This window comes from Oryctolagus cuniculus, chromosome 11 (genome assembly GCF_051225735.1).
Source record: "Oryctolagus cuniculus isolate XC-2025 breed Fujian yellow rabbit chromosome 11, ASM5122573v1, whole genome shotgun sequence".
NCBI lineage: Eukaryota > Metazoa > Chordata > Mammalia > Lagomorpha > Leporidae > Oryctolagus > Oryctolagus cuniculus.
The window spans coordinates 62,505,371-62,649,549 of record NC_142877.1 but is presented as its reverse complement, the minus strand read 5'-3'; positions in this window follow the sequence as shown (position 1 = coordinate 62,649,549).

The window sequence follows — 144,179 nt, the reverse complement described above, 5'->3', positions numbered from 1 at the left end:
ATATAATGTCCAGGTTTTAGTGAAGATTATATAATATAGGAAAACACAATTAAATGTCACTGCAAATCTGAAATAAAAAATAATACATTTTCTGATATTTCTGTCCTAAATGTGTTGACTATGAAAAAAAAATTATTCAATTCTCAGTGTTTTGTTGGTAAACCAAACTTCCAGGTTTATATTTTAATTATTTTCTGAACAATGGAGGTATCACCAGTATTTTTGGTATGCCTTCTGGCTCACTAGGCTAATCCTCCACTGCAGCACCAGCACCCTGGGTTCTAGTCCCGGTTGCTCCTCTTCCAGTCCAGCTCTCTGCTGTGGCCCAGGAAGGCAGTGGAGGATGGCCCAAGTGCTTGGGTCCCTGCACCCGCATGGGAGACCGGGAGGAAGCACCTTGCTCCTGGCTTCGGATCGACGTGGTGTGCCGGCCATGGAGGCCATTTGAGGGGTGAACCAACAGAAGGAAGACCTTTCTCTCTGTCTCTCTCTCTCTCACTGTCTAACCCTGCCTGTCAAAAAGAAAAAGAGTAAAATGCCAATCAAGAGTTATGAAAGGACACCGTCTGCTTACTTAAGAAATAAACTAAACATAAGTGAATAAGCTGTGCTGAAATTAACTGCCAATTAAACACCTCAATCATCACAGAATCAAGCTTTAGACCAATGCCTTTTTGCATATCCCAGTAAAGTATGTGTATATGTAAGGAAGCTAGACAGAGAGAACAAAAGTAAGCCCAGCCCCATTATTAGCTGCAACAGGCTCTATTCCGTCTGTCATGCCCCAGGTTACGGTTTATCATCTGAATCAGTCAATTAGTTCACACAACCGAATTTATTGCCTAGCTTAGTTTTTTATTTGCTTACACACCTTCTTGAAAAAGGTATTGTTAAACAGAAACAGACCCCATTCCTGAGCAAATACCAGAATGTATACATCTGTTTTCTCCACTGTGAGGGGAAAAATACCCACACAACCACCATTATTTATTTGTGTTTGGTGTTTTGTTTGCTACAAAACAGCCATCATAAATTACAGCTGATAGAAGACAGAGACTCAGCCTTTAATAATATTGTTTTGGGAATACATCACCTAGCGCTGAAAATGTCATATAAAATTCATATCCATAACTGTTTACGGAGAGAAAAGAGAACAGTTGCACTTTGCAATGCTAGCACAATTCTCCAAAACATGAAGAAAGATGCCACACGCTGTGTCTTTTTTTCACACTTATTTTTGGTATCCAGAGCTATGTTTCAGGGTTATATTGATTTTCATTCTGGCTTTGGTTGATTAATGTTTCAGGAAGTAGTCAGGTGCATTAGTGCAGAGCTGAATAGAAATATCAGTGCATTTTCTCACGTCAAAGTGGGCTGGAGGGCATGGCAAAATCAACCCACCTACTGGTCTTATCTGGTAATGTGTGCACACAATAAAATGCATCTCTAAAACTGACAGCCGTACAGACTGGTTAACAGGAAGCTCGACACTCTTTTCAATTCTTGCTATTGTTATTAACGACCTGTCAGCAACTTCTGGCAGCCAATAAAATGTTAGTGTTTTGTGAGAGCATTAGTGATCTTTTCATTTTTTTTTTAAAGATTTAATCTCTAGGTTAAGTGTGCTCACCTTATAAATTCAGTTCCCAGAAGGTACATTCTTTAGTAATTGCTTTTCCTTGATAAGGATTTCTCACTCATTACAGGAAAACTGCAAATGTAATAGTTAAGGGACTGTTCCATTGTAGCAACATTTTTCATCCTGACCCCATTCCCAAGGTTGAGAAATTGCTCATCAGTTTAATACTTTCTATTTGCTCCTTTGCTGGCTGCGTTTTTCTATTTTAATAGCTCATTTTCCACGATCCACAATTCTCTTTTCCATATCAGGCTGGCTTTTTCATTAGATGACTGTACACAATGCTCACAGATTTCTCTGAACCTATAGACATGTCCAACATATTGTCACCCAGGTAAACGATCACACCTAAATATTGTGCCTTACAAACCTCCATGAATTTCTAAAAGGAAACACATTCTGTACAAATAATAGATAACCATCTAGACCTGCTGGTTTTTACTGAGTTTTAACATCACATTCTATTTAAATAATATTAAGATTGCAGTAGATGAAAATATTTTAATAAGACACTTAGTAATCCAATAAAGTTATAATCAAAGGTTATCTTTATTAGAATTTTTGATGAAATCAATATGTTTTGGTTATCTTTGTCTAGTTTCATGTTTGCTAAAATTATTCAGCTTATAGGAAACATGATTAAAAATCTATCTTAAAGATGACTCTAAGACTAACAAACAATAGTAAACCTCTGAAACTCCAGTGATCATATAACGAAGAACTAATTTTGAATGAAAATTCTGTACGTATAGTAGTGGAGAATGTCCCCCAACCAAGGTCAAACACACTTGCTTGTCCTACAGTTCTTTACTTTAGAAGTGTCCAATGTTTGTACCAACTAATCAAAACTTTGATGAACAGCTTTTTGTTTTCCTGAAGTTATTGAATAATGTTTCTTTCTTAATGCTGACAAAAGAAAGTAATGTGACCTTCTATTATCCAGTTGTAAAATCATGTTTGTTGCTGTATGAGACCCTTTTCTTTTCTCTAAGGGATCTCTTCTAGAACCCTCAAAATGTAATCCAGGGGCTGGCACTATGGCTACTCCACTTCTGATCCAGTTCTCTGCTATGACCTGGGAAAGCAGTAGAAGATGGCCCAAGTCCTTGGGCCCCTGCACCTGCATGGGAGACCCAGAAGAATCTTCTGGCTCCTGGCTCCTTCTCTCTGTGTATAACTCTAACTTTCAAATAAATAAATAAATCTTTAAAAAAAATGTAATCCATACTGGTAGCATTCTTGATATGTCCCAAATCCTGCATTGTAATTTCATTCTTCCTCTTCATTGAAATTGTTTTTCTGCGATTTATTGTCAATAATCTTCCTCTGTAAAGGAAACAAGGAGGAAAAAAAATCTGTGTTCCTGAATGTCTCAGAATTTCTTTATTCTTACTTCATTGATTGAATAGGCATAATTCATACATTATTAAAAAGAATATCTAAGAGTTCTGACTGATGTAACTTCTGTTCCATTAGTCTTCTTTTTCAAGTGTTCTTACTTTTGTATCACTCTTATTTTTTAAAAAAGTTATTTGAGAGTCAGAGATCTATGGAGACAGAAAAAAGAGAGAGAGAGAGAGTGGGGGGGGGTCAGAGAGAATGAGAGAGGAGAAAGAAACATTTGTAAGGCTGCCACAAAACACACCAAACACTGGAGTAAAGGAAAGGGTTTATTGGGGGAAACCTGACAGACTGGAGGGAAGGGGCAAAGAAGGTAAAAAAGGGAGAAAGGGAGTGTAAGAGAGAGATCAAGAGACAAAGAGAGTCAGACAGAGAAAGAGACAGAAAGAAGGAGAGATCAGGAGAGAAAGAGAGTCACGTGTTCAGGAACAGGTCCTTTTAAAACTCTGCCAGGGAGTGGGTAGGGAAGTAGGAACAGTGAATCCCATTAGGATGGGGGAGCTGACACGGTGGTTAGGCCATGTGGCTACCTGGCTTCCAGCAAGGGCTGAAGGGGCTAGAGCCTAGGATGGTGTCTGGGTTGTAGATCGCACCATGGATAAGACTGCACCATTTACTAACTCCTATGCACTATTCCATTCTCGAAATACTTGCAATATCTGGCGGCTGGGTCAGGCCAAAACCAGGAGCTGGAAATTCAATCAAAGGATCCTGGGTAGATAGTTTGAACCTGACTTTTTGAGCCATCACTGCTACCTCCCAGGAGTGCATTAGCAGGAAGATAGAATGGGGGGTAATTAGCACTCAAACCCAGGTACTTCAATGTGAGATGTGGGCATCCCAATTGGCAATTTAATAGACCAAACACCAGCACCCTCCTTTTTTTATGTTATTTCTTTGAGTAATTATAGATTCAACTAAACTTGAATAATAATTTGGAAAGGTTTAATTTAATCCAAGAGATAATTTACAAAGATTTCTACAACACTTCACTTAGTTTTCCCTAGAGTAACATTTTGAAAAGCTATAGTAAAATATCACAACCAGGAAATGGGCGTTGCTACAATATACCAGCCCTATTCCAATTTTTCTAGTTTTACTTGTAATTGTGAGTGCGTGTGTTATATTCTGTACATTTTGTCACCTGTGTAGGACCCTATTTCCATTCCTCCAGCCCAGATACTGGACAATCCAACACCACAAGCATTCTTCCTACAGACGTTTTATTTCCACAATAACTTCTCTCCTGCATCCTCCACTTCCTGATTCCCAATTACTAGTAATCTTAGACCTGTAGTTCAAATGACTCCGTTTTGTTAGCAAAAGTTATCCTCTGACATTGCAACTAATCAGGCCCATGTTTAACTTAACAGATAATGATGCTTAACAGATAGTGAACAGAAACTGGCTTTGAGAAAGCCCCACTGAAATTGCAAAGTAACCCAGGCTGCCCCAGTCAGTATGACCAGAAGATCAGATTTATGAGAGCAGGCTGACAGTATCTACTGTGACTCTGGCCCCCTCTGTATGTGCCTGGCTGAAGGCCAACATGCAGCTGGCTCTATTGCTTGTTCCCTTCTTCCTGACTCCCCCTTTGATATGGGGGCTTAGGGGCAAAATAAACTGGAAGACTTTCCCGCAATTTACATCACAGCACTTTAACTCTATTCCCTCACCTACCAAGGGACCCTTTTCCCACAAGGTACCTGCATCTCCTCTGGAATTGGGAAGAAAGTGATGCCAGATATAAGCTAAACTCTACCTGCCTTGACACTCCCAGTTAAGCTCTAGCAAGCTATGCCATGCACACTAAACTCTTCTCAACCTTCATCTTGTTTGTACATTCAATCAGGGTAACACCTCCAACCACATAAAGGGGACGACTAGATTTGGGAGCATCGCTTCTCTTGCCTTTTATTGTGTTCTTTCCTGGTGGGCTGCTCTCTGGTCCTTTTATGGCTTTTAAGGAAGAGTTACAGATTGGTGCCTCCTCACATGGGGCACCATAAATGTTAGGAAAAGAGGTGCAGAATAGAGAGGAGGCAGTGTACAAATTTACAGCCAGACCAAATTTATTCAGAGAAAATATGTTCATAGAGGTAGATGACCAACAGCCAGCGTACACCTTGGTAGAATACGTGGCAGAAGGCCCAATCCCCAGGAACCAGGCATTTTTATATTTTAGGAGGGCTAGGGATGGGGGTGGGGGTACAGGGTATCAAAAGGAGCTGAATTCCTGGAACTGATCTTTCAAGTGCCATGCAATTGGTCTTTCAGGTGGCTGTGGGGGGTGGGGTATGAAGGCAATAGGGTGTGAGACAAAATGGAGATTCAAGGGCAAGGAATAAATTCCAATGTTTAGCTATCTTTTGGACAATGAATGAGAATGGTTAAGGCTTATGTCTTTGTTCCATCAATAGCAATTATCTTTCTTTGCGGGGTTACTGGCACTCATGCTTGAATGTAGTCTCATTCTCTCACTCTACATCAATCTTGTTCTCATTTATGCACTTCTGCCTCTGCTTGGGTTTTTATCTCTGCCCATGACATGGGCATGAAATGAAAAACAGAGAAACACACTTCTACGTCAGCCTTACCTCCTCTTTCTTCTCCCTCAAAAGCTTTCCTGTTAACTTGAGAATTTGAGATGGTCTTGGTAACAATTATGCCCTACATTTCCCATCATTGTCATCATCTTGAATAACTGGATTTGCTTGCATCAACTCTTACCACTCAATTTTTTGCCTTCAAGAAGCAAAAAGCAAAAATCTTGTTTTCAGTACAAGGTGTCCTCGATTTCTCAAACTTTATCATTTCAAAAATGTTGCATAGACACAATCACACAGGATGTAGTCCTTTAGATTCATCCAAGCAGCTTTGTTATCAGTCAATTCTAGATACCCTGAAAGGGAAATTTGTTTCATTCCCATTTGGTTTTATGGAGCCAATAACAAAACCAATAGTGAATGAGAAACACAAAGACTTTTTTCCTGAATCCAGAAAACAGGAGAAGTGGGAGTCAGAGCTCTCAAATCACCTCTCAGCCTGTTGGGGAAGGGGAGTTGAAGATATGGGGCAGCAGATATTAGTGGAAGGAACATTCATGTTTTTCCTAGGAGAGGGATGGCATAATTCTCAGAAGCAGGTTGTCTCTCTATTTGTCCTTTCACGGATTCTTCTGGTGACTGTCACACATCACAGCACTGGTGGCAGTGTTGTTTGTAAGACAATTGTGTTTTATTAATATTATTATTATTATCATCATCATCATCATCATATCCTGGACCATTTGACTTTTTTCTTAGAGATTCTGGTCCTAGTGGAGACACCTGGTGTTTTTCTGGTGCTTGGGTCTTTCAGACCCTTCAATCTATTAGCCTTGCTGACTGTATCAGGCCAGCATGAAGTTACAAGGAAAACACCAGTTCCATCCAGGTGTTACAAAGCATTTTTGAAATGGTTGTTTTAAATCTTTGTCAAGAGTGAGTCTGCTAGAGCCATCTTCAGCGCTAGGTGGGGTTCTGACCCCCGGGTCTGGGTGTCCTCCTTCTGTTGAGCAGAAACTTCTAAGACTTTCTGCTCCCCTCCAGTTCTGGGCTCTCCCCCGAATCAGCTCACCTTCTTATCTCCTTTCAGGATTTGTTTGATATTTGTTTGCAACTCTTTCAGATATTACAATTGTATTCAGCAGGGATGAGTAGAAAAGGCAGGTCTATCCCATCTTGTCCAGGCTGGAAGTCTTCAATTTTATTTATCTTTCTTTGTAGCTTTGAAATTTTACCAGTGCCTGTCTAGGTGATATTTTAAAAGCCTGGCATCCTCTGCACTGGGTGGGCCATTTCTACACAAAATCCCATGTTTAGCTTCAATACTGGGGACATTTCTTTCATGATTTACTTGTTAACTTTCTCCCCTACATCTGTTTTCTTATACGAAAACTCTTGCTGGAACACTTACTCATCCGTAGTAACTAGTTACAGCTTTTATATTTTCTTTTTCCTCTAAAATTTTCTGTATCTTTTTTCTTTTTGCTATATATTCTGGAAATGTTACCATTATGTTCAAGCATTTGTATAATTCTTTTTTATTCAGCAAATACATTTTAATCTTTAAGAATAATGTTCCCGTTTTTCATATGACTATTAGATTTTCTGTCAATTAATGGAAGTATCTTCTTGAACGGTTTGAAAACTAATTTGTTTTTGTTCTTTTCTGTTCCCAAGCATGAGTTCTGTTTAGTTTATTTTCTTCCTATTTCATTTTTACTCAGTGTCTGCTGAATCTACTCTATTTACCATCCAGCCTGCTGATTGTTCACAGAGGGATATTTTCTTCCCATTTGCAGAGAGTTTAGGTTTGCTGTCTTTTGCTGTGGTTTCTTAAATGCTGCAATGAGGAAAACAATGGCAAATCCCTACAGATTTGCTCAATTCTTAGAGAAGACTGCTTCCATTTGTATTCATTCTGGGGCTAAGGGCTAAGCCGCAAAGTATTGTTCACATGTATTATGTACCATAAGACACAGCACTTTTCTTTCTTTTTTATAATGCTATTTATGTTCATCTGCTTGAAGACAGAGCAAGAGCAAGTGAGAGAGAGAAAGAGAGAGAGAGAGTCTTCAGTCAGCTAATTCACTCCCTAATGCCCACAATAGTTGGTGCAGGACCAGGCAGAAACCAAGATCCAGGACTTCCACCTTGGTCTCCCACAGAAGTGGCAGGAACCCAAGTACATGGGCCATCAACCACTGCCTATCAGAGTGTAATTAGCAGGAAGCTCCATCAGAAACAGAGTAGCTGTGACATGAACTCACTCTCCAATATGGGATGTAGGTGCCCCAAGTGGAGGTTTAGCCCATTGCACTTCAATATCCACCCCGTTTTCTTCATTACATTAATCTATTCCCTTCTCACCTTGGCTCTACAATAAACTGCCAAAGAGAAACCTAGAACATTTACTAGGTCTGATCAAGCATCTACTACATGACCTGGGGCCATCTTCCTCTCTGCTTTCCTTAGCCTCCTCTAGAGCCCAGCTACAGGATTTATTTTGTTTTAAATCTCTCATCCATTATGATACGCCTTTTTTCTCTTGTCTGTTCTTGCCCCATTCCTTTTCTATTATTTCTATGATGTACGGGGTGTGCAGTGGAGGATAATAGAATGTAAGTTCTTGTGTTGTTTTCCAACTTAAATTGAAAGCCTAAATATGTCACTTAAGTGATAAATTACATTTCTTGTAAAGATATATTTACCAGCAGAAAAAAGTATCTTGAATGTGACATTTACTAAAAATTTCAATAACAAAGAGCAAAAATGTCATCTGTTGTATTATTCTTTCCACAACAACAAAATTACATTAATAATTTCCCCAAAAGATTAAAAAGGGTGAGGCAGTCATTGAATTCATTTACATTCCTATAGACTTAATATTTTAGGTTCTTCTTTTGATCAACTTTGCACTTATACGAAATAAAATACTCTATTTCTGAATATTGATGACTTTCCATGCTAACATTGTTGTGGTTTTATTATTTCTACATGCATAACTGTTATTTTGAAACCTAAAATGTGTAAAAATGAACCACATTAAGTAATTCAAATGATTCCTGTTTGAATGCTATTTGTTCATCTATATGTGAAGCACACCACAGCAGAGGATGATAGCCTCATTTATACGTGTGTGTATTTTAGTAGACCCAAAATGTTCCTATGTGATCTGTCTTCTACTAAAGCGTGATTTAGGCCAAAACTTTAATTCACTGGGCTTCAATTTTCCACCTGAGAAAAGAGGCCAATATTATATACTTGTGTATTCCTCTTAGATTTAATGTCTATATGGTTCATATTTTTGTCTATTTATGAAACTCATTGGGAACATCAGCAGTAAAGTCAAGGAATTTCAAATTTTACTATTCTATGTTATTTGATAATATTTAAGCATCAGTAAAATAGATTCTGTGATTTGAGAAATTTCTTGAAAAGTTATTCAATTATTTAATTAAATTCAGTAAATGCAGTTGAATCTTTTTTTCTGGCAAGTCATTGAACTTCCTCCACTGACTGAGTTATAGATATTTTAGAGGCCATCATAACATGTAGATTAAATATTCATTGGGAAACATATATATGCAGAAAGAATATATATGTGCTGAAATCACTGTGAAATTTACACATGGAGAAATATTAAAATCAATGTATTTTTTGTGACTATGTTTGATAGATACTTTGAAGTATCTATTACATAAACATGTTCTATTGTTTTCTTTTTACATGAACCCCAAATTTATTCATGGTGAAAATATGCCAAGTAAAAACTATTGAACTTCCCATATTCCTATCAGGTAAATGTATATGAGTGACCAATATCTGGTCAACTAGATGAGAGCTTTAATCTCTGTTGCATTTAAAAAAACTTGATATTTACTCCACCCCCCAAAAGCTATCAAACTGAGCTGATCTCCTCTTCTGTCCTTCATTTTATCCCTTCTTTTTCCCTAATAACTAAGCATGTTTCTTGCATATGGAAATAAGCAACAGAGTAAGAGTGCTGGCAAAGGATCATAAAAGCACTCTTGGAAATTGATTGTATCAGTTAAGTGCCCATACTAGGTCTGGGGTCCTTAGACCCAAGGTTCCTGTTACATGAAAAAAATAAATCTCTGCTTGGATAAGTTTATATAGGTGTTTCTCCATTGTGTGACATGGAACAACTTAATTTTACAGTTTTTTTATTTTCCAATTAAATAAACACATGCTAATTTAATAGTGCATGGTGGTATAGTATTAAATGACTTGTTTTCATTGCAAATGAAAAAGTCAGATGATACATATTGTATCATGAAAATTCAAATAACATTGTGTTTTGAATCTGTTTATGTTTTTATTTATTTTAACTTCAGAGAGGGAGACAGAAAGAGAGCTCATCTGCTGGTTCACTCCCTAAATAAATACAAAGTTTGGTGTGGGTGGGCAAGGTGGCAAAGCTGTGAGCTGGAAAATCAATTCAGATCTCTGATGTGGGTGGCAGGGACCCCGCAAATTGAGCCATTGCCTGTTGTTTCACAGGGTCTGAATTGATGGGGAGCTGGCATTGGAAGCAAAGCCAGGAATCAAACTCAGGCACTTCAGTGAGGGATGCGTCCTGACTCAGCCCAAATTTCATCAAATGTATTTTTAGATTTCATTTTCCTTAAAATTTTTGAGTTCCTCTCATCTTACTGAATTAGAAGTTTTCACTTACAGCTTCAGAGAACAGAAAATTGAACACTTTATAACTATGTAACTGAAGATAAAGTACATTTTCTTAGCATTTCCAAATATGGAGGTTACTTAAAATAAAAGGATCGGGGCCAGCGTTGTGGCTCAGTGATGCGGGCACCCCATTGTGGAGTGCTGGCTTGAGCCCCAGGCACTCTGCTTCTTATCCAGATCCCAGCTACAGCACCTGGGTGGGCAGCTGATGTCCCAAGTGCACCAGCCCCTCCCACCTACATGGGACACCCAGATGTAGTTCCAGTTTCTCAGCTTCATCCTGGTAAAGTTCAATCCGATTCATTTTTACCATTTGATGAACGAACGAGTAGATGAAAGTTTCTCTCTCTCTTTCTCTCTCTCTCTGTCTCTCCCTCTATATATATATATGTGTGTGTGTTTATGTGTTTTATATATATATATACATATATATATATTTTGAGTGGTAGAGTGATATATATACATACATATATCATATATATAAAATATATAGGTATATACATATACATATATATGTATGTATACATCACTCTACCACTCAAAATAAATCAATACATCTTAAAAAATAAAATAGAGCCGGCGCCACGGCTCACTAGGCTAATCCTCCGCCTTGCGGCGCCAGCACACCGGGTTCTAGTCCCGGTCGGGGTGCCGGATTCTGTCCTGGTTGCCCCTCATTCAGGCCAGCTCTCTGCTGTGGCCAAGGAGTGCAGTGGAGGATGGCCCAAGTGCTTGGGCCCTGCACCCCATGGGAGACCAGGAGAAGTACCTGACTCCTGCCATCAGATCAGCGCAGTGCGCCAGCCGCAGCGGCCATTGGAGGGTGAACCAACAGCAATGGAAGACCTTTTTCTCTGTCTCTCTCTCTCACTGTCCACTCTGCCTGTCAAAAAATAAAATAAAATAAAATAAAATAGAAGGATCAATATGTTTGAATATATAGAGAAATAGAACTGCATACTTCATGTAAGGAATAATAAATAATTCAATAACTATCTTCCCTAGTATTATATAAACTCTGAAAGCTTTGGAGATCTTGTACATCAAATTTACCTCCATGCCTAGGACATGGTAAGCACCCAAAAACATTTATTTTATTTTTTTTTCACAGGCAGAGTCCAAAAACATTTAATAAATAAAAGATTGGTTAAATGCATTCATGAGAAATTCCATCTGACTTGGGGGTGGCAGAGAAGAGGACAACATAGGTACATTCTTGTTTCATGATCAATTTTTTTTCTGAATGTTTCCCCCATAACCAGGCTGTAACTATCGAACATGAGAGTAATTATCTTACAAAGGCAATCTTTTTGTGAAACAGAAAGTGATGTGTCTATATATAATAACATTAATGACAGTATAATTTATAGGGGCTTACTAAACATTTAATGTATACTCTCCTGGGCATTGTAGAATTTTAAAAACAAATACTAGTAATAACTGCTTTATTCACTAAGCTAATTAATATATTGGTATTTTATAAGACTTTTTAATAATTTGGAGATTCATCATAAGAGATAGGGACTTGAAGCATATTTCAAAATATGTTGCTTCATGAATTTATATTTAAGAAATATATGTTACTAGTACCAGATAAATTACTTAAATTAAATAATTTAGAGTTTTAACTTTCTTAATTTATATAAATATTTCCTTCAAGATAACATACATTCTGAAAAATTAAATCTGTCTATCAATCTCCATTCCATCCTGAAATATAGCTTACTTTTACATAAAGTCATAAAAATTGCATTCTTCCAATTTCCGTTGGTAATCAACTGTGACATTAGAAGACATAAATCTTTGTTCAATTCATTTCCTTCCTCTGTGAAGAAAATGAAAATAAAGTACATTTTAAAGTGGTGATTATAGCAAGCACATGAGAATCTAACTTTTGTTGCTAAGTTCTTGGAAGTTTTTATTTGGATTTAAGGTTCCTTTTTCATTTATCTAAATCAGTGACAGAAAAATTACTTTATTTCTTTTTTAAGTTTAATATTACCTTTAAAAGTTTGAGAAAAATAGAATGAAACATAAGTTTTTTTGGTACAAAAATATTTTGAAATCTATGCATCTTTTTCATAATACTCATTTTATTTCCATCAATGGTTTGAAGACCTCTAATATGCCTAGACTTCAAAATTTTTGCACCAGAATAAACATTTTAGTTCTATTTTTATACAAACCTTTTTAAGCACCCTATTTCAGACCAATTGGAAAAGCATGACTCAAATGTAGCCCTGTGTTTTTTCAGTTCAAACCTCAGGAAATGCCTGTGAACATCACAGCCAAATGTAAGGCTAGCTTAGTAACTTGCAAGAAGATGAGGCTGCACCAGTCATTCTCCTGAGACCGACTTAGCCTGTTGCATTGGGCACACTTGTAAAACTTTCTAAACCGAAAGTTGCTTTTTTTGTTTTTTGTTTTGTTTTGTTTTGTTTTGTTTTGCTTTTTTGGACAGGCAGAGTGGACAGCGAGAGAGAGAGACAGAGAGAAAGGTCTTCTTTTTTCCGTTGGTTCACCCCTCAATGGCCGCTGCAGCCGGCGCACCACACTGATCCGAAGCCAGGAGCCAGGTGCTTCTCCTGGTCTCCCATGCTGGTGCAGAGCCCAAGCACTTAGGCCATCCTCCATTGCACTCCCAGGCCACAGCAGAGAGCTGGACTGGAAGAGGAGCAACCGGGACAGAATTCAGGGTCCCTACCAGGACTAGAACCCGGGGTGCTGGCGCCACAGGCGGAGGATTAGCCTATTGAGCTGCGGCACCAGCCTAAACCGAAAGTTTTTTTTATTTTATCCATGAAAGTTGAATGGTATTATAATATCTACCTCTTGGAAGGCATGAGCTGTATATTTATGGCTTAATTTGCAGAATACTTTGGAATCTGAAAGATATTCTCAATTACTTATTTTTTAGTAGATTTTATGAAGAAAATTTTAAAACACAAAAATGTAGATAAAGGAATATAATTATATCCATACCAATGATTCAATAATGATCAAGATTTCTCTTCTTCTATTTATTGTTATTAAAATTTCTTTTCTAAAATTTTAAATGAAATCTTGGAAATTAATAGTTGTATTCCTAGAAAATTTAGTTAACATTTTATACAGGCATTGTACTACCAAAATACTGTTCACATCACACATTTGCACCACCACTACCAATGTTAACAAATACTTGAACTCATTAAATATCTAGGTCATATTAAAATGTCCCATTGTATCTTAAGCATGTCTATTTTGGAGTTCAAAGCAAGATCAAAATAAAATCTCTACCTACTTTAAGTTAGTGTTTTCAGTCTATGCAAGTCTTTCTTCTCCTATTTATGCCATTGATATGTTGAACAAATGCAGGTTTCTACTAAAGTCTCCTAATTTTTTGAATTATGAGAGTATTTTTGCTTTAAACTATAGTGGTATGTTTTAAAGTCTAATTTTCCAGTACTTGAAGTCTTTAAATGCTGATGATAATTAGTAACATGCATCTCCAACTTAGACCTTCTAGCTTGGAAACGCTCACAAAAACTCTAAATGCTTGCCTCAATCCCAAAACTCTCCAACTCCACCTCCACTCTCAAAGACACAGGAAGGTGTTTTCAGCAGTGCAGGTAGAAGTCAAAGAAATTCTGAGAAACAAATCTACTCTCATTAGTTAATTCAACCTTTTTAACCAGAGAAACTCAACTCCACAGTTAGAGGCAGTTCTGACTGAACCTAGTGTGGGAGGAAAGTCTGATGAGTCTACTCTGAACTGCCAACAGTTCCGTTATGGACTGGAATTTTGGTGAAGAGTTGGAGTCAAGTGGTCCTGCTGTTGACACCATCATGAAATTTACTTAGTGAACTTCACGGAAGATATACCGGGGTCTCGAGTTTCAGGCAGTCTTGTTTTGTTTAAATAAACTTATCTTTTTAGTTCCATTTTCACAAACTTTTTTTTATTATTTTTTTAACTTTTATTTAATGAATATAAATTTCCAAAGTACAGCTTATGGATTACAATGGCTTCCCCCCCATAATGTCCCTCCCACCCACAACCCTCCCCTTTTCCACTCCCTCTCCCCTTCCATTCACATCAAGATTCATTTTTGATTCTCTTTATATACAGAAGATCAGTTTAGCATACATTAAGTAAAGATTTCAACAGTTTGCTCCCACACAGAAACATAACGTGAAAAATACTGTTTGAGTACTAGTTATAGCATTAAATCTCAATGTACAGCACACTAAGGACAGAGATCCTACATGAGGAGTAAGTGCACAGTGACTCCTGTTGTTGACTTAACAATTGACACTCTTGTTTATGGCATCAGTAATCACCCTAGGCTCTTGTCATGAGCTGCCAAGGCTATGGAAGCCCACTGAGTTCACCAACTCGGATCATACTTAGACAAGGCCATGGTCAAAGTGGAAGTTCTCTCCTCCCTTCAGGGAAAGGTACCTCCTTCTTTGATGACCCGTTCTTTCCACTGGGATCTCACTTGCAGAGATCTTTCATTTAGGTTTTGTTGTGTTTTTTTTTTTTTTTTTTTTTTTTTTTTTTCCCAGAGTGTCTTGGCTTTCCATGCCTGAAATACTCTCATGGGCTTTTCAGCCGGATCCACATGCCTTAAGGGCTGATTCTGAGGCCAGAGTGCTGTTTTAGGACATCCGCCATTCTATGGGTCTGCTGTGTATCTCACTTCCCATGTTGGATTGTTCTCTCCCTTTTTGATTCTATCAGCTAGTATTTGCAGACACTAGTCTTGTTTATGTGATCCCTTTGGTTCTTAGTCCTATCATTATGATCAATTGTGAACAGAAATTGATCACTGGAACTAGTGAGATGGCATTGGTACATACCACCTTGATGGGATTGAATTGGAATCCCCTGGTATGTTTCTAACTCTACCGTTTGAGGTAAGTCAGTTTGAGCATGTCCCTCTCTTATTCCCACTCTTACATTTAACAGCAATCACTTTTCAGTTAGGTTTCAGCACTTTAGAATAATTGTGTATTGATTACAGTATTCAACCAACAGTATTAAGTAGAACAAACAAAAAAAAATACTAGGAGGGATAACATATTAAGTTGCTCATCAACAGTCAGGGTGAGGGCTGATCAAGTCACCGTTTCTCCTAGTGTTCATTTCACTTTAACAGGTTTCCTTTTTGGTGCTCAGTTAGTTGTCACCTATCAGAGAGAACAAGTGGTATTTGTCCCTTTGGGATTGGCTTATTTCACTCAGCATAATGTTTTCCAAATTCCTAACAGGGATAACTTTTCAGATAAAATTTAAACACCTAAGAATAATTGTGTGTTAATTACAGAGTTCAACCAACGGTACTAGAACAAAAAAATACTAAAATGGATAAAGTATTACAAGATTTATTTACATATTTGAAAGGCAGAGTTACAACAAGAGAGAGGAAGAGACACAGAGAGGTCTTCCATCCTCTGGACCAGTCCGAGGCCAGGAGCTTAATCTCCATCTCCCACGTGAGTTCAAGGGACCCAAGGACTTGGGTCATCTTCCACTGCTTTTCCAGGTGCATTAGCAGGGAGCTAGATTGGAAGTGGCACGGCCAGGATTCATACTGGCCCCCATTTGGAATGCTGAAGTAGCAGGTGGCTGCTTTACCCACTATGCCATGACAGGTAGCCTTTTGAAGAGGGAATTGAGCTATCCCAATTTCTACTGGCTACTGACTTGTTCACCTAGATCTAGTGGGAAAGCATTCCCATTGCCCTCTATCTTCCATTTTCTATGTGGCCTTGGATTAGCCCTTCTCTAAAATTGAAGAAGAAGAAAGATTTCCTTTTCCTTATCTCAAGAACACTCTATACATGTGACACCCTCATAGTCTGAGAATTAGGTGAAATATAAGTAGTGAATATAAAGTTCAAATGGCACATCATGAGACTTATTTTAATGTATTGAATCTTAAAATATACTATTGAATTTTAAAAATTGAAAAAAATTATGCATTGTAACATCATCTTTATGTCCTTAAAAGTAAAAATGCTAATTTTGGTAAAACTATATCAAAAAGACTCACAGATAAAAACACAAGACTTAGCACCATATTGCTGTGTGGGATGAAAGCATGAGAGATTCATGGAGAATTATGTAGGCACTATCGGGTTACTGAAAATATTCTAATTTTTTTAGATTTATTTTTTATGTATTTGAAAGGAAGGGTTACAGAGAGAGAAAGAGATGGAAAGAGAGAGAGAGAAAAAGAGGCAGAGAAGTCTGCCATTCCCTGGCTCACTCCCCAAATTGTCACAATGGTCAGGGCTGTGCCAGGATGAAGCCAGGAGCCAGGAGTTTCAACTGGGTGTCCCAAGTGGATGCAGGGGCTAAAGAACTTGGCCATCCTCCACTGCTTTCCCAGGAGCATTAGCAGGAAGCTGGATCAGAAGTGGAGCAGGGGTTGGTGCTGTGGCACAGTGGGTAAAGCCACCACCTGCAGTGCTGGCTTCCCACATGGGCACCAGTTCAAGTCCTGGCTGCTCTACTTCCAATCCAGCTCTCTGCTATAGCCTGGGAAAGCAGTAGAACATGGCTGAGGTCCTTGGGCCGCTGCACCCTATGGGAGATCCAGAAAAAGCTCCTGGCACCTGGCTTCAGAATGGCGCAGCTCCAACCGTTGCAGCCAATTGGGGAATGAATCCACAGATGGAAGACCTCTCTCTCTCTCTCTCTCTCTCTCTGCCTCTCCTCTCTCTGTGTAACTCTGACTTTAAAACAAACAAATATGTCTTAAAAAGAAAAAAAGAAGTAGAGCTGCCAGCTCTCAAAACCAGAACCCAGATGGGACGCTGGCACTGCAGGCATTGGCTTTACTTGCTATGCCACAATGCCCACGCTCTAATTTTTAACTCAAAAGGTGAACTCACAAAGGATGAATTTAAAATTTTCTTATGAAAATTGCAAACTTATAGTCTGTCAACATCTATCCTTCTATTTATTGTCAGTTATTTCACAATAAAAGCTTTTAATTAGTATTTTTAAAAATTGAAAAATCATAATTAGAATGACTAATTGTAAAGTAGCCTAGTAGAGAGCAAATATCTATTATGAAATATAACTATGTGTCACCTATCCAACACATAAAGAAATGTATCAGTGATTTATATAACACGACTGTAAAATTCGCATAGAGTAGAAATAGGAAATTGAATAAAGCCAAATATTCTTAGAGAAATATTAACCCCATTCATTTAAAATTTCTTAATTAACATACTTTGCATTAAATTACCAATGCATTTTTGATCCTAATTTCCTCTTTTGGATTAGCTCCTACTATGAGGCTTGCTCCTGGCAGATTTTATTGGGTTCACCACACTGTAAATCCTTGCAAGTGAACTCAGCATATACTTCAAATGAGGAAAAGAAAAATGAACCTGAAGAAAATTGACCTGTATCCTTCAATTGACTTTGAAACAACCACAGAGCATTTTAAAAATCAAGTTTAGAACTATTCATCCCAGAGAGAAACCTAGAAAGAAAATGCTCTTTATGCTGAAAGAAAAAGCCAACTCGAAGGAAACACACAGATTAAAACCTTCTTATCAATAAAAAGGATCTAATTACCATTGTCAGGATCATCCTTTATGTAGCACCTCAGCACTCGGGAGAGGATGCCATCTGGGCAGATTTCAGTTAGATGGTGAAGGTAACCTCACAGAAATGTCAGCAATGAAAACTGCCTTCTCAACTCTTTCTGATTCAACACTCTGGCATAAATTCACTCGGTCGTTAAACCATTGAATTTCATTTGTTCATCCTTGAAAACTTCAGTCCTGAAGTCCGCAAGTTGTTTGATGTTTCTTTTATGATCTGAGTCATGTTAAACATCCCTAATTTAACTATATTTTTTCTATTCCTTTGGTGATGTAATGAAATTAGAATGATTGTTTCTTTTTTGTTTTTTCAAAAAGGTGTATTTATTTATTTGTTTGAAAGAGTTACAGAGAGAGGAGCAGGAGGAGGAGGAGAGAGAGAGAGAGAGGGAGAGAGAGAGAGAGAGAGAATCTTTCATCAGTTAGTCCACTCCCCAAATGGCCACACACCCAGGAGTTAGGAGTCGGGAACTTCATCTAGGTCTCCCATGTGGGTTCAGGGGCCCAGGGACATGGATCATCCTCTGCTGCTTCCCCAAGCACAATAGCAGGGAGCAGGATCAGAAGTGGATTTGAACTGGTGCCCATATGGGATGCTGGCGTTGCAGGCAGTAGCTTTGACTGCTACACCAGAACCCTGGCCTCACAATGATTCAGCTTTGTGTGATTGCAGGAGCATGTGGATTTAGTTCTTTGTTTCTCTCTTTTTCTTTTTTTAAAAGATTCCTGGTTTGCCAAAGAATTGAAATCTGTGTAACTGGAATAAAACAGTTAAGTAGAACTGCTTTACACATGGAGTTATGTTGGAGAATAAACTGGTTTCCCTTGCTAACTCCTTTTTTAATGCAACAATAGTCTAAGATATTTCTCTAAGATCAGTTTCATTAATTGTATTACCAATAAAATGTCCTCTTCATGGAATCATTCCATCTCCTTTCTCTCCAAAACCAACCAGAGTCTGATTTGGAAATATATCAGTGATGTTCTGGAAGATCAAGCTGGAATCAGAACAGGATCTGTGAACATGTTGGAATGCCTATCAGATATTCTTGCCATAACATTCTCATTTATTTCATGTGTGGTGAAAACAGGGAGAGATGTCTCCCTTTTAAATCCATTGGGGAAAATCTGATTTTCAAGCATTGACATTAGAATACAAAAAAAAAAAAGTATAGGAATGGAAAAAAAGACATTTTTGTTTTCCTATTAAAATTTTAAAATGTAACCAATTCTCCTTATTAATATGTAGTTTTTATTCTTTGAAGATTTAATTTTTCAATTATGGGGGGAGAGAGAGAGAGAGAAAGAGAGAGAGAGAGAGAAAGAGAGAAAAAGAGAGATCTTCCATTTGCTGGTTTACTTCCCAAATGATCACAATACACAGGATTGATCCAAACTAAAGTGGGTGGCAGGGGCACAAATGCTTGGATCTCTTTGCTGCCTTCCCAATTACACTAGCAGGAAGTTAGATGGGGAGCGGAGTAGACAGCACTAGAGCTGGCACTCTGATAGGAGATGTTGTAGTCACAGGTGGCAGCTAAACCTGTCGTGATACAATTTTGGATTTTCTGTAATTGAGTTAATTCATTTTTTTAACTTCTCAAATTAAAGTTTTCTTTGCCAAAAAAAAACTGTTATTGAATTTATCTTCCTTAAACTTTATCAAGACTAGGTATCCAAACATAGATTCTAAAAATAATTTCCTTGCAAAACTATTTACTACCTTTTTAAAAATTTTGTTTAAAGATTCATTTTATTTATTTGAAAGCAGAGGTAGAGAGAGACAGAGATGGAGGATGGAGAGAGGGATCATCTGTCCACTGATTCATTCCCCAAATGATCGCAGCAGCCAGGAAGAAGCCAGGGGTCCGAAACTTCCTCAGGGTTTTCCACGTGAGTGGCAAGGCTCCATGTATTGGAACCATCTTCCACTGCTTCCCCAGGTGTATTAGTAGGGAGCTGTAACTCTGACTTCCAATAATAAATCTTAAGAAACAATAAAGTCCTGACCTGACATAAAATCTGCACCCATGGGTCCCCCTCCCTCCTCCATATTTTCCTAGAACTACACGCTTCTGGCACTGTCCGTGTAAATCCTGTGTGGACAAGCTGCTTTGGTTCTTTCGGGCTGTTTTCTGTTGTTTTTTGTTTGTTTGTTTTTTTGTTTGTTTTGGTTTTGTTTTTTTTGCCTACTAGGACATTTTGTTCTATTACTAAATCAAAACACAACAATTGCTAGTATGAACCACCACATCATTTATTATACTTCTGGAGATCAGCAGTGAATTAAACATAATACCTGACTCATCCTCCTATACATCATTAGTTTCCTAGTATCTGACTCTCCTGGTCTGACGTAGCCTACCATGATAGGGCCTCAAGCTATCTTTTTTTTTGTTAAGATTTGTTTGTTTATATATTTATGTATGTGAAAGGCAGAGTGACAAAGATGGCGTAGAGAGAGAAAAAAGATCTTCTACCTCCTGATTCTTTCTTCAAATGGCCACAACAGCCAGATTTGGTCCAGGATGAAGACATGAGCCAGGAATTTCATCCTCATCTCCTATGTGTATGGCAGGATCCCCCAGACATGGGTCATCATTCTCTACCTTCCCCGGCACATTAGCAGGAAGCTGGATCAGAAGCAGAGCAGCCAGGTGTCGCTCCCCGTCTTCGTGGAGGAATGACACAGGACCCTGCGCTGTTCTTTCGTCTGCTCGGCCCTCCCCGGGTTTGCTGCTGGTTCTTCCCGGGTTGGCTACTATCCCTTCCACCTCCGTGGAAGGGCAGTTCCCCCTGGCCACATTCCCCACTTTCGCAGGGGAGCGGCACACCGCAGGCCGGCTCTCTCGGGGGCTGCACGGGTGTTCCTTCAGCTAGATGTTCCCCATAGATGTTCCTCGTGCATGCCGTTTCTCTCCTCCTTTATAGTCCTCCTCCGCCAATCCCAACTCGGCTGCCCACACGCCGAGTACGCTGCTCTCCTCCAATCAGGAGCAGGTCCTGCTGTTTATTGGTTGAACTGGAGGCAGCTGGGTAGAAGCTGTTTTGGCCTGTCCCAGCGCCATATTGTGGGAGAGCAGATGCATAGAATAAGTCTTAATTTGAGTAATTTAGTTTAGTCCGGGTTGCTCCCCACAGATCCCCCTTTCTTTTTATTTTTGGCGTTGATACGCGCCTGTCTTCGGTGTCCCGCGGCACACACTCTGCTCTACTTGCTAGAGTTGCCACAGGCTCTTACAAGTCCTATCAATCAGGAAAACCGAATCCGGGTCCTCTCTTCGCCATGTTGTGAGGAGGTTTTTAGGCGCTGATGCGTGCCTGTGTTCGGTGCCCTGCAGCGCATACTCTGCTCTGCTAGAACTGCCTGCAGGTGTTTACAAAACCTATCAGGCAAACCGAATCCAAGCCTTCTCATTGCCGTATTGTGGGGGAGACTTATTAGTGTTAGTTTGTGCCTATCTTCGGTGACCTGCAGCTCATACTCTGGTCAAGCTTTGCTGGCGCTTACCGCCTTAAATCAGGCAGACCGAATCCAAGCCTCCTAATTATTGCATTGTGGGGAAGCTTTACTGATGTTAATTCGTGCCTGTCTTCGGTGACCTGCGGCTAGCCGCCCAGGTGCTCATCGCCTCACTAATCGGGCAGACCGAATCCAAGCCTTCTAATTGGCATGTTGAGGGGAGGCCTTATTTTTCTCTATTTCTCTATCTCCGGGCATTCCTACCTCTCATTTCACTTCTATCTTCCAGCATTCCCATTTCTCTTTTACTTCACTTCCAAACTTCTGTTTCTCTTATCCCCGCAGCTTCCCGGCACCTCGCCGCTTCAGCCCGTGCGCCTCTCTCATCTGCGCAGCTTCCCGGCTTTGCGCGGCTCGGCTTTGCGCGCTCCGCGGTCTCCACGCTTAACCCTTTCGCGTCTGAACCACGGCCTACGCCAGCGTTCCCTATCTATTCACGCCCCGTGCTCTCTCTGCACGCGGCGGCTTCCGCGAGTAACACAGCGTAGCTTGCGTCTCCGCCATTAGCATTCAATCTAAGTTCCCCGGGCTAGCCTGGCGAATTCAACCTAGCGTACGTCTCCGCCCCACGGTTTGGCTTCCCGTCCTTTGCTCCCCGGGCTAATCAGACGGATCCCAACCAGGCTCACGTTTCAGCTTCTGGTTTCAACTTTTCGCCCCCTATTCCCGGGCTAACTTGAGAACCCCAAAGTGGCTTCCGTTTCCGCCTCGGCCTGCCCCCCGCGGCTTCAATTTCCCTAACATTTTTCTCTACCCGGTATGTTTCCCCAAGCTTTCCTCCAACGATATTCCTCCCTCATTTCTCCTGGCCTCTCCCCACAGTCCGCGTCCGAGTCTGTTTGTTCTAACTTTCACTTTCGCTTTCGACCTTAGAGATTTCTCCCAGCTTCCCCCCGTAGTCCGTATCCGAGTCTATGCCTAGGCTTTCAACAGCTTCTTCCGGCACCTCTTTTCGTCCGGCTTTTCCCTAGGCTGTTTGCTAGTCTCTCTCTCCGGTAATTTCCCAGTTCTTCCCGTTTCTTCCCTCCTAAGTTTGCTATCCGACCTAGGTTTCCTAATCCGAGTCATTTCTTCCCTCCTAAGTTTCATATTCGTCCTAAGTTTCCTATCCGTTCTAGGTTTCCTATCCAAGCTAGGTTTCCTATCCGAGTCACGGCACCATTATGTCGCTCCCCCTCTTCGTGGAGGAGCAACACTAAACCCTGCCTAGGCTTCATATCCGAGTCACGGCACCATTATGTCGCTCCCCGTCTTCGTGGAGGAACGACACAGGACCCTGCGCTGTTCTTTCGTCTGCTCGGCCCTCCCCGGGTTTGCTGCTGGTTCTTCCCGGGTTGGCTACTATCCCTTCCACCTCCGTGGAAGGGCAGTTCCCCCTGGCCACATTCCCCACTTTCGCAGGGGAGCGGCACACCGCAGGCCGGCTCTCTCGGGGGCTGCACGGGTGTTCCTTCAGCTAGATGTTCCCCATAGATGTTCCTCGTGCATGCCGTTTCTCTCCTCCTTTATAGTCCTCCTCCGCCAATCCCAACTCGGCTGCCCACACGCCGAGTACGCTGCTCTCCTCCAATCAGGAGCAGGTCCTGCTGTTTATTGGTTGAACTGGAGGCAGCTGGGTAGAAGCTGTTTTGGCCTGTCCCAGCGCCATATTGTGGGAGAGCAGATGCATAGAATAAGTCTTAATTTGAGTAATTTAGTTTAGTCCGGGTTGCTCCCCACAGCCAGGCCTAGGACCAACACTCTGAAGTGGGATGCCAGTGCCACAAGCAAGGAGCTAAACCTACTGTAACACAGCACCAGCTTCAAAGTACCTGATGACATATATTGCATTTATGTTCAATTTTCCAGAAAATTTATTAATTTTTGAAGTTTGATCAATGTCTATTGATGATAATGTGGTTGTTATGAATGCCTCCTATTGATAGGGATAAATTTCAGCCAACATTTATTCAGGAACACTAAGTGTGGATAGCTACGTTCTACCTATTGTAGTTATAAAAAGGATATTACCATGTCATGCTTTTATAGAATTTTACAGTGATATGGACAATATACAAGTAAAGTTAATTAACATGATGATTTTTCAATAGTTTTCAATACTATGGGGAAAAAAAAGGAAAGATGAAAGCAACAAATGTTTAAAAGCAACCAACCCAGTCAACAAAGACCTGAATAATGAGAATGCACTAGTCAGAGGGCATAACACAAAGACTATTTTAAGGAAGTGAACACCAAAAGCAACATTTCTATAAGAAGTAAAAAATATTTGATCGAACATGTCATGAAAAAAGTTGTATTTCCTAATGAGATAGCTGAAACTAAAATAAACTGATAGAAAATAATTCTAAAAAACAGCATAAGATTACATTAATATTTAATGCTAAATATTAAAATCTAACAAAAGGAAAGAAATTTGGAGATACACAGACTTAATCAAAATATAATTATTTGCTTTCAGTTGATATTCAGATTTCTAAAAACTGCTGGAAGAACCTTTTGTTGTTATTGTTATTATCTTCCATTAGTATTTTTTCCTCTTCCTTTCACTCTGATGTTAATTTTATCTCCAGAAAAATGTGCACAGCTACTCTGAAGTATCAGAATAGGGTTTTATTTTTAAAAAATCCACATCTGGGTGCAAACTGATGAAATCTTTACTTAATTTATACTAAATTGATCTTCTGTATATAAAGATAATTGAAAATGAATCTTGATGTGAATGGAATGGGAGAGGGAGCGGGAGATGGAAGGATTGCGGGTGGGAGGGAAGTTATGGGGGGGAAAAGCCATTGTAATCCATAAGCTGTACTTTGGAAATTTATATTTACTAAATAAAAGTTAAAAAAATCCACATTAAATTTTGTACAACTGATGGTAAACATGAATAAAGAAAAGATCCCTGATCCAAACTATAAAGTCTTCTTTCTCACTTAGTGTGAGTAACACAGAAGTTTAGTGAGCAGTAATGTACTAATGGAGTGATGAAACACTGGTTATTGTCCTTTCATTCCAATTTAATACCACTGAAGCTGTTGGACGTTGAGAATAAGTAAACAAGAGACTCTAATACGTTTTCTCTGAAAGGTCTTCACGCCTTCCACATAGAAATGTTTTGGAGAATAAACTGTGATCCCAGTGAGAGATGTTTAGATCTAAACGGAACTCTGTGTCATGGGGAAAAGAGTTTGAATAATGGTGACAGCTGGAGTATCTTCAAAGTACAGCCTGCAACCAGCAAGTTGTCTTTTCTGTGTCTGCTAACAGGCAACGTAAGCTTATAAATAGCAGCAAATGGTGTTACTGTTGCCACTTTTATATATCCGACTATATCTATCTCTCTGTATTTCCATCACTTATAAATGATCAATGCTGATCATCTCTATCAGTCAACAATAATTTCCTTTAAAATTTTATTTCAAAAATGAGAAAAGTTACTAACCTGGTCAAGTCATAGCCCCAGCTCTTTATTGATAATCTTTAGCTTTGTTTATTACCTACTGGTCTATGTTACTTGATTGAAAACTGCTTCATTAAGTTATTTTTTGTTGGTGTTATTAGTATTTTCAGGGAGCTCATTAAGTTGGGATCATATAGCAAATTTAGGTCAGATAGAAATTATGCAAAATTTTTGAATACAGGACAATAATTATCTCATTTTATTCTTATCTAATAGATGAATATATTGAGACTTGATGGTGTAGGGTGACTTACTTACATTATAGCAAATGTCAAACTAATACAAAAGTGGAGTATCACGAATCTCTACCAATCACTTGAATTCAATAATCACTAAATTGTGGACAATCTTTTTCATGCTGTTACCACTCTCCCAAATGATTGTGAAGTATTTCCCAACTTACTTGCCAATGTTTGCATATTGAACTCAGTTGGTCATTTTTCCAGGCTTTCTAGTTATCAAAACTCATAAACATGTGCTTTTGTTAAGATAAACTCTACTGTGAATAGTTAGCCATTCCTCTAATTTCAAATGAGGACTTTGGCTTTTTACTGAACTGATATATGGCATATGTTTTCATTATATTGATATCATAGCTTTTGGTCATTTGAACTTCTCCCTGACTCCTCTCTAAAAATTTTCCAGCTTTTACTTATCTTGCCTCAGTCATAAAGCTCCGAACTGGAGTCCATCTTACAAGAAAATTCTTCCAATCACTATGTGTGATGTAAAAAGTGCTACAAAATCCTATTTGCTGTTTGTTCACTAGGAAGTCCTATTATAATTCCCCATGCCATGTCTGAGAGTATTTATATGAGGGTACTTTAAAAGTCTCATCAAAATATAAATTAAGAAAAAGCATGTATGAATTTCAAAAATTCTTGCACCAAAATAAATTTAGCTTTTAATACCATTTTCTATGAAATTTTAAATTTTTTAAAAAATATATATTTGTACATAAGAATTACAGAGAGAGAGAGGAAGAGAGAGAATTTCCATTCATTGACTCACTCCCCAGATGACTATAACTATCAGAGCTGAGTCAGGCTGAAGCCAGGAACCAGCAGTATCATCCAGTTCTCCCACATGGATGGCAGGGGACCAAACACTTGGGCCATCTTCCACTGCTTTCCCAGTCCATAGCAGAGAGTTGGGTTGAAAGAGGAACAGCCAGGACATGAACTGGTGCCCATATTGGATGCTGACACTGCAGATGAAGGCTTAGCCTGCTACGCCCCCATTTTTTGATTAAAAAAAAAAAAGCATTGATTTACTTTATTTGAAAGGAAGAGTGAGAGAAGAGGGAAAGGCAGGGGGAGAGAGAGAAAATCTTTTATCTGCTGATACATTTCCCAAATGGGGCTGCCCCAGCCAGTACTGAGTTAGGCCAAGGTTGAGCCTGAAGCTCTATCTGGATCTCCCATTTGAGTGGTAGGGGTGCAAGTACTTGGACCACCCTCCTCTGCTTTCCCAGGCACATTAGCAGGGAGCTGGACTGGAAGCAGAGTAGCTAAGACTTGAACCAGCACTCAGAGAAGGATGCTGGCATTGCAGTTGGCAGCTTAGCCTGCTGTGCACACAATATCAGCCCCAACGTTTTGACTCATTCTTGTAGATCTTAATAGGTGAATTAGGACCTGAATCTAGTAATGTGGACAGTTCTCACTGTGTATTTACTAAAAATTATTTTGTTCAAACACTTTGAACTAAAATAATTATGATCCAAAGACAGAAGGGTGTATGATCCAAAACATCTGAATTGTACCTTGTCTCCCTGTTTACTACATTTCCCATAAGAAATAACTTCTCCATTTATGGTTTACCTGGATTTGAGTCAAGGGAATCATTCCCATTGGAAAACAAATATGTATTCATAAAACCTGGCCAAAATAATATCCAATTTTTCTATTTTTTGTGTATAAAGAAGATTTCATGCAAAGAAAAAGGAGAGTAGGAAAAATCAGGAAAGATAAGGCTCTCCTAGAAAACATGGAAAACTGAATGCTGAAGAGACTTCAGTTCGTCTATGACAGAGTTTCTGATGTCTGGCTATATATAGGATCACCTGGGAAATTCAAAATATAAAACTCTGCGCCTGGGCTGCACTTTTTTACAGGCTAGACTTAATTGATTTGGAGTCAGAAATACTATTATTTGAAAGCTCCTCGGGTAAATGTAGTGTGTAGCCAGAGTTCAGAACCAACAGCATACTCCAAGCTCGGCCCAACATAACTGAATCCCAAACAAGTAAAATGTCAAGAGCTCACAGTTGGTTAATGTCAAAATCAGTAATCTGCATGAACCATGGATATCACCCACTTGTGTGACATATTACCTCATTGTGCTTTTTAAAATTTCTTTGCTTGGTAAATTACTTTTCCTTCCTTTTCTATAGCATGCACATGCAGTCATGAATTATATATCCATACGATGAATTAAAAGACATTTCCAGGGCGAAACACACTTCTTGGAAACAGTTTTTCAGATGCTTTGCACTGGCAGCCCTGTCTATTAGACTCTTGCTGGCAGGGCTATGCAGGCAAGCAATTCCCAAGGATAACCAGATTCTACTAATCAGGCTGTTTCTTACATTTTATACTCTATGTGCACTACAATGAAAAAAAGGCTTGCACTTTTGAGACTTTAATGCATCTCCTGGAAATGTATTAGCTCCAGTTAAGTTACTGCATGTAATGATAACCAACAGGAATGACAATCTGTAAGAAATTATAGTATTCTCTGCAGAGATTTTTACAACTTGCAGAAGGAGAAAAAAATAGACCAAGTCTGCTTATTTCTAATGGGAATTTAACCCCTTTTATTTATATTTTATTTGTTCTTGCTCCAACTAAATATCTGAATAATGAATATTGGACTGTTACAAAGCAAAAAGAACTTTATTTCTTATCTTGTTAAACTCAAAAATAGAAAAAAAATTAAATACTATTTACTAACTGCCATAATTTAAGCCATTCTTAACCCTGTGAGTTTTCCAGAATTGTCTGGAGAAGTATTGAACATATATTATGTCTAACATAAGTGCATGACAGTAACTTATTTAGTCATACTATTGAAGTTAATAGCTGGAAGGTCTCTACTTTAAAAATCAGAAATGGTCTTTTGGTTAGATTTTATTCAAATACAACAAAACAAAATTGAAATCTTATGACTAATAACTTTAAGAAAAATTATGATTTGAGATAATCTTAAAAGCACCCAAGAGACATGTGGTTTAATAAAAACAAGCTCATCTGGACCATTATGACATAGTATTTAAGCTACTGCTTGCAACTCTAGTATTCCATGTTGAAGTGCTGGTTTGTGTCCTGACTATTCCATGGTCCTAATCCATATTCCTGCTGGTGTGACTGGAAGGCAGCAGATGATGGCCCAAGTACTTGGGTTCCTGTCATCCACACGGGAGGCTTCGATGGAGTGTCTGCCTCCTGGCTTTTGCCTGGCCCATCCCTAGCTGTTGTGGGTATTAGGGAAGTAAACCAGTGGATGGAAGATCTCTCCCTCTCCCTCTCCCCCTCCCCCTCCCCCTCCCCCTCCCCCCTCCCTTTACCTCTTATTCTGCCCTTCATATAAATAAATAAATCTTTAAGAAAAAAAAAAACCCAAGGTCATCATTTGCACCCTATGTAGTGGATTATCTCTATTTTAGAGACCACTGTGTTCTAGATTAATGATTCTCATAAAATCCACGTGCTTTTGACTTGCCTAAGGATCATGATCACTTAAAGGCTTATAATTCAGGAGATTTAGAGTAAATCCTGAGATGCTGCATATCTTGGAAGCTCCCAGTTGCTCACTGTACTGGTGGGACATGGCACATTCAGAAATCCAAGACCTTCCTGAGTAAGACTTTATTACTAGGGTATTAGAAAAAAGTCACAAATCAACAATAGACCAATTTGATCATGAAGAGACTAAAGTCAACTTTCGTACTTTGTCTTTTATTAGCAATATCTTGAAGTGTCTTCCCTATGTTTTTTTCTAGTAATATCGATTCAGACTTTACATTTAGATTTTGATCCATTGAAAATTGATTTTTCTACATGGTGAGAGGTAGGTTTCTAATAATTTTCTATGTATGTTTTGTTAACATCATTCATTGAAGAGATTCCTTTCCTCAATGTATATTTGTGGCACCTCCGTCACAAATCAATTGACTCTATGTACATGGTTTAATTTCTATGTTCTCTATTCTATCGCATTGATTTATGTGTTGGTTTTTATGCCAGTACCATACTGTGCTAACCATTACAGTTTTGTAGCATTCTTTGAAGTCAATTATTGTGATGACTACAGCTTAATTTTTTAAGCAAAATTACACAAATAGGATTATATTAAACTCAGCAGATTCTGCATGGCAAAGGAAACAATAGAGTGAGTAGACATCCAAAAGAATAGGAGAAAATATTTGAAAGCTACTTATCTGAAAAAGTATTAATGTTTAGAACATATAAGGAACTCAAACAATGCGGCAATAACAGAAAAATCAACCAACCCAGTTAAGAAATGGGCAAAGGACCTAAATGGACAGTTCTTTGAAAAAGAAATATAAATGGCCAACAAATCTGTGAAAAATATTCCATATCACTAGCTGTCAGAAAATGTAAATCAAAACCACAATTAGCTATCAATTCACCCCTGTTAAAATATTTATTTTAAAAAAGACAGGGATTGGTAAATGCTGTCAAGAATGAAAAGAAAGACAAACTCATAACAGTGGCAATGTAAATCAGTACAGCCATTATGTAAAATATCATTCCTAAAACACTGGAAATAAAACTGCTGTCTGATACAGAAATCCCACTACTACTTTATATAAATATATATAAAGATATGAAATGATATCATAGAGATACCTGCTCCAGTACATTTATTGCAGCACTATTTGAACTAGCCAATATATGGAATCAACAAAGGTGTCCATAACTAGAGGAATAGATGAGGAAAATGTGAACTATATCCACAATGGAATACTATCCATGGATTTTTAAAAAAGAATGAAATCCTGTCACTTATAGCAAAATTGATGGAACTGGTCTACATCATGCTAAGTGAAGTAATGCATAGACATGCATGGACAAATACTTCATGTTCTCCCTCATACATGGAAACTTAACAAATTGATCTGAATGCAGATTAGAAATTACCAAAAGGAGAAAAGTGTAGTGGGTGATACAGGGAGTTACCAAATTAGAGTTAGACTGGAGAAAAATATCCCTAGTGTTACATGGTTTACTGGGTTGATTCTAATTCACAATAACTTAACAGTAGTTTTATGAGCAAACAGAAGAAAGGAACTCAAAACCTCCAATTATAAAGCCATATAAAAAAAGATATGATTTCATCAGTTACACATGTATTGAAATGTCACATTACAGCTCATATATATGTTTAATTACTGCTAATTCAAATGTTTTAAAAATCAGGTATGAAGCATAAAATAATTGCATTGAGATAAGGAAACCAGACAAAAAGGACTACATACTGTGATTCTATTTTTATATAAAAGAATAGAAAATTAAATTATAATAGAAAGCAGATAAGTGATTGCCTCAGTACTTAGGATATGGATATGGAGAGATGTGGGAGGGGAAGAGACTCCAAAGTATCAATATTTAGGAATATTTGGTGGACTGCATTGTGGCATAGTGGGTAAAGCCAACATCTGTGATACCAGCATCCAATCTGGGCACCAGTTCACCAGTCCCGGCTGATCCCTAGTAATGACTTGGGAAAGGCAGCAGAAGATGGCCCAAATACATGGGCCCCTGCCTGGAAGAAGCCCCTGATTCTTGCTTCAACCTAGCTCAACCCCTGACAGCAGCAGCCATCAGGGGGGAATGAATCAGTGAATGGAATCTCTTTTTCTCTGTTTCTCCCTCTCTCTCTGTAATTCTGACTTTTAAATAAATAAAATAAATCTTTCAAAAAGAATATTTGTTAAATTCATTATTTTAATCATAGTCATGGTTTATAGTAAATGCATTCATCAAAACTAATGAATTGTGTGCTGTTATATACTTACAGCCTGTAATCCATAATCCATCAAAGAATATCTCAGTAATATTGCTGTGTTGTTTTTTTTTTTTTTTTTTTGACAGGCAGAGTGGACAGTGAGAGAGAGAGAGAGACAGAGAGAAAGGTCCTCCTTTGCTGTTGGTTTACCCTCCAATGGCCGCCACGGCCAGCGCGCTGCGGCCGGCGCACCACGCTGATCCGATGGCAGGAGCCAGGTACTTCTCCTAGTCTCCCATGCGGTGCAGGGCCCAAGCACTTGGGCCATCCTCCACTGTACTCCCTGGCCACAGCAGAGAGCTGGCCTGGAAGAGGAACAACCAGGACAGAATCCGGCGCCCCAACCAGGACTAGAACCCGGTGTGCCGGCGCCGCAAGGCAGAGGATTAGCCTAGTGAGCCGCGGCACCGGCCTAGTAATATTGTATTTTAAAAGATGTTGAGCAGGGAAGGGAAAGGGAGGATCAGACCACATCTGTTCTTGCAGTTCAGGTACTACAGATTACTTTACACTTCTTTCTAAACAAGCTAAAAAAATGTGACAACATTTCTCAAGATTGTATACCAGTATATCCCTAAGTCATATGTATTTTCCCAAACCTAGGACTATTTTAGTCATTCAAAACCTAGGGATATTTCTAAAATCATGTCTTGTGTGAGGAAATGGTAGAATGAGTGATTCACCTGATCTAGGAATTCTCTTTTTTCCCATTTTCTCTCTCTCTCTGCCAAATATTCTCTTCACTTTAATTGTACTTTTTCCAAAATAACTCTCTAACATTTTGAGATAAACAATCTGAAATTTCTGAAAGTCCCCCTCCCCCTCAAAAATATCAAATCTATCATGGACAAGGCTCTCACTAATTTGAAATGAGCAAACAATGATGAAAATTAGAAAATCATTAGCATTAAAAAATCCTGCAGTGGTCTCACAATAACATGTGATTGTTAAAGTACAAATAAGGAAAAACACCCAACCCATCATGTAAAAAAAATCAACACAAAATACACTGAAGAGTTCAATTTAAAACATAAAGTTTTAAAACAAATAGAATAAAACACAAAGAAAACACTTTAAGATATTGGAATGAGTAAGGATTTTTCTATACCAGACCCCAAAACCACAGGAAACCAAAGCAAATATATATGAACGGGATTTCAACAATCAGCAAAACAAATAAATAGCCTACAGAATTTGAGAAAATATTTGCAAGCTACACATTTGACAAGGATTTAATATTAACATCATATAATGATGGCCGGTGCCGCGGCTCACTAGGCTAATCCTCCGCCTGAGGCGCCGGCACTCTGGGTTCTAGTCCCAATCGGGGTGCTGGTTCTGTCCTGGTTGCTCCTCTTCCAGTCCAGCTCTCTACTGTGGCCCGGGAAGGCAGTGGAGGATGGCCCAAGTGCTTGGGCCCTGCACCCACATAGGAGACCGGGAGGAAGCACCTGGCTACTGGCTTAGGATTGGCGCAGCGTGCCGGCTGTAGCGGCCATTTGGAGGGTGAACCAATGGAAGGAAGACCTTTCTCTCTGTCTCTCTCTCTCACTGCCTAACTCTGCCTGTCAAAAAAAAAAAAAAAAAATGAAAGTATACTATTAGTCAGTTCTTTAAAATATCTGAGAGGCGCTACTTAGAATGAAAGAAGGCTTAGTCTGATTTATAGTTTGGAGGCTTAAGGTTCAAGTTTGGCCCGTCTCACTGGTCTGGGGTCTGATGGAGGATGGCGAGGATGGAGGCTGTAGGAAGAAACGTGCACATGGTGAGCAAGGAAGCAACACAGGAGCTGTGCTCTCCTCTAGTCTCCATGCAGTCTCCTTATAAAGCCATCAGGCTTTGATCATGGGGCTCTATGAACCCAATACCAATCCAATTACTTTCCAAAGTCCCCACCCTAAGACAACATAATTGGATCAAGCATCCACTCTAATCCATTAACCATTAGCATTAATCCTTTAAGCACGAACATAAGACACTGGGGCTTAAACATCTGCATGAGTTGGCAGAGTCAAATCCTGTTCAATCCAGAACAAGTATGAATCAACGTCTTTAAATAACGTTGTAGAAAGGAGGTTTTGACAGAAACTTGGGAAATATGTATTCACCAACCCTTCTTGAGTAATCTAGTTGACTAATGGTTGACAAACTCTGCAAAATACCACTCAGTAAATATTTCAGACCAATATTTAGAGGAATAGAATAAAGTCTCTGTTTCAAAAACCCAACTCTGTCATTGTAGTGAAAAAGTAGCCACAGATCCTAAGAGATTCTGTCCTAATACAGCTATACCATGAACATATTTATAATTTGATTTTCCTCTATTCTTCAAAAGTTAATTTTTGTAACAATTTTTAGATAAAAATATATTTACTTTATGTGTTACATAAAAAGAATTGACAAGCTAAATTTAGTCCAGGGATTAAATTTTTGTTATTTCAATCAATTGTTCTATTTTTATAACACATTATACAGTATTTATCATGTATGTTTTATAGCACTTCAATTATTCTAGAAAATGAGTTCTATCTAATTAAAGATGACTAAGACAACTTCAGCAAAACATCTGATGATGACCATTACAAAATATATGCATGTATACCTAAGAGATATGACTATGATATTTGGTGGAGAACCACAGACATTTCCAGTGACATCAGGAATAAGGAAAGGTGATCACTATCTCAGGTCTATTCAACAATACACTATAGGTATTTTATATCACAAGAAAAAAATAATCTTGATGCATAAAAATGTATAAAGAAATAAAATTATATTTTCATATGTCATACTTCAAATTATAGTAAATCAATGAGATACTGTTCATACAGTATAATAATTCAGTAGTATTGCAAAAGCAAAATTAACTTAAAAGTAAAAGCTAGAAGTCCTCATGTAAATAAACTTTAATTAATTGGAAGACATAATGATAGAGGAAATTTCATTTGTAATGGTTTAAAATACAGATTAGGAATAGACATCAGAGTGTTGTGGATTAAGCCACTGCTTAGAATACCTACAGACAGATTAGAATGTGTGGCTTTGAGTTCTATATTCACTTCTGATTCACCTACTTGCTAATGTGCTTGGGTGGCAGTAGATGATGGCCCAAATACTCGGGGTCCTGCCACCCTGCTGAGAGACTTGGATATTTCTGGTTACTGGCTTTGGCCTGGCCTATCTTGGACTGTTGTGAGGTTTGGGGATATGTACTTGCAGTACATAGCAGATGAAGGATTATATCCATTGTATGTAAACAACCTTTTAAATCTGGATAGCTAAAAACTAGTATGATGATTCTTCCCCCCAATTTCCTCCCACCCATACTCCCACGTCTCTTCTTCCTCCCTTTCCCTTTCCCATTTTTACTTTTTACAGAGATCAATTTTTCAGTTAATTTTTATACTCATAAATTAATGCTGCATTAATTAGAGTAAATAAATCACATTATAAATTACATGGAATAAGGAACTATAATTGATTATATTGCTTGAAGGATTAAAAGGCATAGTAAAATAATCCTTATCTTCTCTCCAGTTTTACTGAGGTATACTTGCACTTGACAAAAATTGTATATATAAGATGTACATGATATTTCGATATACATAACTTGTGAAATGATTACTGCTATCAAGATAGTTAACATACTTATCATCTCACATAGTTATGATTTTGTTGTGTGGTAAAAACAATCTTCTCAGCAAATTTTTAGGATACAATCCACATGTGAGGTGTCTTCAAAAATTAATGGAAATATATATTAAGAAAAATAGGCATGGATTTCAATTTTTTTTTCAAAAATATGCTGGTCTTTTAGTGCCATCTTATACAGACTTTCTGAAATCCACTTGTGGGATGTATATGTGTATATGTGTGTATGTGTGTGTGTGGGTGTGTGTGATAGAGAGATTTTTTTAAGCCATCAATACCTAAGTTATTTCCATAACTTGAACATTGTAAATAATGATGAAATGAGCATTGGTGTGTAGTTTTTTTTTTTCCTTTGAATATATACCCAGAAGTGGGATTGGGTGGGAACCATCCCTGTTTGTACCCCAAGTAAAGATCCATTGCTCTGGACTGGAAAGCCATCTTGGAGCCTAGCTCCAGTTGAAGTCAACTGCTATTCAACAAGTCTCTTCATCTAAGTCTCCAGTGGTCTTACAGTTATCCTTCAATATTTGAAATGTTGACCAGTATATATAAACAGGCAATGAAGTCCTTCCAGGAATTCTGGAACCTACATAAACTCTGTATCTCCTTCAATGGAAAAGATTTATGATAAGTATGTTCATCAAGAGTGTGTTTGGATTTTTACTTAATGGATATGTCTAAGAATATGTAGGAATCTTTAAATTATATGGGCAGCTGGATCCAATGACTTATTAAATCTCCCTCCTGCCTACAACTTCTACTTATGATTTTTGCTATAATTATAACTGTAATAATGTTAAGAGGTATGTCGTGCATTGGAAGACAGAATGCTGAATATTTATTGTTTCCCACACATTATTTGTAAGAACAGTTTGCTTTTAAGTTAGGCAAATTTACAAAAGAAATTTTTCCAAAAGTTATGACTGTAATAATATATAATCAGAAATATTCTTGACAATAAAAATAATAAATTTTAAACACAATATTGTTAGGCATTTGAAAATTGATGAATCATTGGTATTAACAATATTCATAAGCAATATTTGGTAAATATTTATTTCTGATAATGGAAACTATATTATATATCATTTCATTAATTGATTTGGAGGCAATCAGAGAGAAAGACAAATAGACAGGAAGAACTTCCATCTGTTGATATACTCCTCAAATGCTGATGACAGCCTAGTCTGGGCTAGGCTGAAACCAGGAGCCAGGAATGCAATCCAGGTCTCCAACAAGAATGGTAGGAATCCAAGCACTTAATTCAACGCTGCTGTCTCTCAGTGCATTAGCAGGAAGCTGGAGTCCATAGCAGAGTCAGGTAGCAAATCCAGGTGCTGCGAAATAAGAAATGGGCATCATAACTGCTATCGGCCAAAGGCCCACCTCCCAGTTTGTAGTTCAGTCACAGTAACATATACAGGGTTTAGCTGTTGTTTTTCTAACGTACTTTGATCATAAACGCTTCAAGAGACCACTGTGTTCCATTCTCTGCCATAAACCACCTCTACTGCTTTGGTTCTGTTTTTCCCATGCCTGTAATTTTATGAAGTTTATTTAAACAGTAGAGAGACAGAGACATACAGACAGAAAGAGTTCCCATCCACAGGTCCATTCCCCAAGTACCCACAACTTCTGGAACTGGGCTGGGACAGGTGAAAGCCAAGAGTCAGACACTCAACCCAGGTTTCCTACATGAGTGGAAGAACACAACCTCTTGAGCCACCACCTCTGCCTCCCAGGCTGTGCGTTCACAGGACACTAGAATCAGAATCTCGACCCAGCACTCCATCCAGGTACTCTGATACGGAATGAAGGCATACCAACCAGAATCTTAACCACTGTGCTGCCTGTCCCCTCCATACATTATTTAATATGTTGCATCTTTCTTTTCCCACTCTAGCAATGTGAACTGAAATGCCAACAATCTCTCATTATCCTTGTCTGATATACAATTCTCAAAATCCTAGCATAATAAAATAGAGGTTACACTTTAAAAACTTAGGAGACTCAGTTAAGATTACAAATAATATAAATTAAGCCTCAAAAGCTGTGGAAGCAAAGCATATTTTATAGAATACAGAATTATTTGATTTTGTATTTTTTTTTTTTTTTGGACAGGCAGAGTTAGACAGTGAAAGAGAGAGAGAGACAGAGAGAAAGGTCTTTCTTCTATTGGTTCACCCCCCAAAATGGCCGGCACAACGCGCTGATCCGAAGCCAGAAGCCAGGTGCTTCTCCTGGTCTGCCATGCAGGTACAGGGCCCAAGCACTTGGGCCATCCTCCACTGCCTTTCCGGCCACAGCAGAGAGCTGGACTGGAAGAGGAGCAACCGGGACAGAATCCAGTGCCCCAACCGGGACTAGAACCCCGGGGAGCCAGCACCGCAGGTGGAGGATTAGCCAAGTGAGCCACGGTGCCGGCCTGATTTTGTATTTTGATCTCCATTTCCATACTCCGCAGCATTCAAATATCTTCAGTCAGGAAGAGAAAGGCAGATGCACATAAAAGTTAGGATTTGCTAGAGTTAAGCCAAAAGGATCATTTTCATACCCCTTGATGTTTTGGATATCTATTTTCTGAATCTGCAGTCTTGTCCCCCTAACATGTGATAATGTTCAAATCATGTTTCAATTATTAGCAGCTTTTAATATTCAGAGTTCTTAGCCAAATATCAACAGGGAGCTTGAACTATGGTAAAATTTACTAGAGCACAGAACATATTAAGTAAGGTTGTACTACACAAAGCAGAACAAAATTAATGCCAAGGCCTAGAACCATCTGCCCATCTATGGTCTATCTGAATTACTACCATGCCACAATGGTTCAGATACTCAAGCTCCGATGACATTTTAGCACATATCTTCATGGAACAGACTTGTGTTTGTTCCAACCTCTTTCAGGAAAATGTCTTCAATTGATTTACGAAATATTGATATAGCCGATGTTGTAGCTGTTATCGAGAGTGCTCTGGGGCTTTTTTCTGAATTTATTCATTCTTCATCCTGTCATCTGTAGTCAATGAAGACAGAAATGACACTGCTTCAGGCAAACTCTGGAGACATTTGCAGTTGCTGTGACTAAGCCGCGTTTGAAGCGTTCTTTCAAACAGTTGGAGTTTCTTTAGGGCAGCTAAGGTTCAGAATGTTTCTCAGAATTCAAGGAAAAGATTTATTTCTTACTCCATTCCAACTGATTCTTATGATTTTAAAATTTAGGCAAGTAATCCAAGCTCATTGTACAAAAGTACAGCAAACAGAATAGCAAAAAGGAAAAACACACTTATTTTCTCACCTCTAAGATGCAGTGTTAAGATTTATATATATCCAACCAAACTTTTCTTTAAATATATTGCTGAAAACATTAAACATAGTGTCTCATCGGATATATGATGTTGTCACATGTTTTATTATTATAAGCAGTCTTCAATAAACTTTCTAGATATAATAACTGTGTACTCTTCTGATGATTAAATTAGGATAGAAATATAAAATTAGAAAGCCTAGATCAGAGAAACATATTTTGAGGATTTTGATGTAAGTTAACCCAATTTTGTAAAAATATTAATGGTAATATTTCTATTCTTAAATTTGAATTATATAAATATAAATCTGAACTAATAACTGTAGATTTTTTCCCATCACTCATTTGGAAGAAATATGTTACATACCTACATGAACATACAGTTTAAACTCCAGTTAATTAATAAATATAAATTCTCATGAGTAGGAAACTAGGAAAATAAGATTTGGTTCATTAAAAAAGAAAGTAACAAGAAAACAACATCAATTGAATGAACTTTTGTGAAACAGAAACTAACACAAGTGTTTTCATATGCATTATCCCATTTTATTTCATCTTCACAATTACCACATGCAAGATAGAAGCCATTGCTATTTTTTGTCTTTCTTCCAGAAAAGGGTAAGACAATGATTTTAAACAATGATTCTTGCTGATCTAAAAAGACAGTAGTAGAGAAAAAATGTGAACTAATTTCTATGACTCCCAATTTCCTGGTTCTTTAAGTTATTCCACAAATATAATTTCAAGATGTATTTTTACTACAATGATGAAAGATTTAGAAACCTTTTCATAAAAGGATCTAGAGACCTATAGAAGAATTTTTTTTTTTTTTTTTTTTTTTTTTTTTTTTTTTTACAGGCAGAGTGGACAGTGAGAGAGAGAGAGAGAGAGAGAGAAAGGTCTTCCTTTTCCACTGGCTCACCCCACAATGGTCGCTGTGGCTGGCGCGAGCGGCCGGCACACCGCGCTGATCCGAAACCAGGAACCAGGTGCTTCTCCTGGTCTCCCATACGGGTGCAGGGCCCAAGCACTTGGGCCATCCTCCACTGCCTTTCCGGGCCAGAGCAGAGAGCTGGACTGGAAGAGGAGCAACCTGGACAGAATCCAGCGCCCCGACCAGGACTAGAACCCAGTGTGCCGGAGCCGCAGGAGGAGGATTAGCCTATTGAGCCGCAGAGCCCTAGAAGAAAATATTTTAAAAGGATAATAAAACTTTTCCAAACATCTAAAGTTAACCAGAATGATATGACAACAGTTTTTTTTTTTTTTTTTAAAGATTCATTTATTCATTTGATTGGCAGAGGTACACACAGAGAGAGGCAGAGAGAGAGGGAAATCTTCCATCCACTGGTTCGTGTACTAGATGGATGTAATGGCCAGGGCTGGGCAAGGCTGAAGCCAGGAGCCAAGAGCTTATTCAGTCTCCCATGTGGGTGGCAGGGCTCAAGCACCTGGGCCATCTTCTGCTGCTTTTCCCAGGCCATCGGAATGGAGCAAGGCTGCATTTTTCAAAGTATGTTGTACACAGTATGAAATGCTGTGTACAAGAAAAGATATATGAATGAACACTTCATTAAGCAATTTGGGGAAAGTTTGAGTTATACATAGTAGCAATGTGCTTCCAGCATTTCATAAGCCTATGTGCTGTAACAGAATAGGTGCTTATAAGCATCAGAAATTTATTTCTCGCAATGCTACAAGCTGAGAAGTCCAAGATCAAGATGCCAGCAATTTTAGTATCTGGTAAAGTCCTGCTTCCTGATTGACAAGTCCCAACATCTGCCTCCTCATACAGCTCAAGGAATGAGTGAGCTTTCTGGAGTTTCTTTAGAGAGCACAAGGATGTACTTAATGACTTACCAAAGGCTCTGAAAACACTCAGTGGGGGCTGAGATTCCATCCTGTGAAATGGGTCATAGCAGAGGACTTACAGAACCTTAACACTGCTAGTATATCTTAAAGATTTCGATGTGAGAGATACAACACGGAGAAATTCATGAATGTGCATTATAAGGTTGAGTGAAGGACGAATGCTCCAAGGGATTTTACTAAAAGCTTTGGTTATTTGCGTGAATTAGGCACTTGCCTAAAATTATCAGGTCAAATTTCCAATCCAGAATGAAGGCAGACAGTGCAGAAGACTTGCTGCCTGATTCCTCCAGGGAGTCACTGGCTTTAATGCTCTACTCAACCTCCCCTTGTATGTGCAAGGAATAATTTGTCTCTGCTCAGGATGCAGCTACCTGCTTCTACTAAGCCTGTGCTTACTCTCTTATTTGTTTTAGTTCTGATATCTCAGATAACATATTTGTTTTCCACCCATCCCCTCCATTCTCAATCTCTATCCTGCCTTTATTTCCACCTTACCCCAGAACTCGCTTTGTCTGCTCTCTCAGCAGCCACTTTACCGTCTAAATTGACTTGTTACCTCACTTCTAAAATGCATCTGAATTGATTACTGATCCTTCCTAGCTCTCCTATTGCCCATTTGAATTCTTCCACAATCATGTGTTCCCTCTTTCTGCTTTGGCAGAAAACTAGAATTATGTCAAGTTCTGTGTGTTTACATCCTCACAAATTAACAAAGCACATTACACCATTCTAACTAATTCAATTTTAAGACATCCTATATAATATATAAAAGATTAAATATTATCTTCTTAAACTCACTCAAAATAGGACTAAACCCAAAAAGATTAAAGTAACTCTCTTTTAAAATAGAACATAGGAAGGCATTCAAACCTAGCAATTAAGACTTGGTGGCCCAAGTAGTAGTTAAGACTTAGTGGCCCAAAAAGTAGTGTCCCTGCCACCAATGTGGGAGACATGAATGAGCTTCTAGCTTTGACCTGGCATTTACAGAGTGAATTAGTAGATGGGTGCTGTCTTTCTCTCTCTCTCTTTCTCTCTCTCTCTCTACCTCTAAAATAAATATTTTTAAAATATAAATAGAATAAAATACAGCAATACTCTTATAAATGTACATGCATATTGTCATTCTTAGCCTTAAGACAATAACACAAGGTAAAATGACGAATGCTAAAAATGCTGTTTATCTACATATATGAAAGCATCAAAATGGGCTCACAATTTCAATTTCTGAAAGAACTAAGAATCGTTCCCACACATAGTTCTTGACTGAACAGCATTAGGGCTTGCCACCAGTGCAGTGTTAGAAGTGCCTCACTAGATGATCTCCTAGCCTCAGGGTAAGGACCAGGTCCATAGCTAATTAAATATACAGTGAGTTTGGAGTCTAAAGCAGAGAAAACCCAAGTGTAAGTTGAAGGGTGAATAAAAGTTGCATGACTCCTTTGAACAGTAAAAGAAAACTAAAATAGTTCAGTATGCCTGTCTGATTAGAGCACTGGATTTGCAGTGATTTCTAGCTCCTTCTATGAGGAAATAGTCTGCGACTGTGTAAGGGTCCAAGCTGTGGAAAACATCTCATTAAGACCAAAGGGATTTGAAAGAAATATATTCCTACCTTCACTGAATAGGGTTTGGCTAGATATGAAGCATGTAGGAAGAAACCCTGCAGAAAATAACATTAAAGTTGAAGAATGTGATTTTTTTTTTGGTTGGCTCTGTTACTGTTCCTCATAACCAACTTTATGCTCTGATCTTTCTTTTGTCTCATTTACAACATCTTAAAAATACTTTTAAAAACTTTTCAAGCTGCAGATAGTAGATCCAAGTACAGATAGTTTACAAGTTTTATGTGTCCTGAGTTTACTACCCTGACTTTCTAACTTTATGTGCTATTTCATTCCCTTTTACATGAACAGATATTTTTTCAACAGCATGGAAATGCAATATTTGGTTTAGCTGTTAGATACTACACACAAATGTATATGGCTAAACACCATAAAATTACATTTACTTAATATAGGTAGTGGTGAAACGGTCTGTTGATACCTTGAAAATTGAAGACATTCTTCATCGTGGTTGACTATGTTTAATTTGGAAGACATTGTTTTGAAGAAAAATGAAATAAAGACATGTTTTACTCTAGAAAGTTTTGTTTGTGTGTTCAGTAAAATATGATTATATCTCTTATATGAGGGTTCTTGGAAAGTTCATGGAAAATGAATTTAAGATAGATTTACTTTGTTGTAAAAACTGTTTGAAATCTCTGTGTACTTTTTTCCACAATACACAATTTTCAATGGATCTTTAAAAAAAAAAAAAACCTTGTTTCAAACTCTTTTTGCACAAAGTAAGCTGACCTTTTAATTCCAATTTCTACAAACTTTTTGAAGTAATCTTCTACATATATTAGAAAAAACAACACCATTAGTCATAAAAGTAAGTAATGTCCTACACAATTAACACATGTATGTTAAATGCTTCAAAGCAGGAATGGCATGAAATATGTTTGGAAAGTTTTCTTGATTAGAAAAGAGATGAAAAAACAAACCACCTATTCTGAGGAAAAAAAGAAAAAAATGAATTTTATAAAACAATGCATGAGGCAGGGATTTAGCACAGAGCTTATGACGGCCTTATCCTACATCACAGTATCTGGGTTCTACACCCAGCTTCAGCTCTCTATTCTAGCTTCCTGATAATGCAGAAGCAGGGAGTGGGTGATGGCTCAAATATTTGGGATCCTACTACCCATGTGAGAGGTCTGGATTAAGTTCCTTGTTCCTGGTTTTCGTCCCCACCCCAGTTACAGGCATTTGGAGAGTGAACCAGCAAAATTTTCAAAGTATATTAAATAAGAAACTATGCTCAATAGGAGTTGCAGGCAATAAACCCAAGTCTAGGGACTTGAAAAAAAATGTTCTTTTTGCTAACTAAATGCTTCTACACATGACAAAATTGTTTCAAATATCAATCATCATGAAAGGAAATAATAAAGGTGGACAAAAGTGAAATATAAAAGTGAAAATTGGGGCCAGCATTGTGTGACACAGCAGGTTAATCCAGTTCCCACAATGCCATCATCCCATGTGGACACTAATTGGAGTCCCTGCTGCTCCACTTTATATCCAGCTTCCTGCTAATGCACCAGGAAAGTAATGGAAGACTAACAAATGACTGGATCTCCGCACCCATGTGGGAGACCCAGATGAAACATAGGCCTCAGCCTGTCCCAACTCATTGCAGCCATTTGGGGAGTGAACCAATGAACAGTCTTTCTCCCTTTTACTCTTTATGTCTCTCCCTCCATCTCTTTCTCTCGCCCAACTCTACCTTTCAAATAAATTGATCTTTTCCCAAAAAGAAGTCAAAATTTTCTTTTATTGAACTTCAAAAACATATGGGAAAAGTCTTTAGCCCAGCAGTTAAGATATCTGCATCCAACGTTAGATTATGTGAGTTCGATTCCTGGAACTGGTTCCTGATTCCAGCTTTCTATTAATGTGAATCATAAGAAACAGCGGTGATGGCTCAAGTAGTTGGGCCACTTTCACCAAAGTGGCAGATATAGATTAAGTTCAAAGTTCAAAGTTCTGGCCCCCAGGCCTGCCCTGTCACACTATGGGCATCTGGGGAGTGAACCAGCGGATGGAAATGCTCTTTCTTTTTCTATCCATCTATCTCTAAGCTTCTCAAATAAAAATACAGACATGCACATATCCCTCTCTATATAAATATACAGAAACAGAAAGTATATCATCACAGAACAGGGAAAATAATATATTAATGATTTTAATTATATTGTTTTTGAATAAAGGAAACATTCGCCTATATAAAGTACCATAAGAGTTGTAAAAATATTTCATTTCTATTTTCAAGTATTCACTATGCAAATTTGTTAATGGCTTTATTGAAATTATTCTGTGTATATTCATTTACAATAAATTGTACTCCAAGATTTGTCAATCTGTCTGAACTTACACTTGGTTAATGAATTTTTTTTGTCAATTTTAGTGTTGAAAAGCTTCTTCACATAAAGGAAATGTATACAAATAGCTAGAAAATGCAAAAAGTTGTAGCACCCCAGATGTTGGAGATATGAACTGTGCCCAAAATTAAGTTGAACAATACTAAAATTATTCTTGATGAAGATGTCTGTAGGTGAGTGTATATAATTGTATAACGGAATTTCCTGAATTCACCTTGATGCAGACTAAGCTCATCAAAGGATTAACAATAAAATATTTGTAATTTGAAATATTTGGCTATATAGTGCAGAATCCAATATTCACATCCGAATCTACCTGAATCTTAAGTCTATAAAATACTAAGTAAAGTCAAAGATATTTATACTGCATTGAAGATGGACTTTAAATATTTCAGAAAACTTGCACTGTTCAAAATTATGGAAATTTGGGGATTACTCAGAGACTATGGTATGATATGAGACTAGAAAAGCAAATTGGATCCATACTAAAAAAGAAGCTGAAAAATGGGCATGGGAGCCATCAGTGGTCTTTAATAAGTCAGAGAGCAGATCTGCATTTATAAAGAATCTTGCTTCACAGGATTTATTACTTTGCACCTGTATTTCTTAAATCATATTTGAAATGTTCTCTTTTAATTCTAGAAAACCACATGACCCTCTTTTGTCACTCACCCATTGGTTATTTCTCCTTCTCACTAACGGACTCACCTTCCTTTGTTTTCATTTTATTTGCCAAACCACTCCCCTAGTCAGTCTACTCTTCTCTACACATTTACTCTCAGTGGGTGATCACCTGAACACTCAAATCTTCAACCTCCACCATATGAATTGTTACTCAAGTCTGTGGCTCAAATGTCGAATTCTGTGTTGGAGTCCAATTTCCTGTTTAACATATCTGTTCTGGAAACTCAGTAACAATACATTCAGCATTGAATTCATTTTTTTCTCTTGGGACTACATCTGTATTCTTTGCAATGAATCTTAGAAAATAGATGTATCTGAAGCTAGAGTTTAGTGATTACTGTACCATATTTTAAATGTATTTTACTTGAATGCATTGTCAATTACCTTAAATGTATTTTGTTGTAGAATGTTTTGAGTAAACATAGTGTACTTATTCTCAGCTAACATAAAGAACACTGCATTATATTGTCATAAAAAAGATATATTTGCATATTTTTTAACTGTGAAGCAGGTTTTGGCAACTCAGAAAAAGTTTTCTCAAACACATCTGCATGAAAGCAAATAACTCCTTGATGAAGTACATATATATATGTATATATATACATACATGTGTGATATATATACATAGATACATGTATGGTATTATCTATATTAACTTATTTATGTAGTTTATATATAGTTATATATACTAACTCCTTAATGTATACATTTACACACACACACTTTTTCACAAACATAAAAAAAATGATTGCTTTGTCTCAGTGAAGATGGGAAATCTTCCAGTTAACAAAATTTCCAGTGACATTATAAAGAATCTATAAATTTAATAATTTAAAGATCATCCTATAATGATTAGAAAACATACAATTCAATCCCATCAAAGTGGCATGTACCAATGCCATCTCACTAGTCCCAGTGATCAATTTCTGTTCACAATTGATCATAATGATAGGACTAAGAACCAAAGGGATCATATAAACAAGAATAGTGTCTGCAAATACTAGCTGATAGAATAAAAAAGGGAGAGAACGATCCAACATGGGAAGTGAGATACACAGCAGACCCATAGAATGGCAGATGTCCTAAACAGCACTCTGGCCTCAGAATCAGCCCTTAAAGCATGCGGATCCAGCTGAAAAGCCCATGAGAGTATTTTAGGCATGGAAAGCCAAGACACTCCGGGGAAAAAAAATGATCTAAATGAAAGATCTCCGCAAGTGAGATCCCAGTGGAAAGAACGGGTCATCAAAGAAGGAGGTACCTTTCTCTGAAGGGAGGAGAGAACTTCCACTTTGACCATGGCCTTGTCTAAATATGATCAGAGTCGGTGAACTCAGGGGGCTTCCATAGCCTTGGCAGCTCATGACAAGAGCCTAGGGTGATTACTGAGGCCATAAATAAGAGTGTCAATTTGTTAAGTCAACAACAAGAGTCACTGTGCACTTAATCCTCATGTAGGATCTCTGTCCTTAGTGTGCTGTACATTGTGATTTAATGCTATAACTAGTTGTGGGGAGCAACTCGGACTAGACTGTTACTGGAATTAAGACTTATTCTATGCATCTGCTCTCCCACAATATGGCACTGGGAGAGGAGTAAACAGCTTCTACGCAGCTGCCTCTCGCCAACTTGAGTGCTGACCTCCAGGAGCTGATCCTGCTCCTGATTGGAGGAGAGCAGCGTACTCGGCGTGTGGGTAGCAGAGTTGGGATTGGTGGAAGAGGACTATAAAGGAGGAGAGAGACAACATGCACCAGGAACATCTATCTGAAGGAACACCTGAGCAGCCCCCGAGAGAGCCGGCCTGCGGTGTGCCGCTCCCCCACTTAAGTGGGGAAAGTGGCAGGGGGAACCGCCCTTCCACGGAGGTGGAAGGGTCGGTAGCCAACCCGGGAAGAACCAGCAGCAAACCCGGGGAGGGCTGAGCAGACAAAAGAACAGCGCAGGGTCCTGTGTCGTTCCTCCATGAAGAGGGAGCGACAACTAGTACTCAAACAGTATTTTTCACTTTATGTTTCTGTGTGGGAGCAAACTGTTGAAATCCTTACTTAATGTATACTAAACTGATCTTCTGTATATAAAGATAATTGAAAATGAAACTTGATGTGAATGGAAGGGAAGAGGGAGTGGGAAAGGGGAGGGTAGCGGGTGGGAGGGACGTTATGGGGGGGAAGGCATTGTAATCCATAATCTGTACTTTGGAAATTTATATTCATTAAATAAAAGTTAAAAAAAAAAAAAGAAAACATACAATTAGGGGCCAGCGCCACGGCCCTAATGTAATCATTACTCCACACATGAATAAATCCCATATGGGCCCTGGTTCTGGTCCCGATTGCTCCACAGCTCTCTGCTGTGGCCTGGGAAAGCAGTACAAGGTGGCCCAGGTCCTTGCCACCCTGCACCCGCGTGGGAGACTGGGAGGAGGCACCTGGCTCCTGGCTTCAGATCAGCGCAGCTCTGGCTGTTGCGGCCATTTGGGGAGTGAACCAATGGAATAAAGACCTTTCTCTCCGTCTCTCTCACTATGTGTAATCCTACCTGCCAAATAAATAAATAAAAATCTTTAAAAAGAAAAAAGAAAACATAAAATTAAAGAAAAACTAAAACATGAATGATAAGGAAGACACAACCAGATGAAGATGGAGATGGAAAAATGTTAAATAGGTTAGTGGCATTTTTATTTTTGAAACACCCACCTGGAAAGACTACATTGGATTCTTGAATTCTTTTTTCTATTATTTTCTTCCTCTTTTCTCATAATCAAATTATACACATCATCAACCCTTGACTTTGTGTCGGGCTATGTGATTTGTTCCGGCTCACATAATATGACTGGTGAAACAGTCCGCAATCAAACAAAAGCCTTACATGATTTGCCCAGGCACCTTGGGCTCCTTATTGTTGCTATGGGTTAAGTATGTCAAACAGGGGACATGGCTATGGTCTCCCTCAAATATAGAAAACATGTAAGATGTGTGGTCACTGACAAGTTGCCACGCTAGAGAAATTACAGACACGTCAAGGAAATAGAAAGAGATGAATGAGGAAACCAGAATTTGCAGTGCTAGTCATGAGACTGTTTCCTACTTAGGTGCAGAAATATGCATAAGCAAGCTTTCAGGTGAGACCAGCATCTTTGTGCACACTGTCTGAGTGTGCAGTTGAACTGAGGTAAGTCATCCATGACAAGCCCTGCCCATGCTATAGATTTGTCAACAACATACGTAATGTTTTAAGCCATTGAATTTTATATTGATTGATCATAGATTGTAATTAATCTGCTTGTTTGTGTCTTAAAGTTGACTAATATACGCACCAAAGTTGAAAATGAAAAAATCAATTCAGAGATTACTATTTAGTACAGATAAGAAATGGTGTCATGTTCAAAGACGTTGAGATTGAGGAGGAGGAGAAGTCTAAAGATGCAAGGAATATTGAGGGAAAAGAACCCATACATTGATTCAATAGAAGCAGTAGCAATATCCAAACAAGCATAGAGTTCTGCCTGGGGTGCAGGCATCCCATATGGGCATCGGTTCATGTTCCGCTGCTCCTCTCCTGATCCAGCTCTCTGTTATGGCCTGAGAAAGCAGTAGAAGATGGCCAAGTGCTTGGGCCACTGCACCTGCGTGGGAGACCTGGAAGAAACTCCTAACTCCTGGCTTAGGATTGCCCAAGCTACAGCTATTGTGGCCATTTGGAGAGTGAACCAGCAGATGGGAGATCTTTTTCTCTGTTTCTCCCTCTCTCTCTGTAGCTCTATTTCTCAAGTGAATTTAAAAATAATAATAACAAAAGAAACCTGCTTTAAATAGAAAGATATTTATCTTTTTTTTTTTTTTGGACAGGCAGAGTAGACAGTGAGAGAGAGAGACTAAAAGAAAGGTCTTCCTTTTCCATTGGTTCACCCTCCAATGGCTGCTGTGGCCGGTGCACTGCACTGATCCGAAGCCAGGAGCCAGGTGCTTCTCCTGGTCTCCCATGTGGGTGCAGGGCCCAAGCACTTGGGCCATAATCCACTGTACCCCTGGGCCACAGCAGAGAGCTGGACTGGAAGAGGAACAACCAGGACAGAATCCGGTGCCCCGACCGGGACTAGAACCCAGTGTGCCGGTGCCACAGGCGGAGGATTAGCCTAGTAAGCCGTGGCGCCAGCCATATCATTTCTTAAGTGTAGATAGATTTGTCACACAACACAAACCAAGAAGATGATAGAGTAGATCAATTAATTTCAGACAAAATAGAACAAGAAATATGAAATATAATCAGAAATTAAGGACAACATTCCATGATGAAATAAATGTCTATTACTCCAGAGAACATAACACTCTAAATGTATGCACACCTAACAACAACGTTTCAAGATTCATGCAGCAAAAACGGGTAGATTCAAAGAAAAACAGATGTAATTCATAATCACAGCTACAGATCTCAATACTCATGTCCTAGTAATTATTTAGAAATGAGGTCATGAAACATGTAAGCATATGAATCACCCTAAAAGTGTTTTATTTTAAACTTATATTTAGTAAATATAAATTTCCAAAGTACAGTTTATGGATTACAATGGGTTTTCCCCCCCATAACTTCCCTCCGACCCACACCCCTCCCATCTCCCGCTCCCTCTCCCATTCCATTCACATCAACATTCATTTTCAATTTTCTTTATATACAGAAGATCGATTTAATATATATTAAGTAAAGGTTTCATCAGTTTGCACCCACACAGAAACATAAAGTGAAAAATACTGTTTGAGTACTAGTTATAGCATTACTTCACATTGGACAACACATTAAGGACAGAGATCCCACATGAGGAGTAAGTACACAGTGACTCCTGTTGTTGACTTAACAATTTGACACTCTTGTTTATGGTGTCAGTAATCTCCCTAGGCTCCTGTCATGAGTTGCCAAGGCTATGGAAGCCTCTTGAGTTTGCTGACTTCGATCTTATTTAGACAAGGTCATAGTTAAAGTGGAAGTTCTCTCCTCCCTTCAGAGAAAGGTACCTCCTTCTTTGATGGCCCGTTCTTTCTGCTAGGATCTCACTCTCAGAGATCTTTCATTTAGTTTTGTTTGTTTGTTTGTTTGTTTTGCCAGAGTGTCTTGGCTTTCCATGCCTAAAATACTCTCATGGGCTCTTCAGCCAAATCCGAATGCCTTAAGGGCTGATTCTGAGGCCAGAGTGCTGTTTAGGACATCTGCCATTCTGACTCTGCTGTGTATCCCACTTCCCATGTTGGATAGTTGTCTCCCTTTTTTATTCTATCAGTTAGTATTCGCAGATACTAGTCTTGTTTGTGTGATCCCTTTGACTCTTAGACCTATCAGTGTGATCAATTGTGAACTGAAATTGATCACTGGGACTAGTGAGATGGCATTGGTACATGCAGTCTTCATGGGATTGTATTGGAATCCCCTGGCACATTTCTAACTCCACCATTTGGGACAAGTCCGATTGAGCATGTCCCAAATTGTACATCTCCTCCCTCTCTTACTCCCACTCTTATATTTAACAGGGATCACTTTTCAGTTAAATTTCAACACCTAAGAATAAATGTGTGTTACTTACAGAGTTTAACCAATAGTATTAACTAGAACAAAAAAAATACTAAAAGGGATGAAGTATTAAATTGTACATCAACAGTCAGGGCAAGGGCTGATCAAGTCACTGTTTCTCCTAGTGTCCCTTTCAGTTCAACAGGTTTCTTTTCTTGTGGTTGGTTAGTTGTCACCGATTAGGGAGAACATATGATATTTGTCCTTTTGGGACTGGCTTAACTCACTCAGCATGATGTTTTGTCAGCTAACTTGGCCCATTTAGTATTTATAGACGTTCCACCCAACAACCAGAAAACACACATGCTTCCACCGTTGTAAAGTTAGATGATGCCCTGGGACAGAAAGCACAACTTAACAGTACCTAATAGAATCAAAATCACACAAATTAATTCCTTTTAAAAACTGGAAATTTATGTAAAATATATAATGTATGGATATATGCCAAATCTCCAAATATCGGTAAATCAAACACATTTCTAAATAATCTTTAATTCAAAGAGAACACTTCCAGGGAAATTAAAGGAAATTCTGGACTAAATGGAAAATAAAATAAAATTGGAATTTATGGAATATAGTGAAAAGTGTGCTCAGAGAGAAGTGTATGGCATGAAATATTTATATTAGAAAATAAGAAACACCTCTATGTATAAAATCTCAAAGATTCTACAAAATAGCCTCTAGAAATACTGAGTTTAACAAACTGACAGAACACAAAATAAATACATAAAAGTCGGTTGCATTGTTACAGTTACAGTAGTACCATAAAAGTTAAATACCTAAAATACATTTAGCAAATTATGTGCAGCGTCTGTATGTTAAAACCTATAAAACACTGAAGAAAAAAAAGTGGTTTTGTTGTTTTTAATATAAAATAGCAGACAGGGTCAGTGTTGTGGCACAGTAGGTTAAGTCACCACCTGCAGTGCCTGCATCCTATATGAGTGATGATTCATGTCCCAACTGCTCCACTTCAGATCCAACGCCCTTCTAGTGGCCTGGGGAAAGCAACAGAAGATGGTCCAGGTGTTGTAGCCCCTGATTCTCATGTGGGAGACCTTGAAGAAGCTCTTGGCTCCTCCTGGATTCTGCCCAGCTCAGTCCTAACCATTGTGACCACTTGAGGAATGAACCAGTGGTTGGAAGATCTTTCTCTCTGACTCTCCTTATCTCCCTGCAATTTTTAATTTCAAATAAGTAAAATTTTTAAAAAGTAAAATAATGGATACATACACTGTGTTCCAAAATTATTGTGTTCCAGAATTAGAAATTTCAATCTTGTTAAATTGCCAGTTCTTTCTAAACTGATATATAGATTCAATGTATTTACAGATGAAACATGAGAAAAATTTCTAAATATACTGACAAACACTCTAAAATATATTTGGAAAAGCAGGGGAATAGTCTAGCTAAGCCCCATGGCTCACTTGGTTAATCCTCCACCGGCAGCACCAGCATCCCATGTGGGCGCCGGTTCTAGTCCCAGTTGCTCCTCTTCCAGTCCAGCTCTCTGCTGTGGCCCGGAAAGGCAGTGGAGGATGGCCCAAGTGCTTGGGCCCTGCATCCCATGGGAGACCAGGAGGAAGCACCTGGTTGCTGGCTTCGGATCGGCACAGCGCCAGCCATAGTGGCCATTTGGGGAGTGAACCAACAGAAGGAAGACCTTTCTCTCTGTCTCTCTCTCTCATTGTCTATAACTCTACCTGTGAAATAAATAAAAAAAAATACTTATAAGAACAAAGTTGGTGGACACATTGCCTTATATAAAGCCATTTTAAAGGAACAGATTGAACACAACAGTGTGTTACTGGTAAACAGCAAGCATTGTGGTGCAGTAGGTTATGCAGCCGTGAGGGATACCCAATCCAATATTGGAGTCTCTATTGAAATCCTAGAACATCACTTCTAATCCAATTTCCTGCTAATACACAGCAGAGAGACAGCAGATGATTTTTCAAATGCTTGGTTCACTGCCAGTCATGTGGGAGACCTGAATGGAGTTTCAGGATTTGGTTTGGCCCAGCCCTGGCTATTTTAGGTTTTTGGGGAGTTAAACAGCAGAAAGAAACCCTATCTCCTCTTTCTCTATCTCTCTGTATTTCTAACTCTCCCTTCCAAAAAAATTATTTTTCTAAAAAAAGAATCAACATATAGATGAATGGAACAGAGTAAAGAACCAAGAACTAGGCCCTTAGAAATATAAATATCCATTTTATTTAAAAAAAAAAAACCTGAAAGTATTTTAACAGATAAAGTGTAATTTTTTTCAGCAAATATTACGAGGACATAATACATCCATTTTTTAAAAAAATTCAACACAGATTTTATACTTTATATACAAATTAACTCAAAATGCATAGCAAAATTAAACATAAAATTAAAAAAAGGCTTAAAATTTTATAGGGAAATAGAAGAAAAGACATGGAAACTTGGATTCAGCAAAATCACTTTTAATTTATACACCAAAAGCATGATCCACTAAAAATAATTGATAAATGTCACTTTTTCAATATTATAAACGTTTGCTCCTAGAGAGAGATTATTAAGATAATTGGAAAACAAAGGACAATTAAAGGAGAAAATAAATTAGTCATTCATATGATAAAGGACTTCACCCATAATTTTTGAAGAACTCTTAAAATTAACATAAGAAAACTATTTGTTTAAAAAAATAAGAAAGCATGGAGTTTGAATCATGGCACAGCAGGTTAAGCCACTGCCTGCAATGTGGGCACCCTACAGCAGAATGCTGGTTCCAGTCCTGGCTGCTTTGCTTCTGATCCAGTTCTCTGCTAATGTGCCTGGGAATGCGGGAGATGATGGCTCAAGAGATTGGACCCCTGTCACCCACTTGGGAAACCTGTTGCAGGCATTTGCAGATGGTTATCATCTTATGAACTGTGTCTATGAAATAGGTGAAATCTGTACTCTTTATAATAATAAAAATCAAAAAAGAAAGCTCTCTCTCTCTCGCTCTCTCTCTCCCCCTCTCTCCTGCTCCCTCTGTCACTTTTTCTAATAAATAAAATAAATTTTTACTATTTTTTAAATGGGAAAAATATCTGAAAGACATTTACCCAAGAAGAAAAGTGATGGCAAATATGCATCTGAAAAGATGCGCAGTATCACCACTCACTGCAAAAAGACACACTGCAAGCACAATAGTATACTCCTGCATGCCTACTAGAATGGTTAAAAGAAAAAGCTTTAAGCACTGAAGAGCATGTAAAAGAATAAGGTCTCTACTATATTTCTGATATTGCGCAACAGTAGAAACATCTTGAAAATCTGACAATATCTGTCTCTCTCTCTCACTGTCCACTCTGCCTGTCAAAAAAAAAAAAAAATCTGACAATAAAGCAAGCTATCATATTGCCATAAAACACAGCAATGTCACGTTAAGTATTTATCCAAATTGATCGAGAATTTATATTCACAAAAACATATTTCCACATCAGTCTTATTCATATCAACAAAACATGAAGACAATATAGATGTGTTTCAACAGGTGAATGGAAAAAAAAAAAACTTGGATTAAATTTGGCTATGTTTTGTTAAGAAAAAGAAACTAGCTTCAAAAATTTCAATACTACAGGTTTGTATTTTTTGTTTTTGTTTGTTTTTGGTTTCTTGTTTTTTGCTTGCTTGTTTGTTCTACAAATAAGAAGTAGACCCAGAAAAGTGAGACTTATCTAATCCATGGAGACATGCATTCAAATATCTGAAAGGCTGCTATCAGGTCAGGTAAAGTGGCTAGACTGACGGGTTATAACTCAATTCTTATAAATGTCATGCCATTCTAAACACAATGTAGACAGTAACAACAGAACAACAACAACAATGAGGTACACAGTACAGCCCTCCTTCACAAACAGGGCTTAAGTTTGTTTCCTAATGTAACCTAGAGTTGAAAATGTTTATTTGTATCTAGCTCATGGGAAGAAAAATAACTTCAGAATAAATTTCTTCATTTCTACTCAGGTCAACATAAAAATAAATTAAAAATGCCAAGACTTGTGAGGAAACATTTCTCTAAAATGTTACCAGCAGAATGAGTGATCAAAAGATATTACAGAGAATTTCTGCTGTAATTTTCCATCTATTTTAATACCTACTTCCTAAATAAAATGCTGAGAAATCTCTATATACTCATTTTAGCCTTCAAATCCTATGATGTTGACGATTGATTGTAATGGTCTACTATGCATACTCGGTTGTTTAACCTAAATCAATTATGATATTGAATTTCTTTAAATATGCAACATGCAAGTCAGCATCAAAATCAATAGCATGGGCTCCTCACTGTCACCTGCTGAAAAAAACATCTGTGGAGAAAAGCACAGCACTTACCCTCTCCTTCATTGGCAGTCACAGGCACCTGCACCTACCATTCACTCTATCACTCTGAATAAACGTATGGTATTCAAGTTTTAATTTTTCAAGAGTGAGATCAATCTGGATTTAGAAAGTAAAGAAATGTGCAATCCTTCATAAAATAAAGCAATAAGCCCAAATTTTTCTATGTTATCTATTTATCAATAAAATGATCATGGATTAGGATACTAAAGATGAGAAGCCTCTTTAATGAAACCTAGATTTGATCCGCACATAACGTATTTTAATGCATTGCATCAAAAATCTCAATGTAACAGATTGTGGGCTACCTTTCTGAAAATATTTAACATTCAGGGGAACAGCCTGGATGCCTAGAATAATTACACAAGTGCTGTGGATATACACTATTCTTTGTTTACCTTCTCTTCGTTGTGACTGGTGAAGCAATTGATAGATTTATTTACCAGGCAGCATTCAGATACTTTGTACAGGGTTGAAAGAGCTAGGTCAACAACACATAATTGTTTTAGTTAAATGTTAAAAATATTGAGTCTTTGAATAGTAACTACCAAGACAAGAAATAAACATTTTTAAATGCCCTATATGCAAAACTGAGTATTTTTCTTAAATGATATTTCTGCTTTACTTTAAAAACTTGTATTACATTTGTTTCTATTTTTGATGTTCAAAATAAACAACAAACTTGAAACTTGACAATACATGTGCATTTGTATTATCTAAGAGTAAATTCTTTCACAAAGAAAATCTAATGAAATTCAATATAATACAATAGAATTCCTATATTAACTTTAATGAAGCTCTCCCAGAGCTCAGACGCTTGGAGAGTTTAAAAAGCAGGTAGCTTGGATGCCAGCTGGGGTTTTCTCGGCTCAGTCAGATTAAGCGAAGAACACTTGTGCGGCTTTATTAACACACACAATTTAGCAGAGTAGCAGTCAGGCTTCTCTACTTCATGGGTTGGTTGCTTACTGGTAATATCATTCCTGGGAGAATTCAAGACTTTTAATTACGTTGTGAATAGTTTACAGTATTGAGCCACAGAATGAAAATTAAACTGAGGACATTTTATATGTGCACTGGTTAATTAAATAGCAGACAGCAGCAAGTTAGACTTATAGAAAACCTCAGCATATTTGGTTTGTCAACCATGTGTGAAAATGTTTTTTTCTTAATTTAAATTAGTAGCCCACTGTGCTAAAATGAAACTGAGTCAAAAATGGATTTTGAAGTTTGCCCTAATCCAAAAGCATGAACGAAGGACATTTTAGAAATCAGGAATAACTCACAACCCCAAGTGAATCCACCCTACCTTTAAAGTTTATATTTAATAGATAAATAGTGACTTCTTAAAAGTACAACTCATCTAATCTACAGCTAAAATAATATAAAAAGAAGTGATGATTTGCATTAAGTAATATAATTTTCAGAGTTGATAAAAAAGCTGCTTTCCAGCATGAAAAAAATAGCATCACCACAATTCTGGAAACCTGATTATTAACAACTAGCCCAGCTCTGAATAATCTCACATATGTGTAAGAGATTGCTGCGTGTCTACTGTGCATGATGCCGGAGGTGAGTAGGATTCAATTTATTTCCTGAAGGATATTTTCCAAACAAAATTTGATACTGTAGTCCCCCTACTTGCCATCCTTTAATGACCTGTCAAGATTATTAGAATAAATATCAAAATCTTTCACAAGGTTTAAAAAGCTATAGAGAATCCTGGTCTTATGCATATATAAGGCTGTATTTGCAATTCTGTCCTAGGGTATTATTAGGTATGGCCAAAAAGTTTATTTTTTATTTCTTCAAACATGCTCTGACTCCCTTCTGACTCAGAGCCTCTCTCGAACCTATTCCTTTCTTGCTTGAAATCTCGCTGCATTCATCTGTAAGTCAGTTTTCCTGTGTATTTACATCCTTCATAGGTCATTACACATGCCACTCCATTAAGGAATGCTTCATGGACCATATCCAGATCATAATCCCATTAATTCTTACTAATAAGGGTTCCTGAGATATTTTTAGTGCTGTTCAACTGGAAATTAGGTGTACAAGTCTAGAGCTCTGGGAAGAAGTCCAGGTTGGAAAGATTCTTCTTGGAGTTATCAATATTTAAAAAGATATTGGGGTCAATTTTATGGCACAGAAAGTTAAGTCACTACTTGTAAAGCCAGTTCCAGTCCCACCTGCACCACTTCCAGTCCAGCTCCCTGCTAATGCACCTGGAAAGTCAGCAGAAAATGGCCCAAGTACCTGGGCCCCTGACACCCATGTGGAAGACCCAGATGAAGTCCTGGCTCCTGGATTTGGCCTGGATCAGTCATTACAGTTGTGGCAATCTGGAGAGTGAATCAGTGGGTGGAAGATCTTTTTCTCTGTCTCTCCCTCTTTCTATCACTCTGACTCTCAAATAAATAAATAAAATAATTTTAAAAAATGATTTAAATGGCATTTTAAGACGTGAGACTAAATGACATCATCAAACAGAAGTGAGTATAGGCAGAAAGGAAGGAAGGAAGGAAGGAAGGCAGGCAGACAGTAAAGGAAAAAGCCTTGGAAAGCTGAAACCATTTATTATTCAATTTGTCAATCCTTATGATGACTTTAGACCATTTCTATTAGTAATTTAGATTTGCTTCAATAACATGATTATTATATCAGTGTATCCTGTTTTTAATATTTCTCTTTATTTTCCTTGCTTAAAAAGGGGCTCTCTTTATTTTCAGTCTAAGAATGAAAGAACTTATGACATTCTTAAAAATCTTTGTTGTCTCCCAACCTTATTATATTCTCATATTGATTTCTAAGGCTGGATTATGATAATGATAGATATTTAGATATATATAAAGATAACAGATAGAGATAACAGATATAGTATATAACAGAAAGATAACAGTATAGTCATCCCTTGGGGTCCATGAGGTATTGGTTCCAGGAACTCACATGGATACCAAAATCCAGATGCTCAAGCCCATTATATAAAAAGTCATAGTATTTGCACAGAACCTACACATATCCTCCCATATACTTAAAACCATCTCTTGATTCCTTGTAGTAACTAGTACAATGTAAGTACTTTATAAATAATTCTTATGTTGTATTCTTTAAAGAAATATTATAAGAAAATTGTCTGTTTATGTTCAGTACAGATGCAATATTTTTCAATTCTTTTCTCTCTGTGATCAGTTGAAATAATGTATGTGGAGCCCCTGAATTCAGAGGGCATGGTGCATTTAGATTTCTAAGTTTATTTTCCCTTGGGGAGGTTGGTTGTTCTTTCATGATCTTCAAGGCAGTAAGATTAGCCTCTTCGATCTTGAGGGATAGAGGTAGATGAGTGCCAGGGCCTGTCTTAGGGAAGGGAGCCAGCAGTTATGTCATTGATCATCCTTTTTTGTGAGACTTTTAGTTTTAGAAGATTAGGTGATTGGAAGAAAATACCAAAGAAGTCTGTTAAGGCAAAATAAGTGGAAAACAAGAGAATATAATATAGTGGTGTCCAGTATGAAGGCAATGTTACAAGAAGGCAATGACAGTCAACATTTGAAGAAGAAAATAGAGAAAGAGAGAAAGAGAGAAAGAGAGAAAGAGAGAGAGAGAGGAAGGAAGGAAGGAAGGAAGGAAGGAAGGAAGGAAGGAAGGAAAGAAGAGAAGAGAAGAGAAGAGAAGAGAGGAGAGGAGAGGAGAGGAGAGGAGAGGAGAGGAGAGGAGAGGAGGGGAGGGGAGGGGAGGGGAGGGGAGAAGGGAAGGGAAGGGAAGGGAAGGGAAGGGAAGGGAAGGGAAGGGAAGGGAAGGGAAGGGAGGGCAATAACTAGACAGGAAAGTGAAATGCAAAAACATTGTAAGTGTGGAGAAATCAAAGTATACACTTTGTCTGCCAATCCAATATTTTTATCTAGAACAATGAGTCAGTTATATTAAACTTCATCAGTACAGCAGGTATTGTGCAGTGGGTTAAACCTCTGCTTGATATGCCACATCAATATTGGAATTCCTAGGATTGAGTCCTACTGCTACTTCCCAGCCAGCTTCCTACAATTTCAGACCCTGGGAAGCAGCAGATTATGGCTCAAGGAGCTAACTCCCTGACACCCACATGGAAGACATGTGGAAGATGGAGTTCCTGGCTCCTGGCTTTGGCCTGCCCAGCCCTGGCTATTGCAGGCATTTGAGGAGTGAGACACTTTACCTTTCAAACAAATAAAAATAAACAAATAAATAAACTTTTTTTAAAAAAACTTCATTCATATATTAAAGTTTCTGTATTCATTATTTTAGAAGCAGGTATCCATCTATCTATCTATCTCAGTATATACATATACTATACTATATATGAAGAGAGAGAGAGAGCACTCTGCCATCTTCTGGTTCATTCCCTAAAATGCCTACAATAGTCGAGTCTGAGTGGGGTCAAAGCTGAGAAACAGGGACTCAACATGGTCTCCCATGTAGGTGACTGGGGCCCAATTACTCAAGTCATCATGGCTGCCTCCCAGGGTCTGCACTACTAGGAAGCTGGAATTGGGAGTCAGAGTAGGCAATCAAATACAGGCATTCTAATATGGAACGTGGTCATCTTAGCTGACTTCATAACCACTACACAAACTACCTGTCCCCATTTTATTTTAATTTATAGTCACAATATATTCATAATCTCTGCTAAATTAGGAATGCAGATGTATTCTTAACTACTTTTTAATTTCAAAAATAAACATTTCATAGAAAAGTAAATGTTAAGCAAGCTCACAAATATTTGCTTAAGTTCATATTCCCTTTTCATTACAAAGTCTCTCATTAACTATTGGTATACATTTTGTAACTATCCATATCTTTGCATTCCTTGTTTTTTAGCATTGGTTCTGACTGTCATGCTTAATGAACTGTTTGAATAATTTGAGAAGGAAAATCAGAAAATGTGCCAGGGCTTATTTAATTGCCATTCAACTATGATACATGCTGATAGATGCCAGTTTCGATTGTAGTTTAGCACGCCATTAAGAAATAATGTGCTTGGATATATTCATTGTTATAGCTGCCCTGTTACAACAACTAGTTAGCAAACATGCCAAGATCAGGATTCATTACAAAACTAACTTATTTTAATAAGAATTTCACTGTGTGACCCCAAAATCATTCATTTTGACATGCCAACTAGAAATATAAAAAATTCTCCTACTACACTACCTATGTTTTATTTAAAGATTGTAATGTTGAATAATCTTATCTATCTCTGCTGTTACTTCATAATTAACTATTATGTTTATCTAAATCCTTAGGTTGTTGGGCACAGCCTGTGGACAAATGGGTGGTTCTTGAGTTTTCAGAATGGCTCTGAAAGCATATATTGGTAAGGCATTAATTAGTCAATCACTTAAAAGTGAATATTTTGATGTAGAGACCTCCAGAAATAGCCTCGTTCATGAAACTAGATACACAGTTCGTAATATAGATCAGGAGGAGTTGATATTATCTTCCCAAAACAACCTGGGTGATTTTAAACAATTAGCTTTGAACTAGAGTGTGCAGCATATTTCCCTTTGAAATGAGCAAGCAGCTGTTTCTGAACTAGCTTCAGGCTGTTGAATAGCAGAAATAAAATCTGAGCCTGTTTTTTACCTTGTAAGAAGTTGCATAACTAAAATATTGTGATTGATGATTTACGAAGTCAAGAAAAATAAGGACAGTAATAGAGGTCATCTAGTAGAGTCCTTGGCACTCAAGAAATGTTAATATTCTTTAGTTATTATCTTTATTGTTTGAGAAGCACACACACACACACATAAAGAGAGAGAGCAAGCTCTGTTTTCTGGTTCACACCTCAAGGGCACATCGTGGCTATGCTATGCTGAAGCCTGGAGACAGGAATTCAACTCAGCTATCCAAAGTGTGTGGCAAGGACCCAATTATTTGAACTGTCACCACTCCCTCCTAAGATCCTCACTGGCAGAAAGCTGAAATCTGGGGCAGGACTGGGATTTGAACCCCAGTACTTTGATATGGGACTTGGGCATCCCAACAAACATTTTTAATCACTAGGCCAAATTTCTACTTCTAATTTATAGCTATCATTTATTTTTTATTTCCACTCTTCCTCTTCCTCCTCTTCCAATCCCCTTCTATGGAGATCAGTGTACTATGTCTACCTTTGCAAAATTCTCTTTTTTTCTCTTATATCAAATGTAAATAATAAGGATTTAAACAATATTATATTTTTAGAAGATTTATTTATGTATTTGAAAGGCAGAGTTACAGAGAGAAAGGAAGAGACAGAGATACAGAGGTCGGTCATCCACCCCAAATGGCCACAACAGGTGGGGCTAGGTCAAGCATTAAGCCAGGAACCTGGAACGCCATCCAGATCTCCCACATAGGTAGCAGGGGCCCAAGTGCTTGGGCAACCTTTTGCTGCTTCTCCAGGCACATGAGCAGGGAGCTGGATTGGAAGTGGAGCAGCTGGGACTTGAACCAGTGCTCATATGAGATGCCAAGGCTTCAGGCAATAGCTTAACCTTCTGTGCCATAATTCCATCCCCAATAATAATTAGTGGATTTAGTAGGTTTCCTGGGCTTAGTTGTTCAATTACTGCTTGTGATCCCTCAAGGGATTACAGTCATGCTAGTGAGACCACGGGATTCTTAAAAGTTTGAGCTCACTCACATGACCAGTACTTGACACTGTCTATCGACTGGAAACTCAACTGAAGCTATAAACTAGTGTTCACACATGAACTCTAATGTGTATCACTGTGTGGTGGCTGGTTTTATTTATTTAGTATTTATTTATTTAAAGGCAGAGTGATGGAGAAAGGAGAGGCAGAGAGGGAGAATGAGGTCTTCTATCCTCTTGATCACTATCCAAATGGTAGCAATCCCTCCCAGAGCCAAGAGCCTGAAATTCCTTCTGGGTCTCCAGATGTGGATGACAGAAACCCAAATACCTGGGCCATCTTCAGCTGGTTTTCCAGGTGCATTAGCAGGCAGCTGAATCGGAAGCAGAGCAGTCAAGTCGACAGCCAACACTCTCAATACAGGATGCCTGCATTGCAGGTGGCGGTTCAACCCACTGTGCCACAACATAGGGCCCGCTGGCTGGATTTTAAAGTGAACAACTCAAGAATGAATATCCAAAAGACCCAAGAGAAATCTGCTAAAGATTTTTTTTTATCTCACCTCTACCACATCGTATTGTTTAAGAATAAATTGTGGAATGAACCAGATTTAAGAAGATACGATGGAAAGCTAGATGAATGCATAGATGGAATGGATCTTTTATATTAAACCGCATACTTTTTTTGGCCAATTTTGCAGAAATAAGGCCAAGAAGTAAAACACTACAAAAACACATTTTCCTTACGTATATTGCTACTAGAGTGTAGACGTATGCTCTAGAGACCAAGCGCCTACAGCTGCCCTCATCTGGAAAGAAGTTGCAAAGGAACAGTTATTTCTGACAGTGACTTCAGCAGAGGTAGTATCACTGATTTTTCACAGGTGCAGCATGTGCGTTAGTGCGTTAGTGACATCAGCAGCCTGTGTCAGTGACAGTGGAAGACTTCAATAAGCAAGTCACAAAGATGAAGACCAGAGCACAAGTTGTAGTATCGAGTCCTCAGCCATGAAGAGCAGGCAGCATCTGTGTCTTGATAATGGCTGTGATCTACCCATATGTCTTCTGAACCTCACCCACGAGGCTCTTCCAGGATTCTTTTTTGTTGCAAATGATCTTTTAATGTACATTTTTTCTTACTTTATCAAGGTTTAATTTTCATTGTTTATATCTTAGAACTCCAATTCACAAAAATTAATTATTTTTAATGAGGTTTTTTAATGAGGCAATTCACCTTGCTCTAATTTTAAACTATATAATTGGATCATATCTAAAAATCTTTTATGAGTCAGACATAAATACTTGCATTATTCTAATGCTTAAGGTCTTAATATTATTATATTATACTCAATTATTTGATACTTAATTTTTAATGCTTTCTTTTACTGAGGTTTTTGAATGTAAATATCAAGTTCCATAAATGTGCTATTATGGTAAGAAAGTGGTTTAACCCTCTGGGATATTATAATAGAAAAATAAACTTGAAAAATAAAAATAAGATATGCAAACTATTATTTAACTGTTAACTTTAGCCTCTTTTAATTTTGCTTTCAAAATTTTTTGTTTAATATATTTTGGAAGAAAGAGAAAGTCTGAGGAGAGCAACTCCCAAGTAATTTTAAAAAAGTTTTATTAATCTAAAGAAAACATTTAATGTATTAAATAGATACAATTCTAAAAAGATTATTATACTTCCCTCCATATTTCCCTAAATCCCTCCTCCTTTATTTTCTTTGTTTTTTCCTTTAATTTTCACAATAAAATGATTTCAATTGACTTTATAATCATAGTCTTAATGTATCACTATCCTTAATGTTCAACAAGTAAAAAATAGATGGTGTTCTAAAGGAGTATAAACAAGAGCTATAAACAATAATCAAATCATAAGATGTCAGTTTCATTCTTGTTTATTGGGTTTTTTTTGTCTTCTATATTAACTACCACATATCAGAAAAAACATACGATATTTGTCTTTCTGGAACTGGCTTATTTTACTAAGCTGATGATCTCCAGTTGCATCATTGTGTTGGAAAACACAGAATTTTATTCCCTTCAACAGCTGAGAAGTATTCCATTGTGTATATATACCACATTTCCTTTATCCATTCATCAGTTGATGGACAACTGGGTTGATCTAAGTAAAGTTTTTATACAGCTGAATCATTTCAACTAAGCTGTTACAAGTCAGAACACTGAATATGCAGGACATTTGTGTTTCCAGGAGCAAGGAGTGAAGGCAACTCCCAATCAAAGGGATTATAATACTTATTATAAATAATAAAGTGAAAAGAAATACTCCAGAAAAAATTTACCTTATAGTATTTGTAACTGTTAATGTGTTTGTTATCCATCAGGTTTTCTCAGAGTACAAAAAATGTTAAAATATGCATAATATAGCAAAATATTAACCTGTTATACCACAGTGCCAACCCCTAATAAGCATTTTTTAGTTCTCTACTACTCCCTTCATGGGGCTTCTCTCAAGATTAGACACAACTATGGTCAGTAACTATTTATAGTTGTTATGACAATATCACTATGGAATTATGTTTAAGAATAGTTGAAGAAGGCCAGGAAGGGGGCTGGCATTGTGGCATAGCAGGTAGAGCTGCATCCTGCAACACCAACATCCCATACGGGTACCAGTTCATGACCAAGGAAAAACAGTAGAAGATGGTCCTAGTGTCTGTGCCACTGCCACCCATGTGCGAGACCCAGATGAAGCTCCCAGCTCTTGGCTTTGGCCTGGTCCAACCGTGGCTGCTGCAGCCATTTGGAGAGTGAAGCCAGGATGGAAGAGATCTCTCTCTCTCTCTCCATCTTTCAAATAAATAAATAAATCTTTAAAAAAACAGGCCAGGAAGTCTTATCAAGTCACCAGATGGGTCTAGAGAGCTCCCATACTAATAATCTTTAAAATTTAGTGATGTTCATATAAGATATGTACTTTAATAAATTAAGTTACCACTATGAATAATATTTCAAGTGAATTGACTAATGTAAATGATCAAAATAAACTTATATTCCAAAAATTATTGACAAATCCCATAAAATGATAGCTATAAAAATTAAGAATAAAAACTTTGTATGTGCTTATAAAGAGACAGATGTACTCTTCGGTTAATTCTTTTTTTTTTTAATTTATTTTATTTGAAAGGCAGAGTTACGGAGAAGGACAAAAGGAGATGGCGGGGGAGAGAGAGAGAGAGATCTTCCATCCATTATTTCACCCTTAAATGGCCTCAATGGCTAAAAATGAGCCAGACCAAAGCCAGGTGCCAGAAGTTTCTTCTAGTTCTCCCATGTGGGTGCAGATGCCCAAACACTTGGGCCATCCTCTGCTGCCTTCCCAGGCTCATTAACAGGGAGCAGGATCGGAGGAGAGCAGCTGGGAATTGAACCTGCACCCATATGGGATACCAGCAATGCAGGCAGTGGTTTAACCCGCTAGGCTACAGTGCAGCCCCCACTTTAGTTAATTCTTGAAACAACCTCAATATCTAAAACTTGCCATTAATCCCATTTTAATCTTTTAAGATTAATTTATTTGAAAGGCAGAATGACAGAGAGGGAGACACACATACACAGAAAGAGAGAAAGATGGGGTGGGGGAGGAGAAAGAGAATGAGAGATGAGAGAACCCATCTTCTGGTTCACTTCCACGTTGTTGCAAATGAAGCTAGGAGCCTGGAATTCCATTCAGGATGGTAGGAGCCCAAGTACCTGGGCTATGTTCTGCTGCTTTCCTAGGTGTATTAGGGAGCTGGATTGGAAATGGAGCAGCTAGGACTCTTTTGGGATGCCAGCAAGCAGGCCACAGCTTAGCTGCATCACAATGCCACCTCCAAAGTCCATTTTGTTTTATAAAGAAATTCAGACACAGGAGGTTGAGTAAATCATTGAAGATTACACAGTGAGTGGTAGGGCTAAGATCTGGCTCCACCATCCATCTCAAAACTTGAGATTCTGTCTTTACAGAGATCACTGCATGGGGCACCTCTCCTGACTGCATTCTGGAATTTATTTCTGAGGACTTGCTCATTTGAAATTATTTTCACTTGTCATGAAAAGTTACTTAATTATTGAAAATTCCAAGCACTGAAAACTGCTTTTTTATTTTTGCAAAAATGTTTACCTTATAATTTATATGTACACATATAAAGTTGTTTATTTATGGTATATTATTTGATATTTTGTTACATGTGTACATTGTCTAATGTCCAATCAGGGTAAATATATATCTTTATCCCCTCCAACATTCAACATTTCCTTACGGTGAAAATCTTCAAAGTCTTATCTTCCAGTATTTGGGAGAGAACTATACAGCACATTAGCATTATCTACAGTCACTCTGCCTTTCAATAGAACTCCAGAGCTGCTTACTGCTTCCTGACTATAATTTAGTATCCTGGACATGTCTGAAAAGTGTTTGAGTGATTGAAACAGGAATGCTACATTGGAAAATGGAGTGAAAAGTGCACATTAACACACGAAAGCTACATTTGGTTGAGAATGTTGTGAATCAGCGGAATGATGTTCGTGATTATTTCAATACTTGAGATCCTCTGACCATGACACTTTCTTTTGTTACAGAAAGTCAAGAGGGCTCTTTAACATCAGAGAATGGTCCTCAAAGTTTTGTTGTTTATGACATGTTCCCTCAGAGAGAAATATTACACTGCTTTTACTCTAAACAGACAATAAAACATGAATATTTAGGAGTGGCCACTTGAGTATTATCGTTTTTCAGTTCATTTGTCAGTGCAAACAGTTTAAGTGGAAAACAAAAAGAGAAATCTTATTGTAGTAGCACAGACCAAAATATAATCATCTTCTCTTTTCAACTCTGCTTATAAAATAATCAGAAAAAAGTATTAATTAGGATTTAGGTCATTTCCTCTTAAGTTTCAAATTCTCATCCTCTTTAATAGTTTTGTTTTAATAATTTGTAACATACAAATAAAAATAGCTTATTAAGTATTCTTCAGTTTTCGCACCTATTTTTAATGTTTATTTTTACTTTGATACTTTTATTGCCTCTCCTCAGTTGTCTGTAATTTACATTTGTATCCAATCCAACTATCTCTTAAAAATATTCTAAATTTATGGAAGAGCTGTTAATCCTATCACAACTTTGAAAACCGTATCAGTTTACTTAGTTAGAAGTAAAATGAGATCGTTTGTACAGATATTTCATCTTGATTTTTATTAAAATTTGTGTGTCGTATTCATCCAGCCATTTAACATCCAATGATCACCCTTCTAAAATCAGGTGATGTGAGAGTTACAGAGAAAGCTTATGCTTCAGTAGATCTGTATTCCAGAAGAGGATAGCAAAAATATCCAATTAAATAGATATAATACATATTTTATCATAAAGCTATGTTGAGGTCTCCCATGTGGGTGCAGGGGCCCAAGGACTTGGGCCATCTTCTACTTCTTTCCCAGGCCATAGCAGAGAGCTGGATCAGAAGTGGAACAGCCAGACTCAAACTGGTGCCCATATGGGATGCCAGCACTTAAAGGCAGCGGCTTTAACCTGCTACACCACAGCGCCGGCCCTCAACAGTGTATTTTTAACCAATCAGCAAACCTTCATCTTCCTCATCCATTAAGGCTGTTATGCGCAATCAGTTCATTTTTTTGCTGTTGTTTACCACTGGTAATAGCTTTTTTTTGCAGAGCATGCTAATAGAAATTAAGATTTATGTCCTGGGGAGCTGGCGCCGTGGAGCAGTGGGTTAAGCCACAGCCTGCAGTATCAGCATTCAATACAGGCACTGGTTCAAATCGTGGCTGTTCCACTTCCAATCCGGCTCCCTGCCAATGTGCCTGGGAAAGCAGCAGAAATAGCTCAACTCCTTTGGACCTCCCTGCCACCCACATGGGTGACCTGAAGGAGGCTCCTGACTTTTGGCTGACACCATATGGGGAGTGAGCCAGTGGACAGATCTTTCTCTGTCGCCTCTTATATATCTCCCTGTAACTCTGCCTACCAAATAAACAGATACATCTTTTTAAAGAAAAAAGATTTAAGCATTGAGAAATGGAAGCATATTTCTATAAAATATTATTTTAATACAAAGATCCATGAAAACAATAGCAAAAACCTTAATGTTTTCTAAACACACTTTGAAACACTCTAATAGCATTCATATCATGTGATTTGAACAGCAACCCTATGAAAATCATATTCAAGGATTGTTTTCATAGCATTTTAACATGAGGAAACTCAGAATATCATTTTCCAAGGTGATACAGCTAATGTGTAATCAAGTTTGAATATGAACCCCAGCTACCATGCTCCAGAATCCATGCCACAACCACTATGCAATATACAGCTTGATGAAGGCAACAAAACAAACAAAATAAGCAAAACACAGCATAACCAAATATCACAATTGATTAAAATATTCACTCAGAATTTTGCCAGGATAACAAATTCAAATTCATTCATTTCATATGTTATTTATGCCCACGAATATACATATTTTTATGATCTTGATAGAAGTTTGCCACAATTTTCTATTCTATTTTAAAATTTATTAAAACCATTCATAGGCCGGCGCCGCGGCTCTCTAGGCTAATCCTCCACCTTGCGGCGCCGGCACACTGGGTTCTAGTCTGGGTCGGGGCGCAGGATTCTGTCCTGGTTGCCCCTCTTCCAAGCCAGCTCTCTGCTGTGGCCAGGGAGTGCAGTGGAAGATGGCCCAGGTGCTTGGGCCCTGCACCCCATGGGAGACCAGGATAAGTACCTGGCTCCTGCCATCGGATCAGCGCGGTGCATTGGCTGCAGCGCACTGGCCGCGGCGGCCATTGGAGGGTGAACCAACGGAAACGGAAGACCTTTCTCTCTGTCTCTCTCTCTCACTGTCCACTCTGCCTGTCAAAATAAATAAATAAATAAATAAATAAATAAATAAATAAATAAATCCATTCATGTTGGGGGCAGATGTTTAGTTTAACAGTTAAGGTGTTAAGATGCCTGTCAGAGTTCCTGGCTTCAGAGTTAGCTTCCTGCTAAAGCAGACCCTGGGAGGCAGCCATGATCATTCAAGTAATTAGGTTCCTGCCACCTTAGTGGGATACCTGGCTTGAGTTCCTACCACATGACTTCAGCCTAGCCCAGTCTGGGTCTTTGCAGGTACTTGGCAAGTAAGCCAGGCACTAAGAGCTGTGTGTGTGTGTGTGTGTGTGTGTGTGTCTTTCAACCTCTCCAAAAAAGTTAATGTCCATGTTTTTTAAATGTCCATGTCATAATTTCAATACCTCTGCCATCACATATTGAGTGGATATGCCAGTATTAATCATTAGGGATGACTCCAGCATTGCAAAAGTCATCTTTTTTTTATTTTGCTTGAAAATATCTTCGCATTTTCAGAACATTAGCTTCAGGAGCAATTTTAGAAAATGAAATTAGAATGTCTAAATATGCAAAGGTTAAGATTCTTGATATATGTGCTGTCTATAAAGAATTCTATTTGCCTGGTATCTATTTTATGTAAAGCCAGATAGTAATCTGTAAATATAGCACTTGTATGAGCACAATAGTAGATTCTGTATGCTAAAGGTCATTCTCAGAAGCTGGGCTATTCCATAAGTATTTTTGCAAAAGGGAACTGATGCAGTCCACTTGATAACACACAGAGTCAGCATTTAGGAATTAGCAAAATATCAAGTATTTGGAGGAGTGACCTCAATGCTGTTCCAAACTGAGAATGGGCACCTCTATTCTTATTGTTCTCAGTTAAGAAAATACACATAGGTATACAACCCATCACTGGGTTAGATATCCTCTCTACTTTCAGGCTAGCTAGATAATTTAAAGAACAGCACAATTCAATATTCACAATATTTTAAACAAACTTATTTTCCTAGATATTATCAGCATGGCAACTTACTGGAGCTACCTTTATGCATTGCCAAAATTATTTTGTTTCACTTAGATTAAATATAGTGATCTGAATATTCTGGAATAAATGTCACAAAATGTGCACATCTCCAGAATTTCAAAAAAATAATTTCGTAAGAAGTTATTTATCTTCCCATCATTTTTGTTATCAACTGTCTAGTGACTCATGTTGACTGATTTTTATTATATAATTCTATGTGCTAAAATTTCACAGTAGTGCTGTCAAGAAACTTTATGATGTATTTAACATATCAGCTAATGTTTCCATAAATATTTCCATAGCTTACATTCACCTCTAATTTAACTTAAATGCAAGCCCATAGAAAATATTTCATTAGGCATTCTGAAGTACATACTATTGAGAGAAAGAAAAAATGACTAAAAAATAGCAGTCATGTAACACTTGGGATCTAATGGTCTTACCATTAGAACAAACTATAAAGATTGCCTGGAATGGTGGTCGTCAATAATGTAACAGCGCCCTCTATGTACAAGTGTCTGCAATAGACAGCTGGGCAATAATCTTTTTGAATACTTAATAAAACAGGTTCCCCTATATCAGCTTTTATACATAAGGGTGAAATTAACTTCCTAACTTGTTAATCAATTTTATAACCCACCTCCATAAAGCCAAAAGAATACCCTCAAGATTTTATAAGTAAAAAATGAAAAGAAATAGAATTCTAAATCTACAGTTGTTAATTTCTTTGGAGAATAACCACTGGCCTATGGTATTAGGATGTTAAAAGCAGAAATAATTTTTGATTGGGAATATAATACATTGAAATATACACGATTAGCATTTAAATGTATTCTAACTAGTAGGAAAATATTTGACTTTGACATAAACCATAAGCATAAATTATAGGTTTCATTTATAAGGCACCTCCTTGAAAATTATAAGTATGACTGAATTACATAAAAACCTTCCACAAGGGAGATTTTGTCACAGAAATAATATCAGAAGAATGAAAGTACTGTTCAGAGGAAAAGCTAGTGTTTCCCTTTCATCCTCTGGTGTCTGTAATGAATCCACAATTCGCAATACAACAACAACAAAAATTTTTTGCCATCAATGCATAAAATGCAATATTAAATTGCAACAGAGAATTCAAGGTTTGTAGAAAGCTTACTAAAATAGTTATATTTCCAAACATTTGTTTTTTTCATAATTAATATTTTATCTTTTCAGGGTCCTATCAGTTTACATTGAGGTTAGTTTTAAACATGAATTATTCGATATTAGTTAGATGTACAAAAGGGATATTTTGGCTGAGAATTTTTATTCTAAATTTTTCATTTATGTAACTAAGTGGCTAAGTCTTTTACTAAAAACAGGAAAAAATGGAAGAGAAGATGATTAACGTTGGAACTTCTGCAAAAAAGTGTTTATCAAATGAGAAATGGGAACAACCCTAAGATGTCTAAGATGAATTAAACATTTCTGTCATACGCTTCATTTTTTTACACAAGTTCAAGACTATTAATAGACTATACCAATTTAAAGAAATAATTCTACATGTTTTTCTCCAAAACTGTCAGACTTATTCTACTCGATTTATAACGCAGTGCTACTGAAGCTTGATTGTATAACTTTTGCTTGAAGGACTAGACAGTCAAACCAGAACAAACAAACTCAGCAGAAGAAAAGTTAAACACAAAAAGCAAGTCTACCCCTGCGACTTCCATCAAATATACTAATAAGCCATCATCTGGCAAATAAAAAATTAGCCATAGAAGAATGGTACAAATTATCAGAGGGCTTGAGAATCAGTCTATTTCTGTCCAAATCCACAATATAAAGTGAGAAGCTTTCAAATCATCAAATTATCATATTTTCCAAGCAAATGAAGAGAAATGAATAATGTTTTTAAAGGATTGTTTAAAGGATGTTGTGAAAGAATGAAATAGTTTACAAATTACAATTATATGCTACTCTTAATTTAGAGAAAATTATTAAGAAATTGAAAATATTCACTTTCACGAAATCCCCAAAATTTCGTTGTATGTGTATGTGTTTGGTACAGCAGTTAAGATGATGCTAGGGATGCCTGCATCCCATAACCAAGTGTTTGGGTTCAAGTCCCAGCTCAACTTCTGATTCCAACTTTCTGCTAACGTAGACCCTGAGAGGCAGCAGTGATGTCTCAAGTATTTGGGTCCCAGCCACCAATGTGGGAGACCTGGATTGAGTTTCGGGCTTCTGGCTTCAGCCTCATCAAGCCCTGTTTATTGTAAGCATTTGGGAAGTGGTTCAGCATGGGGAATCTCTCTCTATCTCTCCTTATGTCTCTGCCTCGCTGCCTTTCAACTAAGTATAAATAAATAAACTATTTTAAAAATGTAATTGTGAAAGCACACACTTTATAAGCTAATAATCATACAACTTTAAAAACAAAAGAAAACAAAAATTTGTTGAATTTACTCACTTTTTTCTTTCAAAATTAGGGAATAAAATTATAACAACAATTATCTGAACATTTTTGTTTACAATACCACAGGAGAGAGCCAACATTCATATATGAAATATTGTAGAGCGAATTTGTTTATGAAAGAATCAATTGCGCAGTATAAAATTAAATGTACAAATAGTTCCTGAAGTGTGTTATCAATTTTCCCAGAAACCATTATGTAAATTTCTTAGTCTGTTAGTAGATATTTGTAGGACAGAGAGATTGTTAGATAGTCACTCATTGCCATGTAAGTTACTAGCTAATTGAATGTGACTATATAGGAAAAAAGTTTAGAAAGTCAAAGCGCTCATTATCCAGAAAACAGAATTTACTTATGAAATTTAAATATCAGGAAAAAGCCTGATCTCACCAAATTCAGCCCTGTTTAGTGAGTTAAGCAGATGGAGGGCATACCTTAAAATCAGGAACACTTAGAATCAATAACCTGGGAAAGATGGTGATTTAAAGTTGAAGTTCAATCACTGGGCAAGGACTAGAAGTACAGGGATGAGAACATATGGTCCATGCTCTCCATTTCATCCTAACATTACAAAAAAGGATGGGTCTAAATGCTTCCCCCTCTTCAAATATATCCCTATCATTGTCACCAGTAATTTTCTTGTTGTTAGATCCTGAATCTATAGCCCAGACAATCATCTCTGTTTGCTTCCTACTGTGGTTCTCCCTACTGACTCTTTCATTGCAACAACTTATTATTTATGTTACACCAGAATGACCTTTCAAAGCCATCAATCCAGATAATAAGCTCCATGAGGGAAAGGATCCTGACATGATGAATTCAGTGTGGTCTGTAGCTCCTTACCAATGTGCCAGCACCTGGCATATAGTTCAAAAACAAATCTTCAATGAGTATTGTGGAATGAATGAATGAGCAAACAAATAAAAATCTTACTTACTGCCTTCCCTTCAGTGGTACTGCATAAATTCCATCTTTATTAATGTGTCTTAGAAGATGTTGCAAGCACAAATCTCATCTGTTTTTAATCTCCCCATGTCCTTGTCTGATGTACTCTATTATCCAATAGCACTTTGTTTCTGTTTCTAGAAAAAGAAAAAATAGCTCTTCATTTTCACTTATTTTCTTTCAGTCTGGAATATTCCTGTGCATTTATTCTCTTTCTTACTTTAAAATTCTAATCTTATGGATGCAGCTACACACGATATAGCCTCAGCTCTCCATCATTCATTTACCTCAAATCCTTCTCTTAAAGTTCCAAGAATATGGAGGACAAATTTAGCCCAGAGCTCAATGCTGGGTACACAGTGTACTCTCAATAAACCTATATTGAAATAATTAATCCTGGGGCCAATGCTGTGGTGCAGTAGGTTAACACCCTGGCCTGAAGCACCCACTTCCTGTATGGGCACCGGTTAGAGACCCAGATGCTCCAGTTCTGATCCAGCTCTCTGCTATGGCCTGGGAAAGCAGTAGAAGATGGCCCAAGTCCTTGGGCCCCTGCGCCCCCTTGGGAGACTTGGAGGAAGCTCCTGGCTCCTGGCTTCCGATCAGCGCAGCTCCGGCCGTTGCGGCCAATTGGGGAGTGAACCAGCAGATGGAAGACCTCTCTCTGTCTCTCTCTCTCTCTCTCTCTTTTTCTCTGCCTTTCTTCTCTCTGTAACTCTTTTAAATAAATAAATCTTTAAAAGAAGAAATAAAATAATCCAAAATTAATATCATTATTTCAAAGTCTGAGTTAAAAATCTATATCAAAGAATTTTACTGGAAAGAGGAAGGAAGGAAGGAAGGAAGGAAGGAAGGAAGGAAGGAAGGCAAGCAGAAAGGAAGTAAAGAAGAAAGGAACTTATTAATTAGCTTTTTCAGTCCTTATGTAGATCAAGGTGAACTCAGTTTTGAGTTTATTTTACAATTTTGACTCTTGTTCTGATTCACATAACTCAGTCCTTCTAACAAAGTTTCCAAGATACAGTTGTTGGCTAGGAAAAGGACTATCGTATCTTGTTCATAGTCCATACATCTCTACTAAAAACACTAAGTACTCAAATATGGATATATATTCATAATAATTATTTATGCATATGCAACAAATTCATCACTGACAGACCACAACAGAATACACAAGCAAGGACATTGAGGCATGCATTCACTTGTGCTAGAATATTCTTCTCATCAATTCAACTTTTCTGACCTTGAACTAATTACCAAATATCTCCTTGGTTCACTTTCCTGATGTGTAAAATAGATACAATAGCAACTTTCAGTGTTTGGAAGGAATGTAAAATGCATGTAAGACTGGAGATGTTAAAAATTGAATATCATTATTTCAAAGTCTTTGTGTTAAAATCTACATCACAGAACTTTTTTATGTCAGTGGAAAGAATTACTAACAAATAAGCAGGAGTACCACTCAATAATACCATGGTAGATATCTTTATAAGCCTCTTGTTTCCCTATTTAAGAAGATAATTAAGATTTGACCATGACTAATTACCTTAGAGATAGGTTTCCTGCCTCTATTGCAAATTAATTTGTGTCACATGAAGTGCAGTAAAACATGCATTAAATTAAGGATTCAGTGTCTGGTAATCAATTCGACTTTTAAAAAGATTTGAACACTTGTAAATGTATCACTGATGACTTTTATAATTTTAATAAAATTGTATCCAATTATGGAAGGGTTTCAGATGGATTCTTCAAAGTTTAACCCTTAATGTTTTACTCAACTGACTTCACAGTTAAATCTTTAGAGTAAGTATATGGGATTCAACAGCCTCACACAATCCATTTGCAAATTTCTGAAATGTTTCCTATGTGTCGGATGCAATTCTGAGCACTAAGAATACAATAGTGATAAAATAGCGACATATTCCTGCTCTCGTAACAGATGTAAACATCCCGCAATCATCCTCCCAGTTCTGTGGGCCAGAAGTCTGACTGGTCTTGGCTGGACCATCTGCTTAGGTTCTCAGAAGGAGGAAATCAGAATCTCAGCAGGACTGGGCTCCACTCTGGAGTCTCTGAGAAATAATCTCCTTCCCAGATCCTTCAAGAAGTCAGTGGATTCATTTTCTTGGAGTTGCAGGACTGAGAGCTTTGTCTCCTGGTTCTCTGTCATTCAAAGTTCATGCTCAGCTCCTTGGGGCTGCTTTTTCATGTGACCCATTCCACCCCCAAAGCTACCAATGACACATCAGCTTCTTCTCATACTTCAAATGTATCTGACTTTCCTTTCTGCTACCAGCCAGAGAACACTCTTTTTAAAAAGGCTCATCTGATCAAGTCAGCTCTGTCTGGATAAGAATTAATTGTCTTAAAGTCAATTGACTTGGGAATTTTGTCACATCAGAATAATCCCTTTACAATAGTACCTGGTTTAGTATAGTAACCAGCAGACAGAAATCTTGGGGAGGGAGAAATAATATTTATTATCCTATATATTTCAACTAGGGGACACTAATATGTAAAGAAATTTTATTTCAGGTGATGATTAAGGCCTATGGAAAAAACAAAGCAAGCAAGATCCAAGAATTGTTCAGAGGGAGGTAATGGTCTAAAACAACCACTGAGAAACATAGAATTTAAATCAATAGGCGATGGGATAAAGCTGCAAATGTCATAAAGCAAGGAAAGAGAGACTGAGGCAGGAGCACATTACTTTCAGTCACTCCACCATTACCTCTTATCAGGGGATGTTGGTAGAGCAAATGGAGGGTGGGGCATCTGATTAAAAAATAAAGATTAAGCTGTCCCAATTTAAGAAAAATATAAATGGAATCGGTCTCCATCCTTTTTCAATTGCATGTTCTTCCAACCAAGTTGAATGTGGTATTTTTTATTCCAATGCATGTTCTTACACTGAAGCCTGAATTATGACCCACACATTCAATAACATAGTAGGATCCACAAAACAGATGAATTGTACCACAGAATGACACAGAGGGTGAACTAACTAAGCTCAAACCCTTTTAACACCAGTTTCTTCAGACCCTGTATTCCAAGCTAGAACATGGACCAACTGACCTTATAGGCCACAGAGACACATGTGTTTTAGTGGTAAAACTGCTGATGTTCCACCAGCTTATTTTACAAAATCATATCAATCCCTGTGAAGGCCATCCTATGGTTCATTTCTATACCCTAAGTAGTATAAATATCTTTCTTTTTCTAGAGAAAATTATTTATTTATTTGAAAGTCAGTTACAGAGAGAGAGGAGAGGCAGAGAAAGAGAGAGAGAGGTCCTCCATCTGCTGGTTCACTCCCCAATTGGCTGCAATGGCCCAAGCTAGGTTGATCGGAAACCAAGAGCCTGGAGCTCCCTCTGGGTCTCTCACATGGGTACAGGGGCCAAAGGACTTGGGCCATCTTGTACTGTTTTCCCAGGCCATAGCAGAGAGCTGGATCGGAAGTAGAGCAGCCGGGACTCAAACCAGTGTCCCTATGAGATGCCAGCCCTGCAGGCAGCAGCTTTACCCACCACACCACATCCCCAGCCCCAAATATCCTTTCTTGATTCCCCATTCTGAGAACCTTCATAGCTCCCCATGGTTTGCACTTCTCTTTGCAATGGCGAGCTAATAAACCTAACACCAGAGTGTCCCTGACATGAGTAACACTTAACAAGCAGAATCCTTGGCAAGGTTTATTAGGTCCCTCCTTGACTGACAGGGACCTCATTGTGTAAGAGTGCACATTTGAGATACCGTAAGTCACCCCCTGCTTGAGGCCAATGTGTTTGAAATAAGTTTTATGATGATCTGAGTGTTAGATTTTTCTTTTTGTCTTGAGAGTGCCTCCAGATTTCAAGGTCACTTGGCTAAATTTGTATATATGTTCCTCAATGAGGATTTTCAAAGCATTCATTTGCCACTAAGCATTCTCTTTGATTATCTGTCATCTATAAGACTCTATATTTCCAATATATTTTAGCAAATGTTTTTTGTATCAATATTTTAGGCTCGTGGATCAGAGAGTCTCTGCTGCAACACCCAATTCCATATTGTGACATGAAAGTATGAATAGACAAAATATAAATTAATGTATGAGACTATATTCCAATAAAACCTTATATAACAAGCAAGTGTTGGTCTGTGTTGAGCCTCCTGGCTGTAAATTGATGACCTTGGTTTATAAAATAAAGTTCAAAGCATTGGAGACAGAGGTTAGGTAAATTGGTCTCTCAGTTAGATCAGAAACTGACAGCCTCAGGTTTCAAACTGTCTCATCACATCAGTGTCTTTTGCGCAAATTTTACATCAGTTCACAATGTAACTGATCTCACACTATCATCTTTGTGTTCCTGAGAAGTTTTTTAAAAATTCTGTTTGCTAGAGCTGGGGGTTTCTTTGAGTCCCAAGCTGGAGGTGTCTTTGGCCAGGTTCTAGAGACATGAAGGCTCCCGAGTGTAATTCTTACTGATAACTGAAGCTCTTTTGGCGTCTTTCAAACCTGGGTTTCCTGCAGACTGAAAACATCTGCTTCTTACATCATGCTACAGCCATGACTCCCATGAAAATCTCAATTATAATTTCAATACAGTCAATTTGGAATTGCAGTGAGGGTTGGAGTAGCTCTTCATATGAACAAGGTTATTCATCAGAAAGGTTCCATTTAACAAACTTGTAGTAAACAAGATTTTAAGATCTGTTATAATTTACTGGAGTTCATGTTCTAAATAATATGTACAAATTATTACATGTAATTAAAATACAAATATTCAATAATATCACCCACTCCCATTAGCTCTGGATTGCACAAAACGTGAAATCCAATGGTTAAGCTAATGGTTTTGGCCTTGCTTAGAAATGAGAACATAATCATGGCACTTAGATTTTTAAAAATGAAGAATCTTTCAAAATTTGACTGTTGAATATAGGAACTATGATTTTTATTAAAAAAGAAAAAGAAATTCATTTACAGCACAGTTGTGGCATAGCAGGTTAAGCTGCTGCCTGAGATTCAGCATCCTTTATCCGAGTGTTGATTCAAATCCCGGCTGCTCCATTTCTGATCCAGCTCACTGTCATTGCTCTGGAAATCCACAGAAGATGGCCCAGTGACTTGGGTTGCTATCACCCAGGTGGAAGACATGGATGGAGCTCCACACTCCTGACCTTGGCTTGGCCCAGCTTTGGCTGCTGCAGTCGTTTAGAGAGTAAACAAGCTGTTGGAAGATCTCTCTGTCTCTACTTCTCTCTTTATCTCTCTGTCTGTCTTTCTCTCACTCAATTTTTCAAATAAATAAAACAAATCTTTAAAAGAATAAAGCTCACTTAATATTTCTAACAAATAGAAGGTTGTATAATAAGTTAGATTTACTAGGATCCATTTATCCTAGTAACTAGTCTAAACTGATTTACGCTAGTAACTAGTATACTTGGTGTAGGTGGGCATGTGTTTGTATTTTCTTCTTCCATGATTTTTATCATAAAGTAAACAATATTCTACTTGGTATAAGAATAAGGGTCATTTTCTCATGATTTGAACTTTGAATTTCCTGTATTGATTTTAAGAATGAAGTGTGATCCATTTTAGAAATTGTTTATGAGGAACAAAGTAATACTTTTTTCTAAGAGAACTTAAAGAATGGTTTTTCAAAGAGTTCATTCTTACAAAACTTCTTCTTTTCAGTCCAAAGACACAAAAGAAAATAAGTTACTATGAGTAAAAATTTCAGGATTGTTGTTAACTATTACACTGTAAACAACAACAATTATTCATTGATAAATTGTATCCATAGACATATTATCCATGCTTTTATATCTTTTAAGTACACAGGGCATATAAATATGTTCAGGTCATTTTACATACTGCTTCATTTTAAAAAAATGTAAAAAACAATGTGGCAGGATGTGAGGTACAAGAAGAATGGTAAAAGGGGATTTTTCTCCAAAGCAAGAAAGATCTGACTATATCAAAATATGAAACAAAACTGAAAAAATGAGAATGTATACTGAGTATAAAATATCAGATAAGTGGGTGTGGTATAGCGCTGTGGTATACTGGGTAAAGCCACTGCCTGCAGTGCCAGCATCCCAAATGGGCATTGGATTGAGTCCTAGCTGCTCCACTTCCGATCCAGCTCTCTGCTATGGCCTAGGAAAGCAGTAGAAAAATGTCCCAAGTCCTTTGGGCCCCTGCACCCATGTGGGAGACTGGGAAGAAGGTTATATTTCATACATTTCATTATATCTAAGATATACCTTAATGAATCCAATCAATCAATCGATAGATAGATAGATAGATAAACAAAGAAACACAGTGCCTTACTGTCAGTCTCATTCTTACCACTCCTCAACTCCAGCAAGTTGTCATGGCATTTTTTGTTTATGTGACAGGTCATTCAACATACAGAAACTCTGGAAATTCTCTGGCCTTATCTATTTTGCATGAATCTGATTCAGTTGCCACAAACATCATTTCAACCTATATGTTTTGAGTGAACTAATAGAGCAATATTACGATCATGAGAGGTTGGAACAGATTATGGAGTGTTTCACTCAGCTTATATTTACTTAGGTGCTTCAAGAGAAGCAAGAAAAGTTAGAATGACACTTTTTCCACAAAGGAGCCTGGTTTAACAATGAACAGTGTCAAAGACAGTGAAAAAGTTTAGACAGTGGCAGGAGTTCTTGTTGACTTCTGCTGCTTTGAGGTGGGGAATAGATACTATACGTATAAATTAGTTCTCAGAAAAAAATCTCAAACCAATTGTACTATCGTAACCAACCTGGGGGGAAACTAGCAAGGTGCTATAAAGTATTACCAGGATCACTGAATGAAAATATACTCCATCTAAAGAGACATACACACTGTGATTGAGTAATGTCCAATGTAACCTTTAGAAGGTCAAATTTTTGTTCCAGTCTTTGAATTTTAGAAATCTTCACCTTGCCACTTATCATATATAGGCCAAGAAACAAGTGAATATTATTTACTTAAGGGGTCCTGCGAAATGCATAGTCATTTAAAAATCAAATAACTCTAAGATTTCTTAATTGTTGACTAATCCAAAAAACTCAAACATAATGTAAAATCTTCTTGTTCAGAGGAAACACTACTGTCATTTATAACTATCCAAACTACGACAAAATAGGGTATGTGACTGCATACAGGAAGGAAAACATTCAATTCTATTAATTTTCTTAAAGTTCCTTGTCCCCTAGGCAATAATGACTATGGAAGTCTAGTGACTTCATAAATAATGCCTAAAAAACAGCATGTCCTTTGGAATTAACAGAATGCCAATTTGTTAACCTTTTATGTATGCTTAAAAATTAAAAGTCTGTGTGAGATACAGTTTATGTCTACAAATAAAAATGAAGAGTGATAACGACTAAAATCCAGACAAGCCAATGAACATAAAATTTCTGAGATTTAGTTAATGGTTAAAATAATCTTATAAATTTATTATTAGAGGGCTAGACAAAGAGCTTAAAATGTACCTTGGAATTATAAGAATAAATTCTCAACATGTATGCTGAAATTGTTATTATAGTAATACATCAAACAATGAGTAAACATGATATCCACAACAGAATAGAAACATAACAGAAGATGAACAGAAGGGAATGAAAACCCCATTGACAGGGAAACTTGACAGATATACTGTCTTTGCTGAGAACAACTCTATAAAGAATAACTTTTAATAACAATCCCAATCATCTAAAATAAAAATATTAGAAAGATAAATAGGATACATAAAAAGAGAAGGAAAAGTTAATATATAAGAAAACACCTCAACTATATATATATATATATATAATATTACATATATACACACAAACCTCCCAAGAGTCAAGAAAGGATGATTAAGGAATGATCATTAAAAGGAAGATTTTCCTTGGGTTTACAAAGAACTTCCATGGATATTTTGTAAATTCCTTATATAAAGAGTGAGCTGGAGTGCTAATTTTTTTTCCTTCAATGTAGCTTCAGTGTTTGAGTACATTTTGATAATATTTAAGAAAAAAGTTCAGCGGAAACAAGACGGATTCAATATTTTAACAAGCTGATCAATCTGATTAATAATATATATATTATGTAAAATGTTCAATATATAATTAAAATTGAAAAGCAGAGAATATTTTTTTAAATTGACAAATACAAGGAATATTATATTATCAGTTTCTCTAAAGGTCTTTGACATCCAGGAAATAAATGTTTATTTCATCATGGTTCAAAAGAATCTATGGTGAGGATGGGAAAACATATCCAATAAGATATGAATTTGGGAAACAGAGTATTTTAGTAGAATGCACACTGTCACTCTAGAAGAGAGAAAACTAGGGATCACAGCCATACAGCTTATTTACTGAGATAGATACCTATGCTTAACCACTACCCTTTTCTAAAATTCTATTTATTTTTCTTTAAAATGTTACTGGGGCCAGCACTGTGGCCTGGTGAGTAAAGCCGCCTCATGCACTGCCGGCATCCCATATGGGCACCGGTTTGAGTCATGGCTGCTCCACTTCTGATCCAGCTCTCTGCTATGGCCTGGAAAAGCAGTAGAGGCTGGCCCAAGTCCTTGGGCCTGTGCACCCGTGTGGAAGACCCAGGAAAATCTCCTGGTTCCTCGCTTTGGATCAGCCCAGGATGGGCCATTGTGGCCATCAGGGGAGTGAACCAGTGGATGGAAGATCCACATCCCCCACTCTGCCTCTGCCTCTCTGTAATTCTGACTTTCAAATGAATAAATAAATAAAATGTTATTAACACTAACTGGCTGGAGGGATTAAATAGGGAAATATTTGTTCTTGCTTATTATAATAACATCTTCTTATTTTAAAATACATACTAACCCCTCTCACATTGAGAGTTTTCACTGAATAGCATTGCTCTATTTACTTATTGATAATGAAGATCCTGGAAATCACTACTGACCTCTGAAGTTTGAAATGATTGTTTCTAATGTGTTTTTCAAAATGATGAAAATGAAATTTCACAATCGAATCTCTAGGTTATTGTGTGTTATATACCTTAATGTGTGCTGATGTCATTTGTATAAGATATGAAAAATTGAGGTTTAGTCAAAGATAAGAAGATACAAAATTATGAGGGCATAGGTGCATGGATAAATATTTAACAGCTGATTCTCTGGTAAAATCTTTGATTTATAGCCTTTTTCAGTCATGTGATATGAATGCTTCCACCACTGAACATTACAAGGCATCAATGTGATATGACCTCGGAACAGGTCAAAAGTAGTATATCATTTCATAAAATATAGTTAATGGTGAAATGAGTAGAACAATGAGATGATGAATTTTATATTTCATTACCTTTGATTTTAGCACCATTTATTTAATTGTAAATTTGCGTAATCAAACAGTATCTATTTTACAACCAACACACAAAACTGAAAATTTTAGAGTCCAATCTCATAAGCAAGTGTGAGTCTGCAGCAGCCCTGGGTTCAGGATATGTAACAGGAGGACAAAGTGCTAACCTGACTATCCCAGAGAGGTTGTGACTTGTTCTCCTACTCCATAGCCCTCTTACACACAGGTGAATACTGATGCAAAACTAAATGATGGAGAATGCAGTGGCAATTACTCAACGTTGCAGCAGTGAGTCCAAGTTAGGAAATATGTCATATCCCACAGGTAGCATGAGAGAGGCAAACGAAAGCAGTCTCTCCCCATTCTCAGATAGCAATTTGGCCAGGCAATTTCAGAAATATTATCATGGTCATCTAAGCTGTCTTTTAAAACATTTATTTATTTATCAATAAAGAATTTATGAGTACAGTGTGATTTTCAATGAATATATACAATGTGTTCTGATTAAAACAGGAAATTAACATTCCCCTTCTTTACCATTGCTTTATAATTGGAGACTTGGTGCTTCTCTCTTCTACTTCATACAATATACTCTACTGTGTAGAACTGATTTGAGGCCGGCGCCGCGGCTCACTAGGCTAATCCTCCGCCTTGTGGTGCCAGCACACCGGGTACTAGTCCTGGTCGGGGTGCCCGATTCTGTCCCGGTTGCTCCTCTTCCAGGCCAGCTCTCTGCTGTGGCCCGGGAGTGCAGTGGAGGATGGCCCAAGTGCTTGGGCCTTGCACCCTATGGGAGACCAGACTCCTGCCAGCGGATCAGCGCGGTGCGCCAGCCACAGTGCGCCGGCTGGGGCAGCCATTGGAGGGTGAACCAACGGCAAAAAGGAAGACCTTTCTCTCTGTCTCTCTCTCTCACCGTCCACTCTGCCTGTCAAAAATATAAAAAAAAAAATCAAAATTAAAAAAAAAAGAACTGATTTGATACTCAGTATCTGAGTACCTTCCATCCTCTAGTAGTCACCACTTTGTATTCAGATTGAATCTTTTATTTCTTTTTAGCTCCCACATATGAGGGGGAATATGCAATATTTTTTCTTTCTGTGTCTGGCTTATTTCACTTAATGTGATGCCCTCCACTTCTATCAATTTTATGCAAATGACAGGATTTCTTTATTTTGCATGGCTAGACGTATTCCATTATGCATTTATAGCACATTTCCTTTATCCATTTATTGATGATAGACACCTTGGTAGATCCTGTATCTTGACTATTGTGAACAAGCTACAGTGACCATGCAGGAGCAGGTACCTGACACAACTTCGTATCTTTTGGATATACACCCAGTAGTGGGGTTCTGGTATGGTATGGCATTTACATTTTTAGTTTTTAAAGGAATGTTCCTGCTGTTTTCTGTAACACCTACACGAATTCATTCCCTCAACAGTGTGCAGGAGTTCTCCTTTCTCCACGTTCTCAGCAGCATTTGTTGCTCTCTGTCTCTTCAATAACAGCCATTCTGACAAGGTTGAGTTGGTATCACGTTGCGGTTTTGATTTGCATTTTCCTGATGGCTGGTGATGTTGAGCAGTTTTTCATATAGTTGTTGGCCATTGGCATGTTTTTGTGGTTTTTTTTTTTTTTTTTGAGATCTTTCTGTTCAGGTCATTTGCCCATTTCTTAGATGGATTGGTTGTTTTTCATTCATTAAGTTTTTGAGTTTCTGAAATAATTTTCATACTCTTGTTGGATAAGTTGCTTGTAAATATTTTCCCCATTATTTAGATATCTCTTTATGTTTATTTCCTTTATTGTACTTTATTTTTAGCATATTTTCAGAACATATTTCTGGTTAGCCATCTCCATTTTTCAGTGCCCTCTCAGTGACAGATTTTGAATTTTCATAATTGTTTGCCAAATATTTCAAAAGACAGAAGCTTAATAAACACAACTATCTAAGTGCTGAGTTTTATTTTGAAAATATTCCCTTGGGGGCAAGCATTTGGTTTATCAGTTAAGATGCTGATGAACATGCCCCACAGCGCTGCTTTGGAGTTCCTGAGTTTGACCTGACTATGGTTCCTGACTGCATCTTCCTGTTAAGGCAGATCCATGAAGCAGAGGAGATGGTTCCACCACTTGTAAGATGAGGATTATTCACTAGTTTCCCCCTAGCTTTGTTGGTGCCACAGGCTTTAAAACAATATCTAAACACTTATGAAATGTTCAGAAAGTGTTAGTTTGTCCTATTACTATGGGCCACTCCAGAACAAAGTGGGAAAGTTGTTTAAGATCTCAACTTAGAACTAGAGAGCACAGACAGTCCTTCTCATGAACATAAGTTCCCAGCTACAAGCCTGTATTGCTCGTGGTAGATATTCTCTTTGGGGATCACACAAAGTTTGCATTGCTCTGTGTGTCTATGAATCTATAACAGTTTACCCCTCCCTCTAGCGGTAACTGTAACTTCAACATCCAAGTGCAGGTTGAATGTGCCTGTTCCCTATCTATAGCCATGAGTATACAGCCCCACTAAAAATAACAAAAATGGTAAATTATGTAAAATAAACTTATGGAACAAGACAGTTCTTCTGAAGTAACCAGAGGAAATGCCTAATCATTAAGAAGTGGAAGAACGCTCTAAAGTTTAAGTATTTTATCTATTTGCTCTGTATCAAGAAATCTAATGTCTAATAAATCCTTACAGCATAAATATAAGCAAGTGGAACAAAACATGTAGGACATATCCCCTTCATTTCTGACAATGAATAAGTTATTAGAAATGTCAGTTAGCTCAGTATCTCCAGTTTAGTCCCTTTGTTTAGCTGAGAATCAACTGTTGGATAAAAAATTGTTCCCTAATACCATTTATTATCAAAAAGGAAAAAATATATATGGATATATTTCCTATGAAAATATTTCTGTTTCTCTATTTAAGAGTTTCCCTAAAATATTTGTATGAAATAGTTTCTCAGTCACCACTTTTAAGGAAATGTTATGACAGATGCTGCTCTTCATGCCTTGAAATTCTTAAATCAGTGCAGTTTTTCTTCTTCCCTCTCCCTCTCCCTTCCTTCCTCCCTTTTTATTTCTTTCCTCTCCCTTCCTGTCCCTCATTTAGATCTTTACCTTCTCTTCCTCCTTCTTTCACTCTCTCCTTCTCTTCCTCTTTCTCTCTCCCACCCTTCCTCTTTTTTGAAAAAAAAAATTCCAAGAACCCCAACATATTTAATAAATAAAGCAAAATCCCATTAATTAATGTGTAGCCTTTCTCTTTCTCCTGTGGTATCCCCTGTTTTCTGTGCATCACACAAGATTCTTGGATTCCATAGTTATGTGAAAACTGCTACTCCACATGATTGGCAAAAGCAACCAATGGATAATCTACATAAATAGTGCAATCAGAAGTTTAAGCATTTCTGAGGCACTTATGTCTTACTGCCTATGGTATTCATAATCTCGGGGAGAAGCATGGTTTTTTTAATGCCTGTTCTGATTCACCAAGTTGCCCAAAGGATAGAGCTGTAAAATATCAGTGGATATAACTTGGAAGTCAATCTAACTCAACACTTAATGACTGGATTCTATATTTAAGCTATTTTAGACATGGGTTGCATCAGTTTCAAATGATCTAACTTCATAAAAATTAATTCTTTATATCATTAGTACTTTTTCATAAATGCTTTATAAAATTCATAGGGTTATACAAATATAAGATATAATTTTTGTTGTGCACCAGATACCCAAGTACATCGAAAGTGATATGGTATAATTCTTGTGATTTGGAAGCTTGCATTTTTTGTTTGGGCACATAAATTTGAAAATAGCTGGAGGACAAACAGGATTGTAATTAGAAAATTAAAAAGAATCAGTTCATATGTTCAAAAAAATGATGCTATATATCCAAATGAGAAGATCAGTAATGTTCTTATAAATAGAAGTAGACATAAGATATAAGAATGTTCTAGAAATTTAAATGCTTGTGGGAGCAAGGCATCTTTGATAAGGGTTTAGAGATGAGAAATTGTAGCATCTTTGAACAGTGATAGTCCCCATATGTCCAAAATTGGAGGATGTTGAGAGATAATATATTTGATATTATTTGAAATCGATCAGTTTCAATAGATATAATAGCACAGGCACTTTAGGAACCTAACGACTTGGGTCAAATCCCCACAGAGCAAATTACCACCTAATGTTGGCAAAGGTTGTACCACCATATTTTTCTTCTAAAAATAAGGTCTGGTCAATTATCAATCCACTGCTATAACAGAAGGTAAGTACAAGCAAGTTAACTGTTAGTAATTATCATCAACTTTATTGTTATGATCACATGAATCGTTGATGATTGTCTGTCTTTTGATAGCTAGAAGTGAAGTAACAGGAATAACAGGCTTTGCACTTTCTGTTTGTTTTTGTCTACATAACTTTGTTAATTTTACTTCTAAAGGTTCATGAAGCACCAACAACTAATTTCAATTTAAATTTGTCTGAGAAACGTTTATTAGAATAAAGATGAGTATTTTAATTCAACGGCTGTCAAACCAAATCATTTCTGTAATAACCTTGCAAATGCTTGTAGACTAACTTATTTATATTACTAATCATATCTTCAAAAGTAAAAATTAAACTTACCAGCCTTATTATCTTTCTTTAACATGCATTTAAGACTGTTAAATGCCATATATAGGCAAAAATTATCAAAGGGTGGCATGAATCCTACAGATACAAGTGGCAGTCTTAAGATCCAAATAAGACTATACATTCATTCTACAAATATGTACTAAGGATATAGTAGGCAAGAAATCAATAAGAAAACATTGGACTTGAATTACATTTTAAACCAAATGGACTTAACAGACATATATAGAAAATTCCACCCGACAGCAGCAGAATACAAAATCTTTCCAAGTGCACATGGAACATTTTCCATGATGCATTTTATATATATATATATATATATATATATATAGACAGGCAGAGTTAGACAGTGAGAGAGAGACAGACAGAGAGAAAGGTCTTCCTTCATTGGTTCACCCACCAAATGGCTGCTACGGCCGGCGCGCTGCACTGATCCGAAGCCAGGAACCAGGTGCTTCCTCCTGGTCTCCCACACGGGTGCAGGCACCCAAGCATTTGGGCCATCCTCCACTGCCTTCCCAGGCCACAGCAGAGAGCTGGACTGGAAGAGGAGCAACTGGGACTAGAACCCGGCGCCCATATGGGATCCCGGTGCCGCAGGAGGAGGATTAGCCAAGTGAGCCATGGCGCCGGCCCCGATGCATTATATATTATTCTGTGAAAGAAGTCTTAACAAATTTTGAGTTGAAATATCAAGTATATTTTCAAATTACAATGAAATGAAACTGGAAATAAATAACAGTAGAAATTTTGGAAAACACAAATATGTGGACATTTAACAACATTCTCCTAAATAACCAATGAGATACAGAAATATTCATACGGAAATTATGCATGTGAGCCCTGTGGTGCAGTGGGTTAAGCTATCAGTTGGATCACCCACATCCCATACTGGAATGCCTGGGATTGATTTCTGGCTCCCCTGCTTCTGATTCAGCTTCTAGCTAAAACACTTGGGAGTCAGCATAAGATAGCACAAGTATTAGTGTTCCTACCACCCACATGGGAGACCTGGATGAAATTCCTGTCCCCTGGTTTTGGCTTGGCCCAACTTGGGATATTGCAGGCAAATAGGGGAGGGAAGTAACAGGTGGAATATCTCTGTCTCCCTCTCCATTTCACTCTCTCTTAAATAAATAAATATCCTTTAAAATAATAGAAATTTTAAAAATACCAGAAAACTAAAATTGGAAACAGTACATACTGCAACTCAATAAGATTCTCTAAAAGCAGCCCTATAAGGAAGATGCACAGCAACTAACAGCTGAATCAAAAGGAAAAAATTTTAAATAAAATAATTTTATATATCAAGGATCAAGGACAAGAACAAATTACACCCAAAGTAGAAGAAAGAAGAGAATAGAAAAGATTAGAGCAGAAATAAATGAAGCAGAGATTAGGAAAAAATGAACAGATTCTAGAGTTTTGAAGAAGTAAACAAAAATTAGCAATTTTCAAGTTATACTAAGAAAACAAAAAGAGAGAAGACTCAAAATCACAAATAAAAGTGATGCCATTGCAACTAATACTATATAAATAAGTACAAAATATTATAAATGTACTGTGAACAATTGTATGTCAATAAGTTGAATAATCTAAAAGACATGAATAAGTTGCTAGATACAAGCAAGCTATTGAATCAAGCAGAAATAGCAAATCAGAAATCTATGCAATAAATTTATTGAATTTAATAATATGAATAAATAGTATGAAGGCCTTCCACATAAAGGAAAAGCCCAGGACCAGGTGATTTCACTGCTGAATTCTATCAGACATTTAAATAAGTACTAATACTAATTCTTTTCAAACTCTTCCACAAAATTAAAATGGAGGTAAGACGTCCAAACACATTTTACAGGGGGAGCATTACTCTGATACCAAAGTAAAAGACACCACAAGAAAACAGAATTACAGGCAATGTTTCTGGTGAATATATATGCAAAATTCCCAAAATAAATTCTAGCAAACAAAATTCAACAGTACACTAAAGAAACATTCACTGTGATCAAGAGGGATTTATCCTTGCGGTGCAAGGATAATTCAACATCAAATCAATAATTTAATTAACAAAATGAGGGAAAAACATCATATTATTATCTCAGTAGATGCAAAAAACTAAATTTAACATCCTTTCATGAAAAATAATCTCAGAAAATTAGCTTTGTAGGAATGTTACTTCAATACAACAAAGGTTGTATATAACAAACCTATAGCTAACATCATTCTCATGATGAAAAGTTGAAAGCATTTCCTCTTAAATCACTGGCAAGACAAAGATACTCATGGCCACTACTTCTCTTCAACATATTATTGGAAGTCATAGCTAGAATAATTAGGCAAGAAATGATATCCTAATTACAAAGGGAAAGTTAAACTGTCCCTGTGTGCTGATGATCATGTGTGTGTGCGTGTGTGTGTGTGTGTGAAGCTCTTAAATCTTCATCAAAAACCCTGTTAGAACTAATAAACAAATTCGGTAAAGTTGCAGATTATTACAGCAACAAGCAAAAATCAGTTGCATTTCTACAGAACAAGTTGTCTGAAAATAAAGTTCTAAGTATAATCCCATGTACAAGAGAATCAGCAAAAATAAAATGATTTGCAATAAATTTAGCCAAGCTTTTGAAAGATCAGTCCATTGAAAATATCAACCTTTAATGGAGGAAAATGAAGAAGGTGCAAATTGATGGAAACATGCCCTATGTTCACAGAGCAGAAGGATCAAAATTCTCACACAATGGGGGAAAATATCCACAAACTATATACCCAGTAAAGGGTTAGTATCAAAAATATTTAAGGAACTTATTCAAGTCAATAGTAGAAATCAAAATCATGAAAAAGAATGGGCTAGAAACCTCAATAGACATTTTCTCCTGGAAGATGAACAATAACCAATGAGTGCATGCAAAGGTGCTGAACTTCACTAATCATCCGGAAAATGTGAATCAAAACCATCGCAAAATATCACTTCATACATTAGGATTAATCAATAATATCAAAAGATGAAAAGATGACTAGTGTCGTCAATGATATGGAGAAAACGAAATCATCACATACTGTTGAGAATACAAATTGGTGCAGCAGTGTGGAAATTCCTCAAAAAAATTAAAAATAGAATTACCATTAGTTTCTGCAATCCTGTTACTGGGTACATTTCCAAAGAAAATAAAATCCCTATCTTGTGGAGGTACCTGCATTCCAATGTTCATTGTAACGTTATTCACAATAGTCAAGATATGGAAAAAAACTATGCATCTATTACTAGATGAATGAACAAAGAAAATGTAATATATTCTCTCTCTCTCTCTCTCTCTCTTCCCCTGTGAGTGTGTGTGTGTGGGTGTGTGGGTGTCACACACATGAGTACTTCAAAAAATGAATGGAAAATAGAATTAAATGATTAAGTTTATTTGGATATAAATTTTTTCAGAAATTCATACATATTTCCATAACATATTTTTGTGAACTTTTTGAAGATTCTTTGTATTCATGGATTTCAGTGTTTTGCACCTAAATAAGCTTAAATTATATTTTTGACAAGTTTTTGAAGTGGTGTTTTATTCTGTCAAAAAAGCAAAAAGGAACTTTTCTGAAAGAAAACAAAAATAAATATGGAATACACATTAGCCACTAACAATAAGGACCACACCATATTAGAAAATTTCTCAATAAACATTTGTTTTTGATTGAATAATTTGTGTTGCAATGTACAGAGAAAGTTAAACAGCTATCTGGCAGCAATTCTCTGTGGGAAAGGTCTTCAATAGTAATCTAAAATAGCCAGGGCATTAAAAATACACTAGTTTCTCATAAATAAATACAGATGGAGACAGTGGTGGCACAGACCACCTGATGTTTGTATTAACCCTGTGTTAAGCTGTGAGGTCAGCTTCTTCTGTATGGCTCCTTATATGGGAATGATGGAGAAACATGACCACTAAAATAATTTCACACATGGTGCCTGTGAAGCAGTTTACCACATGTCATGCATGTAAATAAAGCACTTAATTAAAGTCAGCTGATGTCATGTAAAATGAAAACAGTGACTTCAACAGGACGTTATTCATTGTATGCACATTTGCTGACTGCCTTCAGAGGGTAAATAAACTCGATTTTTTTGTATATTTTATTTTCTTCAAATATTTTCTTCTAAAAAAAGGCAAATCCTTTTTTCCCCAAGTATCATACACATTGGTTTGATAAAAATATGCATGGATGAAAATTAATTTTACTTCTTTTCTTTGAATCTAGGTAATTTTCAAATAAATAAGAATGTCTAGCAATTTTGCTTAGCTTCTAGAGAATATGTAAACAAATATGAGAAACATTAAATATTTATGTTTTTCTTTTAAATGGTGCGATTGTCTTAACAATGAAAATATTTTGTTTTTCAAAAGTCAAAATCCTCTCTAAACAACTTCAGTATGTAAGTAGCATGTTTGATTATCTAGTTTGGGGGGATTCTACAACATCGTCGGAAAAAGGACCAGCAAGACTGCTACTACACGGCATAGAAAGGAGATGATTATTTGGAGGCAGAAACCTAATCTAATCCATTTGATGTATAGAACTTACTCCAAGCATAAGGCAATCTGAGTAAATCCAAATTTTGCTTTTAATATTAGTAATTTAATTCATTTTGGACATGGAGTGCTTCCTGGCTGAGCATCATCTTGAAAAGGAAGAAGTTACATTATTCTCATTTGAAAAACTCCTACAGTCTGAACATCATTTCACACTAGCTGGAGATAGTGCCCTGAACTACAAGCTGGCCTCACCACTTTCTGTTGCTTGCAGGCAGTTCCAGCTGACACTCAATGTAAGAGCATGAGCAAGGCTACTGCAACAAGCAAAGTTCTGAAATTCATATGGAGTTCAACTGTCTAAAACTTAGTCATAGTATAACAAGTTCAAGGTCTCTTTGAAGAGGGACCTCATTACCAAGCCAAAGGCTTTTAGGAAAAACAAAAGACTCTCCTTAGTTCATCTGAATTCCTTTTGCATTATGGTGAGACCAAAGTTAGAACAACCATATATTTCTGGACCTATCAGAGTAAGGGATATAAAGCTGAAAAACTGGAAAATCAGAACTCTGTGGGTGGAGGTGCTTATTTATTGCTAGAACATGACTTTATTGCTACAGGCATCACAGGATTTTGTTCATTGCTAAAAAATAAAATTCGGTTGACTTACTGTTTTATCTTCCTTTTGCTCTTTAGCTCCCAGGGGTATAACTTGATTAGCAATTAACTGATGGATGAAAATTATTCTAAAGAAAGACATGCATTTTGGGCCGGCGCCGTGGCTCAATAGGCTAATCCTCCACCTTGCGGCGCTGGCACACCGGGTTCTAGTCCCGGTTGGGGCGCCGGATTCTGTCCCGGTCGCCCCTCTTCCAGGCCAGCTCTCTGCTATGGCCAGGGAGTGCAGTGGAGGATGGCCCAGGTGCTTGGGCCCTGCACCCCATGGGAGACCAGGAAAAGCACCTGGCTCCTGGCTCCTGCCAGGATCAGCGCGGTGCGCCGGCTGCAGCGGCGGCCATTGGAGGGTGAACCAACGGCAAAAGGAAGACCTTTCTCTCTGTCTCTCTCTCTCACTGTCCACTCTGCCTGTCAAAAAAAAAAAAAAAAAAAAAAAAAAAAGAAAGACATGCAAATGATATGCTTATTCCAAGGGTCAAAAATTTATTAATAGAAGTAATTATTGTGCAAGCACTGTATTTGCATTCCCTACAATAATTGGAAAGATAAAAATAAGTGCTTCCAAACTTCTGTACAGTGCACATAGAAAACAAAAAAAGCAAAAAGATAAAAATCAGCTACTACAGAAAATAAGAAACATACAGTTCTAAATTATTTCTTCTCTTTCAAGCACATCTTTGTGATTCTGTAAAAATACAATAACACTGGTTTTTGTTATTGTTGCTAAATATCAACATTTATCTAATAACTGCAATCAGTGTTTCAGTAATATGTGAATTTTTATACACTTTACGATGCTCAAATAACTACCATGGTTTTGCCTCAGATATTTTGAGGAAACCAAGTTTTTTTCTTTTCTCTGCATTCTCTAATAGAAAACAAAATGTGGTTCAAAATGAAATGTCTCTATTTTAGCCACTTTGCAGAAGCAGGAAAAATTGACTCAGTCAAATGGTCCATATGTCAAGAATGACAATTCCATATGTGTACCAAGAGGGTATGAAAGTATCACAGCCAACAAAAGAAATCTGCCTTGGGAAAGGATGGCCTCCAAGCTGGACTGAAAGGGCTTTCTCATAAGAGCTCCTAGTACTGAGGAAGAAAGTGAATGGGAAAAGGTAGGGCTCTAAAGCTGCTAAAAATCAAACATCAAAAATGGAGTTGGCGCACCAGTGAATCTCGGGACACAACATCCCATATCAGAGGGCCTGATTTGAGACCATCTGCACAGCTTCTGATCCAGCTTCTTGCTAATATTGCCCCAAGCTGTCAACAGAAGATATCTAAAGTATAGGGTCTCTGTCATCCGAGATGGAATTCTAGGCTCTTGGCTTTGGCCTAGCCCAGCCTTAGATGTTTTGGGCATTTGACACATGAACTAGCAGATGGAAAATATCCCTGTGTTTGTCTCTTTGTCACTTGGCCTTTCAAATAAAATGAAAATAAACAAATATTTTAAAATAGAGCTAAATACTTCACCGCAATGCACTGTGGTATTTGTTTACTGGCTGAAATATGGCAGATTTCATTTCATTGGTGCATTTTAAATCATTATGGTGCACTATAAGATCTGTAGCTCGAGGTGTACAATTAAGGTAAAGTTCCACTGCTCATCTTGTTTTACACACATACGCACACACACACTTGATTGTATAGGAATGAAATGGGCATCTTGGTTTGAATAGGGCATTATGCCTATGCTTAGACAAATAATCAGAAGTCACAGGGTAAAATCATTCACCTGAGTAAACGTTGGTTCTGATTTATGTGAGAATCAAGATACATGATTCACTCTAAGACACAGAGTTAGATATGGGCCAAGACTTATGACTCAGGGTCACTTCAAGAAAGTGTCGCTCCCCCTCTTCGTGGAGGAACGACGACACAGGACCCTGCGCTGTTCTTTTGTCTGCTCGGCCCTCCCCGGGTTTGCTGCTGGTTCTTCCCGGGTTGGCTACCGTCCCTTCCACCTCCGTGGAAGGGCGGTTCCCCCTGCCACTTTCCCCACTTCCGCGGGGGAGCGGCACACCGCCGGCTGGCTCTCTCGGGGGCTGCTCAGGTGTTCCTTCAGATAGATGTTCCCTTTAGATGTTCCCGGTGCATGTTGTCTCTCTCCTCCTTTACAGTCCTCCTCACCAATCCCAACTCTGCTACCCATACGCTGAGTACGCTGCTCTCCTCCAATCAGGAGCAGGTCCTACAGTTTATTGGTTGAACTGGAGGCAGCTGTGTAGAAGTTGTTACTCCCTTCTCAGCGCCATATTGTGGGAGAGCAGATGCATAGAATAAGTCTTAATTCCAGTAACTTAGTCTAGTCCGAGTTGCTCCCAGTTGCTCCCCACAGAAAGGACGCATCCCACACTCTTGTCCTTAAATACCAACTATTGGAACCTCTGTCTCAGCCTCATAAATCTATAAAACATACACAAAGACCCAACAAATGCAGCACAGAGCAAACATCTCAAAGAACATGCTTGCCAGCACTCTGGGAAACCAGTCAGTAGCCACAGCAAAAGAAGAATGATGTCTACTGGTGGTGGTCATTAGTGAAAGTACACATGGTGTCAACTGTTGTAACCAATGTCGGAGATGAGGTGTACACTTCAGAAGGCATTTGGTCCAGCTCTTTAGACTGATGATACTACACACTCCAAGAGGGTGAGAAAAATGTTTATTACTCACATATTGAGGCTTTCTGGAATTATCAAAGTAACTTTCCAATATGTCCTAAAAGGAGACTTCCCCTGCTTTTATGGTAACTGTAATGCCTAGCCAAGAGTTCATGCTTTTTTTAAGATTTTATTTATTTATTTGAGAGGTAGAGTTACAGACAGAAAAGGAGCGATAGAGACCAAGGTCTTCCATGCACTGGTTCACTCCCCAAATGGCCACAACGGCTGGAGCTGGGCCAAACTGAAGCCAGGAACCAGCAGTTTCTTCAGGGTCTCCCACACAGGTGCAGGGGCCCAAGCACTTGGGCCATCTTCTACTGCTTTCCCAGGCCATAGCAGAGAGCTGGATCAGAAGAGGAGCAGCCAGGACTAGAACCAGCGCCCTTATGGGATGAAGGTGTTGCAGGCAGAGTCTTAGCTTGGTAGGTCACAGTGCTGGCCCCGAGTTCATGCTTTTAATCTCTCACCAGCAAGAAAGGGAAGAACACCAGAATTTCTTTTCAATTTTGCTTAAAGATGGGGCAGAGGCTGAGAGGGAATTGTAGGTCTTGAAAATGATCAGGAATCAATACCACAAATACAGTCATTCTTTGAGTTCCAGATGATTCCTCTGGTCTCTGACTAATATTCAACTTCCTTGCTAGAGAAAGAGGTGACATGATGTGAAAAAATGAGGAGAACTTTGGTGAGTAAAAACAAATATATGCCTATAGAAAGTTAGTACTGATATATGAGAAAGAGACCAAATTTAAATTTGAGGAACACATAGAAAATGAATGTGGAAACAGTAAATAAGACTTAAACTAAGTTAGAATTGTGTATGAAGGAGAGAATAATTATTTAAATAATAATACAAAATGATATACACATGTAATTAAGGTTTCACTTACTTTTAAAGAATTATTTTATACATTGTGCTAAGCTACATATGATATTACCTTGCAACAATGTAATCAGATTTAATTGTGGACAGCTTAATTTGTTGATGTGAATTAGCAAGCATTAAAATTGAATTTAAATAATTCAGTATTGAATATGTGTAAACATTGAGAGAAAAGGCATAACTATTTGTTTCACCACCAAGAAACTAGAGCTGAGTGAATTTCAAAACACCCTTCAAATTCTACATTGACCAAGTGGACAATGTTCAAGATAGAAATAGAAATGTATTTTTTTAACATCACTAAGATTTAGAGATCAATTTTGTAAACATCCTATTAGTACCTCTAAATATCTCGGATCTGCATGAATCATACTTTGCACTGAATAGACTTAATAATGTGATCATTCATAACTCTATTACCAGCAACTTAATGTTTTAAATGACATTTACTGAAGACAATATTCTCTGAAGAAGTGCATTGCAAATTGCTATCCTTTCTAAGAGGACAATAATTATTAAAGCTGACTAAGTATCTGTTTACTTAAATCTGTTTGGAATATGCTGAAGGTAATGGAAAGGAGAACATATTTACCATAAATTCTATAATGTAATTCTACTATTGCTCACACTAGTTAACATATATAATCTTTAAATTATGACAATATTGAAAACAATTTTTGGTTTTCTCTTTAGTAGATACCTTTGTAATTGTTTTTCTTTGTATGAAGAAAATAATGAAGACAAGAGCTCAAAAAATAAGAAGAAATTTGTAAACTCATTATTGAAATAGGATGCTTTAGAGAGCTTAGAATATTGCAGTGCTCGGAAAAACTTCAGTATATACTTACAGAAATTAAATATCCAAAGTATTGTTGAAGGCATAGATTCATAAAGCTCTAGCTGAGTAACCTCTTGAAGACCAAAGGCTAATTATAGCTGAAGGTTCAGGCTTCAAGTCTCAAAGCAGTTATTCTAAGATGCCATTACAATCAAGAGACTGATGAACTTCAGCCCTAGAAGATAAGACACACTGTCTACCAGAAAAAAAGCGATAATTAGATCACTGAATTTTTCTGCGCAATTGGTGGCCAGCATAAAATTATGGAAAATAAACTCACATAGGCAAAAACTACAACACATCAAATACTGTCTACTCAAGAAATACACTGGAAATAAAGCTATAGGAGCCATTTTTTCTGGAAAAAAAATCCTGTTTTGAGTAGTAGGAATATTTCACAAGGTTTTCCAAAGTCTGTCAAATATCCCTTCTCAAAATAAAACATTTTATTATCTGCTACCTGATTTCATGTAGACCATGAATATCAGTGGAGAATATTTTGATTTCCATTAATGGAAAACTTGAGTAATAGTGGCTTGAAATATGAAAAATTATACATTTTATGTAAAGATTTTTGATTAATGTAAGAGAACAAATTTCTTGTAGTTCATACATACAATTCTAAGAATATAATGATACTTCCCATTAGCATGTGTTGTATAAGTAGATAGTATTTATCCAGCTGTTGAACCATGTATTCAAGGGTCTGGAATTTTTCCATATACTGTCCTGATATCCTACCCATGGACATTTTTATTCCTCTGCTGTCCCATCAGTTTCCAGAATGGTGACCCCAGCTCCACATAAAAGGCATAAAAGGCAGTAACAAAAGGGAAGATGCAATGCTTGCTGGGTCATTTCTTTTTTATCAATGAAGTAAAGATTTCTCAGGATCCCATGGCCTCCAAATTATTGATGATAATTTATTGGTGTTTGGAAAACATGGACATCTTTTAAGTCAAGAGAAGGAAGAATCAGAAAGAGTTGGAATCAGCAAGAGAAGCTGGATTGCAAATGGAAGTTGTTACTCAAACTGTGGGATCAGTCAATTGAACAACTTTTAATAACTAGGGTGATAGGAGAGAGAACACACTCCTGAAAAGGAGTAAAATCTAGTTACTACATTGATAGCATGTATATACATATATGGTATGTATACACATATATAAATACACATTCATACACACACATATATATACACACACATACATGTATAACTGTGTAGCAATTGTAGATATATACTTACATATTTGTATTATCTACATTTTATTCATCTAAGTCATTCCTTGATAAAAAGTGAACATATGGAGCCGGCACCGCGGCTCACTAGGCTAATCCTCTGCCTGCGGCGCCGGCACCCCGGGTTCTTTCCTGGTTGCTCCTCTTCCAGGCCAGCTCTCTGCTGTGGCCCCAGGAAGGCAGTGGAGGATGGCCCAAGTCCTTTGGCCCTGAACCCGCATGGGAGACTAGGAGGAAGCACCTGGCTCCTGGCTTCAGATCGGCGCAGTCCGTAGCAGACACTTGGGGGGTAAAACAATGGAAAAAGGAAGACCTTTCTCTCTTTCTCTTTCTCTCTCTCTCACTGTCTAACTCTGCCTGCCAAAAATAAATAAATAAAAATAAATAAATAAATAAATAAATAAAAAGTGGACATATGTGTGGGGAGCAACTGGGAGCAACTCGAACTAGACTAAGTTACTGGAATTAAGACTTATTCTATGCATCTGCTCTCCCACAATATGGCGCAGGGAGAGGAGGAAACAGCTTCTACGCAGCTGCCTCCAGTTCAACCAATAAACTGTAGGACCTGCTCCTGATTGGAGGAGAGCAGCGTACTCAGCATGTGGGTAGCAGAGTTGGGATTGGTGGAAGAGGACTATAAAGGAGGAGAGAGACAACATGCACCAGGAACATCTAAAGGGAACATCTATCTGAAGGAACACCTGAGCAGCCCCCGAGAGAGCCAGCCGGCGGTGTGCCGCTCCCCCGCGGAAGTGGGAAAAGTGGCAGGGGGAACCGCCCTTCCACGGAGGTGGAAGGGATGGTAGCCAACCCGGGAAGAACCAGCAGCAAACCCGGGGAGGGCCGAGCAGACGAAAGAACAGCGCAGGGTCCTGTGTCGTTCCTCCACGAAGAGGGGGAGCGACACATATGTAAATTGTTCAGATAAGTGTGTTGGGTTTTAAGGTGTGCTGATTATCATTATTCTTCCCTTCAAATAAGTTCTGAATAAAATAAGAAATAGATACTTTTCAAATGAAAATATTTGTATCAGTTTCATTCATGGTAAATCTGGACTGAATAATGTAATCTTCATCAGATTCTGGGTTATGATCTTCCTGCTACTTCTTTGGAATTTATTCATATTTACATGGGATGGCAGCTTTTTTAGGATTCAATTGAATGAAAGAGATAGAATTGGGAGACAGAATTCTACTTGCCTTAACTGGGCTGTTTGACATCTTTGAGGGTCTAGTGCATTTGATGAGATATTACTTTGTCATTTGAATAGAAGAACCCCTTTGCTATCACAACCTTTTCTTACTACAAACACAGATGTGTGGTTTCCTAGATACCTTCATGACTGAGGTACAAGTATCAATCCCAGAGTCTAACAGTTAGATACCTTTCTCCCAGATAATGAATCAGCAGCTAAAGAAATATGAGCAGTGTAAAACCCATGTTAGTAGTGACTATGGCAACAGAAGATGCTGTTTCTGGGACAAACATGTTGAAGCATAGGGATTAGGACTCGATGATGAGAGCCAACGGTGATGGCAGCATGGCCAGCTATCAAACTCACCCTCACTGCACCGATACTGCCACGTCATTTTGGATTTGGGACTCTTCACTACTGATCACCCTGTTTTCAGTCCATTTAAGCAGGATTATATCACCTGCCAAACAAGCAAAAATCTCAGTGATTAAAAACAATGAGAATTTATTTCTTGGAACTCAGACCATAGGAACAGCCCTTCTGTGGCACATGGTGAATAGTCTAAGAGGGAAGGGACAGATGGCAGAATCAAACAATATTTATTAAAGCTTTGTCTCAAATGTGGTTTAAGTAGTGTTACTTGCATTTTATGGTCCAAAGCAAATCGTAGGACAAAACTTGATGTCATAGGGTTAAGGACCCATGTCCTTGTTCTCACCTGCTTATTTGTCCCTTTGTTTAACTTGGTTCTCAAAACACTTTGGGCAATACTTTTAGCCACACAGGATATTTTCAGCAGAAATGCTATTCTGCTTATATTAACATTTTATGCTGCTTATAGCATGACTGACATATAGCCCTAGGAGAGGACTCTTGAGCACGGGCAAACAGGAGCAGAGAAAGAATCTGTTACAAAGGGAGAAAACAAGTTCGTTGAACCATAGGCAGAAAATCGTTCTCATCTACAGAAAGTGCCCACTTTCTAGGGCAATCGTGGGAATTAAACAGATTAATACATAGATGTAGAACAGTATGTGGCCCAAAACAAACACTTTAAATATTGCTTCAATTACTTATTATTGTTACTCCTAGTGAAGTAGGCAGGCATACAGGTTAAAATTGATCAGATTTGTGAACTGGAAGACCACGCCCCTGTGTGACCTCATGCTCCTAGCTGATGTCTTTGCCACGCCCCTGTGTGGTATCATTCCCCTACCTGGCTACACTGGGGTGCCCACCAGCCAATCATGTTAATTAACCACTCCCCTTTGGAGTGGGTTAAAAGCCTAGGGCACAGTGTGCCCAGGCCTGCTCTTCTTCCCTGGCCTCTTGTCAGGACAGGGCTTGCTGTAGCCCTGCGCCTCCAGGGCACATGGCCTTCGGGCCATGTGCTCTAGGCTTCCTGGCCTAGATGCTCTTCCACGTGGCTGGTTCCTGGTGTTTGATATGAACCCCCATTCACCTCTCTCCCCTAAACAAAGCTCTCACTCTATTATGCATCTTTCTTACTAAATAAAAGCTTAAAACGTACCATGCTGTCTCGTTTATCTGTGCCAGTATTTAGAATTCTTTTCTAAATATTAGGCAAGAACCCCCTCGGGCTTATTGATATCAGGGATTTGGTAATAAGCCCGTGGTGAAATCGTAAGGCACCCCAAATTCCAGTAGCTCATGTGGCACCCCGGATAGCATTTCTAGGGAACTTTAAGGGGCCACATTTTAGTGTAGATTTTAGGGGGTCTTGTCCGATTTCACTATAACAAACCTGAAGATTGGTATTAGCCCCTATTCTATGAGATGTGGTGGAAATCCAAGAAAATACAGAATAATAACACTTTTCTTCTGAAGGAACTAGACATTCAGATCAGAGTGAGGTCAAGGTGAGCATGAGTAATTACTTCAAAGTCAAATCTCACAGAACTTAAGCTTCAATTTACAGTATGGCTGAATTTGCTTATCCACCTCTCCAGTGGTTTGAAAAACTAACCATCCAAAAACACAGCAGGGTCCTCATGATAAGTTTCCTCATAAACATTGTGCCCAGTGATAGTTCCCAGATAGAGTAGATTCGGCAGAGGAATTATTTCACAGGAGAGAACTTAGTAACCTTCCATTTTAAAGAAATGGCTGATGGCTTCTAACCTTGGCTAAAACATTGCCTTGCCACTGGGGGGCGGGGGGGGGACTTAAAGGCATCAATAGTGAAGAACAAACTTTATTCTGAACTTTAGCATAGTCCATTGTGCTGACTGCAACTACGAATCAAGTAATGACATTTGCATAGAGACAGTGGCTTTCGGTTGGGGCTAGCATTAAATGTCTTCCAACACAAATACTCCAGTCCAAGAGTGAAAGAAGAAAGGAAACACACCATTATTAAGGACACATTTGATAGTTTTTTTTTACAATCTGACAATAGAATTTGGAATGGAGAGCATCAGAAGGAAAGAGTGGATGCGAGTTTCCAGTTATAATTTCAAACAGAAAAAAAAAAAACACTACTGACCACATTTAAAATTATATATATATTTATATACACACACACATACCCACTTTTTTATTCACTTTCACTATGGATACAATGAAATTGTATTCTCCAAGAAGCGGGGAATGGGAGGGAAGTTAATGATAAAATCAGCAAGATGGTTTAAAATGAGAATTACAGAAATATGAGACAGAGAAATGTAATAAATGTATTCAAACAGCACATAGCTATTATTATAAATTATTAGTTAGACTGTTTAATGAACTGTTGATTATGCAGTATATGTAATTTTAGAAGAGTAATATTATGAGAAATAACATTTACATCTTTGTGATTTCTCATTTGGAAATTTCAGTTATTCTCGTGAATTAGCTTTCTTGAATCGGCTCAGTAGCTTTTAAATGAAAGAACAGAAAAAAATCAGATGACATAAATCAGAAGAAAACATACATATGTATTTTTGCTGGCTAGTCTACAAATCTTTAATTATATTATATTAGTGTATTTCTTTTTAAAAAAAAAAAAAAGCTTAAACATCAAAGTCAGATCATTCTGACTTTCTAGGGGGTTCCATTTAGGGAAACAGCCCAGATCAAATGGTCTTTGATGATGAAGGGATAGCCATGACAATGCAACTTTGAGATGCCAGAGAGTTTATATAATATGCTATGTTGCTCATCTGAAACATGGATGTGAAAAGGGGCTCTGATAGGTTTCAAATACTTATAAAAATGAAGATGTTTTTCAACGAAAAGCTAAGACACATGGGATATACAATAGAAAATACAAGTAGCAAGAAAAAAGTGTGATGAGAAAATGAATTCTTTATTTCTTTCATTCCTAAAAACAATAAAGCACGTTGTTTAGTGCTTCTGTTTTGATACATGATCCACCTGAAATACTGAGGAGGGGTAAAGAATCTTATTTTTACAGTGAAGAAAACTCCCGTGCGGAAAGATAAAGGAATTTTCCCATTGTCATATGATTGACAAAGAGCAGAGCTAGATTGAAATGCTTTCATCATCATGTATTGGAGTAGGACTTTAAACCAATAACAGATACAGGTGCTAGCTTTATAGAGGAGAAAACTGATGCTGGGTAGACTTAATGGTACACAGATACGGGTTCTATGTGAGGAGTGAACAAAAACAAATGTTCTCCTAAATTTGATGCTCCTTTAAAAACACTGGCACACTATATTAGATGCATGTCATGATGTAGTGAACCTGAGCAGGAAGCTTGTTCATTATGGTTCATTCATTGAGATGGATGTATAGTATAACTATCTAAGGCTGCATTTATAACTCAACACAAAAATTAGAAATGGCCAAGAACATTACTGAAATATACTTTTTACTTAAAATGTGGTTAACATTATTTTAACAACCATATTGAAATAAAAGGGGTAATATTTGGTATGTATGTTGATGAGTTTGGGATTTACGAATATGCAAACACCCAGGACACCGTCAAGGTCATGGAAGTAACAGAGATATTCAACACCTACCTTTCAGTCTCCTTGTGTTCTTCTGCTTTGTTCTGTTTTTTGTATTAATAACACTTGAGATTGGCTCTCCAAACTTGAGGCACTGTGAAGTATGGTAGGTCTCTAGCACTCCATCTAGCGTATTTCCTTAGAATAGCAGCTCCTCATTTCCCTCATCATTCAGACACTGGAATTCTCTGTTTCTGAGTTTGAAAAGTTAAGACGTCTCATGAGGGTGAAATCACACAATGTTTAAAATCTAGAAGTTGACATGAATTCTCATTCCAATAATTACAAAAATACAGTTTATTCTTTTATTCAACCCAATGCATAAAGTTTTCATAGATTTTAAATGGCTTAGAAAAATCATATAAAATAGAATAGAATTTGTGGAGTCTCAATGTGAGATTCAGATACTTTTCAGATCACAATATAATCCAAAAAGTATTTTTTGTAACTTTACAAGTGACACTTAAACCATTCTTGTGAAAACATCAAACAATATAGGATTAGTAACAGAACCCTTTGCTATTAGCCCCCAAATATACTCATCTGAGTGGTAATGACTGTGACTGCTTTCATTTATCACATTTTTCCAATACATGTTATCATCACTATATGTATATATTCTTGTTTTTTTTAAGGTTTATGTATTTATTTGAAAGTCAAAGTTACACAGAGAGAAGGAGAGGCAGAGAAAGAGAGAGAGAGGTCTTCCATCCTCTGTTTCACTCCCCAATTGGCCACAACGGCCGGAGCTGTGCTGATCTGAAGCCAGGAGCAAGGAGCTTCTTCTGGGTCTCCCACATGGATGCAGGGGCCCAAGGACTTGGGCCATCTCCTGCTTTCCCAGGCCATAGCAGAGAGCTGGATCGGAAGTGGAGCTGCTGGGTCTCAAACCAGTGCCCATGTGGGATGCCGGCGCTTCAGACCAGGGCGTTAACCCACTGTGCCACAGAGCCGGCCCCTGTATATATTCTTGTAATGTATGCATTTGTATACATAAAGGCATGTGATGTATATGTAGACATATACACATATATAATGTGTACATACATATATATGTGTGTATGTATATATATGTATACATATATATAGAATATGTATTCTGAAACGTATGTTTCAGACTCCAATATTTTTTACCACAAAAATCAACTTACCTTTTAATTTCATTTTTCATGAACTTTTTGAAGTACCCTCTTAATACCCAGTTACAAGCATATGTACCTATCTATGATCACATATGTATACACACAATCTTAGCTGCGGCTGACAATGCATATGTTTGACATTACGTACATGCTGCTGTCAGTGTTTCACTCAGCATGGAGAACTCTGTGTGCCGACCATATTGTTCTGTCTTACTCTTTTAACTGCTGCATCACATTTCAGTTTTTTGATATTTTCACTATTACGAATTGTTACAGTGAATTATTCTCTAGATTAGATTAGTGAAGCTAGAATTATTTGTGCTATAACTAATACTTTAAGCTTAAAATAAACCAGGTACATTGAGATCCAATTCTGAATGTAAATACTCAATTCACTCAAAAATTCATCAATGAGTATATTATCAATTTATTCACATTTGTTGAGAAGAAAACACCTCAATGGATCAATTTGAAGTACACAACCAGTGGAATTAAATTTGAAATAACTTTTAATACCAATGCACCAGTGAAAACTCAGTGTTTCTTTTTAAAAATGGTTTTTTGAGGGGTCAGTGCTATAGCAGGTAAAGACACCGCCTGCAGTGTCGGCATCTCATATGGGTGCCAGTTCAAGACCCAGCTGCTCCATTTCTGATCCAGCTCTCTGCTATGGCCTGGGAAAGCAGTAGAAGATGGCCCAAGTCCTTTGGCCCTTGCACCCACGTGGGAAACCCAGAAGAAGCTCCTTGCTCCTGGATTCAGATAGGTGCAGCTCCGGTTGCTGTGGCCAATTGGGGAGTGAACTAGAGGATGGAAGACCTCTCTCTCTGCCTCTGCCTCTCTGTAATTCTTTCAAATAAATAAATAAATTTTTAAAAATGCTTTTGAGGTAAAATTATTATTGCTAAATATTAATCTTTCCTCTTAGAATTGAGGATATGTTCTCCTTAACTTTGTATATGTTGTAGTAAGTAAATAAATGCCTACCTTTTTGATCAGGTGATAAAAAATTAATACTGAATGGAAAACAAATGCACTTCTTTCTTAAGACAATTTCAAAAGTCCCTATAATATGCCTCTCCAAATATAGCTATATTATGATGAAACTTACTTAAACCACTATTTCAAATAAATGGATGGATATTTTTATATTCTAGAAATATATAAAGACATAAAATAAGTATTCTAAAACCCTAGTTAAATCTTTGGTAGCCTTTAACCCCTCCAAAAACTCTTCCTCTGTGTGATCTTCAAGCTAATGGCTTAAGACCAAACACATCAATGTTGGAAGATTCTGCATTCCCAGCTACTGAAGACAAAGACTTAATGTCTTAACTTAAAAACAGATCCAGGCCAGCGCCCCGGCTCACTAGGCTAATCTTCCACCTGCGGCGCCGATACTCCGGGTTCTAGTCCCGGTTGGGGCACCGGCTCTGTCCTGGTTGCTCCTCTTCCAGTCCAGCTCTCTGCTGTGGCCCAGGAAGGCAGAGGAGGATGGCTCAAGAGCTTGGGCCCTGCACCTGCATGGGAGACCAGGAGGAAGCACCTGGCTCCTGGCTTTGGATCCCATAGTGGCCATTTGTGGGGTGAACCAACAGAAGGAAGACCTTTCTCTCTGTCTCTTTCTCTTTCTCTCACTGTTTAATTCTGCCTGTCAAAAAAATAAAATAAAATAAAATAAAATAAAATAAAATAACTTTTTAAAAATATCCAAAATTTCTTTTTAAAAATCACACTATGAGGGGAATTTTCCTTTAACGGGGTTATCCAAGTGACAGGATAGGTGGAAAATGCAGTCAGGAAAATATGATTTGATAGAACTGTATAAAGTGAAGAGGATGAACAGGAAAAAACAAAGAGTATATTTGTAATCTTCTTATATTTAATCAAACTGTTACTAGGTTAAACTTCATAAATTACTGGTTCTCATGCTCCTTGCTATTAACAATCTAATAGGTTCTCTTCTCTGTTGTCTTTGGTACACAGGAAGACATTATGAAATTCCAAGCTCTGCATAATGTAGTCCTATTCAACCTGTCTCACTTTATTTCTCATTCTTCATTCCCTGTTGGCTTAATAATGAATCTCATTCTCCAGATACGCTTGGAATTGCAGTTTCCTTGGACTAGTAATTTGTATGTTCAACTCTAAAATCTGGAGCAAAGAGATTGAAGCAACATACCATCACCATTAATACTCAGGTTTTATATTAAGGAGGATAAGAGGAAACAGAAGCATGTGTCTGTCTCATCAAGGGAAATATATCTAAAAATTCTTCCTGGAGCCTTTTGTTTCTTTTTTTAGCAGTCATGGAAAAAGTTACAAAAAGTTTTTTAAAATAAATAATTCTCAATAGATAACAAAATCTACAAAATTTGTGGTCATTGGTATCTAATCCCAAACCAGTATGAAAAAGCAAAAACAGAAATTTCTGAATATTTTTCTCATGATATTTTGCTTTGTGGGTGTTTTTATTTCTGGTATATAAATAAGATTCAGTCTCCAGTTTACTGGGTGGTAACATAAGAGAGCAAGAATATATTTCATTGATAAGAATAGAAGCTTTCCATGCCTGAAATACTCTCATGGGCATTTCAGCCGGATCCGCATGCCTTAAGGGCTGATTATGAGGCCAGAGTGCTGTTAGGACATTTGCCATTCTATGGGTCTGCTGTGTATCTCACTTCCCATGTTGGACCATTCTCTCCCTTTTTGATTCTATCAGCTAGTATTTGCAGACACTATTCTTGTTTATGTGATCCCTTTGGTTCTTAGTCCTATCATTACGATCAATTGTGAACAGAAATTGATCACCAGGACTAGTGAGATGGCATTGGTACATGCCACCTCGATGGGATTGAATTCAAATCCCCTGGTGTGTTTCTAACTCTACTGTTTGAGGTAAGTCAGCTTGAGCATGTCCCAAATTGCACATCTCTTCCCTCTCTTATTCCCACTCTTATATTTAACAGTGATCACTTTTCAGTTAAGTTTCAGCACTTAAGAAGAATTGTGTATTGATTACAGTATTCAACCAAAAGAATTAAGTAGAACAAACAAAAAAATACTAAGAGGGATAACATATTAAGCTGCTCATCAACAGTCAGGGTGAGGGCTGATCAAGTCACCGTTTCTCATAGTGTTCATTTCACTTTAGCAGGTTTCCTTTTTGGTGCTCAGTTAGTTGTCACCTATCAAGGAGAACAAGTGGTATTTGTCCCTTTGGGATTGGCTTATTTCACTCAACATAATGTTTTCCAAATTCCTAACAGGGATCACTTTTCAGTTAAAATTTAAACACCTAAGAATAATTGTGTGTTAATTACAGAGTTCATGCCCATGAGAGTATTTCAGGCATGGAAAGCCAAGACACTCTGGGGGAAAAAAAAAAAAAAAACTAAATGAAAGATCTCCACGAGTGAGATCCCAGTGAAAAGAATGGGTCATCAAAGAAGGAGGTACCTTTATCTGAAGGGAGGAGAGAACTTCCACTTTGACCATGGCCTTGTCTAAAAATGATCAGAGTCAGTGACCTCCATAGTGCTTCCATAGCCTTGACAGCTCATGACAAGAGCCTAGGGTGATTACTGATGCCATAAACAAGAGTGTCAATTTGTTAAGTCAACAACAGGAGTCACTGTACACTTACTCCTCATGTAGGATCTTTGTCCTTAGTGTGCTGTACATTGTGATTTAATGCTATAACTAGTACTCAAACAGTATTTTTCACTTTATGTTTCTGTGTGGGAGCAAACTGTTGAAATCTTTACTTAATGTATGCTAAACTGATCTTCTGTATATAAAGAGAATCGAAAATGAATCTTGATGTGAATGGAAGGGGAGAGGGAGTGGGAAAGGGGAGGGTTGCGGGTGGGAGGGACATTATGGGGGGGAAGCCATTGTAATCCATAAGCTGTACTTTGGAAATTTATATTCATTAAATAAAAGTTAAAAAATAAATAAATAAAAAATAAAAATAAATAAAAAAAGAATAGAAGCTAAAGTCTTTCCAATTCCAATTTATTGTGTGAACATATTCAATAATTTCCTAAGATTTTTATACTAATTTTATAACAATATAGAGTTAGAAAGTAAGATACTATAGCTTATTCAGATTAATTAAATTTTAATGTGCCTTAACATTCATGTGTTTATAATGGATTTGCTTTATATTATTGGAAGCCTGGCTTAAAAGAATTGCATCAAGGACTGCTTATGTATACACATTAAAAGCCCTATAAATGTCTGGGGAAATCTCATATTTTATTTTTACTATGAATCTATTTTTTGAATAAATGGGCACAATCCATTGTTTCCTACTTCTGCCTTTCTATTACAGCTATCATTTAGTGTTTTAAATTTGACTTAGTCTGTTACAACACAAATGAAATTCCAGTGTGAAAAGAAATGGAAATTTGTACACAAGAATAATTTTTGATAGAATCTTACCCAGAGTCAAGGTACACTGAAAGAAGCAGGATTTGGAGACAAGTGAAGATTGTGGCCAGGATTATAATAAAAGGTTAAGTATAGAAGGTATACAAATGACCAAATTCACTGATTCAGTAAAATCACTGGGCATGATCATAAAAAAACAGAATATTATTCAATTACCTTCCAACTTCTTTCCTAACTCCCCAGACAGATAATGAAATCTAAAAGTTATAAACAACTTATTATAGTGTCTCTTGTTTATACTATATCTAAAGACTAAACTTCCCGAACACTGTCCTGGAGTTTTGTTTTGTTTTGCTTTGTTTTGTTTTGTTTTTTTCTCAGTAGCTGGCCTATTGGCAAATTGCTCCATTGTTGGACATTTTGGCTTTGAATACTGAGTTACTTTGTTTGTTGCCCTTGTGATCTGATCCAGGGTCAGTATATACAGATGCTTATATAAGCTGAATAATAAGACAAATGTCTACACAGTTCTGAATGCTCCATACCTTCTTTTTTCCCTAATTATAAACTTGAAATTGCTAAATCTGACATCATCTCTTGTCTCCCCCCACCTAAATCTTGGTTCTTCTGTGGGCATTTCACTGTCTGTATTTTATTTATTTTTTATATGTGATTAAATATCAGCTTCCACATCCTCTAGCTATTGCTTTTCATATAGAATCTTAACATACATGATTATATTTTCTTCTTCTTAAGCAATACATAATATAGTTTAATAACTTTCTTTAAAGCAACCTTCAGAGAAGTTTTTGTCTCAGGGTCTCAGAAAATAACTACAGATTACTTGCTTAGAAATGATATTTCTATACCCTCCAAAAAGTTAAAGAAAAACATTTTCAGAAACTGAAATGAAATTGCTACTAAATTTTCAGACATGGTTCATAACTTAGGAGTTAAGTTCTCAGATATTTCTCCATTCTGTTATTACCTATATTAAGAGAATATTACCATGAGATATTGAGTTATTATGCTAAAATTAATATCTATTCTTTTTTTAAATTTGTTTCATTTATTTGAAAGACAGTTATAGACAGAGGTAGAAAAAGAGAGAGGTCTTTCATCCATTGGCTCACTTCCCAAATGGCCTCAATGGCCAGAGCTGGGGTAATCTGAAGCCAGGAGCCAGGAATTTTATCTAAGTCTCCTGTATGGGTGTAGGGGCCCAAGTACTTGAGCCATCTTCCAATTCTTTACCAGGCCATTAGCAGAGAGCTGGATTGGAAGTGGAGCAGCCAGGACACAAACTGGCCCCCATATGGGATGCTGCTGTTACAGATGGAGGCTTAACCTTAATATCCATTCTTATTTCTTGTGGTATGGTATGTGAATTATTTGTTTGTAATGATGCTTTATACTTTAAAAAATTATAGGATACCATTTTTGTTTTGAGTATAGAATGGGGAGGCTGACATACAAGCAAATAATTTATAAAGAGTTCTGTGTTCTCCTTATAATAAATTATTTTACAGTATCTAATAATTTAAAACACAATACCATTATCTTTAGGTTTACATATATTACAAAATAGTATATATGATATTATTTATTCCTATTTCTTTAAGAATTTATCTGGAAATAAAATAAATCTAGAGGTATATTTTAAAAGATGCCACCTCTACAATAATATTGTCTTGAGAAATAGCTAATCTCTCTTTAATAGCAATGAAATAAGAGTACAATACATATTTTACATTCATGGAATCAAAAATTTATTTTCTATGTTCCTTTGTTTAGGCATTCACTTGAGAGTAATTCTAACACAGTGAGAGTGTTGGTAGAATATTACCAAGGAAACTATGGAACAATTCACATTAAGGGGGCACACGAACTAAACGGTGCCTTTGAAAAATGGGGAGGTGGGGCGTGTGCAATATAGGCCAAGAGAAGAGTGTATAGGAACTGCGAACCTCAGCATACAGAGAAGTACAGCTTCAGAGTGAGATGCAGTCAGAGGAGATGAGGTTGTGGGCAAAGTGTCTGTCAAAATGTAAGGTCTTCTCATGCTGTAGAGAGGAGTTTGAAATTTTATCCTATGGGTAAATAGAATCGGCTATCAAATAAAAACAAACAACAAGAACATGGTATATACAGGAGATGAGAGAAGCTGGTCTAAGTTGGAAAATCATATAGATTTACAAGGGTCTTAGAAAGTACATGGAAAATGCATATCATGAAAAATCTGACAAGCACTTCAAAAATATTTCCCCCAAAGAAACTGAGCTTTTAATTCCATTTTCCATAGACTTGTTGAAGTACTCTGGGCATGTTAACTAATACAGATAACAGTTATCTAGATCAAGATAAGTTATGGAAATCACAGGAAATAAAAATTTGTCAAGTAGATGATTTGACATTAAATCCTAGCACTCACAGAAATAAGACCCTATTATAACCGGTAATGGATATTTACATAGACTGTGGAAGGTGTGAATAGTATTAATTCTCTTCCTAGAACAAGATTTGATAGAAGGAAAGAAATTATTGTCTTAAGGCTCTATTATGTCTTAAGGGGCAGAGAAGTTAAATCAATCATAAAGCATAGAACTAGAAGATTGGCAGCTATAGAAAACAATATTATCTCCTCACAATCAGTAAAACAAAAAAAACTGTATGGACTTATTTAACACTAAATATTCCTCCTTTCTTTTTGCTCATATGCCAAGTAAAAATCAAAGTTATTTTCTCCATCTCTGGATATTAAGGAGCAGTTCAGACATTGAAAATAAGAGCTGTGTTACTTAATAAATACTTCACTAACATTGAAAATGTAGTAGACTGGTTCCAAATTTAAATCAGAGTTACTGCTTAGAGATTTCTCCCAAAGCAAACAGTTTCTCAATTATAAAGATGACCTTCCACAAAATAAACATGGATAAGCATGACAGACAGAGACAAGTTTATTCCTCCTTGTTCTGATATTTCAATAGCCCTGTCGCAAGTGTTATTTATATTCAATCACCTGTTCTCTTAGGTTATCTTTCCTATTCAAAGTAGAAGATTAACAAGAATGACAGCACAGATGGTGTCTTTTTCCTCAACACAAGTCAAAATGATGAGCCGTATAAAACACAGACACAAGCATGCTCTCACCTGTCTGGTCCTTTCTGTGCCCCTCTGCACTGAGCTAATGTGATGACTTGTATTTCCTCAACCTCTTGAAAGCAAGATCCCAGAATTTGCTCAGAGAAAAAGACCAACTGTATAGCCTCACATACTTTTCCTAATTGTAGAGCTATTGTATTATCAAACTAGTTTTATGATCCAAGGCTATAGAATGTTATTGTAAATGCAAAAAAACATAATTCATTATTAGTAACTACTTCAGTGTAAATTCCAATGCTCTTTTTAAGTAGACACATAGCATTTTTCCAGATGAAAGCATAAGAACCAATCCAATCAGGTATTATATGAAATGAAAATAATGCTACTTTTCCTTATCTGGTTGAGCAAACACATATACTATTATATCAGCCCTGTTCCTATAAAAGAACACTGTTTATATGTCATATTTCTTCAAAAGTTTGCTGTAATGTGATACTTTTGGTTAGATCAAAGAGTTGTGTATTTTCAAACAGCTGCAGCAGCCTAATTTTATTTCTACCTGAAATGAGTTAACATTCTACTGTCTGTTTCTACTTCTACAAGAATCACACATTTCTCCTTTTCCAAAAAGTATCCATCTTTTTCCCTTGTATCCATAAAACCATGCCTTCAAATATACACAGTTACTCCTTGGTCTTGATGGTACAGGCGAACAAACCAGTATCAATAAATAAAACGTATTCACTATAGTTTAACTACTCTCCTGTTAATTCCTGCTTTTTTTTTTAAATCAATGTATTTCAAAATGTAGTTCTGCTTATTGTAGCCTCCAAATATTTCTAAATCACTGGTTTTTGTTTCTCTTTCATTTTGACTTCTATGTACGTAGCTAGGCTTAATTTGCTTACTTCAGGATATACTGGTCATGTTAGAGCACCTGCTATGTCCAAACTCCGCTAGATACAGGTACCTACACAGAAGCTCTGTTCAGTGGAAATTCTAGAGTACATTTAACCCATATTTGGCAGTTGATTGAACTGTGATTGAGATACTAATACAAGTGAAGATGATTTTTATGTTAACTAGTAAGCCATGAGGTTGCTTGATGCAAACAACCAGTTAATCCATGGAATTACAAATAAGAGTCCTTAGAATTTGCAAGATCGCCATAACTGATTCCTACCAGAAGTATGGAGACAGCGGACCCATTTTGTTAGAAAAAATAGGAAGTACTCAGAAAGAAGCAGAAAATCATGTAAGCAGTTTTCATACCCTAATATAAATGCATTGTTTCTAGAGCTTCCTTTTGTCTTAATGGCACTCAGCTATGATAAAAACATGTCCTTGGAAAGCAAGGTGACCATGAAAACACTGAATAAGCCAATCCTTTAAAATAAAGTAAGCAGGGCTGGCTCTGTGCTGCAATAGGTTGATCCTTGGCCTGCAGCACCAGCATCCTATATGGGCATCAGTTCTAGTCCACGCTGCACCTCTTATAATCCATCTCTCTGCTATGGCCTGAGAAAGCAGTAGAAGATGCCTCGAGTCCTTGGGCCCCTTCACCTGCAAGGGAGACCTGGAAGAAGTTTCTGGCTCCTGGCTTCAGATTGGCCCAGCTCCAGCCATTGCAGCCATTTGGGGAATGAACCAATGGATGGAAGACCTTTCTGTCTCTCCCCCTTCTCTCTCTCTGTAACTCCATGTCTTAAATAAATAAAATCTTTTAAAAATAATAATAATAAAATAAAGCAAGCTTGATATTTTTACAATTGCAGATGAGTAGAATTCAAGTCCCAACAGAACTCTCAAACTGGCAGAGACAGTGGGGATTGATTTTGTACACACCCATCGTTCTAAGAAGAGCATTATTTTGCTTCAGAAACTGAGTCAGTCTTTAAATTCAGAGAATGCGGAAATCTAGAGAAAGTTTAAAATATTACTTACCTTTCATTCTGCTTATTTGTAATGTTACCTTCAATTTCATGGTAAGTGAAACTAATATTCTATTTTTGGTAGAAAAAATATTTCTTTAAAACTGGTTTACATGCCAAACTTTGAGACATGGAGCTGTCAAAATCATTATGAGAATGAAAATAAGATCCTTCTGGCAACAGGAAACAGATCAGGAAGCAGCGCAGCAGGGAGCCTGCTGGTTCCTCCTGGCTGAAGCAGATTTATTCACAGTATGATACCTGGGTTCTTCAGTGGCTATAACCAGAGAACTGGGGATGGCAGCACATGACAGAACACAGTGATCATCTCCCATTTACAGATTCATCTACAAAGGGAGAATATACCCAGCAATGCAGATATTAGAAGATAGTCCCTGGGGCCAGCGCCGCGGCTCACTAGGCTAATCCTCTGCCTTGCGGCGCCGGCACACGGGGTTCTAGTCCCGGTCTGGGCGCCGGATTCTGTCCCGGTTGCCCCTCTTCCAGGCCAGCTCTCTGCTGTGGCCTGGGAGTGCAGTGGAGGATGGCCCAAGTGCTTGGGCCCTGCACCCCATGGGAGACCAGGAGAAGTACCTGGCTCCTGCCATCGGATCAGTGCGGTGCGCCAGCCTCAGCATGCCGGCCATGGCGGCCATTGGAGGGTGAACCAAAGGCAAAGACCTTTCTCTCTGTCTCTCTCTCACACTGTCCACTCTTGCCTGTTAAAAAAAAAAAAAGGAAGATAGTCCCTGGTCCAGAACCTTAAGGCTGGATTATTTTCACCAGGAATAGTCATTAAGTAAGATTCTGTGCCAGGAAAAGTCATCATCTTGAGTCTGAGAACCAGAGAAGAAGCTAGAAGGCTGAAGGAGAAATAATTATGGAACTCATTCTTGAGTGCAGTTGTGGCACTCATCTTGGAAGTTCTAAGTTGTGTGCTATTATCCTTTTTACCAAGGAAGCATAAACACAAGAGAAGATGGGATTTCATAATGGCATCAGCAAAGACCATGTGCCTATCACTCAACTTTAGCAGTTAACATTTTGCCAATCTTCTTTTTTTAAATCCTCACCCTTTTTAAAAATTTTTATTTATTTGAAAGTCAGAGAGAGAGAGAGAGAGAGAGAGAGAGAGAGCGCTCCCTTCCACTGGTTCACTCCTCAAATGTCCATAATGGCCATGGGTGGAGGAGATGGAATCTGGCAACTGGGAGCCAGGAATACAATCTTGGTCTCCTACACCGGTGGCAGGAACCTAATTTTAGCTGTCATTGCTGCCTCCCAGGAGAGGCATTAGTAGGAAACTAGAGTCAGAAGCCAAAGCCAGAGATCAAACCCAAGCACTCCAATATGAGACACTGGCATCTTAACTGTTGTCTTAGCTACTAGGCCACACAATGTCCCTCCATTTGTCTCTTTCTTTTCACCAAACCTACAGTTGGGTTTGGTTGGAATTAATCCATGGGGTCAAGTATTGTCAGCTATGTTTGACAGAATTCTAAAGATGCCCACTAAAGATTCCTAACCTTAGGGTAATCAATCAAACACTAATGTGGGTGCTTCTCTGAAGGGAATTTACAGATGTAATGACAATTTGGAGATTATTTTAAGCAATCTGGTAAAGCCAATCTATTCATGTGAGCCCTTAAAATTAGAGAAATTTCTCAAGCTGAAGTCGGTGAGTAGGATGCAGGAGCAATGAGACAGAGCTAGTCAAAACATGAGAAAGCATCTGACAATTTGGCATAGTGGGTAAAGCTACTGCCAGTGAAGCCAAGATCCAATTTGGGTACCTGTTTGTGTCCTGGCTGCTCTACTTCCAATCCAGCTCTTGGCTAATGGCCTGGGAAAAGTGATGGAAGATGGCCCAAGTACTTGGGGTCCTGCCACCCACATGGGAGACCCAGATGAAGCTCATGACTCCTGACTTTGACCTTGTCCAACCCTGGCTGTTGTAGTGTGTTGGGCAGTGAACCAGTGAATAGAAGATCTCTCTTTCTCTGCCTCTCCCTCTCTCTCAGGATCTCTTTCAAGTAAATGAATAATCCTCAAAAAAGATAAAATCATGAGAATTACTAGACCAGCTGATTTTGACTATAAACATGAAGGAAGCAGACCATGAGCCAACAAATATAGGCAGCTTCTAGAAGCTGGGGACGGCTCTAATTCCAAACCATGCAAGGCCCTGGAACCCCCATCCTACAGTCCAGGGAAGTGAATTATGCCAAGAACTTGGAGCAGCTAGGAAGTAGATTCATCCTGAGAGCCTTCAGAAAGAAAAGCACTCCTGCTGGCAACCTCAGTTCTTCCTTGTGAAACCCAGGAAGGGAACCAGATGAACCACACCATGCCTGGGCTTCTAACACAGAATTATGAAGTCATAAATTTGTGTTGTTTGAAGCCACTCATTTTGTGGTAATTTATTATGACAGCAATAGAACTCTCATTCATCAGATTTATTCTTGTTCATAAATTCCTCCATCAGCCTTTCACCAAAAGCTTTTAGCATTCTCTATTTATCATTGCCTAGATCTATTATATCATTAGAGATTGCAAAATGGTAATTTAAAAATTCTTTCATTTCTCCTGTGTTCATTACTTATTTTTTAAAAGAAAGTCTTGTCCTTATTAACTGTTGGTTACCCAATAATCAAACAGCAAAATGAATGATCACTATTTTCTCTTTATTTACCACATTTCAGGATAATAAGTTGGTATACTAGCAGGTTCCTAACATTTTTTAAGTAACACTATGAATTTTAGGTATTTAATGCATTTGGGCTCATTACATTAAAAATTAATTTTTAGTTAAAATATCCTTTCATTGATAGCCAGCGAACTGTCTTAAATCTTTTGACATAACTCCAATTTACAAAATAAATAAGGAATACAGATCATCCTTTCTTTTTGGAAGAGCAAGACATTATACTCCTCCCCAGATTTAATCAGTCATCTTTCCTTCAAAAAATCCGCATTTTTTGGGGATAAGTGGTATTTAGAGATTATCATCTAGATATAGTACATTTATTGTAACTGAGTAGTTATTTTTTCTTTGATAAATGGCACAGAGTGAAGAAAACCTATTCTATTTTTTAAATTGTGATTTCCAACTGTTTTCCCTTTGAAATGTAAGGTTGCAGAGGTTTTACCTACTTAAATGACAATTCTACATATTTTATCATAATTTAAAGATACCACATAATAATTTCATTTTATATTTCTTATAATATACATAATATAGTTCCAAAATTACATAGACCACAGAGACCCATAAAAATAAGAACAATCTGAATAGACTTTAAGATTTATTGTTCTTTTTGTTCATATTATACCTTCAAAGGAGGCATATAGTTTAAATGGTATGTTTTAAAGTAGTTTGAGGCCGGTGCTGTGGCTCAATAGGCTAATCCTCCACCTAGCCGTGCCGGCGCACGGGGTTCTAGTCCCGGTCGGGGCGCCGGATTCTTTCCTGGTTGCCCCTCTTCCAGGCCAGCTCTCTGCTGTGGCGCGGGAAGGCAGTGGAGGATAGCCCAAGTGCTTGGGTCCTGCACCCCCTGGGAGACCAGGAGAAGCACCTGACTCCTGCCTTCGAATCAGCGCGGTGCGCCGGCCGCAGCGTGCCAGCCGTGGTGGCCACTGGAGGGTGAACCAACGGCAAAAGGAAGACCTTTCTCTCTGTCTCTCTCTCTCACTATCCACTCTGCCTGTCAAAAAAAAAAAAAAAAAAAAAAAAGTAGTGTTTCGAAACACGTTCACCTTGTGCAATTATATCATCAATTCCATCAATATCCTCATGATAATTATTAATTTCTTTCTTCTCATCTAATAGTTTTTAACAATATGAACAACATTGAGGTGCCAGTGTTGTGGCATAGCTGGTTAAGATGCCACTTGCAATGCTGGCATCCCGCTTCAGAATACTGGATTAGATTCCTGTTTACACTGTTTCCAATCTGGCTCCCTGCAATGCACCTGAGAAAGAAGCAAATGATGTCCTAGGTGCTTAGTTCCTTGACATCTGCGCTGGAGACTCGGATGGAATTCTGGGCACTGGGCTTCAGCCTGGCCCAAACCCAGCCCTTGCAGTCATTTGATAGGTGAACCAGCAGATGAAAGCACTCTATCTCTCTCTCTCTCTTTCTCTCTCTCTCTCTCTCTCTCTCTCTCTGATTCTCAAATGAAGAAAATAAATCTTCAAATAACTGCAACATTGAATAATTCCAACTTAAATTATGAACAAATTAAATTTATGGATGCTAAGCTATAATTGCATCCATTCTTTCTTGTTTCATTTTTTTTCCCAGAAAATCATTTTCAAAAGTACTGATTTATTCTTGTAGTATTTCTCTTTGAATGTGTGAAGAAAGCATGTTCTTCCAGGCACACCTCAAGGAGAGCCCAGGAATTCTTGAGAGAGAGAGAGAAAGAGAGAGAGAGACTCTTCCATCAGCTGATTCTCTCCTCAAATGGCCACAATGACCAGGGTTGGGCCAAGCCTAAGCAAGGAATCTGGAACTTGATCTGGGGCTCCCATAAGCATTGCAGGGCCCAAGTACTCTAGCCATCTTTTGATGTTTTCCAAGGTACATTGGCATGGAGCTGGATAAGAAGTGAAACAGCCTGCATTCAAACCGGCATTCATGGGATGCCAGTATCTCAGGTAGTGGCTTAACTTGCTGAGCCACAACGCTGGCTCCAACTTTAACATTTCTTATATTATAGTTCTGATGGCAATGAACTTCCTCAATTTTTTGTCAGGGAAAATCTTCATCTCTCCTTCATTTCTGAAGGAGAGCATTGGAATGCCTTGATAATCTTTCTTAGTAATTTTGTTTTGTTTTGCTTTACTTAAGCATCTTGAGTATATCATCCAACTCTTACTCCTGCTGAGAACTTCACTGCTAGTCTTAGTAGGACCTTCTATTTATGACTTGTTTTTTATTCCCTTGCTACTTGTAGTATCCTCTCTTCATATTTGATTTTAGACAGATTATAATGTGTGTGGGTATAATCTTGTTACATTGAATCTGATTTGAGATTTTTTTTACTTTCTTGTAACTGGATGTTTATATCGGACTCCAAATTTGGAAAGTTTTCTTCTATTATTTTTTTAAATATGCATTTCATATGTTTTGGCTGTCTCTTTTTCACTCTTGTAACATAATCTTTTTCTTTTGAGGCTGGCTCATAAATGGCATAAACTTTCTCCATCCCTTTTCATTGCTTTTTCTTTTTTCTCCTCCGAATGTATTTTCCTGATATCATTGATTTTTCTTTGTTTTCTTCAATTTTGCTCAGATTCCTTTAGAGAATTATCTTGAATTTTTTGTCAGAAATTTTGTATATCCTGGTTTTTTTGAGGTTGGCTACTGAGAGATTGCAGTGCTTTTTGGTCAGGTCTCAGAGTGACCCAGCATCAGGCCAGCCCTATAGACTTGGGCTTCATCTCTGTCCCTATGAATCCAGTCACCAAGTCCATCTTCACCTGGCCTACTCTGTAGACTTAGATCAAAGGTGCACTCCCAGACAGGTTCAGCACCTGTGGACCCAGGCTCCAGAACAATCCCAAAAGATGCAGACTCCAGGCTTACACTGGCTAAGCAGGGTCCATGCTCATCCTTTGGAGCTGATGACTTTCCAGACTCCAGGCCCAAAACTGTGGGTTCAGGTGCCAGGCCTACCCATCTGCTGACCCAAGCTCTAATCCCTCACACCTAAGGAGTACTGCAGGAAGCCACATGGATCACCGCAGAGCCTACCCAGGATCTCGACATCAAAAGACTGGCGAGGGGCTTTCCAAGACAAGGTAGTCTTCAAAAACTGGAATACGTATCGACATTGTAAATGTGCAGAAATCAATGGAAGGTAACAAGAAATAAAAAAAATGGTGAATTTATATGCTAAAAAGCTCATGGAAAATATATGTATTTCAAAAACTATTCAGCTATTTAAAAAAAATTGTACCAAAATAAACTTATTTTCTAATTCAATTACTCCATGATTTCATATGAAAGTAAAATGTAGTGGCCAGTGCTGTGGTGCAGCTGGTAAAGCTGCCGCCTATGGTGCCAGCATCCCATATGGGCGTAGGTAAATCCCTGCTGCTCTGCTTCCAATCCAGCTCTCTGTTGTGGCCTGGGAAAGCAGTTGAGGATGGTCCAAATGCTTGGGCCCCTGCACCTGTGTGGGAAACCCAGAAGAAGCTCCTGGCTCCTGACTTCAGATAGGCGTGATGCTGTTGTGGCCAACTAGGGAGTGAATCAGCAGATGGAAGACCTCTCTCTCCGCCTCTCCTTCTCTCTTTGTGTAACTCTTTCAAATAAAATAAATAAATCTTTTTAAAAAGGAAGAAAGTAAAATATAAAAATTATTAAAATATAGCTTCTATAAATTTTTGATGAATATAAAAGTGTAAATTAAGATGTTGAAAACAAAATGTGGAGGGTGTAGAAAAGTATAGGGTTTTTATATGCAATCAAAGTTAAGCTGTTATCAGTTTAAAAAGGCTTGCTTATAAGATATTTTAGGTAAGTCTCATGACACCTACATTTCAAAAATCTATAGTAGATAGACAAAAGATAAAAATTATGAAATCAGAGAATATCACTAGAGAAAATCAGTGGCATTTCTAGACAGTAAGAGCAAGCTATCTATAAAAGAAGTAAAGAAGCAATCTCATTTGCAATATCTACAGCAAAAATTTAACCAAAGAAGCAAAATACCTGTACAATGAAAACAAGAAGAAACAAATAGATGGAAATGTATCACATGTTCATAAATTAAAAGAATCAGTATTCTGAATATGTCTATAATTCCCAAAGTGATCCACAGAGTCAATGTAATCTCAGGCAAAATATCAATGACATGTGTATGGAACCACAAAAAACACTGGATAACAAAAGCTATCTTAAGTAAAGAGAACAAAGGTCATTCTACCTGACATCAAAATATACTTCAAAGTGACCATAATCAAAGCAGTGTAGCACTGCCATAAAAACAGGCACAGGGAACACTGCAGAAGTCCTATGTATTATATACCTGGCTAGACAAAGGGAATAAAAGCAAGCGATGGTAAGAAATATTGTTTTCAATAAGTGGTGTAGGGAAAAGTGGAGGCCACAGGCATGAGTAGCAATGTAGACCCTAAAACTCTCAACAGAGAAACCAACTCAAACTAGGTTAGATATTTAAGAATAAGAATTGAACCTGTAAAACTCCAATTAAGTGAACATAGGGAAGAATCTACATGACATTGATCTGAGCAATGATTTTGTTGAATATGACTCCAAAAGCACTGGCAGAAAAAGTGAAAATAGATAAATGGAATTACATCAAACTAAAAAAACTCCTTTGTAGCCAAGGAAACCATCAACAGAGTGAAGAGATAACCTATGGAATGGGAAAAATATTTGCAAATTATGTATCTGATGGGCTAATATCCAAAATCTATGAGAAACTCAACTCAATATCAAGAAAACTACTAATCCAATTTAAAGATGGGCAAAAGAACTACAAAAGGATGTAAGTATATATAAAAAAACAAATGCTTTACATCACAAATCATCAGAGAAATACAAATTAAGAGCACAATGAGATATCTTCTCAGACCTGTTAAAATGAATTTTATTAAAAAAAAGTGATAACACCTGTTGGAGAGGATCTGGTGAGAAGAGAACAGAATTATTTTTGGCAGTGTAAATTACCACAGCCATTCTGGAAAACATAAGGCAGTTTCATGAAAAAAAAAATAGCAATAAGATATGACCCAGCAATCCAACTACTGGGTATATATCCAAACAAATGAAATCAGTGTGTCAAAAAAGTATCTTCATTCTCAAGTTGATTGCAGCATTATTCATGTTAGCCAAGACATAGAATAAAATTGAGTTCATAAATGAACTAATTGATGAATCAAATGTGGTAGTTATACAAAATAGAGCTTTATGCAGCCTCAAAAAATAGGGAAGTCTTGTCATTTGTGACAACATGCATAAACTCAGAAGACATCATATTAAGTAAAGTAAACCCACACAGAAAGATGAATACCATATGATCTCAACTATACGTGGAATCTAAAAAGCAGATCTCATAGCTTCGAGTAGAATGGTGGTTACAGGGGCTGATGACGGTGGAGGATTTAGGAGATGTTGGTCAAAGGACACAAAATTTCAGTTAGAAGAAATATGTTCAAGAGAGCTATTGTACAAAGTGGTAATTATAGTGAATAACAGTGAATAACAGTACTATGGAGATTAAGAAAGTATATTTTTAAAAATTAATATGTAAAGCAATGCATATGTTAACTATCTCAGCCACTCCACAAGGGATACATATTGTAAAACATCATATTTTACAGGATAAGTATATTTGTCAATTAAAAAGTTATTTTTGTTAAACATTTGAATTTATTTATTGAATACAATGTTTTGGGCTTAAGGATTTTCTTTTTATTCAGGGAATTTTTTCAAAAAGTTTATTACAAGTAAAATGGACCAGATCACCCAAAAAACTTAAAATTACATCTCAAGATATCAGTAACAAGATGGTTGAGACTTAATGGCATAAGATTATTATCTTATTTCGGATGAAGGTAAAACATTTAATAATTTTGGTTAGATTTTTATATGATCAAAAGGCATGTGTGGGAACAATGGATTAAGCTGCAGCCTGCGATGCCCACATCCCATATCAGAGTGAGTCACTGCCACCTACATGGAAGATTGAGTTGGAGTTCCAGGCTCCTGACTCAGATCTGACCTAGCTCTGCCTGATTGTTGCATGTAGTTAGGAAGTGAAAGGGTACACGGAAGATCTCACGCTCTCTCTGAGCCTTTCTCTCTTTCATTCTGCTTTTGAATAAATAAATCCTTCAAAAGAAGATTAGAACATAAAAATTACAACTAAATACTAAAAATAAAACCCATAGTTTTCAAACTACTAGAAAAATGTAATTGGTAAATATCAATATATGTATTACTTCACAAAAGTCAAGGAAGAAGCAAAGAAAATAGGTAATGAAAACAAAAACACTATTTTAAAAGATCATCAAAAACAAAGGCAAAAAGAATGATTAAATAGTAAGGGCACTTAAAATACATACTAGTCAAACACTAAAGAAAGGAAAATTGTTACTACCAATATTGACATTAGATAAAATAGAATTTTGGTAGAAGACACCAATAGAAATAAACATTGTCATGATGCAAGAAATGAAAAAAAGCTAAAATAATGAATGTATCAGTATCTAATGACAAGTAATATGTGAATCAAAAATCTGAGATTTATGTGTAGATATTAATAAGCCCATTAATGACAGTGAGAAATAATGATTAAACTGTTATCTGGAAATTGAGTTCAAGTAGATCAAAAACTTTAGCAAACATATAGAAGATTTATAAACAAAATTAGTAAGTTTGTTGCGTTATGTGTGCTAAACTAACATAAAGATTGTTATTAAGTATATTAAGCTATTATATAATTTATTATATATTAAGCCATTCCTAATTTCACAGAATTGGTATCCTGTAATTTTCTCTGACAACAAAAAAGATAGAAATCAAATCGGCCACTAAATTTGTACTTTTGGATGTGTGAGAGAAAATATAGATGGTATTCAGCCATCATTTCTGAAAGATGAAAAAGTGAAGCTGACCTAATATTGGAAAGGCAATCAAAACAATAAATTATGCTGCCAAGGGAAAGTGAAACATTTTCTAAAATAAACTAAGATTTAGGTTGCAAATGCCTTTGTGGTTTGCAGTATCAACACTGAATAATCACAATGAAGAATTGTATAAAGTACTTGATTCCCAGTTGAAACTGTGGTTGAGTACAGGTGTTTAAAGAGGGAGGGGCTAACAGTGTTCACCATTGGCTGCATCAGTCTATAGCATGATTATGAAATTAAGGCCTTGTTTGAACTGTTCACTAGAGATTTGAGGAGAATTTCTAATCTTTTTGTAACTGAGATTGCCTTTTACGATTTTCTCCCCCCTTAAAAATCCTTAAAAATGGTTTTGCTTTTGCAGCGCTGTTGACTATATCTGCCTGTATAGTGAAGGAATAACCTTGAAAGCCCATGGCATAAATGCTCTATCTTAGAAGGAAACACGAAATACCAGGAGGAATGCAGTATCCTGAACAAAATGAGAAAAGAAATCAGAAGGAAACAATAAGAGGGAAGCTGATTCTTTCATTCATAAGAGGAAGAAACAGGAAGTTTGAAAGTGCACCTTTATACTCTAAATGACAAATATATGGTAATTGGGATATACAGTAAAAGGCTCTTATATCCTCAGGGTAAGAAAAAAAAATCTGAAGTTCTGAAATGTTCCCATGCTAATTGTGAATACTGGCACTTTCCTAGTTAGAACTGACAGCGTTTGCACACGCAGAGAAGCTGACCGGGAGCTGCTTTTCTCACTAAAAATCCTTGAGCTTATTTTTTGCTCCCTCCACTGAACCAATTATACTTTTAACAACAACTCCCCACAGAGACGGTTAATACATGACAACCTTTCCTGGTCAAGCATGCCTTATTTAAACAGAAGCTTTTCTGGAGAGTTTAAATGGTTTGACATGAAAATAAATTAGCCAGCGACAGCTCTGCTTCATTCTCTTAGAACCGCATTAAGAAATGAAGGAAGCATGTATCCAACTATGAATTTATCAGTTAGTTCCTCTTTTTTAAAAAAATGTCATTTTAAGCTCCCATTAAAACATAATGAATAGATATATTAATTAAAATTATGGATGTTTAAATAATAATTTTTTAAAACGCCTGTGTCATAAATTAGATAACTGCTTGGTTTTGATAAACATAATGACTCTTAGACTCAGGACTGCAGTTTTGGTCCACAATGAAATAACATAGTACATTCTAGTCTAAATATTTAAGAAAAGTTTGTTTCCTCTATCTCAAAGTATGAAGTCATTCTGGAATAATATGGTTTAATATTTGAAAAAAATATGGCATCACTGAGTTGTAATGATTAGAAGTATAATGTTATCCTAACAGGTCAAAAAAAACTCTAAACATTAGAGTAATATTTCCAAATGAACCCTACAGCATGCTAACAAATACTGAGAACAGGTTGACCATTGTTAATTTGAAAACCAGAAATGCTCTAAAATCCAAATTTTTTTGAGTGCCATAATGACTCCACAAGCAAAATATTCCACATCCGACTTTTTGTTACTGGTCTCTCTCTTTCTCTCTCTCTTGTCAGAGAAGCACTGGATTCATTTCTTCACTTAGGAAACTATTTCTTCACTCAGGGAAGTAAATGTATCATCAAAATTAAACAACACCCCAGCAGAAGGATCAGGCCATCAAGGAGAGAGGCGCCTTTCTCTGAAGGGAGGAAGGAACCTCCACTGTGATATGGCCTTGACTAAACAAATTCAGAGTTGGTGAACTCAGGGGGCTTCCATAGCCTAGACAGCTCACAGCAAGAGTCTCGGGTAATTGCTGACGTCATAAATAAGAGTGCCAATTGTTAAATCAACAACGGGAGTCACTGGGTTCATGCTCCCCACGCAGGATCTCTGTCCTTAATATGTTTATCTATGAAACTCAAAAACAACACTACTAGTCGAACAATACCCTATACCTGGTTCGGTTGTGTGAGTGCAACCTGTTGAAATCCCTGCTTAGTATATACTAAATTGATCTTCGGTATATGAAGGTAATTGAAAATGAAACGTGATGAAGGGCGGGATGGGAGAGGAAGTGGGTGAGGGGAGGGCCACGGGAGGGAGGGAGGTCGGGGTAAGCCACAACAATACAAAAGATGCATTTTATATTCTACTTAAAACTATTGGTTGAACTCTGTAATTAATACACAATTACTCTTAGGTGTTTAATCAATGCTATAACTAGTACTCAAATAGTATTTTACACTTTGTGTTTCTGTGTGGGAGCAAAATGTGGAAATCTTTACTTAACATACGCTAAATTGATCTTCTGTATATAAAGATAATTGAAAATTAATTGTGATGTGAAGGGGAAGAGGAGAGGGTGTGGGAGAGGGGAGCGTTGTGGATGGGAGGGAAGACACGGGGCGGGGGAGGAGGCTATTGTGATTCATAAGCTGTACTTTGGAAATTTATGCTCATTAAATAAATAAAAAAAAAAAATTTTAAAAAAATTTAAAACAAAATTAAAAATAAATGTATGATTTGCATATTTCCATTTCTTAACTAATTCTTAGTGCTTAAATAACTCAACACCATGACTTGGAAAGGCAATAAAGAACAAGCTATCTTAGTAGGAATGTGATCATTACTTAGGAATTATCTAGTACAAATTTTCACTTACAGGTGAAGGAAATGAGCTTCCATTTTACATGACATGTAGTAATGAATGTGCTTATAGTTTCACCTGGTTATTCAATATCATAATGTCTCCATCTTCTGGATTCCTCTATTTTTACTCTTATTCAGATCCATCTAGAAAAATCTATCAAAACCCATTAACAGCTAACAGCCTTTGAACATATGCCATTAGTATAGAAAAATCAAGCTATCGTTTTACTGCAGGATGTTTATAAAGTTTTCTTATTAGAAGGTGGTAACCAATTTACCCTATGTAATCTATGAACATTATTCTTAATATTTTACTAACATATTTCACAAGTTAGTTGGTGGGTGATAGATGGAAAGATACAGGGTCAAGGAAAAAATAAGGGAATTTCAAATGAGTAATGAAAAAAAATAAGGAAGAGAAATGAGAGAATGTCTTGCTTGTTTGACTTTTACAATAGTTTTTGACAGGTGGTTTCACTCATTTGGGACTTATGGCCTAAGGCTAGAATTGATTAATAGGTTAAGTTCAACTCCACTCAGGACAAGCTCTCTGTGGATCCAGATTGGATTTGAGTTGTGTTCCCAAGAGACTAAGTATGGGTTGCTTCTCAAATGTAATCCACACCTGAGGTGTGGACCCTGCATCTTTTTTTAAGGGTAAATATTAGGCTTATTGAGGACCATGGGAAAGCTTGAAAATCTATAGCACTTTGAACTAATTAAACCGAGAACTTTTCCTAACAAGAAACAGTAAAAATACAGTAATGCAGCCTGTTTTTTATGCTGTTGTTATACTAATGAAGACAAATATCATTCAAAACTGAGTCCTGACCTCTTACTGGAGCACCAAGATATCAGTTAGCAATATTTATTTACATTCCATCTTATGCTCATCAAAATCCTAAACACGTTCAGTCGATACAATGAATACGATATTCAGAATGCTGTTGCGACATCCTTCCCCCTCCTAAAAAGTTAGTATAATATCTTATATGTTTAATGGAATAGGATATCTTTCTTTACTTTTTCATTCTTTTCCAAAATCCCTCATAGATTTCTTGCAGGTTTATTTTACTTTGCACATTTTTGTTCAGTTTACTTCTAGTATTCCCATCATGAATAAAATATTTACTATATGATTTTTTTAAAGTTGAGTTGAAGTATGTAGTTTTCAAACATGACTATATTATCAACCACAGCTAGACATTAAAACCTGAAGTAAGACTCATTTGAATTCCTGCCCTACAAATTATTTGTTACTTAACAACTAAATTAGTAACTAGTTTTTCTCTCGTTTTGGCATGATCTAAATTCATCATTTATTCTCCATTATTTAGTAAACAGGCTTACACCTTTAAATGCAAGCCATCACACAGGATTAATTTACACTTTCACTTCCTTTTTAAAATGCATATAAAGAGAATAAATTTCACAAATTTATGCCTACACTTTTAAGCACAAAATGATATTTCCCACACCTTCCCTTCCCTCCCTCCTCCTTTCTTTTTTGTTCTTTTAATTTTTGTGATAACATACTTTCAGGTTACTTGCAGTGATAAAATAAAGAACTTCCATAACATTAGTGAAATTTGTATTATCAATAATTATAATAATGATAATAAAAGTAAATATCTGCTCATTTTATATAAAGTCCATTTTAATTTTTGATTTGAAATATGAACATGTTTTTTGAATACTTCATTTTTCTCTGTTCTTTTTAGAGTAGAATTTGTCTTACCTAATGCTGGAATATCCGGTATTATTTTAACCTCTGAATGTTCCTAATATTCTGATATGATCATGACTTCATTATCCCAGAATGAGGAAAATATTGATGTTTAGGATTTCATGATAAATGTAGGCCAGATGCAGGACTATTAAATCAAGTCTTTGGGAGAGGGTAATGAGCATGGGCCCAGTAATATGCACACTGGAGGGTCAGAGCAGCTTTGTAGAGAGGTTAAAATGTTCTTTATAAAAGATCCTAGACAAAGACCAGCACTGTGGCACATCAGGGTAGGCTACCCACAGCATCCCTTCCCAGCAATCAGTTTCAAGCACCTGTTATTCTGTTTCTAAGACAGCTTCTTGCTAATGCTCCTGGGAACACAAGATGACAGCCCCACTGCTTGGCCTCCTGCCACCCATGTGGCAGACCCGAATGGAGCTCCTGGCTCCTATCTTTGGCCTAGCCCAAAATTGGCTGTTAATATGGCTCTTTGGGAAATGAACTGGTAGATGGAACAGTCTCTCTCTCTCTCTCTCTTCTCTCCCTGTTGCTCTACTTTTCAAACAAGTAACAATTTAAAAAAAAAATCATCTTTGACATTGTCTGGATGTAATACTATGTTGAACTTTTCAAAAGTGACTGATCTAATTGTCATGTCCCCCATCCTTGAGTTCCCCTGGGAGCAAGTATTACTATGCAGTAACCATCACTAATACAATGGCACTAATGCAAACCTTTCTATAGTATAATGTGTTCTTGATCGATCCTGTTTTGCCAAGGATGGAGAACACCAGTGTCCAATTCTCTGGTGCAGAATAACAAATTGTGTGTATATATATATATATGTGTGTGTGTGTGTGTGTGTATGTACATATGTAGATATATACATGTGTGTTATAGTATTGAATTATGTTTTCATTTTTAAAAAATTAGATACAGATATATTTTTCTTATTTAATTACCCCTGTAACCATAAGCATTAGGCTTGTTAAGATGATTTGTTAGGGTAAAGAACATTCTCAGTATTCATCAGATGGCATGAAGTTTATTGGGCCCTAGAGAAGTTACTCCCCACAGCACAGTTCTCATAAGTACAATATTTTAACCTTCTGACTGGCTAATGGAACAATTATTCCATATCAGATATAGAACATCTTGGCACAAAATGTCTTATGGAGAAAAGTGGGGCTATTCCTAAGGGATGGGATAAATTTGGAGTATTTTCATACTGAGTTTCTGACACAAGCTGATGTAGTCTTTCTTGGAAGCTTTTAGGAAGAGAACATTAAGCATGAATAATAGAAAATTTTCAAGCCACTGCAAAGCTGAAGTTCTGTATTGTCGCTCCCCGTCTTCGTGGGGGAACGACACTAAGCCCTGCCTAGGCTTCATATCCGAGTCACGGCACCATTATGTCGCTCCCCGTCTTCGTGGGGGAACGACACAGGACCCTGCGCTGTTCTTTCGTCTGCTCGGCCCTCCCCGGGTTTGCTGCTGGTTCTTCCCGGGTTGGCTACTATCCCTTCCACCTCCGTGGAAGGGCAGTTCCCCCTGGCCACATTCCCCACTTCCGCAGGGGAGCGGCACACTGCCGGCCGGCTTTCTCGGGGGCTGCACGGGTGTTCCTTCAGCTAGATGTTCCCCTTAGATGTTCCCCATAGATGTTCCTGGTGCATGCCGTCTCTCTCCTCCTTTATAGTCCTCCTCCGCCAATCCTAACTCGGCTGCCCACATGCCGAGTACGCTGCTCTCCAATCAGGAGCAAGTCCTACAGTTTATTGGTTGAACTGGAGTCAGCTGCGTAGAAGCTGTTTTCTTCTCTCCCAGCGCCATATTGTGGGAGAGCAGATGCATAGAATAAGTCTTAATTCCAGTAACTTAGTCTAGTCCGAATTGCTCCCCACACTGTATATTATCATAGCTCCTCTGAAATGTAGGGGTGCTAAAATGTCAACAAATACCTTCTGAATAACAGTTACCTCCATGGCTGCAATGTTAGACAAGGACCACTGAATCAGTCCATGACTCACATCATAGGAGCGCACTACGTGCTAGAAGCTTGGTCCTCAGTGTGCTGGTGGATACTGTAAAAGATTGGGCCTATGGAAGGGAATTAGGTCATGAAGGCACCACCCTTGGAAGTGATTTATGCTGGTGTCATAAAAGGGGCTTATTTCCCATGGAAATAATTGTTATAAAAAGAGAGAATGTGGCTCTCTCCTTTCTCTCTCTACTTCTTGTCATGCATTCTCTTCCTTTCACACATGCTCCCACTGTGATGTCATCTGCCATGTTTTGCTGTAGCCAGAGTTTCCTCACCAGACCCAAGAAGATGCTGGTGCCATGTTGTTGAATCTCCAAGAAAATCAGTTCTCTTTGTGGCTCAAATGCAGCTCTACAAAAGTGAGGGTTTTGGTGCAAAAATGCTTGAAATCTACATATACTTTTTTCAAATTACACATTTCCACAAACTTTTTAAAGACCCTTCATGCAGAACAGTTACATATCCACTGATGAAATAAATTATGATACTATGACATTTAAGTGGTTTAATGAAAGGTATGTCCAAAAGCTATGAGAATCCAGAACAGAAACCACCCTCTGTGTCACAGGGATTCATTTGTAAACTGAATAGTTATTAAGCTCTCTAAAGACCTACTTTCATTTTTCCTTGCTACAGCATACATCTCTCTGGGTCATTCTTTTTTTTATTTCTTAGCAATTACAATAGTTCTAAAAATTTCATGGATACACACTCTATAATGATCTTCAACTTGCCCCTTTGCCTAGCACTTTTCTTGCAATATTTCAGAGCATTTTCTCTTACTTACTGTCTGTTTTCCCCTTCAGTTCATTCTCTAATTACAGATACTGCCCAGACTTCAGTTCTGGGGCTGATTTTTTTTCCCTTGTTGATAACTTTGATTTTTATTCCTTTTACCCAACCAAATATCTCATCTACTCCTACATTCTATTATCAGACAATCCTATATCTGATTCAGGATGAGTTTTGGAACATGTAAAAAGTCCGGGGCTACCGGCCGGCGCCACAGCTCAATAGGCTAATCCTCCGCCTGCGGCGCCGGCACACTGGGTTCTAGTCCCAGTCCGGGCGCTGGATTCTGTCCCAGTTGCCCCTCTTCCAGGCCAGCTCTCTGCTGTGGCCAGGGAGTGCAGTGGAGGATGGCCCAAGTGCTTGGGCCCTGCACCCCATGGGAGACCAGGAGAAGCACCTGGCTCCTGCCAGCGGATCAGCGCGGTGTGCCAGCTGCCGCGGCGGCCATTGGAGGGTGAACCAATGGCAAAGGAAGACCTTTCTCTCTGTCTCTCTCTCTCACTGTCCACTCTGCCTGTCAATCAATACATCAATAAATAAATAAGTCCGGGGCTACCACTATGGCATAATGAGGTACACTGCCACCTGAGTCACCCATGGAGCAGCCAGGTCTTGAACTGGTGCGCACATGGGATGCCAGTGCTACAGACTATGGCTCTACCCCCTATGCCACAGTGCAGACCCCTATCAGGATTTCACAAATGGGTCAAGAAAGCGTTTCAAATAAAGCTACACAAGACAGCTGCTTGAAGTCTCCTTTTTCATTCTCACTACTGCATTTTAAACAAAAGTTACCTCTTTACAGAGTTATTTTTAAAACATTATTCAAATGAAACCTCATGGTTTGTCTTCCCTGCTGCTAGCTCTCCCCACTCAGAAATGAGAATTATAATTTTAAAATATAGATCCCATCACATAAATGTAAATGCAACTACTAACCCTGGTGTCTCAGGGACCTTCCAATTTCTGTCTTTTTCTCTGTGAAAATTAAACTTCTTGTTGCTGAACTTGACCACTTTATTCACTTTTCCATCCATAATTGCTCCTGTACTTTGCCTGGAACACCTCTCTCCAGCACCCTACCACCTCATACAGCAAGCTTCCTACTCTTCTGTAAATCTCAGAGGATTTCTACAGTCTACCAAAATCTCAGATTCTCCCATTCAAGAGAAATCTTTTCATTTGGTTTTCCCTGGCAATTTATTTGTTTCTAGTATAGTATTTCTTTCCTTTTCTTTTTTTGTAGTGTAATGCTGTTTATTCTGTGGATTGTTGATGATGAGACTTTTGAAATTTTTTCCTGCTTTTGACTATGAGAATTAAATACTCAAGTGATAAGAGACTCTTAAGTTCTTTCAAAACAGAGCTTTAATTATTAAATGTATTAGGATAGAAATTCTGGAATTCCTAATATTCTCTCCCAGATTTCACCAGACTTTGCACTTCTTAAAAAAAGACAATATTTTAATTTTTATTAGTATAAAGAGAACAGATTTCATGTATTTCATAGGTACAGTTCTAAGAATTTATTCGTTCAACAAAGACAGACAATGAGAATACTGTGGTAAAGCAAATAGATGAGTCTTAGCTTTGCAGCTCACACCATAGCCTACAAATGCTAATGATATTACTATAATTATAGGTTGACATTGTCAAGAAAGTAATGGCTTAGGTCATTATCTTTATACTTTGTTTCTTTTTAAACTATGATCTTACTCTAACTCTTCTTTAAGATACTTATACAGAGGGGCTAAGAATGTTTTTGATAAATGGAACTAACTTACATAGTTTTCCAAAGAAAATAAATGTTAAATTAATTTTAACTTGCTTATTTTCCCTGAATGTCTATAATGTTTTGACCTATTTCTTGGAAGTCATACACTAACACATAGATTTTCCAAAAGGTATTAGACTTCTGATTTTGCTACAGATCTACGAATTTGTTTCCGAAACAACTTAAATCTTAGCATACTTAAAATGATGATCAGTCAATGGCATATCAGTAAAATTGAAAATGCGTATACGGAAATTGTTATCGTCAGCCTTAGCTTACACTTTCAGAAAAATCATTAGTTAATAGTGCACCTGCCATACACAAGGCACTAGGGAAAATCTGATAAGTGAGTGCCTTTTCCTCAAGAAGTGCACATAAAATTTTGCTTAAAGCTAAAGAATTTTTCATTGAAACACATTCACACACTTGAGCAATTTTCATCCTGACAGTTACCTTGGAAGAAGTGTCTAATCAAAAATATACACTTAATATTCATCCAGGCACTAATCTGTATATTTGGGTACAACAGTGAGCAAAACACAAATATCCCACAAAAGACTTAAATTTTGTTGGAATCATCACCCAAATTCTGAGGACAGTGTTGATAGCCAAACACCTGGGAAATGGAAAAACTAAAATAAAATGTAAACCTTCTGATTCAGATTCTCCTTTTTTTAAATTATTCTACATTTTCTGCTCTGAAAATTGCTTGTTCTCAAAGTAAAATCAAAGTTAAGCAAAAATCTACTTAAACTTCCAAAAACTACTATGCACAACAGAAATTAATTCACATAATATAGCATAGAGCTGTTTACTGTAAAATGTAACTTTCACTTATTTTAACAACTGTAGGAGAGGAAATTTTAAGGATAAAGTCAATATCAATTATCATAAAGTTATTAAAAAGTAGCACCATACAAAAAGCCATATCAATATGAAGAAAACCAGTCTGAACATATTTTAAAAAATCAGTATATGCAAGGCAAAATGAGCCATTTTAGGGGCATAATTAATAATCTAATTAAAAAGAAACTTTAAATATTTGAAAAAATCTGTACCTTATAGTTATTTTATATATTTATTTGATGTGACTGATTCTAAACATGTGAGAACTTACATTTGAATAAAAGAAATTTCAATGAAGGAGATTTGAAAGAATATGGCTGACAGCACAATAAAATTTCATAGAAGGGAGAAATCAAGAGAGTGTCGTGATGAAATAAGGTTCAGGCTGAGATTAAAGGACTAAGAAAGTAAGAATGATGATTCACTCTAGAGAAAGAGAAGACAAACAGAAACACTAATCAGAAAGGGTACAAAAATGTTGAAGTAGAAGTTCTACAAAGGCACTTTGAAGACACCCAGAGGTTTTAGGTTCAGGCCAGATTAGGAAGCAGCCTAATTTTGAGAGGTTTTCAAAGTTCATAAACAAGGGTAGAACAACAGTGAGAAGTATTCCTTGGAAGACTTGACAGTTAGCTGCAATCTGGACCAGAAGCCTGAAAAAACAGAAGACAGTAGGCAGTTAGTGTGACAGATCTCGCTAGAGGTCAAATTACCTGGTAAGTAGTCATAACAGAAAGAATTGAAAAAAAATGCAGTCAGAGAATAGGAGAATATGATGAACAATTTCACATGCGTTGTATAATCTGAGAGCTACTAAGGACAGACTAATAACAAAAATAATAGCGAATATTGACTACATTTTTGTCATTACCTTTTTGTGATTACTCATTTACTTCTCTGACAAACCTATGAAATGAGTCATATTGTTATCCCCTTTTATGTGTATATGGAAACTTGTGTGAGAAAAGTGCTTTCCCCCATCCAGGTTCAAATTCTATTAAATGACCACATCAGACTCCAAACTCAGGCACTTGGCTTGCAGAGTTAGTGATTACTCCATTTCTCTGCTCCTGCAGTTTAAAGTTTTAGTGACGAAAAAGACTCGAATGCAATGTTCAGAAACAGGGCAGCTGAGATGTCGTGAGTCCCTTTGACAGAGGTACTAATGCGGCTGCCAGGTGATGAATGGCTGTTAAGTTCTCAGAGCTCATGGTTGACTGCTACAGTCTGGATATGGTTTGACACATTGAACCTGGATTGTCATAGTGGCTGTGTTAGAAGATGAGACCTTCAATGAGCAATTAGTCCTTAAGGGGCATTTTTCATAAGGATTTTTTTTTTCACAGGCGTTCTCACTCTGACTGGATTAAATCAGTTACAGCAAGCATGAGTTGTCATAAAGTCAGCCCAGCCTTGTGCTTTAACCTTTCACACCTGCTCACTCCCCCGTTCTTCCTCCTTTTCCCATGAAGCAGTTGAAGCAGAATGAGTCTTTCACCAGATTCAACTACCCGATCTTGAATTTGCAGCCTCCAGGACTGTGAACTAAATACACTTCTTTCCTTTATAAATTATATTTTCTCAGGTATTCCATTATAGCAACACAGTAGAGACTAAGAAAGGATATCGTCACAGGGAAGTGGGCTGTTGCTATAACAATACTGGAAGCAGTTTGGGAACTGGATAAAAGGTGAAAGCTGTGATAGTTCCGAGGTGAAAGCTGGAAACATTATGGGTGGGGAAATTTTTTTTTCTGTCAAGGGCCATTTGTATATTTATAACATCATTCATGTGTCATACAAAGTTATCAACTTAAAAATCAGCATGCTATAGGTTTACTGAATTTCATCTGAGGAAATTTGTATTTATTCAGGGAAATCCAAATAAAAGTATCATTTTACAAAGTTCATTGTTACAAAGCAGAGGCAATATCACCATGTTTTTGAACTAAAATAGTTCTCTCCTGGAACTACAATATTATCTATACTTCTGTTATTTAAAGGCACAGAATATAAATCCCTCTTCCAAATTACAGCTCTGCAAATTTTGGAGGTAAGCAGCATGTTGCCGGCAACCCTCTATTGGCAATGTCTCTGTTCTTTAATTGTTTATCATTTTTGTCAACTTTTTTTTGTTTGTTTTTCCTCTGAATCATTATCCTTCAATCTATGGACCATACAACTAAATTTAGCTGTACAATCATGGTCAGACTTGAGAAAACAGAACGGATCTATATAGGCTTCATTCTAGATACCATAAATCCAGTAGAAAAACCTTAAATTTAAATTTGCTGTTATAGCGTCTATTATATACTATGGGTTCATAATGCATTAATTTATCCCAAACTCTGTCTTCATGTTAATTCTACAAGTAGTTTTATGAAAAGGACATATCAGTTGTACAAAATGGATTGACCATAGTAAAGACTTCAAAGGATAACAGTATTTCCTATATATCTTTAAAAACAATATATTTTTAGTAGTTGCTATTACAGTATCACTCTAGGATTTTAAGTGTGATTTTTCTTAAACTGAAAAAGTTTTAAAGATTTGTTGTTGAGTTAAGTATGTTTTAAATTATTTACAAGTGTGAATACAGGCTTGTATATGGTCCAGTTAGAAAAAATTACCTTAGAAATTGTTAATTCAGGTATAAATTTGCATAATATGCATATTTATAAAATCTTTGACCTACAGTTTATAATTAGGATATATATTAGTCTATACTGCATACCTAGTTTTAAACTGTAAAAGTACATTATTATATTCTTAAGTGCCCCAAAACATTAATAATTTCATAAATCAGTTTTAGAAGAAAGCCATTAAGCACAAATATCCCCTAAGGAATATTTTCACTAGATATTTTTTCTCTTGAATTTTCACATGCAACTGGGCATTATCATTCATAAGAATCCACAATATATCACTATCTACTCTAAATAATTCATTAAAATTCATGTCATGAATGGAAACTAATATAGAAAAAGTGGCTAAATGCTATAGATCAATTTGATGGACAAATTTATGTTACAAAATAAATTATTAAATTCAGGCTTTCTGTCAAAATCAGATCCTCCTATTGTACTATTTTACATACACTATTAAAATCAAACACACTAGATAATATATTCATTATGGCACGTGACAATGCTCAAGTCTTTCTCAGTTTCATACATAGTTCACTGTCAAAGTATTCTACTAATAACACCTTTAAAATATAAAGATGAAAATATTCAGTTTAATTTTGTTGGTGATAGAATTTTAGATCAAAACACGTAGTTTTCATTCATTCACTATCAATTTCATTATTTGACTTAATACACAGAGATGGGGGATGGAGGAGGAGAAGAGAGCAGATTTGAATGACTGAATGACTGGGAAATGCCTAATTCATTACTTAAAACATTAGACATTATCAAATGTGCACAATTCAATTGAATATCTCCTTGGATGTGTTTCTGTTTGACTTTAGCACTGTTGTCTACCACATTTTGCTTACTGATGTAAGTGTTCCCCACAGAGATATCTTCAACTATAAGACACACACACACATATACACAGAAATAAACAAATTCTTGAGATTTGAGTCTTTCAGTTGGCTGACAAATACATACTAGCCATTATAAATCTTCTGTTGAATTCTGGTCTCCCATTTCCTACTATCTTATGAACCGTGCTACCCTCGAAACATCCATTAAACATTTTTTACACTTTGTTTTTATTTATTTATTTATTTTTTTTTTGATAGGCAGAGTTAGACAGTGAGAGAGAGAAACAGAGAGAAAGGTCTTCCTTCCATTGGTTCACCCCCCAAATGGCTGCTACGGTCGGCACACTGCCCAGATCCAAAGTCAGGAGCCAGGTGCTTCTTCCTGGTCTCCCATGGGGTGCAGGGTCCAAGCACTTGGGCCATCCTCCACTGCACTCCCGGGCCACAGCAGAGAGCTGGACTGGAAGAGGAGCAACTGGGACTAGAATCAGGAGCCCACATGTGATGCGGCACCTCAAGCAGAGGATTAACAAGTGAGCCACGGCGCTGACCCCTGTTTTTATTTTTAATTTGCTTATTTTAACATCTGTAATTGTGTGTTTCTACTTAAATGAAGTTTATACTTCTACTTAAATGAAGTTTATAGCTGTCCTATTATTTGATTTTAGGAATATATTATTTCACTCTTTTCTAACTCTTGAGTGTTTTTCATAATGATTCATAACTTATGGAATTTATATTTTACTATTATTTCCCATGATTACTATAATCTCTATGAAGTTATTTAAGTTGTTCTATTTACAGGTGTCTAATTTTCCCTGAATTGATGATGTGTCTCAATAAAACAAATGAATATTTGCTTACATTGTCAGAGTCTGAGTGTTTACTGGTGCTGGGCCAACTTTTGTGTTAATTTTTCAGCCTGGGAATTTTCTGAATTACACAAAAAGAATGCATTAAAATATTTCTTCCATATAAGGTGTCAGCTTAACGATCCACTTTTTCACGGGAGTCTTTGTTTTCCCTCCCACAGGAGACAGACTAACAAAGGTTTTTGGAAATTCTTGAGTTGGAAGACAACGTTTAGGTTATTTTCTTTTTCTTAGATTATATTCTATCAAATAGCTGTATATTTCACCAGTGTGGGAATGATACTTCCATCTGTCATGACTTAGAGCGTCTGACAGATCTGCCAAACTTAAACTCCTGCCCTTTGCTACAGCCTACTTCCCAATGCCAAACACTATTTTTGTGCCCTTTGCTGTTATTTTAAGTTAATAGAAAAATCTCAATTACTCCCCATTGCCTAAGCATATAATTTAAACTCCTTAACTTGGCAAGCATCCTTCTAACATTTGCACTAAATTTAGATTTCAAATATTCTGTCAGATGAATTGATATGCCACACATGTTCTAGACTTTTCTGCCTTTGTTTATAAACATAGCTAACATACATTAATCTAAAATTACTCCATACCAGATTATATGCTATTTCATGTAATTTTCTTTATAATATAGGAAATTAAAATGCACTCAATTTTGTAGATGTATAAATTTAAGCTTGGCAAGATTGTATTTTGACAGTGATCACACAGATTCTATAGAGTATAAGTATTTCTTAGCCCAGAGTTTCCCGGCTTACATAGTAAGCTAACCAGCCACCTCTGCTCTCCATTACCCCAAATAATCAATCCAACTCACCCTCAAAGGCTTAATTCAAATGTTTCAAGTCTAATGTGCAGTTATGCTTTAAAAATATGCAACTTCTGTAACAGGCATTTGGCACACTGGCGAAGACATTTCTTGGAACTACCCCACCCACTGTCAGAGAGCCTAGGTCTGAAGCCAGCCTCTTCTGCTGATGCCAGCTTTCCTGCATAACTCGAGAGGCAGGAGATGTCTCTGCCACCTATGTGAGAGATCTGGATTATGGCCGGGCTTAGCCAGAACTGTTGCAGGCATTTTGGGAGTGAAACAACAGAAAGAAGATTCTCTCTCTCCCCCCTCCCCCCAACCTTGTTTCGCTCTTTGTATGTCTCTGTCTTCTCTCTTCTCTCTCTTTCCTCTTCATCTCTCTATCAAAATAAATAAATAAATAAATAAATAAATTACACACACACACACATATATATGTGTGTGTGTATGTAAAACATTGTTAAAACAACATGGTGGGGGCCGGCACTGTGAAATAGCAGGTAAAGCCACCGTTTGCCGTGCGGGCATCCCATATGGGCACTGGTTTGAGTCACGGCTGCTCCACTTCTGATCCAGCTCTTTGCTGTGGCCTGGGAAAGCAGTGGAAGATGGCCCAAGGACTTGGGCCCCTGCACCCAAGTGGGAGACCTGGAGGAAGCTCCTGGCTCCTGGCTTCAGATCGGCACAGCTCCTGCCATTGCGGCCAACTGGGGAGTGAACCATTGGATGGAAGACCTCTCTCTGTCTGTCTGTCTCTCTCTCTCTCAGTCTCTCCTTCTCTCTGTGATTTTCAAATAATAAATTAAAAAAACGGTATTTTTGGTCAGGAACCTCATGCTTCCAGCATGTCATTGAGAAGATATACATAAAGGAAAATTGTTGCTTTGCTGAAAATTAGTTTTCCACTATACTAAAGCACTGAGAATGATATACTCAGGCTGCCCAAAGCATGGGTGGTCTCACTGTAAGATTATTTTGGGAAAGTTATGTACCTCACATGTAAATACCATACTTTATCATCACAATTCCCTCTAATGCAAACTTTCTCATCTCTCTTGTCCCATTCTTTATATACGGTGGTTATCTGAAGTCTATAATATTAAAAAAAATCAAATTTCTTTGTACCTTTCCATATCATCTGAACACTGCTTTTAAAAGTTAATACATGGCAGGTGCCATGGCTCACTAGGCTAATCCTCTGCCTGCAGCGCCAGCACCCCGGGTTCTAGTAACAGTTGGGGCGCCGGATTCTGTCCCGGTTGCTCCTCCTCCAGTCCAGCTCTCTGCTGTGGCCCGGGAGGGCAGTGGAGGATGGCCCAAGTGCTTGGGCCCTGCACCCACATGGGAGACCAGGAGCAAGCACCTGGCTCCTGGCTTCGGATCGGCGCAGCGCCGGCCGTAGCGGCCATTTGAGGGGTGAACCAATGGAAGGAAGACCTTTCTCTCTGTCTAACTCTGCCTGTCAAAAAAAAAAAAAAAAAAAAGTTAACACATAAACAGAGTTAATGTGTTTTTCTAAGATGCACTTATTTTATTCACATGAAAGACAGAATGAAGAGAACAAGAGAGTGAGAGAATGAGAGAAATAAAGAGACCTTCAATCCACTGGTTCACACCTCAAATGGCTGCAACAGAGAGGGCTGGGCCAGGCCAAGGCCAGGAGCCAGGAATTCCATCCTGGTCTCCCATGTGGGTGGCCAGGACCCAAGTACTTGGGTTATCTTATGCAAGTTTCACAGCTGCATTAGTAGGAAGGTGGATCAGAGGTAGAGAAGCCACTGCACAGGCCACAGTTAATAACATTTTAAATTTATGACCACAAGGCTCTAGCAGCCAACTGTCCCTGAAAATCCTGCAGCTTTCCTTCTTTTCCATCATTTCTTCATTCTCCTGCCCATCTTAATTGACCTCAATATGAATATATTAATGCGAAAATAAGACTAATCAGTAAGAACCTACCTTAGTTTCTCACCATTGAAGGACCAATTCCACCTTCATCTGTATACTTTTGTTTGGGCATTTCTGTTAAAATCAGAAATATTTTCCTGCTGCTATCAAAGGCCAACTTTTCTATTTCTGCTATGGAGCCCAGTTACCCCCACCTTCTCAAATATTTTATTTTGTCAGTTCTATGCTCTCTGCACAATCTAGTCCTTTCCACTTGGTGATTAAACATCATCAGAAGACAACAGTATCTCATTATTCATGTTTTTGCCTTGAGTGATTTCAGTTACTCATAGTTACCTGTGAGATTCTGGAAATGAACAATTCCTAAGTTTTAAATTGTGCACCATTTGGAGTGGCAAGATGAAATCTTATGCTATACAGTTCCCTCTTGCATGGGATGTGAATCATTCCATTCTCTGGTGTATCTCTTCTGTATATCCTACTTTTCAATTCCTAGCCATCTCAATTATCAGACAGTTTGATGGTGTAACAGTGATCATGTTCAAGTAACCCTTAAATAGTAGCCTAATGCTACATCTACACATTTCTTTATTTTTCTTAAGTCCCTTAGAATTTAGGTCAGTAAAGTGAAAAAATGAAGCAATGGTCAACGCATTGCCTTGTGCATTTTTTTCATACTTTATGAGGGTTTAACGGACAATCTAATGAACAAATCTGCTGAAAATTATACTTTATGTGTCAGTAAAAGCAACTAAATTGGGATTCAGGCAACTATTATTATAAACAATCCAATGATGCCTCTGTGTATTGGTCCCTACTATTGTTTATTTCTTCACTCCAGGCTAAGATCTGTTATCTCAAAAGCCCACTAGCCATCCAATTATTTCAAAAAGCAGTCCATGTAACAGATTTTTAGCCATTTGGTGGCTGCCTGGTTTGCATACCCCGCAAAAAACCTCACCCCACACCTGCTGGCCGACTGAAAATAGAGCCTTATTTAAACACCCCAAATGTCCATGTTCTTCAGAGTTCCATGAACCAGATCCTCAGCATCAGGCTTCTGAAGAGCATCACCTAGACATTATCTCCCTTTCTCATCAGCCTCATCCCCCGGGAATTCCCTTGACATCCTCCCCTTTTGAATTGTGATGTCCTTGCGATAAGCCTTTGGAAAACATCATGATAGAAGAGTCATCATCTCCCAAGCAACCCTAGTGAGCACCACGGAAAACAAAAAAAAAATCAATGCATTAAGTGAGAGCACCCTGTGTGTATTGAATAATTTAGTCTTTATAAGTTTGCATGTTATTGTTGCTGTTCTGAGTATATCTTCCTTTTTCTTTACATGTTCTAACTGCAGTTATAAAACTAATTGCTGAGCTCGTGACTAACGAGAGCAGTTGAACAGATAAATAATACCTGCTTAAGGACTCCAGAAATTGGCTGTCTAGAAGCCAGCTGAAGTTGCAAAGTAACCTGGTTCTCTCTCTCTCTGGCCAACATGACCAGAGGATTGCATTTATGATGGCTAGATAAAAGTAATCACTGTGACTCCTACCAGCCCCTTCCAGCCTGGCCAGAGGCTGGCACAGCTGGTCTACCTATCCTTTATTCCTGACTCCCTCTGCATACTCCACATAATTGCTGTCATGTATTTATCTCTGCTTCCCTATACTATTTTTGTTCCTCTTTCCTGAACCAGGGAGGTTGAAAGTCAAGGCATTAGGCTGCCACCTCCTCCAGTTGCTAGCAGCCTGAATAAACATCCCTCCCTTCCTTTTTCCCAGATCTTGTGCTCTGCGTTATTCAATTGTCTTGAGACATGGGTTGGATAGCATTAAAATGTTATTTATTTTAAAAAGAGAAATATGTAAATTCAAAAACCAATAAAAAAGAAGGCAAAACTTAAGAAATATATTTACTGTAAAATCTGGAAAATTAGAAAGTGGAACAAACTTGAAAAAATGGAAAAAGATACACCAATGAAAAACACATCCATAAATTAATTAGACTAATCCACCACACGTGAACAACATCAAGTACAAAGAAAGCAAATTCCATCTATATTATATGCCTACCAGTCTAGGACTATTTTTTCCAAAGCGTATTTGTTTTTCACATCTTTCACTACATCTTACCATATACAAAAAGAAACTCAGGACAGATCAAAGACCTAAATGTAAGACATGAAGCCATGAAATTGTTAGAAGAAAACACACAAAAAAGTTTCAAGACACAGATGTGGGCAATGATTTTTTTTTTAGATAAAAACCCTAAAGCTCAGGCAACAAAAGCAAAACTAGACAAATGGAATTATATCAAACTCAGAAGCTTCTACACAGCAAAGGAATTGATCAGTCATAATTCCAGAATGTATAAGGAACCTAAAAAAACCAACAATAAAGAAATAACCAATCTACCAAAGAAATGGGCAAAGAACCTAACTATACAGTTATGGAAAAAAAAAAAAAAGAAAGAAACTTCACCACTGGTAGAACAACCATTATAAAAAATACAGAAAGTATCAAATACTGATAAGAATGTGGAGAAAGAGGTTCTCTTGTACACTGTGGGTAGGAATGTAGATTAATACAGGCACTTTGGAAACACTATGGAGATATCTTTAAAACTAGAAACTTAACTTCTATCTGATGGAGCAGCCCCTCTACTGGGTATGTACCCAAAAGACATGAACTCATTATATCAGAGATACATGCTGCACTATGTTTATTGCATTTCTGTTCATAATAGTCAAGATAGGAAATCAATTAAGATTTCCATCATCAGATAAATGGGTAGAGAAAATGTGGTATATACACAAAGTAGAAAACTGTTCAGCCTTAAAAATAATGAGATCCTGCTGTTTGCAGCAAAATGGATGGAACCTCAGGACAAGTTAAGTGAAATCAGTGAGATACAGAATAATAAATACTGCAAATGTGGGAGCTAAAAAAAATATCTGAACACAGAATAGTATCTATTAAAGGATAGAAGGGGTGAGGAGATGAAGGAAGTTTGGATAATGGAAGCCAAAACAGAGTTTGATCAAATGAGTAAGTTCCTAGTGTTACACAGCACAATGCAGGAAACTAGAATTCACAACAATCTAGTATTTATTGTATAAACAAACAAAAGAAAAGCCCCAAGCCTCCAATCCTAAATTAACGTAAAGAAGGGGAAATATGACCCTGTTCTGATCGGCACATATTGTCTACACATATTGAAAAGTCACATAGGAGCCCATAAATATATACAATCATTGTTAAAAAAATTAAGAAGAGAAAAACACCATTGTGTTTGATGTATTAAATATAAAAACAACAGTTATTCTTTAAAAAAATCTATTGAAATACAAAAAAAATTCTCTACAAAGTAATCAAAATTCATCTCTGACACAAAAGTGATGTTAATACATCTACCAATTCTTCAAGAGATTTTATATTAGTCAGCCATGTCAAAAAGCTGGTATACTGAATAACAAAAAAAAATTTCATAATCTCACTGTTCTACACAACAAACACTTCCTTTCACACTCAAGGTTCTTCAGAACGACTGTGGTTCAGTTAATTTGTATTGAAGCTGACTGAGCCATCCTTCCATCTAAGCTCAACTGTTTTCCACATTTCTTCATTCCACAGTTGCAGCTTATGGATCGTTCTTCTAATTGCAACTTATAACAGTGTGAGAAAACAAGCCAAATTCTCAAACTAATATAAATCTGCTTGTGTCATCTCTGCTTGTATACCATTCTCCAAAAGTCACATGGGTAAGCCCAGTGTCAATAGTGTGGAGAAATAAATTCTGTCTCTTTCATCAAGAGGAATAACTTTCTAATAGAGAAAAAGTGGAGAATTGGGAATAATAATTTAATCTACCACAGCTCTTTAGCAAGCTAGTCTTCTTCACTGCACTTTCTTTCCAATGTTATTCCTGGGTCATCTCCAGTTTGAAACCAATGTAAATAAATTTACACTTAACCTATAAGTTTTCATGGGATAAGTCTCCTTTACATGGTGTTAGGAGAGTTGTAGACACCACAAACTCATTTATTCTTCTTCTACTTTCATTTAATTTTTGGAAAAAAAAAATTATCTGAGTCATAGTGTTTTGCCTAGTAAATCAGGAATGAAGCAATATTGAAAATACAACAAATATATCAGTTGAAAATTATTTATAGATTGCTCAATAAAAGAGGTTCTGCTACATATTTGAAAAATAGCCATGGCCTCTTGGTGGTTTAAAAAGCCTCTTTAAATGAAGAGTTTTCTCTTGTCTTGTCTAATCTCAAAAATATTTGTTTTGACTATTTTATTTGCTTTCTAATAAGAGCATCATCAAAGTTCAACTTCTCCAAATTTAACAAGTATTTTGTGACCTCTCTACACTTGTCACAGCTTGAATGTAATTCTTCAGCCCAAAACTTTTGAAAGTGTGAAGCAGTTTAAATACTCTCAACAGGCTGTCACTCCCCAACATGAAGTCTGAGAAGGCTATATTACCACCTTCCAGATTTGTCACTTGAGGTACTCATGAACAAAAACCATTAGTTGATCAAATGGAATTGGATAAATGTTGATTTGACAACATTGTTTCAAGAGAAAAGGTTCAATATATTTGTATGCTAATTTACATAGTGATCTCACATTTCTATTTACATTTTACATTATTACATGAAGTGTTTGGGATGATTTGGGGGAACTTTAAGACATCCTTTGAGCTGTTTTGAGCATTCATTTTTGTAATTTCCAATAGTCTGTCAAATGCCCTATGTAGTAACTAGAGAAAATGTAAGCTTGAACTAAT